Source organism: Cnephaeus nilssonii, assembly GCF_951640355.1.
Source record: "Cnephaeus nilssonii genome assembly, chromosome: 13".
NCBI lineage: Eukaryota > Metazoa > Chordata > Mammalia > Chiroptera > Vespertilionidae > Cnephaeus > Cnephaeus nilssonii.
The window spans coordinates 81,494,347-81,628,012 of record NC_137084.1 but is presented as its reverse complement, the minus strand read 5'-3'; the positions used below and the strand labels follow the sequence as shown (position 1 = coordinate 81,628,012).

General features: G+C 58.3%; 3 protein-coding genes across 3 annotated transcripts in view; 2 read left to right on the top strand and 1 right to left on the bottom strand.

Moving 5' to 3' along the window:
• Positions 1-3,166, top strand: part of SCN4B (sodium voltage-gated channel beta subunit 4) — a gene marked incomplete at both ends in the record, with an annotated part of 18,865 nt that extends 15,699 nt beyond the window's left edge. The window contains one exon of the mRNA XM_079787775.1: positions 3,073-3,166. Within this exon, the coding sequence (XP_079643901.1) occupies positions 3,073-3,166 (94 nt within the window). The remainder of the gene's footprint in view (positions 1-3,072) is intronic.
• Positions 3,167-37,879: 34,713 nt separating this feature from the next.
• TMPRSS4 (transmembrane serine protease 4) lies at positions 37,880-74,265 on the bottom strand. The gene is made up of 13 exons (XM_079787768.1): positions 73,958-74,265; positions 59,156-59,288; positions 56,729-56,842; positions 52,339-52,491; positions 51,134-51,263; positions 47,927-48,028; positions 46,382-46,422; positions 44,869-45,028; positions 43,565-43,731; positions 42,498-42,596; positions 42,184-42,326; positions 40,374-40,523; positions 37,880-39,996 (listed from the first exon to the last, which is right to left on the bottom strand). The coding sequence occupies exons 1-13, from the start codon at positions 73,958-73,960 to the stop codon at positions 39,985-39,987; spliced, it is 1,407 nt and encodes a 468-aa protein (XP_079643894.1). The 5' UTR covers positions 73,961-74,265; the 3' UTR covers positions 37,880-39,984.
• Positions 74,266-103,031: 28,766 nt separating this feature from the next.
• Positions 103,032-126,262, top strand: SMIM35 (small integral membrane protein 35; the record flags this gene model as incomplete). The annotated part of the gene is made up of 4 exons (XM_079789204.1): positions 103,032-103,056; positions 124,461-124,577; positions 125,489-125,522; positions 126,163-126,262. 4 exons carry the CDS (start codon positions 103,032-103,034, stop codon positions 126,260-126,262), a joined length of 276 nt encoding a protein of 91 aa, XP_079645330.1.
• Positions 126,263-133,666: the final 7,404 nt, after the last annotated feature.

The following is a 133,666-nucleotide window of genomic DNA, read 5'->3' as shown; positions in this document are numbered from 1 at the left end:
TCACTGCTCCCTCACAGCACCCTCCCCTCCCCCATCACTGCTCCCTCACAGCCCCTCCCCTCCCCCATCACTGCTCCCTCACAGCGCCTCCCCTCCCCCATCACTGCTCCCTCACAGCGCACTCCCCTCCCCCATCACTGCTCCCTCACAGCGCCCTCCCCTCGCCCATCACTGCTCCCTCACGGCGCCCTCCCCTCGCCCATCACTGCTCCCTCACAGCACCCTCCCTTCCCCCATCACTGCTCCCTCACAGCGCCCTCCCCTCCCATCACTGCTCCCTCACAGCGCCCCCCTCCCCATCACTGCTCCCTCACAGCACCCTCCCCTCCCCCATCACTGCTCCCTCACAGCCCCTCCCCTCCCCCATCACTGCTCCCTCACAGCGCCCTCCCCTCCCCCATCACTGCTCCCTCACAGCGCCCCCCTCCCCATCACTGCTCCCTCACAGCACCCTCCCCTCCCCCATCACTGCTCCCTCACAGCCCCTCCCCTCCCCCATCACTGCTCCCTCACAGCGCCCTCCCCTCCCCCATCACTGCTCCCTCACAGCGCACTCCCCTCCCCCATCACTGCTCCCTCACAGCGCCCTCCCCTCGCCCATCACTGCTCCCTCACGGCGCCCTCCCCTCGCCCATCACTGCTCCCTCACGGCGCCCTCCCCTCCCCCATCACTGCTCCCTCACGGCGCCCTCCCCTCCCCCATCACTGCTCCCTCACAGCGCCCCCCTCCCCCATCACTGCTCCCTCACAGCGCACTCCCCTCCGCCATCACTGCTCCCTCACAGCGCCCTCCCCTCCCCCATCACTGCTCCCTCACAGCGCCCTCCCCTCCCCCATCACTGCTCCATCACAGCGCACTCCCCTCCCCCATCACTGCTCCCTCACAGCGCCCTCCCCTCCCCCATCACTGCTCCCTCACAGCACCCTCCCCTCCCCCATCACTGCTCCCTCACAGCGCCCCCCTCCCCCATCACTGCTCCCTCACAGCACCCTCCCCTCCCCCATCACTGCTCCCTCACAGCACCCTCCCCTCCCCCATCACTGCTCCCTCACAGCGCCCTCCCCTCCCATCACTGCTCCCTCACAGCGCCCCCCTCCCCCATCACTGCTCCCTCACAGCACCCTCCCCTCCCCCATCACTGCTCCCTCACAGCCCCTCCCCTCCCCCATCACTGCTCCCTCACAGCGCCCCCTCCCCCATCACTGCTCCCTCACAGCACCCTCCCCTCCCCCATCACTGCTCCCTCACAGCCCCTCCCCTCCCCCATCACTGCTCCCTCACAGCGCCCTCCCCTCCCCCATCACTGCTCCCTCACAGCGCACTCCCCTCCCCCATCACTGCTCCCTCACAGCGCCCCCCTCCCCCATAACTGCTCCCTCACAGCGCCCCCCTCCCCCATCACTGCTCCCTCACAGCACCCTCCCCTCCCCCATCACTGCTCCCTCACAGTGCCCTCCCCTCCCCCATCACTGCTCCCTCACAGCGCACTCCCCTCCCCCATCACTGCTCCCTCACAGCGCCCCCCTCCCCCATCACTGCTCCCTCACAGCGTCCCCCTCCCCCATCACTGCTCCCTCACAGCGCCCCCCTCCCCCATCACTGCTCCCTCACAGCGCCCCCTCCCCCATCACTGCTCCCTCATAGCGCCCCCCTCCCCCATCACTGCTCCCTCACAGCGCCCTCCCCTCCCCCATCACTGCTCCCTCACAGCGCCCTCCCCTCCCCCATCACTGCTCCCTTACGGCGCCCTCCCCTCCCCCATCACTGCTCCCCTCACAGCGCCCCCCTCCCCCATCACTGCTCCCTCACAGCGCCCCCCTCCCCCCCATCACTGCTCCCTCACAGCGCCCCCTCCCCCATCACTGCTCCCTCACAGTGCCCTCCCCTCCCCCATCACTGCTCCCTCACAGCGCCCCTCCTCCCCCATCACTGCTCCCTCACAGCGCCCCCCTCCCCCATCACTGCTCCCTCATAGCGCCCCCCTCCCCCATCACTGCTCCCTCACGGCGCCCCCTCCCCCCATCACTGCTCCCTCACAGCGCCCTCCCCTCCCCCATCACTGCTCCCTCACAGCGCCCTCCCCTCCCCCATCACTGCTCCCTCACGGCGCCCTACCCTCCCCCATCACTGCTCCCTCACGGCGCCCCCTCCCCCCATCACTGCTCCCTCACAGTGCCCTCCCCTCCCCCATCACTGCTCCCTCACAGCGCACTCCCCTCCCCCATCACTGCTCCCTCACAGCACCCCCCTCCCCCATCACTGCTCCCTCACGGCGCCCCCTCCCCCCATCACTGCTCCCTCACAGCGCCCTCCCCTCCCCCATCACTGCTCCCTCACAGTGCCCTCCCCTCCCCCATCACTGCTCCCTCACAGTGCCCTCCCCTCCCCCATCACTGCTCCCTCACAGCGCACTCCCCTCCCCCATCACTGCTCCCTCACAGCCCCTCTCCCCCATCACTGCTCCCTCACAGCCCCCCTCCCCCATCACTGCTCCCTCACGGCGCCCCCCTCCCCCATCACTGCTCCCTCACGGCGCCCCCCTCCCCCATCACTGCTCCCTCACGGCGCCCCCCTCCCCCATCACTGCTCCCTCACGGCGCCCCCCTCCCCCATCACTGCCCCCTCACAGCGCCCTCCCCTCCCCCATCACTGCCCCCTCACAGTGCCCTCCCCTCCCCCATCACTGCCCCCTCACAGCGCCCTCCCCTCCCATCACTGCTCCCTCACGGCGCCCCCCTCCCCCATCACTGCTCCCTCACAGTGCCCCCCTCCCCCATCACTGCTCCCTCACAGCGCCCCCCTCCCCCATCACTGCCCCCTCACAGCGCCCTCCCCTCCCATCACTGCTCCCTCACAGCGCCCCCCTCCCCCATCACTGCCCCCTCACAGCGCCCTCCCCTCCCATCACTGCTCCCTCACGGCGCCCTCCCCTCCCCCATCACTGCTCCCTCACAGCCCCTCCCCTCCCCCAGCACTGCTCCCTCACAGCGCCCCCTCCCCCATCACTGCTCCCTCACAGCGCCCCCCCTCCCCCATCACTGCTCCCTCACAGCCCCCCTCCCCCCTCGCAGGAAGGAGTGCCTGGTCAGCTCCTCGGGGAACGACAACACTGAGAACGGGCTGCAGGGCTCCAAGGCCGAAGAGAAGGCGCCCAGCAAGGTGTGAGCCCTGCGGCGGCCGGAGCCTGTCTGAGCGCCCCTGGGCAGGGCCTGACGCTGCTGCTTGCCTCAAGCTCTAGTCCTCCGGGGAGCCCCGTCCTGTCCCCCCCCACGCCCCAGCCCCGGCTCCCCAGGAGAAGGGGGTTGGGGTTCGGTGGGAGGGTCAGGCGGCTGGGGCCATCCTCACACCTGTGCAGGTGGCTCTCCTCTGCCGCTGTCTTCTCCTGGAGAGCCGGCCTGTGTGGGGAGCTCTAACCCCTCTGGGGCGGGGTGGCCTCAGGGACCCTGGCAGGATCTGGGGGTGGAGGCTGGAGGGGTGCAGGGAGAGGCTTTGATGGGTTCCTGACCCCCCTAACCCCAGCCCCACGCCTGCACCTAGGGCTGGCTGTCCTGCAGGGGTGGGGGTGCCCTGGCCCACCGGCCTGCCCTCTCCGCTGCCGAGGGCTCCTGCAGGGCCGGCCTGCCCCCCTCCCGCTGGCTGTCCTGGAAGGAGTGCCCGCCAGGCCCTGGCCACTCCGCCAGGGCTCCCCTGACGCACAGGGGCCCCCTGGCCTAGGCGCGCCCCCCTCCCGCTGGCTGGCACCTGGTGCCCTCACACCTGCCCTGACCCAGGGCTGCGTATTGGCCCCCCTCCCGCCAGGGCTGGGCTCCGCCTCAGGTCCCCTCCTCTGATGCGGTGCCCTGGGGCTCCTGGCTGCTTGCTGCTCAGCTGGGCGCCCCCTCGCCATTCCCGGTGGGGAGGAGCGTGCGCCCACTTTCCTTTGCTTTTCCAAGAACCGGCTGCACCCCCGTGTGGGGCTAGACTGTGCCTTACCAGGTCCAGCTCCCCCCCTCACACCACCAATCTCACGTGGCACTGCTGACGGCTCCCCGTGACCGCCCCCCAGGCAGGTGCCGGGGCTGGGGCGTGTCACTGTGGGCCGTGGACACTGGCTGAGTCACGCAGACGGTGCCCAATGCGCCCAGGGGTCCATGGTGAGGATGTGGAGGTGTGGGAGTGGCCCCATGTGCGCTCCCTGCGGGTGGGGGGGGGGGAGTCAGAGGTGGCAGGAGGTGGCATTCGGAGGTCATGTCTGCACCCACTCCCTGGCGCTGTCAGGATCCCCGAGACCGCTCTCTGGGCCCCGGGAGCGAGGGAGGCGGGAGCCCCTTCCCCAGAGCGTGGGGCTGCCTCAGGGCTCCCCCTTCCCGAAAGCAGCAGCAGCTTCCCCAGGGCGGAAACAGGCCAGGACAGGGGGCGGGGGAGGAAACTGGGGGGCTGTGCTGGGCTATGCCCACCCCATGAGCTCAGGGTCGCCCTCCCCCCCAAGCTGCCCCCGTCCCTCTGTCCTTCTGCTCCCAGAACTCCTCCGGCGCTGCTCAGTTTCCTGGCATTGGCAGCAACAGAGCCAGTAGCAGGCATTTGGGAAACTTAAAGCTGCTTCCTGCAAAGCCACGCCCTCCCAGCGCCCCCTAGGCTGGCAGGCAGGCGCTTCCTGCTGGGAGAGGCCAGGGGAGGCTCAGGCCCTGGCGTAGGAGGCATCTTCTCTGAGCTCAGCGTGGCCATCTATCTATCTGTGGGTGTCCTAATACCTACTACCTCACAGGAAGGACGTGAGGGGGGCGAGTTGTGCTTAAAAAGTCTTTTGGGCTTGGAAAGTGACCTAGGAGGCCAGTGGGATAGTCAGTGGGATGTTCAACTTTGTCCTGTCCCCCTCTCTGTATCCCTCCTCCCATAACACACATCCTCCCTCCTCCCATAACACACACATCCTCCCTCCTCCCACTCCCTCCTCCCATAGCACACACCTCCTCCCTCCTCCCACTCCCTCCTCCCATAACACACCTCCTCCCTCCTCCCATAACACATACATCCTCCCTCCTCCCATAGCACACACATCCTCCCTCCTCCCACTCCCTCCTCCCATAACACACCTCCTCCCTCCTCCCATAACACATACATCCTCCCTCCTCCCATAGCAACACATCCTCCCTCCTCCCACTCCCTCCTCCCATAACACACCTCCTCCCTCCTCCCATAGCACACACATCCTCCCTCCTCCCACTCCCTCCTCCCATAACACACCTCCTCCCTCCTCCCATAACACATACATCCTCCCTCCTCCCATAGCACACACATCCTCCCTCCTCCCACTCCCTCCTCCCATAACACACACATCTCCTTCCTCCCACTCCCTCCTCCCATAACACACACCTCCTCCCTCCTCCCACTCCCTCCTCCCATAACACACACATCCTTTCTCCTCCCATAACACACACACCCTCCCTCCTCCCATAACACACACACCCTCCCTCCTCCCATTCTCTCCTCCCATAACACACAATCCTCCCTCCTCCCACTCCCTCCTCCCATAACACACACATCCTCCCTCCTCCCACTCCCTCCTCCCATTACACACACATCTCCTTCCTCCCACTCCCTCCTCCCATAACACACACATCCTTTCTCCTCCCACAACACACACCTCCTCCCTCCTCCCATAACACATACATCCTCCCTCCTCCCATAACACATACATCCTCCCTCCTCCCACTCCCTCCTCCCATAGCACACACATCCTCCCTCCTCCCATAAAACACACATCCTCCCTCCTCCCATAACACACATCCTCCCTCCTCCCATAAAACACACATCCTCCCTCCTCCCATAACACACACATCCTCCCTCCTCCCACTCCCTCCTCCCATAACACACATCCTCCCTCCTCCCATAACACACATCCTCCCTCCTCCCATAACACACATCCTCCCTCCTCCCATAACACACATCCTCCCTCCTCCCATTCCCTCCTCCCATAACACACCTCCTCCCTCCTCCCATAACACATACATCCTCCCTCCTCCCACTCCCTCCTCCCATAACACACATCCTCCCTCCTCCCATTCCCTCCTCCCATAACACACATCCTCCCTCCTCCCATTCCCTCCTCCCATAACACACACATCCTCCCTCCTCCCATAACACACACATCCTCCTTCCTCCCACTCCCTCCTCCCATTACACACACATCCTCCCTCCTCCCATTACACACACATCCTCCCTCCTCCCATAAAACACACATCCTCCCTCCTCCCATAACACACACGTCCTCCCTCCTCCCATAAAACACACATCCTCCCTCCTCCCATAACACACACACCCTCCCTCCTCCCATAACACACACACCCTCCCTCCTCCCATTCTCTCCTCCCATAACACACACATCCTCCCTCCTCCCACTCCCTCCTCCCATAACACACACATCTCCTTCCTCCCACTCCCTCCTCCCATAACACACACATCCTTTCTCCTCCCACAACACACACCTCCTCCCTCCTCCCATAACACATACATCCTCCCTCCTCCCATAACACATACATCCTCCCTCCTCCCACTCCCTCCTCCCATAGCACACACATCCTCCCTCCTCCCATAAAACACACATCCTCCCTCCTCCCATAACACACATCCTCCCTCCTCCCATAAAACACACATCCTCCCTCCTCCCATAACACACACATCCTCCCTCCTCCCACTCCCTCCTCCCATAACACACATCCTCCCTCCTCCCATAACACACATCCTCCCTCCTCCCATAACACACATCCTCCCTCCTCCCATAACACACATCCTCCCTCCTCCCATTCCCTCCTCCCATAACACACCTCCTCCCTCCTCCCATAACACATACATCCTCCCTCCTCCCACTCCCTCCTCCCATAACACACATCCTCCCTCCTCCCATTCCCTCCTCCCATAACACACATCCTCCCTCCTCCCATTCCCTCCTCCCATAACACACACATCCTCCCTCCTCCCATAACACACACATCCTCCTTCCTCCCACTCCCTCCTCCCATTACACACACATCCTCCCTCCTCCCATAACACACACATCCTCCCTCCTCCCATAACACACACATCCTCCTTCCTCCCACTCCCTCCTCCCATTACACACACATCCTCCCTCCTCCCATAAAACACACATCCTCCCTCCTCCCATAACACACATCCTCCCTCCTCCCATAACACACACGTCCTCCCTCCTCCCATAAAACACACATCCTCCCTCCTCCCATAACACACACATCCTCCCTCCTCCCATAACACACACATCCTCCCTCCTCCCACACCCTCCTCCCATAACACACAATCCTCCCTCCCCTTCCCCCCGCCGCCTCCCTCTCTCCCGCTGACTCCCTCCCTCCCTCCCCCTCCCTCCCTGGCTTCCAGGTCTCCCCCTGGGACTCTGAGTGTTGTTGTTAGGAACTGGGCTCTGATGCTTGAAGGCTCCTGTCCGTGGCTTTGGTGGGTGGTTTCAGTGGAGGAGATGGGGACTGTAGGGGTCTCTCAGTTGCCCCCAGGCCTGGGATTACCTGCTGGCACCTGTAAGTGGGGCTGAGAAAGTTGAATTTAGTCCCCACACCAAAGAACTGTCCTGCCCAACCTGGGATTGCACCCCTGAGAAAAACTGACATGGGCCTGCGGTCAACACAAAGCCGTCTCCCCACGCAGACCCACGTGAGCCTGCCTCCCAGTGATGGCCGGGGGGAGGGGTGTCAGGCTTGCGGGCTGGACCCAGCCATTTACAAAGTGGGTCCTCGGAGCCCAGGGCGCAGGCAGTGGGCTGACGGTGAGGTGAGTGCCAGCAGAGACAGGGTCTTTCCCAGCTCCCCATCCTGCCCTGCCCTTGGCCTCAGCACCCAGGCCTGGGGCTCCTCAGGGGGAAACTGAGCAGAGGCGGCCAGGAGGACCCGGGCTGCTCACGGGGCCTGGGATGCGGTGGAGCCCTGACGTTCCCAGCGGCTGGCCCACAGGAGCTGGGTGTAAGCCATGTTCCCAAGGTGGCAGGTGCAGGTGGAAATCCATGACTGTGGGCGGTGGCTGTGCAGAGAGAGGGATGCCGGAGGGCGGCCTGCAATGCTGAAGCACCGGTCTGGCTCAGCGTTACCGGGGGCGGGGGGGAACCCAGAGGCACCCAGAGGCGGAGAAAGGGGAGGACACCAGGGGGCGGGGGGAGAGAAGACCAGCCACACCCCTGTGCTCCGTGACTCGATGTCTCCACCGCGCGGGCACCCCAGCTGCCATCAGAGTGCCGGGGTGGACGCCTGCACCTCTCGGAGAAATGAAATCCTGTTGCTCTCCCCACTGTCCCCCGTCCCAAGACGGAGGGCCCCCCCGCCCCCGCCCCCGCCCGGGCCTGCAGTGCTTCCGACTCCACGCACAGTGTCCTCTGCTGGGACAACAGCAGCACCCACAGCCACCTTCCTGGACAGCACAGGTGCCGTGGCCGCAGGGCTGGGGCCTGGGTCGGCGTCTGCGGGAGGCTGGTGTGTGCACCTTCAGCGCGGGCTTGGGTCCAGCCGGGGGCCAGGCTGTCTCGCCTTCACCACCTGCCTGCATTGCCGGCTTCCCTGCGCTTTGCCTCGGAAGAAATAAATGTCATGTTGAAGAGACGGTGTGGTCTTCCTTGTTGACCAGCTGGGGACTGGGTCCAGTCTTGCCACCTGCTACTGGCGCCCGGACGGGCCTCCTCTCCGTCAAATTGTAGCTAATGTTACCTGCCGGCCCCGCCAGCGTGGCTCAGTGGTTGAGCATCAACCCATGAACCAGGAGGTCATGGTTTGATTCCTGGTCAGGGCACGTGCCCAGGTTATGGGCTCGATCCCCAGTGTGGGGCGTGCAGGAGGCAGCTGATCCATGATTCTCTCTCATCATTGATGTTTCTCTCTGAAGTCAATAAAATATATTAAAAACAACAACTGTGTGAGCATGTAGAACACGTTCCTGGCCTGGGGAGTACATGCGTGGCCTGAGGGTGCATCACAGGACCCACAGCGCAGGGGCGCTGCCACCTTCCTGGGGAGGCCCGCGAGGTGGGAGTGACACTGACCACCAGGCCTGCCTGGGCTGCGGTGGGGCCATGATTCTGGTGCCACTAACTACCATCCTTCTTCCTCCCTCCTCCCATAACACACTGTGGGAACCCCTTTCACATCCCGCGTGATTCAGGGTTCCGGTTCAGGGTTCTGGTTCTGGAGAAGGCTGCACACAAATGAAAGAGACTAGAAAAGTATTAATTTGGGAATATTGGGGGTCAGGCGGAAACCCAAGACTAGTGGAAGGACTACCGCCTTGATTTGGCCTTGCCATCCCTTTTATTCAGGGTGGTGATACACCCATTGCCCTTAGGCATGTAATTCCAGCAACAGGCAGATTATCTTATCAGTAAGGATTTACATGATTATTTGGTGGGGAAGTTGCCTCAGTTACCATTGTCTTAATTAGATAGGGAGTGGTTGGCTCTGACCTTTCAGAGCTTAAAGGTTGACCAGCCTTCCAGGTTCCCTGTCCACATCTCTCTATTAGTGGGACAATGATCGATTTCCGGCATCTCCCCCGTTTCTTTCCTTTAAAAAATCTTGCATCTGCAGACTAGAAATAAACATATAAGAACAAAAAATGTTTGAGTCCCAATTTCAATGTCCAACAGTTCTGAGTCCCAGTTTCAATGTCAAACAGTTCCTTATGTGTACATGTTAGCAATGATATCTGGATGGTGAACAAATGGTGGTAATGCAGGTCCGACCCTCTCTGGTTTGGTCCTGGGCAACCTGCAGGGATGCACAGCTGCTGACTGCTAGCATGGCAAGGCGTCGTCAGCGTCTTCCATCTCTGGACTGTTTCTCCTCTTGTCTTCATGGCTGGAGCAGTCCTGTCAATTCCTCTCTGTTGTAGGAATCCACTTGGTCTTGGAGTTGTTTTCTGAAAATATACAAACATATTCTCAACCAAAAGTTAATAAAGGAATCTTTTCTATAAATTTGACTTGGGATCCTTTTTATTTTTTGTCCAAATGATTTTCCTTTTGCTTATTTTGACACCGTGTGTATTTTTCATGGGTGTCTTGCTGTTAGCATTACAAATGAAAATTAATTTTCAAAGTAAAAATTTTTCTAGATGTAATTTACTTACAGGATATTTTTCCTTACATAATATTACTCCACTATCCCCCCCTTTTTGATTTAATTATTAGGAGGCTTTTGGAGAATTTTTATAATGCAGTCTTGATAACTTTAAATTTTAATTTTTTGCACAAAAATATGACTGCTTTAGGTTCATTGCATGTTAAGCAATTTTACCATGAGATGAACTACCAATAGAAATTTTAGTTAATACTTTAGGAACAGCTTTTTGTCCAGTACAATTAAATTTTCTTGAATATTCACTTATTTCAATTAGCCAATTTAAATTAATCTGAAAACTTGACTACTATTTTACTATCAAATTTAATACTCTAACAACAATCATAGTTTGCCCTGTAAATATTAGTGGAAAGGATTTTTTTGCATTCTTGAGTAGACTCTGAGCATTCCTGGTGCTAGGCTGGATTTAGATATAGGGCAGCTGCTGTTGGCCAAGTCTCTGTCTGTTACCTGGGTCCCTGTCTGAGCTGGGCCAAGTCTCTTTCTGTTGCCTGGGTCCCAATCTGAGCTGAGCGTGGGAAGCACGAAGCAGCCATGGGGGCAGGAGACCTCCCTCAGAAGGGGTGGGGGTTCAAGCCCCTGCAATGTTGGGGGGGGGTGAGGGTCTGTGCCCTACCTCTGTTGACCCCTATGTTCTCTCCTGATGGCCCCTTTGCAACTGTGCCTGTCTTAGGTTGTTCCTTCCCTGAGGAATCTTACCCATCTCTGGCTAACCAGCCATCCTCCAGGGCCAAGCAGGGTGATGTGAGGTTCAGTTCTGTCTCCTTGGTAGCTTATGCCCCTGTGGCCTCCATGCCCAACACCTGCCTTGGGATACCCTCGCCTGCTGGCGGGGCCTCGGCATTGATCACATACCTTGGGGAACCCCGGTTTCTTCTCCAGGGAGGGCCCAGATCACACCATTGGGTGAGAGACAGATCCATGGTACCAGCCACCACGAGGCTTCAACCTCAGCATGAACAGAAAGCTCAGGCAACAGCTGTGGGAGGATCCCTCTTGGCAAAAAGGGCAAGAGAGGCCAATATAGAATGCTCAAGTGCCTTCCCAGTGCCTTAATTCCCTCTGGAAGGGATTGAATCCTTTCATGTCCTTTTTAAAATTGCTGCCAAACATTCAAAGAATTAGTTTGTAAGTTTGTTTGGGATAATTGTACAATATGCTGTTGTAAAATATCAAAAATTATAATGACATTGTAGAATAATATCATGTAAGGATATTCTTTGCTCTAGGCCATGGCAATTCAATTTCCCCTAATAATTTCTCCACCTTCTGAGGCCTAATACATTGGTTATCAATTACAATTCTTACGATGTTTGAAGGAAACCTCTCTTTATTTCCTTCCAAAATAATTTTCAGGCTACAGAGAGTTTCATTTAAAAATCTTTGTCACATGAAGCAATTTCTCTTAAGGCTATGGTGACCACTAGTATGGATTAGATTTAATATTTTAATAACAATCCTCAGTTTATCCTGTAAATACCAGTGAAAGAGATTTCAAAATTTTCAAATATATCCTTTTTATTAAGCTAGAATTTTATTTTTTAAAGAAATGCTCAGAGCCTACTCAAGAATGCAAAAAATCCTTTCCACTAATATTTACAGGGTAAACTAAGATTGTTGTTAGAGTATTAAATTTGATAGTAAAATAGTAGTCAAGTTTTCAGATTAATTTAAATTGGCTAATTGAAATAAGTGAATATTCAAGAAAATTTAATTGTACTGGACAAAAAGCTGTTCCTAAAGTATTAACTAAAATTTCTATTGGTAGTTCATAGGCTTAATTTGCATTCACAGAGGGATCATGGGAGGCCTTCAGTAACTTTCTTAGAATACTTAATCAAATTGCTTACAAAGACATTGGCTTATTCAAAGGAAAGGGGTTTGCCCCTACGGCTTCCAAGATGACGACCCACAGGGGACCGGCAAGCCATGTGGCCATCATGGCTGCTGTCTAATCCGGTCTTTTAAAAGACAGTCAAATTTATATTGCAGACAAACAAAAATCTCACTAGCTATTTCTGGTCTTTATTAGAATTGTTTATAAAAATATTGGCTTTTCATTTAGCTGAAAACCTTGATTATAATTTAAAAAGCTAATTTATTTAAGTAATTAAAGTAGGTTTCTTCATTTAAAAAGCAAAGCAAATTTAGTAACTGTTTACGTCTGATTCACTGTTTAGCTTAATTAAGAATGCAGGCGGCTCCGGGCTTTTTGTCATTTTAAATTCTGCTGTTGGATTATAAGAAATATTTAGTTACTTCATTTTGCCCTTCTTAGAGGCCAAAACCTTCATAACATTTAAAATATATTTATTAATTTTTATTTGATAAGGCTTTCCATGCAATTTCAAGTATATTAGATCTGTTAAATTTAAAAAGATTTCCTTTAAGAAGAGAGAATAAATTTCTTGTATTACTCTAGGCCCTTGGAGCTTTCCAAAAATCATCACTGTTAAGGCCTTGAAATTTTAACATGGAAAAAACCATCAAATATATATATATATTTGATGATTTTTTCCATGTTAAAATTTAATATTTAAATCATATATATATATTTAAATCATATATATATATATATGATTTAAATATTATGATATTTTTAATAATTATCTTAAGATATCAATCAAATTTAAACTAGTTTTTGCATAGAAAAATTTTGGTTGGGATCACAGAATTAATCCTCTTTTTTAATTAGACCAATAAGCAACTTATTTTGAATTCCTAATTATTAGAGAAAACACATTTTATTTTCTCAAAAATAAGTTCTTATACTTTAGACATTTAATTACCACAACTATATAATTTCTCCCAATTTAATTTGCACTTTGAACTTTTAAAGCTGGCAAGTCAAATATATTTAGCATTTCCTAGATTAATAACACTTAACATTTTTTTTAAAAGGTACTTTTATTTTTATAAATTTTTATTGATTTTTTACAGAGAGGAAGAGAGAGGGATAGAGAGTTAGAAACATCGATGAGAGAGAAACATCGATCAGCTGCCTCTTGCACACCCCCTACTGGGGATGTGCCCTCAACCAACATACATGTCCTTGACCGGAATCGAACCTGGGACCTTTCAGTCCGCAGGCCGACACTCTATCCACTGAGCCAAACCGGTTTCGGCAACACTTTACATTTTTAAGAAAAATACAAGACATAATCAATTAATAGATTCAATTCTGTCCTCTAGGTTTTTTATGAGGCAAATTTAAACTTTACTTTTTATTTGCCAGTAGCTCTGGAAAACCAGGTTTAGTTTATTCGAATGTAAATTACCACATTTTTCAAAGATGGTTCCTGGCAGGAAACTAGATTACCTGTCTGCTGAGGGCAGGGCGTCTACCCCTTCCTCCATTAACAAAGGGCATAGCCAGTTACCTGGGCTATTTAGATCTTTATAGTTAATACATTATTTATCTATATTTCAACAATTTTTGAGATTCAAATCCAATTCAAATTATTTTAAGGCATTTACTTTGGATAAATTCTATAACAGAGAATTTACTGGTTTTCTTGAAGGCCTTAAAAGTTAACTTTGACCAAGGATCATTAGTATTTTAAAAACTACTTTTTATTATGGAAATTTGAATCCTGTTGCTGGAATTAGCTTGAATTTTGTTTTGGGTGTTTCATTTTCTATAGCTTTTGCAGAGAGATTCTAGCTGAAGACAATCTAAATGTCAGAAATCGGACCATGCACGCATTCTGTCTTACAGCTAGGTTCTCTCCCCATGAGCACAGAAATTCCAGACAGATTTCTAAATTTTTAAGACTTTTTCATGGCGATAAAGGAAACTTTAAATTAGCATACTGGGAGAGTGGGTGTCCATATTGGCTCGCCACGTGTCGCTCCCTTCCCCACTTCCTGCTTGCTCTGGGGGAAGTTTCAGCAACAGATCTGCCACACATTTTTTCATGCTTAAAAGATAAAGACAGATCTCAAACTTTTTTCTTTCTTTTTCGCTTTCCGAAGTAATAACTAGCACCCAATTTGGCCAAGATTTGAATTTCTCTGTGAGTTATTTTATAATTAATGAAACCTTAAGTAATCTCATTGCGGGAGAGCAGATAGCCTTGCCCTCTCCTGCCACCTTTGAATTTCTCTGCACCAGAGGTGGTTTCAGCAGTGGAGTTTCATTTCTTATTACAGATTTTAAACTCCAAATACAAACTAAGATTTTAATTTGAACAAGAAACCACATTCTTTAAGCATGCAAACCAAAATTCTATAATAAAGTTTACTTTATATTTATAACTTAACTAGAAGCCCGGTGCACGAAATTCGTGCACGGCGGGAGGTTGTCCCTCAGCCCAGCCTGTACCCTCTCCAATCTGGGACACCTGGAGGGATGTCCGACTGCCTGTTTAGGCCCGATCCTGGTGGGATTGGGCCTAAACGGGCCGTCGGACATCCCTCTCACAATCCAGGACTGCTGGCTCCCAACTGCTTGCCTGCCTGCCTTCCTGATTGCCCCTAACCGCTTCTGCCTGCCAGCCTGATCACCCCCTAACCACTCCGCTGCCAGCCTGGTTGATGCTTAACTGCTCCCCTGCCAGCCTGTTTGCCCCCAACTTCCCTCCTCTGACAGCCTGGTCACCCCTAACTGCCCTCTCCTGCAGGGTTGATCACCTCCAACTGCCCTCCTCTGCCGGCCTGGTCACCCCTAACTGCCCTCTCCTGCAAGGTTGATCACCTCCAACTGCCCTCCCTTGCAGGCCTGGTCCCTCTCAACTGCCCTCCCTTGCAGGCCGGGTGCCTCCCAACTGCCCTCCCCTGCTGGCCATCTTGTGGTGGCCATCTTGTGTCCACATGGGGGCAGGATCTTTGACCACATGGGGGCAGCTATACTGTGTGTTGCAGTGATGATCAATCTGCATATTACTCTTTTATTAGATAGGATAGAGGCCTGGTGCACGGGTGAGGGCCAGCTGGTTTGCCCTGAAGGGTGTCCCGGATCAGGGTGGGGTTCCCTTGAGGCGTGGGGCGGCCTGAGCGAGGGGCCTGTGGTGGTTTGCAGGCCGGCCACGCCCCCTGGCAATCCAAGCGGAGGCCCTGGTATCTGGGATTTATTTTCCTTCTACAATTAAAACTTTGTAGCCTGGAGCGGAGCCAAGCCTGCTGTTCCCTCTGGGGCGGCAGCCATTTCTGTGGCAGTTAATTCACCTTCTACAATTGAAACTTTGTAGCCTTAAGCGGGTGGGCCCGGCCAGGGTGTGCGGAAAGCTTTGCTTCCCCTGTTGCCGCCGGCAACCCTGGCCTGCTCTCTCAAGCTCCATTCTGCCGCCATTTGTTTGAATTTGTTTACCTTCTATAATTGAAACTTTGTAGCTTGAGTGGAGGCTTAGGCCTGCAACGGCTATGGAAAGCTTGGCTTGCTCTGTTACCTGGGAAACCTTGCTCTCTGTGGCTGTAGCCATCTTGGTTTAGGTTAATTTGCATACTCACCCTGATTGGCTGGCGGGCGTGGCTTGGCTGGCGGGCGTGGCTTATGTAGCGGAGTGATGGTTAATTTGCATATTACCATTTTATTAGAGAAGATTCTTCCCCATTAGGCTGGCTGAAAAAGACGTTCCCAACCTACTTACAGATCAAGACTGCAGATGATCCCTGGGCTTTGCGTGTGGTGAACCTCCCTCACCTTTTTTCGGTGAATTTTCTACACTTTTTCTCGGTGTAATTTTTTTCATTCTCCGCTCTTAGGCGAAAAATATAATCTCCTCCAGATGTCCCACAGTCTGGCACCAGATGTGGGAACCCCTTTCACGTCCCGCGTGGTGGTTCAGGGTTCAGGTTCTGGAGAAGGCTGCACACAAATGAAAGAGACTAGAAAAGTATTAATTTGGGAATATTGGGGGCCAGGCAGAAACCCACATCCTGTGGGAGGACTACCACCTTGCTTTGGCCTTGCCATCCCTTTTATTCAGGGTTGGGATACACCCATTGCCCTTAGGCATGTAATTCCAGCAACAGGCAGATTATCTTATCAGTAAGGATTTACATGATTATTTGGTGGGGAAGTTGCCTCAGTTACCATTGTCTTAATTAGATAGGGAGTGGTTGGCTCTGACCTTTCAGAGCTTAAAGGTTAACCAGCCTTCCAGGTTCCCTATCCACATCTCTCTATTAGTGGGACAATGATGGGTTTCCAACAACACACATCCTCCTTCCTCCCATAGCACACACATCCTCCCTCCCATAACACACATCCTCCCTCCCATAACACACATCCTCCTTCCTCCCATAGCACACACATCCTCCCTCCTCCTGTAGCACACACATCCTCCCTCCTCCCATAGCACACACATCCTCCCTCCTCCCATAGCACACACTTCCTCAATCCCATAACACACATCCTCCCTCCTCCCATAGCACACACATCCTCCCTCCTCCCATAGCACACACATCCTCCCTCCTCCTGTAGCACACACATCCTCCCTCCTCCCATAGCACACACATCCTCCCTCTTCCTGTAGCACACACATCCTCCCTCCTCCTGTAGCACACACATCCTCCCTCCTCCTGTAGCACACACATCCTCCCTCCTCCTGTAGCACACACATCCTCCCTCGTCCTGTAGCACACACATCCTCCCTCCTCCTGTAGCACACACATCCTTCCTTCTCCCATAGCACACACATCCTCCCTCCTCCCTATAACACACACATCCTCCCTCCTCCTGTAGCACACACATCCTCCCTCCTCCCGTAGCACACACATCTTCCCTCCTCCCATAGCACACACATCCTCTCTCCTCCCATAGCACACACATCTTCCCTCCTCCCATAGCACACACATCCTCTCTCCTCCCATAACACCCACATCCTCCCTCCCATAACACACATCCTCCCTCCCATAACACACATCCTCCCTCCCATAACACACATCCTCCCTCCTCCCATAGCACGCACATCCTCCCTCCTCCCATAGCACGCACATCCTCCCTCCTCCCTATAACACACACATCCTCCCTCCTCCCTATAACACACACATCCTCCCTCCTCCTGTAGCACACACATCCTCCCTCCTCCTGTAGCACACACATCCTCCCTCCTCCTGTAGCACACACATCCTCCCTCCTCCTGTAGCACACACATCCTCCTTACTCCCATAGCACACACATCCTCCCTACTCCTGTAGCACACACATCCTCCCTCGTCCTGTAGCACACACATCCTCCCTCCTCCTGTAGCACACACATCCTTCCTTCTCCCATAGCACACACATCCTCCCTCCTCCCTATAACACACACATCCTCCCTCCTCCTGTAGCACACACATCCTCCCTCCTCCCGTAGCACACACATCTTCCCTCCTCCCATAGCACACACATCCTCTCTCCTCCCATAGCACACACATCTTCCCTCCTCCCATAGCACACACATCCTCTCTCCTCCCATAACACCCACATCCTCCCTCCCATAACACACATCCTCCCTCCCATAACACACATCCTCCCTCCCATAACACACATCCTCCCTCCTCCCATAGCACGCACATCCTCCCTCCTCCCTATAACACACACATCCTCCCTCCTCCCATTACACACACATCCTCCCTCCTCCCGTAGCACACACATCCTCCCTCCTCTCATACCACACACATCCTTTCTCCTCCCATAGTACACACCTCCTCCCTCCTCCCATAGTACACACCTCCTCCCTCCTCCCATAGTACACACCTCCTCCATCCTCCCGTAGCACACACCTCCTTCCTCCTCCCATAACACACAATCCTCCCTCCTCCCGTAACACAGACATCCTCCCTCCTCCCATAACACCCACATCCTCCCTCCTCCGATAACACACATCCTCCCTCCCATAACACACATCCTCCCTCCTCCCATAGCACCACATCCTCCCTCCTCCCTATAACACACACATCCTCCCTCCTCCCTATAACACACACATTCTCCCTCCTCCTGCAGCACACACATCTTCCCTCCTCCCATAGCACGCACATCCTCCCTTCTCCCTATAATACACACATCCTCCCTCCTCCCTATAACACACACATCCTCCCTCCTCCTGTAGCACACACATCCTCCCTCCTCTCACACCACACACATCCTTTCTCCTCCCATAGTACACACCTCCTCCCTCCTCCCATAGTACACACCTCCTCCATCCTCCCGTAGCACACACCTCCTTCCTCCTCCCATAACACACAATCCTCCCTCCTCCCGTAACACAGACATCCTCCCTCCTCCCATAACACCCACATCCTCCCTCCTCCCATAACACACATCCTCCCTCCCATAACACACATCCTCCCTCCTCCCATAGCACCACATCCTCCCTCCTCCCTATAACACACACATCCTCCCTCCTCCCTATAACACACACATCCTCCCTCCTCCTGCAGCACACACATCCTCCCTCCTCCCATAGCACGCACATCCTCCCTTCTCCCTATAACACACACATCCTCCCTCCTCCCTATAACACACACATCCTCCCTCCTCCTGTAGCACACACATCCTCCCTCCTCTCATACCACACACATCCTTTCTCCTCCCATAGTACACACCTCCTCCATCCTCCCGTAGCACACACCTCCTTCCTCCTCCCATAACACACAATCCTCCCTCCTCCCGTAACACAGACATCCTCCCTCCTCCCATAACACCCACATCCTCCCTCCTCCCATAACACACATCCTCCCTCCCATAACACACATCCTCCCTCCTCCCATAGCACGCACATCCTCCCTCCTCCCTATAACACACAATCCTCCCTCCTCCCTATAACACACACATCCTCCCTCCTCCTGTAGCACACACATCTTCCCTCCTCCCATAGCACGCACATCCTCCCTCCTCCCTCCTCCTGTAACACAGACATCCTCCCTCCTCCCGTAACACAGACATCCTCCCTCCTCCCGTAACACACATATCCTGGACCCAGGTGGCATCCGCTTCCATGAGCAAAGGTAGTAGCAGGGGGCAGCACTGAGCAGGAGCAGCTGACCGAGGAGGGCAGCTTTGCTGGCAGCTCCACTTTGGGTTCCAGAAAGAGCTGCTGGGCAGGAGGAGGCTCAGGCTCCGACCTCAGAATGACTTTGCCCGCGCCCCTGCACAGTGTCCCTCTGAGCTTATTTCCGGTAGATTCCCTGCATCCTGGCCACCCCAGGAGTCCCCGCTGTGGGCAGGGCCTGGCGAGGAGGAGTCGGGATGCCCGGGGGTGTGTGAGGCTGCTGCTGCTCTTGGACTTGGTCTCACCAGGATTCTCAGCATAGACGCCCTCTTGGCGGTGCTTCACCTCCGAGGGCATTTCCCAGACCAGCGCGGCTGGGCAAGGAGGAGGGATGGAGGGGGCGTTCCACCCCTTTGCTTGCCATAGACAGCCTGTGGCCCCTGGGTGGGTGGGTGGGTGCCGGGCAATGCAGAAAAGGGAAGCGGGTAGTGAACACAGAGCAGTGGGCTCTGGGAGAGGCCGCTGGTATGAAGCAGCAGGGCGGGGTGGAGGCAGGAGTGGGCAGTGGGCAGGGTGGGCAGGGCCAGATGGTGAGGGCTCGCAGGTCATGGCTAAGGCTCAGGGTTCATTCTGGAGGCAGTGGGAGTCATGGGCGATGATGCTAGCAGGGCAGAGGACAGAGTGGAGGTGGCATCTGGGAGACAGCAGCCGTGGGCCCAGTGTGGCTGCCCAGGTAGAGGTAAGGCAGGAAGGGCTGGGGGTGTGAGGGGCTGAGGTAAGCTGGAGAGTATTCAGCCAATGGTTGAGCATCCACCTGTGAACCAGGCGGTCGCGGTTTGATTCTGGTCAAGGGCACCTGCCTGGGGTGTGGGCTGGATCCCCAGTGTGGGGCCTGCGGGAGGCAGCTGGTCGATGATTCTCTCTCATCACTGATGTTTCTGTCGCTCTCTCTCTCTCCCTTCCTCTCTGAAATCAATTATATATATACACTAGAGTCCCGGTGCACAAAATTCGTGCACAGGGGTGTGTGTGTGTCCCTAAGCCCAACCTGCACCCTCTCCAATTTGGGACCCCTTGAGGGATGTCTGACTACCCATTTAGGCCTGATCCTACTAAATCCTACTAGATCGGGCCTAAACAGGCAGTCAGATATACCTCTCACAATCCAGGACTGCTGGCTCCCAACTGCTCGTCTGCCTGCCTTCCTGATTGCCCCTAACAGCTTCTGCCTGCCAGCCTGATCACCCCCCTAACCACTCCCCTGCCAGCCTGATTGATGCCTAACTGCTCCCCTGCCAGCCTGATTGCCCCTAACTGCCCTCCCTTGCATGCCTGGTCACCCCTAACTGCCCTCCCCTGCAGGCTTGATTGCCCCCAACTGCCCTCCCTTGCAGGCCTGGTCCCTCCCAACTGCCCACCCATGCTGGCCTGATTGCCCACAACTTCCCTCTCTTGCAGGCCTGATCCCTCCCAACTGCCCTCCCCTGCTGGCCATCTTGTGGCAGCCATCTTATGTCCACATGGGGGCAGCCATCTTTGACCACATGGGGGCAGCCATCTAGTGTGTTAGAGTGATGGTCATTTTGCATATTACTCTTTTATTAGATAGGATAGAGTGTCCAGCGTATTGAGGGGTGAGGAGAAGAAGGCAGTAGGAAGACCTCCAAGTGTCTCCTGTGGGTGACTGGTGCACCCTGGGAGAGAGTGAGGGTGGGGCTGGTTCATTTGTGAAAATGTTGAGTTTGCCCACAGGACCAGAACAGCAGACTTGGAAACAAGAGTTTAGGACTTAGGAGCAAACGGTCTGCTCAGACCCCTGGGAAGAGGAGCTCATCCAGGGATCCTTGGCTCTGCCACTGAGGGAGGGATGGAGGAGGGGCTCTGCCATTGGGGGAGGGCTGGAGGAGGGGCTCTGCCATTGGGGAGGGCTGGAGGAGGGGCTCTGCCATTGAGGAGGGCTGGAGGAGGGGCTCTGCCATTGGGGGAGGGCTGGAGGAGGGGCTCTGCCATTGGGGGACGGCTGGAGGAGGGGCTCTGCCATTGAGGGACGGCTAGAGGAGGGGCTCTGCCATTGGGGAGGGCTGGAGGAGGGGCTCTGCCATTGGGGAGGGATGGTGGAGGGGCTCTGCCATTGGGGGAGGGTAGAAGGAGGGGCTCTGCCATTGGGGGAGGGCTGGAAGAGGGGCTCTGCCCCTGGGGGAGGGCTGGAGGAGGAGCTCTGCCATTGGGGGAAGGGCTGGATGAGGGGCTCTGCCATTGGGGAGGGCTGGGGGAGGGGCTCTGCCATTGGGGGGAGGGATGGAGGAAGGGCTCTGCCATTGGGGGGAGGGCTGGAGGAGGGCCTCTGCCATTGGAGGGAGAGATGGAGGAGGGGCTCTGCCATTGGGGGAGGGCTGGAGGAGGGGCTCTTCCATTGGGGGGAGAGATGGAGGAGGGGCTCTGCCATTGGGGGAGGGCTGGAGGAGGGGCTCTGCCATTGGGGGGAGAGATGGAGGAGGGGATCTGCCATTGGGGGAGGGTTGGAGGAGGGGCTCTGCCATTGGGGGAGGGCTGGAGGAGGGGCTCTGCCATTGGGGGAGGGTTGGAAGAGGGGCTCTGCCATTGGGGGGAGGGCTAGAGGAGGGGCTCTGCCATTGGGGTGAGGGCTGGAGGAGGGGCTCTGCCATTGGGGGAGGGCTGGAGGAGGGGCTCTGCCATTGGGGGAGGGTTGGAGGAGGGGCTCTGCCATTGGGGGGAAGGATGGAGGAGGGGCTCTGCCATTGGGGGATGGCTGGAGGAGGGGCTCTGCCATTGGGGGAGGGCTGGAGGAGGGGCTCTGCCATTGGGGGAGGGCTGGTGGAGGGGCTCTACCATTGGGGGAGGGCTGGAGGAGCGGCTCTGCCCCTGGGGGAGGGCTGGAGGAGGAGCTCTGCCCCTGGGGGAGGGCAGGAGGAGGGGCTCTGCCATTGGGGGAGGGCTGGAGGAGGGGCTCTGCCATTAGGGGGAGGGCTGGAGGAGGGGCTCTGCCATTGGGGGGAGGGCTGGAGGAGGGGCTCTGCCATTATGGGGAGGGTTGGAGGAGGTGCTCTGCCATTGGGGGAGGGTTGGAGGAGGGGCTCTGCCATTGGGGGGAAGGATGGAGGAGGGGCTCTGCCATTGGGGGGAGGGCTGGAGGAGGGGCTCTGCCATTGGGGGAGGGCTGGAGGAGGGGCTCTGCCATTGGAAAGGGCTGGAGGAGGGGCTCTGCCATTGGGAGGGCTGGAGGAGGGGCTCTGCCATGGGGGGAGGGCTGGAGGAGGGGCTCTGCCAATGGGGGGGAGGGATGGAGGAGGGGCTCTGCCAATGGGGGGAGGGATGGAGGAGGGGCTCTGCCATTGGGGAGGGCTGGACGAGGGGCTCTGCCATTGGGGAGGGCTGGAGGAGGGGCTCTGTCATTGGGGGGAGGGCTGGAGGAGGGGCTCTGCCATTGGGGAGGGATGGAGGAGGGGCTCTGCCTTTGGGTGGAGGGCTGGAGGAGGGGCTCTGCCATTGGGAGGGCTGGAGGAGGGGCTCTGCCATTGGGGGAGGGCTGGAGGAGGGGCTCTGCCATTGGGGGGAGGGCTGGAGGAGGGCCTCTGCCATTGGAGGAGGGATGGAGGAGGGGCTCTGCCATTGGGGGGAGGGCTGGAGGAGGGGTTCTGCCATTGGGGGGAGGGCTGGAGGAGGGGCACTGCCATTGGGGGAGGGTTGGAGGAGCGGCTCTGCCATTGGGGAAGGGATGGAGGAGGGGCTCTGCCATTGGGGGGAGGGCTGGAGGAGGGGCTCTGCCATTGGGGAGGGCTGGAGGAGGGGCTCTGCCATTGGGGGGGCTGGAGGAGGGGCTCTGCCATTGGGTGGGGCTGGAGGAGGGGCTCAGCCATTGGGGGGAGGGATGGAGGAGGGGCTCTGCCATTGGGAGGGCTGGAGGAGGGGCTCTGCCATTGGGGGGGCTGGAGGAGGGGCTCTGCCATTGGGTGGGGCTGGAGGAGGGGCTCTGCCATTGGGGGGAGGGATGGAGGAGGGGCTCTGCCATTGGGAGGGCTGGAGGAGGGGCTCTGCCATTGGGGGGAGGGCTGGAGGAGGGGCTCTTCCAATGGGGGGAGGGCTGGAGGAGGGGCTCTGCCATTGGGGGAGGGCTGGAGGAGGGGCTCTGCCATTGGGGGAGGGCTGGAGGAGGGGCTCTGCCATTGGGGGGAGGGTTGGAGGAGCGGCTCTGCCATTGGGGAAGGGATGGAGGAGGGGCTCTGCCATTGGGGAGGGCTGGAGGAGGGGCTCTGCCATTGGGGGGAGGGCTGGAGGAGGGGCTCTGCCATTGGGGGAGGGCTGGAGGAGGGGCTCTGCCTTTGGGGGGAGGGCTGGAGGAGGGGCTCTGCCATTGGGGAGGGCTGGAGGAGAGGCTCTGCCATTGGGGGGAGGGGTGGAGGAGGGGCTCTGACATTGGGGGAGGGCTGGAGGAGGGGCTCTGCCATTGGGGGAAGGGGTGGAGGAGGGGCTCTGCCATTGGGGAGGGCTGGAGGAGGGGCTCTGCCATTGGGGAGGGCTGGAGGAGGGGCTCTGTCATTGGGGGGAGGGCTGGAGGAGGGGCTCTGCCATTGGGGAGGGATGGAGGAGGGGCTCTGCCATTGGGTGGAGGGCTGGAGGAGGGGCTCTGCCATTGGGGGGAGGGCTGGAGGAGGGGCTCTGCCATTGGGTGGAGGGCTGGAGGAGGGGCTCTGCCATTGGGGGAGGGCTGGAGGAGGGGCTCTGCCATTGGGGGGAGGGCTGGAGGAGGGGCTCTGCCATTGGAGGAGGGATGGAGGAGGGGCTCTGCCATTGGGGGGAGGGCTGGAGGAGGGGCTCTGCCATTGGGGGGAGGGATGGAGGAGGGGCTCTGCCATTGGGGGGAGGGCTGGAGGAGGGGCTCTGCCATTGGGGAGGGTTGGAGGAGGGGCTCTGCCATTGGGGCGGGGCTGGAGGAGGGGCTCTGCCATTGGGGGAGCTGGAGGAGGGGCTCTGCCATTGGGGAGGGTTGGAGGAGGGACTCTGCCATTGGGGCGGGGCTGGAGGAGGGGCTCTGCCATTGGGGAGGGTTGGAGGAGGGGCTCTGCCATTGGGGGGAAGGCTCGAGGAGGGGCTCTGCCATTGGGGAGGGCTGGAGGAGGGGCTCTGCCATTGGGTGGGGCTGGAGGAGGGGCTCTGCCATTGGGGGGAGGGATGGAGGAGGGGCTCTGCCATTGGGAGGGCTGGAGGAGGGGCTCTGCCATTGGGGGGAGGGCTGGAGGAGGGGCTCTGCCAATGGGGGGAGGGCTGGAGGAGGGGCTCTGCCATTGGGGGAGGGCTGGAGGAGGGGCTCTGCCATTGGGGGAGGGCTGGAGGAGGGGCTCTGCCATTGGGGGGAGGGCTGGAGGAGGGGCTCTGCCATTGGGGGAGGGTTGGAGGAGCGGCTCTGCCATAGGGGAAGGGATGGAGGAGGGGCTCTGCCATTGGAGGAGGGCTGGAGGAGGGGCTCTGCCATTGGGTGCAGGGCTGGAGGAGGGGCTCTGCCATTGGGGAGGGCTGGAGGAGGGGCTCTGCCCTTGGGGGGCTGGAGGAGGGGCTCTGCCATTGGGGGGAGGGTTGGAGGAGGGGCTCTGCCATTGGGGAGGTTTGGAGGAGGGGCTCTGCCATTGGGGAGGGCTGGAGGAGGGGCTCTGCCATTGGGGGGAGGGATGGAGGAGGGGCTCTGCCATTGGGGGAGGGCTGGAGGAGGGGCTCTGCCATTGGGGGGAGGGCTGGAGGAGGGGCTCTGCCATTGGGGAGGGCTGGAGGAGGAGCTCTGCCATTGGGAGGGCTGGAGGAGGGGCTCTGCCATTGGGAGGGCTGGAGGAGGGGCTTTGCCATTGGGGAGGGATGGAGGAGGGGCTCTGCCATTGGGGGAGGGCTGGAAGAGGGGCTCTGCCATTGGGGAGGGATGGCGGAGGGGCTCTGCCATTGGGGAGGGCTGGAGGAGGGGCTCTGCCATTGGGGAGTGTTGGAGGAGGGGCTCTGCCATTGGGGCGGGGCTGGAGGAGGGGCTCTGCCATTGAGGGAGGGCTGGAGGAGGGGCTCTGCCTTTGGGGGGAGGGCTGGAGGAGGGGCTCTGCCATTGGGGAGGGCTGGAGGAGGGGCTCTGCCATTGGGGGGAGGGATGGAGGAGGGGCTCTGCCATTGGGGGAGGGCTGGAGGAGGGGCTCTGCCATTGGGGGGAGGGGTGGAGGAGGGGCTCTGCCATTGGGGAGGGCTGGAGGAGGGGCTCTGCCATTGGGGAGGGCTGGAGGAGGGGCTCTGCCAATGGGGGGAGGGCTGGAGGAGGGGCTCTGCCATTGGGGAGGGATGGAGGAGGGGCTCTGCCATTGGGGGAGGGCTGGAGGAGGGGCTCTGCCATTGGGGAGGGATGGAGGAGGGGCTCTGCCATTGGGGGGAGGGCTGGAAGAGGGGCTCTGCCATTGGGGGAGGGCTGGAGGAGGGGCTCTGCCATTGGGGGAGGGCTGGAGGAGGGGCTCTGCCATTGGGGAGGGATGGAGGAGGGGCTCTGCCATTGGGTGGAGGGCTGGAGGAGGGGCTCTGCCATTGGGGAGGGCTGGAGATGGGGCTCTGCCAATGGGGGAGGGCTGGAGGAGGGGCTCTGCCATTGGGGGGAGAGATGGAGGAGGGGCTCTGCCATTGGGGGGAGGGCCGGAGGAGGGGCTCTGCCATTGGGGGAGCTGGAGGAGGGGCTCTGCCATTGGGGGAGGGCTGGAGGAGGGGCTCTGCCATTGGGGGAGGGATGGAAGAGGGGCTCTGCCATTGGGGGAGGGCTGGAGGAGGGGCTCTGCCATTGGGGGAGCTGGAGGAGGGGCTCTGCCATTGGGGATGGTTGGAGGAGGGGCTCTGCCATTGGGGCGGGGCTGGAGGAGGGGCTCTGTCATTGGGGGGAGGGCTGGAGGAGGGGCTCTGCCATTGGGGAGGGATGGAGGAGGGGCTCTGCCATTGGGTGTAGGGCTGGAGGAGGGGCTCTGCCATTGGGGGGAGGGCTGGAGGAGGGGCTCTGCCATTGGGAGGGCTGGAGGAGGGGCTCTGCCATTGTGGGGAGGGCTGGAGGAGGGGCTCTGCCAATGGTGGGAGGGCTGGAGGAGGGGCTCTGCCATTGGGGGAGGGCTGGAGGAGGGGCTCTGCCATTGGGGGAGGGCTGGAGGAGGGGCTCTGCCATTGGGGGAGGGCTGGAGGAGGGGCTCTGCCATTGGGGCGGGGCTGGAGGAGGGGATCTGCCAATTGGGGGAGGGCTGGAGGAGGGGCTCTGCCATTGGGGGGAGGGCTGGAGGAGGGGCTCTGCCATTGGGGGAGGGTTGGAGGAGCGGCTCTGCCATTGGGGAAGGGATGGAGGAGGGGCTCTGCCATTGGGGGGAGGGCTGGAGGAGGGGCTCTGCCATTGGGGAGGGCTGGAGGAGGGGCTCTGCCATTGGGGGGGCTGGAGGAGGGGCTCTGCCATTGGGGCGGGGCTGGAGGAGGGGCTCTGCCATTGGGGAGGGTTGGAGGAGGGGCTCTGCCATTGGGGGGAGGGCTGGAGGAGGGGCTCTGCCATTGGGGAGGGCTGGAGGAGGGGCTCTGTCATTGGGGGGAGGGCTGGAGGAGGGGCTCTGCCATTGGGGAGGGATGGAGGAGGGGCTCTGCCATTGGGTGTAGGGCTGGAGGAGGGGCTCTGCCATTGGGGGGAGGGCTGGAGGAGGGGCTCTGCCATTGGGAGGGCTGGAGGAGGGGCTCTGCCATTGTGGGGAGGGCTGGAGGAGGGGCTCTGCCAATGGTGGGAGGGCTGGAGGAGGGGCTCTGCCATTGGGGGAGGGCTGGAGGAGGGGCTCTGCCATTGGGGGAGGGCTGGAGGAGGGGCTCTGCCATTGGGGGAGGGCTGGAGGAGGGGCTCTGCCATTGGGGCGGGGCTGGAGGAGGGGATCTGCCAATGGGGGGAGGGCTGGAGGAGGGGCTCTGCCATTGGGGGGAGGGCTGGAGGAGGGGCTCTGCCATTGGGGGAGGGTTGGAGGAGCGGCTCTGCCATTGGGGAAGGGATGGAGGAGGGGCTCTGCCATTGGGGGGAGGGCTGGAGGAGGGGCTCTGCCATTGGGGAGGGCTGGAGGAGGGGCTCTGCCATTGCGGGGGCTGGAGGAGGGGCTCTGCCATTGGGTGGGGCTGGAGGAGGGGCTCTGCCATTGGGGGGAGGGATGGAGGAGGGGCTCTGCCATTGGGAGGGCTGGAGGAGGGGCTCTGCCATTGGGGGGAGGGCTGGAGGAGGGGCTCTTCCAATGGGGGGAGGGCTGGAGGAGGGGCTCTGCCATTGGGGGAGGGCTGGAGGAGGGGCTCTGCCATTGGGGGAGGGCTGGAGGAGGGGCTCTGCCATTGGGGGGAGGGCTGGAGGAGGGGCTCTGCCATTGGGGGAGGGTTGGAGGAGCGGCTCTGCCATTGGGGAAGGGATGGAGGAGGGGCTCTGCCATTGGGGAGGGCTGGAGGAGGGGCTCTGCCATTGAGGGGAGGGCTGGAGGAGGGGCTCTGCCATTGGGGGAGGGCTGGAGGAGGGGCTCTGCCATTGGGGGGAGGGCTGGAGGAGGGGCTCTGCCATTGGGAGGGCTGGAGGAGGGGTTCTGCCATTGGGAGGGCTGGAGGAGGGGCTTTGCCATTGGGGAGGGATGGAGGAGGGGCTCTGCCATTGGGGGAGGGCTGGAAGAGGGGCTCTGCCATTGGGGAGGGATGGCGGAGGGGCTCTGCCATTGGGGAGGGCTGGAGGAGGGGCTCTGCCATTGGGGAGTGTTAGAGGAGGGGCTCTGCCATTGGGGCGGGGCTGGAGGAGGGGCTCTGCCATTGAGGGAGGGCTGGAGGAGGGGCTCTGCCATTGGGGAGGGCTGGAGGAGGGGCTCTGCCATTGGGGGGAGGGCTGGAGGAGGGGCTCTGCCATTGGGGGAGGGCTGGAGGAGGTGCTCTGCCATTGGGGGGAGGGGTGGAGGAGGGGCTCTGCCATTGGGGAGGGCTGGAGGAGGGGCTCTGCCATTGGGGAGGGATGGAGGAGGGGCTCTGCCATTGGGGGGAGGGCTGGAGGAGGTGCTCTGCCATTGGGGGGAGGGGTGGAGGAGGGGCTCTGCCATTGGGGAGGGCTGGAGGAGGGGCTCTGCCATTGGGGAGGGCTGAAGGAGGGGCTCTGCCAATGGGGGGAGGGCTGGAGGAGGGGCTCTGCCATTGGGGAGGGATGGAGGAGGGGCTCTGCCATTGGGGGGAGGGCTGGAAGAGGGGCTCTGCCATTGGGGGAGGGCTGGAGGAGGGGCTCTGCCATTGGGGGAGGGCTGGAGGCGGGGCTCTGCCATTGGGGAGGGATGGAGGAGGGGCTCTGCCATTGGGGGGAGGGCTGGAAGAGGGGCTCTGCCATTAGGGGAGGGCTGGAGGAGGGGCTCTGCCATTGGGGGAGGGCTGGAGGAGGGGCTCTGCCATTGGGGGGAGGGCTGGAGGAGGGGCTCTGCCATTGGGGAGGGATGGAGGAGGGGCTCTGCCATTGGGGGGAGGGCTGGAAGAGGGGCTCTGCCATTGGGGGAGGGCTGGAGGAGGGGCTCTGCCATTGGGGGAGGGCTGGAGGAGGGGCTCTGCCATTGGGGAGGGATGGAGGAGGGGCTCTGCCATTGGGTGGAGGGCTGGAGGAGGGGCTCTGCCATTGGGGAGGGCTGGAGATGGGGCTCTGCCATTGGGGGAGGGCTGGAGGAGGGGCTCTGCCATTGGGGGGAGGGCTGGAGGAGGGGCTCTGCCATTGGGGGAGGGATGGAAGAGGGTCTCTGCCATTGGGGGGAGGGCTGGAGGAGGGGCTCTTCCATTGGGGGGAGAGATGGAGGAGGGGCTCTGCCATTGGGGGGAGGGCTGGAGGAGGGGCTCTGCCATTGGGGGAGCTGGAGGAGGGGCTCTGCCATTGGGGGAGGGATGGAGGAGGGGCTCTGCCATTGGGGAGGGCTGGAGGAGGGGCTCTGCCATTGGGGGAGCTGGAGGAGGGGCTCTGCCATTGGGGGAGGGCTGGAGGAGGGGTCTGCCATTGGGGGAGCTGGAGGAGGGGCTCTGCCATTGGGGATGGTTGGAGGAGGGGCTCTGCCATTGGGGCGGGGCTGGAGGAGGGGCTCTGCCATTGGGGAGGGTTGGAGGAGGGGCTCTGCCATTGGGGGGAGGGCTGGAGGAGGGGCTCTGCCATTGGGGAGGGCTGGAGGAGGGGCTCTGTCATTGGGGGGAGGGCTGGAGGAGGGGCTCTGCCATTGGGGAGGGATGGAGGAGGGGCTCTGCCATTGGGGGAGGGCTGGAGGAGGGGCTCTGCCATTGGGGGAGGGCTGGAGGAGGGGCTCTGCCATTGGGAGGGCTGGAGGAGGGGCTCTGCCATTGTGGGGAGGGCTGGAGGAGGGGCTCTGCCAATGGTGGGAGGGCTGGAGGAGGGGCTCTGCCATTGGGGGAGGGCTGGAGGAGGGGCTCTGCCATTGGGGGAGGGCTGGAGGAGGGGCTCTGCCATTGGGGGAGGGCTGGAGGAGGGGCTCTGCCATTGGGGCGGGGCTGGAGGAGGGGATCTGCCAATGGGGGGAGGGCTGGAGGAGGGGCTCTGCCATTGGGGGGAGGGCTGGAGGAGGGGCTCTGCCATTGGGGGAGGGTTGGAGGAGCGGCTCTGCCATTGGGGAAGGGATGGAGGAGGGGCTCTGCCATTGGGGGGAGGGCTGGAGGAGGGGCTCTGCCATTGGGGAGGGCTGGAGGAGGGGCTCTGCCATTGCGGGGGCTGGAGGAGGGGCTCTGCCATTGGGTGGGGCTGGAGGAGGGGCTCTGCCATTGGGGGGAGGGATGGAGGAGGGGCTCTGCCATTGGGAGGGCTGGAGGAGGGGCTCTGCCATTGGGGGGAGGGCTGGAGGAGGGGCTCTTCCAATGGGGGGAGGGCTGGAGGAGGGGCTCTGCCATTGGGGGAGGGCTGGAGGAGGGGCTCTGCCATTGGGGGAGGGCTGGAGGAGGGGCTCTGCCATTGGGGGGAGGGCTGGAGGAGGGGCTCTGCCATTGGGGGAGGGTTGGAGGAGCGGCTCTGCCATTGGGGAAGGGATGGAGGAGGGGCTCTGCCATTGGGGAGGGCTGGAGGAGGGGCTCTGCCATTGAGGGGAGGGCTGGAGGAGGGGCTCTGCCATTGGGGGAGGGCTGGAGGAGGGGCTCTGCCATTGGGGGGAGGGCTGGAGGAGGGGCTCTGCCATTGGGAGGGCTGGAGGAGGGGTTCTGCCATTGGGAGGGCTGGAGGAGGGGCTCTGCCAATGGGGGGAGGGCTGGAGGAGGGGCTCTGCCATTGGGGAGGGATGGAGGAGGGGCTCTGCCATTGGGGGGAGGGCTGGAAGAGGGGCTCTGCCATTGGGGGAGGGCTGGAGGAGGGGCTCTGCCATTGGGGGAGGGCTGGAGGCGGGGCTCTGCCATTGGGGAGGGATGGAGGAGGGGCTCTGCCATTGGGGGGAGGGCTGGAAGAGGGGCTCTGCCATTAGGGGAGGGCTGGAGGAGGGGCTCTGCCATTGGGGGAGGGCTGGAGGAGGGGCTCTGCCATTGGGGGGAGGGCTGGAGGAGGGGCTCTGCCATTGGGGAGGGATGGAGGAGGGGCTCTGCCATTGGGGGGAGGGCTGGAAGAGGGGCTCTGCCATTGGGGGAGGGCTGGAGGAGGGGCTCTGCCATTGGGGGAGGGCTGGAGGAGGGGCTCTGCCATTGGGGAGGGATGGAGGAGGGGCTCTGCCATTGGGTGGAGGGCTGGAGGAGGGGCTCTGCCATTGGGGAGGGCTGGAGATGGGGCTCTGCCATTGGGGGAGGGCTGGAGGAGGGGCTCTGCCATTGGGGGGAGGGCTGGAGGAGGGGCTCTGCCATTGGGGGAGGGATGGAAGAGGGTCTCTGCCATTGGGGGGAGGGCTGGAGGAGGGGCTCTTCCATTGGGGGGAGAGATGGAGGAGGGGCTCTGCCATTGGGGGGAGGGCTGGAGGAGGGGCTCTGCCATTGGGGGAGCTGGAGGAGGGGCTCTGCCATTGGGGGAGGGATGGAGGAGGGGCTCTGCCATTGGGGAGGGCTGGAGGAGGGGCTCTGCCATTGGGGGAGCTGGAGGAGGGGCTCTGCCATTGGGGGAGGGCTGGAGGAGGGGTCTGCCATTGGGGGAGCTGGAGGAGGGGCTCTGCCATTGGGGATGGTTGGAGGAGGGGCTCTGCCATTGGGGCGGGGCTGGAGGAGGGGCTCTGCCATTGGGGAGGGTTGGAGGAGGGGCTCTGCCATTGGGGGGAGGGCTGGAGGAGGGGCTCTGCCATTGGGGAGGGCTGGAGGAGGGGCTCTGTCATTGGGGGGAGGGCTGGAGGAGGGGCTCTGCCATTGGGGAGGGATGGAGGAGGGGCTCTGCCATTGGGTGTAGGACTGGAGGAGGGGCTCTGCCATTGGGGGGAGGGCTGGAGGAGGGGCTCTGCCATTGGGAGGGCTGGAGGAGGGGCTCTGCCATTGTGGGGAGGGCTGGAGGAGGGGCTCTGCCAATGGTGGGAGGGCTGGAGGAGGGGCTCTGCCATTGGGGGAGGGCTGGAGGAGGGGCTCTGCCATTGGGGGAGGGCTGGAGGAGGGGCTCTGCCATTGGGGGAGGGCTGGAGGAGGGGCTCTGCCATTGGGGCGGGGCTGGAGGAGGGGATCTGCCATTGGGGGGAGGGCTGGAGGAGGGGCTCTGCCATTGGAGGAGGGCTGGAGGAGGGGCTCTGCCATTGGGGGGAGGGGTGGAGGAGGGGCTCTGCCATTGGGGAGGGCTGGAGGAGGGGCTCTGCCAATGGGGGGAGGGCTGGAGAAGGGGCTCTGCCATTGGGGAGGGCTGGAGGAGGGGCTCTGCCAATGGGGGGAGGGCTGGAGGAGGGGCTCTGCCATTGGGGAGAGATGGAGGAGGGGCTCTGCCATTGGGGGGAGGGCTGGAAGAGGGGCTCTGCCATTGGGGGAGGGCTGGAGGAGGGGCTCTGCCATTGGGGGAGGGCTGGAGGAGGGGCTCTGCCATTGGGGAGGGATGGAGGAGGGGCTCTGCCATTGGGGAGGGATGGAGGAGGGGCTCTGCCATTGGGTGGAGGGCTGGAGGAGGGGCTCTGCCATTGGGGAGGGCTGGAGATGGGGCTCTGCCATTGGGGGAGGGCTGGAGGAGGGGCTCTGCCATTGGGGGGAGGGCTGGAGGAGGGGCTCTGCCATTGGGGGAGGGATGGAAGAGGGGCTCTGCTATTGGGGGGAGGGCTGGAGGAGGGGCTCTGCCATTGGGGGGAGAGATGGAGGAGGGGCTCTGCCATTGGGGGGAGGGCTGGAGGAGGGGCTCTGCCATTGGGGGAGCTGGAGGAGGGGCTCTGCCATTGGGGGAGGGCTGGAGGAGGGGCTCTGCCATTGGGGAGGGCTGGAGGAGGGGCTCTGCCATTGGGGGGAGGGCTGGAGGAGGGGCTCTGTCATTGGGGGGAGGGCTGGAGGAGGGGCTCTGCCATTGGGGAGGGCTGGAGGAGGGGCTCTGCCATTGGGTGGAGGGCTGGAGGAGGGGCTCTGCCATTGGGAGGGCAGGAGGAGGGGCTCTGCCATTGGGGGAGGGCTGGAGGAGGGGCTCTGCCATTGGGGTAGGGCTGGAGGAGGGGCTCTGTCATTGGAGGGATGGAAGAGGGGCTCTGCCATTGGGGGGAGGGCTGGAGGAGGGGCTCTGCCATTGGGGGGAGGGATGGAGGAGGGGCTCTGCCATTGGGGGGAGGGCTGGAGGAGGGGCTCTGCCATTGGCGGAGCTGGAGGAGGGGCTCTGCCATTGGGGGAGGGCTGGAGGAGGGGCTCTGCCATTGGGGGAGCTGGAGGAGGGGCTCTGCCATTGGGGATGGTTGGAGGAGGGGCTCTGCCATTGGGGCGGGGCTGGAGGAGGGGCTCTGCCATTGGGGAGGGTTGGAGGAGGGGCTCTGCCATTGGGGGAGGGCTGGAGGAGGGGCTCTGCCATTGGGGGAGCTGGAGGAGGGGCTCTGCCATTGGGGATGGTTGGAGGAGGGGCTCTGCCATTGGGGCGGGGCTGGAGGAGGGGCTCTGCCATTGGGGAGGGTTGGAGGAGGGGCTCTGCCATTGGGGGGAAGGCTCGAGGAGGGGCTCTGCCATTGGGGGAGGGCTGGAGGAGGTGCAGACATGAGGGCTGATGAAGAACTTCCCGAGGGGAAGGCAAAGTGGGGTGAAGGCAGCAAGAAGTGTCAAGAACAGAACGGCCATCCATCCTTACGGCCAGGATGAGTCCTTGCAGGTTGGTGCTGCAGAGGGCTCGCTGGTGGAATGGGGTGGCCGGGTGGGGAGGCAGCGGAAGTTTGGGTCTAGAGTGTGGAGGAGTGGTAGCGGGGGCACCAGTGCATGAGGTTACAAGTTCTTTTTTTTTTTTTAATATATTTTTATTGATTTCAGAGAGGAAGGGACATGGAAACATCAATGATGAGAAGGAATCATCCGTCGGCTGCCTCCTGCATGCCCACTACTGGGGATGGAGCCTGCAACCTGGGCATGTGTCCCTGACCAGAATCAAACCCGGGGCCTTCAGTCCGTAGGCCGATGCTCTATCCACTGAGCAACACCAGCCAGGGCTGAGGCTGCAATGTCAAGTGCCTTGGCTGTGAAGGACAGAAAGGGCGTTGGCCCAGTAGGAACAAGGGCGGGTGGTTTTCTGCTTAAGACGGAAGACAGAGCAGGGTGCATGCTGGCGGCAGCGACGGGGCGGGCGGGAAGGCTGTGTGCTGAGAGTAAAGAATCTTCTGGGTGGAGCCTGAGGATGAGGTCGGAGGCCGGGGGCGGGGTGGGGGGTGACTGGCTTTAGACAGGTGGGGTCCCACCTCTGCTGCTGCCCCGGGAAAGGGGGTCCAGCAGATTCGAATGCGGGTAAATTCGCAGGGGGCTAGGGCCAGAGATGGAGAGGGTTTCCTCATGTCTCTGGTTCCTCCTCTGTTGTCAGACGACTGGTAGAGCAGACAAGATTGAAGACACAGACAGCCCAAGACCCTCCCAATTAGGGCCCCAGTGCCCCCCCCGCCCCCCTCCGCCCCCGTTCAGGTGGATGGTAGACCTCTCCTGCGTCTGGGAGGAGGGCGTGCCCCAGCTCAGGTGCACAGAGCACCGCCCTGGGCTGGCAGCTCAGGTGACGCCGCCTGCACGGTCTGAGGCCGGTGCTGGGAGAGCCACCCTGGGCTCGGCGTCCAGGGCTCTGGCTTCAGGCGCTCACCACCGACCCAGGCCCGCAAAGGGGATGCGCACACCACCGCTGCTGCCCTGGCGAGGACGACACGAGTGCTTTAAAGCTCCCCCGGGCTGGCATAATGCATCCACGAGCGTCCCAGGGCCCCAGGCAAAGGCCACGGAGGCACGGCCGTGGAGGGAGGCCCGGGCGTGGCATCACTGAGCTCACTCCCTCCTGCTACTGCTCCGGGAGGCTGTCTGAGGGGCGGACTGGGGAAGGTGGGGGTGGGGGGTGGGGAGGGGTGGGGGTGTTGAAATGACTTCCTTGCAGACAAAGTTAAGTCAGCTGATCAAAATGCCCTGCTGGTGTGGCTCAGTGGTTGAGCATTGACCTATGAACCAGGAGGTCAGGGTTCGATTCCCAGTCAGGGCACATGCTGCCTCAGTAGGGGGCGTCCAATCAATGATTCCCTCTCATCACTGATGTTTCTCTCTCTCTCCCTCTCCCTTCCTCTCTGAAATCAATAAAAATATATTTAAAAAACACACAACAAAATAAAACAAAAAAATGAGCCTCGTGACCTCACCTCATTCCAATCCCAAAGCTGCTCTGCTCGTCCTCCCTGGTCACCCGTCACTCAGGCCCCAAATAGCAGCGTCTGCCATGGCTCCTCATGTCCTCTCACACCCGCATCCTTTTCATCGGCCAGTCTCCTCAGCTGCACGTTCACAATGCAGCCTGAACTCAACCACCCCTCACCCTGGTCAGGGCCCCCTCAGGTCTCCCCCGGACCACCCAGCGGCACCCCGACCCTGCACAGGGCCCCGGCAGCTCTCCCCTGGTTACGGCGCTAGCTTCCTCGCCGGGCTTCCTGCTGCTGCCCTCGCCCGGCCTGAGTCTGGTCTCCAGTGGGGACCATTTACTCCTATTCCACCACCAACAAACACACGGGGAACGACATGGTGTTTTTACACACACAGGACAGAGGGGATGGAGGCGGTGACTCCTGAGGGGGTGAAACCGAGGAGGGCCCAGCACACGGCCTGGGAAGCTTCCCGCTGGAGGCTGAGCCAGCGCGCTCGCAGCTGACGGAGGCGCTGAGGACCTGGGAAGGCGAGGCAGGGAGGATGCGCAGCGCCAGGGACTGCGGACGGCCCCTGGATCCCGGGTGCTGACAGCTGGGTGTGCCAGGCAGGTCCCCAAGGCCAGGGGAACCCCAGCAAGGGTTAGGGGACAGCTGTCACCTCGGGCCAACCTCGCCGCTACTGAGGCAATCCCTTTGGAATATTCTTGCTGTCTCCCAGGAAGTACAGTGTTTCCATTCCAGGGGCGCAGTATTCCTGTCCTGGCCCCCGTGAGCTCCAGGACTGTCCTGCCAGCGCTCCCGGCTGGCCTTCCTCAGCCTCGGGCGGCTCCCTCACCTGCCGGCACCCACCGGAGGCCAGAGGCACGGGTCCCTGGCAGCTCTGAGCTCCCTCTGCCAGGCCTGTGCCGCCTGCCCGGGAGCTAGGTCTGAACACCATTGAGACTATCCCCAGCCGTTTAGTTGTTCCGGATGGGGGAGTACACTCACTTCCTGTTAGAAATAAATCACACAAACTTGTGTTCACATAAAATCCTGCACACAGATGCTTGCAGAGGCCTGGTTTTGTCACACGGAAACGAGACACTCCGAAACGCCCTTCCGCCGGTGCGGGGGTGAGCACCCCTCCGGGAGGAGCTCCACGAGCCAGGGTGACAGCTCTCGGGTGCATCGTGAGACGTGAAAGAATCCGCTCAGGAAGGCACCTGCTATGCAGCTCCCTTTGAATGGCGTCCTGGGAAAAGCAAAACTAGGGACAGAACACAGACCAGTGGCCGCCAGGGGCTACAGGTGGGCGTGAGGCCACACAGGTAGGGGGACTTTCGGGGGTAATTGAGCTACGGAGCATGCTTGTACACAGTTGTCAAATCTGGAAGAACTCTGCACTAAAAATGGTGAATTTTACTGTATATAAGCGGCATCTTAAAAATTATAAAAAATTAGATTGTCCTTCTGCTCATGACTTCCCAGCTTACCTTCCTCTTGCCTCACAGTTGCCCAGAGGCCTTGTCCTGGCCCTGCTGCCTCTTTGGCGTCCTCTACCGAACGCTCTTCTGCTCACTCATCCACTTCAGTCCCATTGCTGTCTCTGCTGCTCCTCCAAATCTCAGCCTCCTCCTGTCTCAGGACTTTTGCATATGCTGTTCCTTTGCTAGAATGCTCTTCCTCAGATATTTAGAGCTCATTCTCCTATTCCAATCAGGTCTTTGCGCAGATGCCATCTCCCCATAAAACATTTCCCTGCCATCCTGTCTGTAACAACACCTCCATAGGCTCAGACACTGTCTCCTTACCCTGCTTTATTTTTTCCAAAGCATTTATCTCTAGCTGACATATTTATTTCCTGGTTTATTGTACATCTCTAACTAGAATGTAAACTCCAAGGTGTCAACAGATGGTAGATGGTCCCTGCACCCATTCAATGCTAACAGGAATCCCCAATTTGGGGTGTGGTGAAAAAGGAAACATTATTCAGTGCAAAACAACCCAATGGTGATACAGCACAGTTGCAAGGCAACTCTCCGGCCAGGCCCCTTTCCAGCTAGACAGCTCTGCTCTGCTCTGCTGAGACAGTATCAATGTTTTAGCTCAACCAGGGAGATGCAGTCTTAAAGGAACGGGCACTCTCAGTGAGAGAGGAGCTGATTTATATGGCCAGAAGTCCCTGCCCCTGGTCCCTGATTGGTCTGTCTTCATGCAAATGAGGATTCAAAGTCCTTGCAGTTTGATTGGTGCAAAAGACACTGTACTGATTGGTCAGAATAGAACCACTCTGATTGGCCAGAGCTGAGCAGCTGTGATTGGATGGGGAAAGCCTCAGTCCTATTGGTTGAAATAGGATTCCAGAAACTCCTTTTTAAAGATGGCAGGACCAGAGTGCAGGCAGGCAGGCAGGCAGTTCAGTGTCAGCTTCCAACTGCAGGGGCTTGTCCTTCCCACAGGGTTCTCCTCTCCTGGCTGCAAGGGGCTCAGCAGCAGGTGTGGAGGCCTCTGTCTTGTGATGACTAAGGCAAACAGCCACCAAATTCCCAGACTTGCTAATTACCTCCCTACAACATTGCTGTGTCTGATTAAACTCTCAGAAGGCAGGCATCATAATGCCCATTTCACCCATGATCAAACCAAAGCATTGCAGAATTCAAAGAACTGCCCTAGCCAGTGTGGCTCAGTGGACAGAGCATCAGCCTGCAAACCAAAGGGTCCCAGGTTCGATTCCACTCAAGGGCATGTACCCTGGTTGCAGGCTCCTCCCGGGCCTGGGCCCTGGTCGGGGGTCATGGCAAGCGGCAACCAATCGATGTGTCTCTCCTGTCTTTCCCTCTGTCTTCCACTCTCTCTAAAAATCAATGGAAAAAATATCCTCGGTGAGGATTAAAAAAAAGAGAAAGAACGTACCACAACCATGTGTCAGAGCAGCCGAGCACAGCTGTCTGTCCGTGTAGCCTTCTGAATTCTGCTGCCAGGGCAGGTTCCTTCTCAAGCCCTGCCCGTTGCACTCCCTGTGAGGCCAAGCCCCTCTGCCAGGGCTGGGCCTTCTCGGACGCGGGTGGTGGACGGAGAAGCCGTGAGAAGTTGAGGGTGTATATAAGAAAGCCTTTATTGTAGAAGCCAGTGGCCATCTAGCTGTCAGACAAAACAGTCTTCACAGCAAAGTCCCACACAGGAAGCTGCGCACCGGCTACTAGACGAACACATCTTTCCCACTGAGCAGCAGCAGCCTCTGCACCCACAGCCACTGTCTGAGCAGCCGCACGCTGCCTCCCTCACCGCACACAGCGGCGGCACGGAGCTCGGCGCCTCGGCAGCTCCTCTAGCCTCTAGACTCTTCTCTGGCCTCGCCAGCCTCTTCGGCCTTCGCATAGGTCTGTCCCGGGGGCAGCCCGAGATTTTCATTGGCTGCTGCTCCCAGATCGCCACCTTAGTTTCAGCCCACGGTTCTAATGGATTCACATGTGTATCTTCGAGGGTTCTATTACTTCCTAAGGACTTGGCATGTTTCATCTAGGATCTGAGTTACCTAGCGCAGAGGGTCCTCCACACACTCCCTTCTCCGAGTGTAGGAACTTATGTTCCCAGACCCAGCGTGGGGCCCACCTCATACTGGCAGGTGATAAATGACTTAAAAAAAAAAAGAATGGTAAAAACCACCCCCTGGGCTCTCCAGATTGGTTAGGAGTCAGAGATGCAATCTCTCTCTCCAGCCACCCGGGAGCCATGATTTAATGTCACCCATCGCCCTCCCAGGTCTTAGGTTATCTCTGGCCCAAAGCTGACACCACAGGCAGGAGGGGGGAGGGCAGTGGTTGACGGCTTGTATGGAAGGATCCTTGCTCGCCTGGCTCCCCTAGTCTACAGCTCACTACTGCCCCCACTCAGCGGCGCTGGTCTCCTTCCCAGTCCTCTGCTCTGAGGATCGATTGTCTCCGCAAGACCTGTCCCCACCCAGGCCGAAGAATAAAGACTGGTTCACTCCAGAGCACTGCTGGTGGGATGCAGCCATGGAAAACATATGGCACTGCCATTTGACCCAGAGATCCCACTCCTAGGAATACACCCTAAGAAACCCGAAGCACCCATCAGAAAGAATGTATGCACCCGTGTTCACAGCAGCACAATCCACAGTAGCTGAGATCCGGAAACAGCCCAAGTGCCCATCAGCAGACGAGTGAATAAAAAAGCTGTGGGACATTCACACCATGGAACACTGTGCAGCAGTAAGAAAGAAGGGTCTCTTACCCTTTGAGGCAGCATGGAGGGACCTGGAGAGTCTCATGCTAAGCGAAATAAGTCAGTCAGAGTAAGACAAGTATCACATGATCTCACTCATATATGGAATCGAATGAACCAAATAAGCTGATGAACGGAGTGGACCCAGAGCCATGGGAGCATGGAGCAGAGTGCGGAGTCTCTGAGGGAAGGCGGGGCAGGGCGGGTGGTGGGCGGTGATCAACCAAAGACCTTGTGTGCATCTATGCATGGCCCATGGACACATAAAGTGTGGGGGGTGAGGGCCTGGGGCGGGGGTGGGCTGGAGGGGGTTGCGGGGGGGAAGGGGACATATGTAATACTTTCAACAATAAAGATAAAGAAAATAAAATTAAATAAAAAAATGAAGATTGTGGCTCAGGAGTCCTAGCTCAGTTCTGATGAAGCAGCCCAGCCAGACCGTGTCAGACGTCACGTACCTGTTTAATACAGCAGCCACACAGGCAGCGGTGGCAGCAGCAGCAGGTACCGTAGCTGCGCCCCGCGGACAGTGCATTTTCCACCACAGCTGCCTTCTGCCTGGGAGGCGTGGGGGTGCGTGGAGGGGGCCAGGCTCGCTCAGACCCTCTCCTCCCTCCAGTCCAGCTCTCAATGACGGGGCTCTCCCCAGAGAGTCTACGTCTACTCAGCAGAGTGGGGATGCTCTTCGGGGCTTGGCAATGCCTTTGGCCCTGGGCCCCGGGGCGGAGTCTCTCCGGGGGTGCGGGGAGCACCAGGGGTGGCTGAGCAGGGCTGCTGAGCGGGGCTGTCGAGCTCCTCTTGGGCTCTTGTGGGCACAGGGTCTCTCACAGGGACGGGGCCCTTAGCCGCACGGGACATGCGGAGGCTGTGGGCAGAGAGGCGTGCGAGTGGCGCTTGCCCGGATCCTGGCTTCCGGGGTCCCCGAGGGGGCAGCACAGGGGGGAGCAGGGCCCAGGCCTGCAGGGGGCAGCGGCATCAGGGCTGCGACTAGAATAAGAGACCAGTGGAGAGCGAGTCAGAGGATTTGCAAGTGGACACAGCAGTGCTGTGTGCAACATTAACCTTCCTTCCGGAAGCTCGGGCCGCCCGCTGCCCCGTGGGGAGGCCTCAGGCGCCCCCCCCCCCCTCCTGGGAAGCTGTTCTCGGTGAGGCAGCCGGCGCAGCCCGCACTCTAACGCGTGTGCTTGAATGGCATCTCTGAGCTAAGGACCCTCAGCCCTCAATGGGGGAAGCCCGGGCTGTACTCGCTGGTGGGATAACACGGGGGGGGGGGGGGGGGGGTGTGTGTGGAAGCTGCCTCCCGCCATCTGATGGGGCCTGAGAGCAGAGGAGGAGGGAGGGCGCGCTGGGCAGGCCCGACTCACCGTGCGGACCCGGTGGATCCAGCTGAGATAGGCTGCGACCTTGGTGTACACTCCCGGGGAGCTGGGGCCCCCACAGCCGTGGCCCCAGCTCACGATGCCCACGACGTGCCACAGGTCCGAGTGATGCATCAGGGGCCCCCCGCTGTCTCCCTGGGAGAGGGCAGAGCGGGGCTGCTGGGTAGGCGGGCGGGCGGGTGGAGGGTGGGCGTCCCAGTCCCCCCTCCCTGTGCCCCCTGCGCCCGCCCGCCCGGTGCTGGCACGGTCCCTGCGGCCTGGGGTGTCCTTCTCTTTGGGGGCAAAAGCGTTCAGCTGGAGTCACGTGAGTGGGGGTGTGCCGGGGCCCTCCGGCGGAGACCCACCCTCACAGTGGCAGGTGCGGCCTGAGGCCGGGGCAGGACGGGCTTGTCTTCCTTTGGCACCGCATTCCTCCAGCACCGAGCCCGCAGCTCGGCTCGCGCACGTTAGCACGTCCTAGGCCCGTGGTCCGCAAACCGTGGCTCGCGAGCCACATGAGGCTCTTTGGCCCCTTGAGTGTGGCTCTTCCACAAAATACCACGTGCGGGCGCGCACGTACAGTGCGATTGAAACTTCGTGGCCCATGCGCAGAAGTCGGTTTTCAGCCTGGGCGAGTCTGTTTTGAAGAAGTGGTTCTAACGCCGAGCCACACTCAAGGGGCCAAAGAGCCGCATGTGGCTCGCGAGCCGTAGTTTGCCGACCACTGTTCTAGGCCATTGGATTCAACCCATGAAAAGAGCAAAGATCCCTGCCTTCGGGTAGCTTAGAATCAAATGGAGAGGAGACGGGAGGGGAGGGGAGAGGAGGGAGAGGCAGAGGGAGAGGGGAGGGAGAGGGAGAGGGGAGGGAGAGGCAGAGGGAGAGGGAGAGGGGAGGGGAGGGGAGGGGAGGGAGAGGCAGAAGGAGAGGGAGAGGCAGAAGGAGAGGGAGAGGCAGAGGGAGAGGGAGAGGGAGAGGGGAGGAGAGGGGAGGAGAGGGGAGGAGAGGGGAGGAAGAGGGAGCTGAGTGGTGAGGATGGGGTGGGTCTGGTGGGGGTTTATTTATTTATTTATTAATGTATTTATTTATTATTATTTTTAAATCCTCACCTGAGGACATTTTTCCATTGATTTTTAGGGAGAGTGGAAGAGAGAGGGAAAGACAGAGAGAAACATGGATGTGAGAGAGACACTGATTGGTTGCCTCCTGCACAAGCCCTGACCAGGGGCCGGGCCGGGGAGGGGCCTGCAACCGAGGTACATGCCCTTGACTGGACTCGAACCTGGGACCCTTTGGTCCACAGGTCGATGCTCTATCCACTGAGCCACACCAGCCAGGGCAGGGCTAGGGGTTTTAATGAGAGGGTCTCCGAAGAGCCTCTGGGGTGTGAAGTGAGAGCATGGCCAGGGGTTGGTCCCTGGGGGGAGGGGGAGGGCGGGTACACGGCACCGGGGCCCACCCAGCACGAGGGGCTCTCGAGTGCAGTGCCGAGCTGAGGACAGGACCGAGGAACCGCACGGAATTCCTGCCCTCAGGGGCTCGTACTCTGTAGAAGATGGGACATAGGGTGGGTGCGCGGGTGTGAAATACCGATCCACTTAACCTCCTTCTGCTCATCTCCATCCATCTGCCCATCCATCCCCGTGTCAGTCTCCGACTGTCACCTCTCTCCCTGCTTCTCTCCCTTCCTTCCGTCCGCACACGTTGAGGCCTTCCATGTGCGAGACTTCCGTGGGCACTCCGCCCCGGGGCTTCTGTGTCTCTCTAGGACCCACGTTCCTACCCATGGGATTCCCTCTGCTCCGCCGAGGCTCACCTGGCAGGTGTCCACGCCGCCCTGCAGGACGCCCGCGCACAGCATCTCCGCGGTGACCTCCCCCTGGTACGCGTCCTCCGCGTTGCACCGCGCCCTGTCGATGACCTGGACCGACGCCTGCAGCAGCTCGTCAGACATCTTCCCTGGAGGCGGAGACACACCACTTCCTCGTCCTTGCCTTGGCCCCCAGCTCAGGTAATGCCCCGGGTCACCGGCACCTGGGCCTCCAGGATGGGCTTTTCTGACGGGTGGCCCTCCTTCCGCCCCCTCCGAACACCGCCCCCCCGGCCCTGCGGCCCGAGCCCAGGACTCACCTGCACCCTGTTCTGTAAAGCCCCACCCGATGACCCACAGCGGGGTGGCCGGAGGGAGCTCCTGGTCCGAGAAGGGCAGGCAGATGGGCCGGAGGAGGCCTGCGGGGAGCAGAGAGGACGGGGGAGCCCGGAGCAGGAGGCCCTGGGGTTAAGCCTCCATAACACACAGTCCACACGATGTTAATAGAAGTGGAAGGAGAAAAAGGGTTCTAAAGTCAAATAAGTTTAGAAAATGTGAGTTAAACTCAATAAAACAAATTATTTAAAAAAATGTCTCCTATCTTTAGTATACTAAAGTGCTCCAAAAAGAGCTAAAGTATAAAAATGTTTCCCAAACTTATTTGAGAAGGAACCCTTCTTTTTCCCAAGGAACCCGTGTCCTGTGGAACCAACAGTTGGAAATGCTGATTTAAGTACTGCCTTATAGCCCGGCCGGTGTGGCTCAGTGGTTGAGTGTTGACCTATGTACCAGGAGGTCAGAGTTCGATTCCCGTCAGGGCACAGGCCCGGGTTGCAGGCTCGATCCCCAGTGTGGGGCGTGCAGGAGGCAGCCGATCCATGATTCTCTCATCACTGATGTTCCTCTCTCCCGCTCCCCTCCTCTCTGAGATCGGTAAGTATGTAGTAAAGCCAATGAAATAGCGTCCTACGTAAGCATGAGTGGCACCACGGAACTGCGCCAGCTCCTGTGGCGGCCTTGCCAGCGGTGAGCAGATGGACACAAGGACCCCTTGGCAGGGATGGTGGGAGGCTCTTGGATCGGCTGGGGGTGGAGGATGGACGATGACCGCACCTCCACGACTGGAGGAACCTGTGACCCTCACTTAAGGTGCCGCACCTGGAGCGCTGGTGGGGGACAGTGGGGGAGCGCTGGTGGGGGACAGTGGGTGTCCGCTGGCCTCACCTGAGCCTCCTGACATCCAGGATGTGAGGCTGACGGATTTGCCGGGAGCAGATGGGCAGCAGGGGCCTTAGAGAAGTGATGAGCTCAAGGCCACGTAGTGAGCGAGGGGCAGAGTGGGGATGTGAGCGGAGCTGAGGGCTCTGCCCCAGGTGCCACCACTCACCTGAGAGTGTGAGTGGGTCCTGCAGCTTCACCAGAGCGATGTCCTTCTCCTTGGGGGCCGTGGCGTTGTGCTCGGTGACGAAGATCTTGGCCACAGGCAGGGCTGGGAAGCTGCGGAGTGTGTCTGAGCCGACCCTCACCTTCCAGCCGGGCACGTCGAGATGCTTCCTGGGCAGAGCCAAGCAGGAGGAGGCTTTGCCAACGGCGGTCCCCAGGGCCCTGGGTCGGGGGGTGCTCGAGGCCCTGCCTCGGGAGGTAAGGATGGTGCAGGCAGGGGTGCTGGAGAAGGGCCGGGCCCACTCTCAGGAATCCCCGACCACAGGCCACATTCTAAAGGGGATCGATCCCTTCCCCAGTGACACCTGCCAGCGAACGTCTAACGGAGGGCTGCTCTCCAGGCCGAGCGTGGGGCCTTCCCCAGTGCGTCCCCTACACTGCCCTCACGGTACCGCCTTGTGGGCAGTTACTGTACTTAAGTACGTGACTCTTCCTTCTGACACCAGACACAGCTTAGGGCTGGTTCCCAGGAGAGGTTTATAGCTTCTGTCAGATTCTCAAAACAGGTTAAGAAATTGGCCTGGCCCTAGCTGGTTTGCTCAGTAGATAGAGCGTCGGACTGCACGTGTCCAGGTTGCAGGCTCGATCCCCAGTGTGGGGCGTGCAGAAGGCAGCCGATCAATGATTCTCTCATCATTGACGTTTCTCTGCTCTCTTTCTCTTCCTTCCTCTCAGAATCAGTAATATACAGTAAATAAAGAATCACTGGCCTAGACTGTGAGTTCCTCTAAGCCTTAGGAACTAAGGGGGCTAATGCCCATGGACACACAGTATCTGGTTTGGCACCTTGTAGGAACTCCTCAGATGCAGAATGAATGAATGAATGAATGAGTGAATGAAGTAAAGGCCTGGGGGTGGGCCTCCCCCAGAGGGCGGGCAGGCCCGGGCTGGCCTGGGAGGAAATTTATGCTTGTTGGCTTGTTGTTAAGTTTCTGAACACAGCGAGGGAGTGGAGGGGCAGGGAAGAGGAGAGAAGAGGGCGAGGGTTCCCGCTCCGGGCAGGTGGGAGGAGGCTTCGTGGGGTGCATGACAGGGCGGGCTGAGGACATGGGTTTCTGATGCTTCTCAGCCGGTCAAGCTCAGTGACCCCCACCCTCTGCTCAGGCCGTGTTTAACAAAGGACCTTGTGTCCCGCATCTCACGGGGTGGCCACACCTAGGACATAGTCTTTCAGGGCAGAGGAAGGGGGCGGGGCCCTCAGGCCGTCCGGGGCTCTGCCTCCCACCGGCTGCGGGCGGCTGGGCTTACCTGAAGCAGTGGGCCGCGGTGAGGACCCAGTGCGGGTCCAGGATGCTCCCGCCGCAGACGTGCTGCTGGTGGTACTGGATGCTGACCTGCCACGGCCAGGACTCCACGGAGGCCTTCTGCCCGCCCACCACGCGCGGGGCCTTCAGGCTGTGCCCGCAGGCTGGCTCGGGAGGGAGAGCAGGGCCAGGCTCAGAGAGCGCTGCCTCTCCTCCGCGGATATGGGAGCGGCTGGGCGGCCCAGCGTGGTGGGGAGGGCCGGGCCCACTCTCAGGCTCCTGGGGTGCTATGGGTGCCCCAGAGCAGGGCTCCCCAAGCCCCTCGCCTCTTTGTCAGCGCTGGATGCGCTTGGCGTTACTGTGAACACGGGTGTCCCCTGTGCGGGCGGTTTATGACCTTAAAACTGAACGGGGTGTGGAACTAGGGGTCCCGCCCAAGTGGGACCCCCACGCCCTTCCCACTGAGTCCCAGGAAACAGATGGCCCAGCCGGCAGATCCGGGAGCCGGAAGTGGGAACAAAGTTTCAAAAATGGGCTCTTCCCACCCTAAGCTCACCTTCTCCAAGTCCCTCCTGCTCTGAGCGAGTCTCCCATGTTAACGCCTCGCCCCTCTCACATCCCACCTCCTGGCCTTCCTAGGAGACCCTGGCCCCCCACTCCGTCCCCCCCCCCCCGCCTCCGCCTCCCTGCCCTGTTCTCAGCCTCTTCAGTCCCGCATCACTGCACGGGCCTCTCCCCACGCGGCTCTCCCCACGGGGCCTCTCCCCACGCGGCCTCTCCCCACGCAGCTCCCCCGGACAGGCCGCCGCCCTCCTGGGCTCACTGGCCAGGGACTCCCCAAACCCCATCGCCCTCCAAACAGCGCTGTCTGCCCGCCCCTGCGCCAGGCAAAGCCCCACCCCTCTGTTTGCGGGCAGGGTTCCAGCTCCTCCGGCAGAATCGCTGCCCTACCCTATGGAAGTCAAGTGTCCAGGAGCCCATCCGGCTGCTCGGAAGTCCCTGAGCCGTCAGTCCTCCTGGTCTGTTCAAGGCAGGCCCTGCCTGCGCCACTAGCTCCTCCCCATTTTCCAAATCATCGGCTCGCTCAGCCCATGTGCACGAGAGCCTGCGGTGCCTCAGGGAGCTGAGAAGGGAGTGATGGACACAGACAGACGCGTCCCTGCCCTCTGGGCGACGCCTCCTGGCCACTCGTTCCCCGGAGCTTCCTCTGGGAGGTCAGGTCCGTGGCTGCCTGGCCTGGCCAGCCTGTCATTGCCGTCAGGTTTCGTCAGCGAGACCTCGGGCTCCTCAAGGGAGGGTGAGTGACTGAAGCCTTTGTGCCTTCAGTGCATTGGGCTGGGATGGGCTGTGTGGACCGGAGGGGAGTCTCCATGCCCACCACTTGCGGGAACATTGCCGACCCTCCCCAAGCCCAGAGAGGAGGCTGGGACAGGCCAGAGGAAGACTCGGAGTCTGAGATGTTTAGGACGAGCATGAGGCCCTCCTTCGTGCCCACCCCCTCCGCGAGGGGTACTCACCCAAGCAGCTCAGGGAGACCAGGGAGCCCGAGAGGCAGGGCCTGCGGGAGACACGGCCTGCTGTCTGCCTGCTGTTGGCCTGTTGTCTGCCAGCTGTCTGCCTGCCGTCTGCCTGCTGTCTGCCTGCTGTCTGCCTGCTGTCGGCCTGCTGTCTGCCTGCTGTCTGCGTCTGCCTGCTGTCTGCCTGCTGTCTACCTGCTGTCTGCCTGCTGTCTGCGTCTGCCTGCTGTCTGCCTGCTGTCTGTCGTCTGCCTGCCGTCTGCGTCTGCCCGCTGTCTGCCTGCTGTCTGCCTGCTGTCTACCCGCTGTCTGCCCGCTGTCTGTGTACTGTCTGCCCGTTGTCGGCCTGCTGTCTGCCTGCTGTCTGCCCGCTGTTGGCCTGCTGTCGGCCTGCTGTCGGCCTGCTGTCTGCCCGCTGTCTGCGTCTGCCCGCTGTCGGCCTGCTGTCTGCCCGCTGTCTGCCCGCTGTCTGCCCGCTGTCTGCCTGCTGTCTGCGTCTGCTCTGCTGGGAGGCGGACCCTGGGCCTCCTGAATGCTGACTCAAGTCCCCTCCCAGCCTGGGAAGCTGGACTCTGCAGGGGGCTGCATGGAAGCTGCACTGCCCTCGGTTCAGTTCGAGTTAATCTGATTGGACTTGACAGCCCCAGTGACAGCGTCCAGGACCTGCTGGGCCCCAGGCAGAGCCCACGCGGCTCTCGGCCGCTGCGAGGAGAAGCAGAGCCGGAACAGCACCTGCTGCGCGGCAGTCTCGCCTGAGAAGAAGGACGGGATGGCGAGGGAATCCGGACAATGACCACCTGGCTCCCAGGCTGTCCTTTGCAAGACGTGCTCCTCGATAAGTAAAAGCACGGGCAGCGAGGCCGGACGCTGAGCAGCCAGCAGCCTCTCGGAGCCGCCTGCTGCCCTGGAGGCTCTGTCAGACATGACTCTGACTCAAGGTTAGGTGTGGGGACCGGCCGCTGCGGGGTCTGCCGGGGGCCGGGGGTGCGGACGGCCTAGGCTGGCCTGTGCGTGAGGGGAAGGCCAGTGGCCTGGGCAATAGGAGGAACCATCGGCAATGGGAAGAGGGATGGTTTTACTCGTCGGCTGATGGGAAGGCCACCAAGGTGTGGACACCTACTCTGTCCAGCTGTCCATGGATTTAAAAAAGTCAAGCTTGACCGGCGAGGCTCGGTGGTTGAGTGTCGAACCAGGAGGTCACGTTCGATTCCTGGTCAGGGCACATGCCTGGGTTGTGGGCTTGATCCCCACGTGGTGTGGGGGGCATGCAGGAGGCAGCCGATCAATGATTCTCTCTCATCATTGATGTTTCTCTCTCTATCCCTCTCCCTTCCTCTCTGAAATCAATAGAAACATATTAAAAACACACACACAAAATAACAAGAGAGTCAACATGGACAATCTCAGAACTGTGGCTCTCCCGCCCTCGCTATCTGCCATCTTCCTGTCTTGGGCGCACACCCGCTCGCCGCGTCTGCCCCAGGCGGGGCGCAGCCCTGATGCACCTCGGTGTGAGGGTCAGGGGTCGGGCAGCCCCTCACTCACCGGCTGGGGCTCTGCACCTGGAGCTCCTGGCTGGCCGCTGTGATGACAGCCACGTCCAGCTCTTGGTCTGGACGGATCTTCACGGCTTGGAAGGTGGGTTTGCTGCTCACGTCGGCAGGAGAGAGAGATGTGAGTTAGAACCCGAGCGTGGGACCAGCCCCCACTCAGGAGAGAGGGTGGTGGAGACTGCGCCGCGGGCGCCGCAGGGGGCAGGTGGCCTTCGTCCGCGCGGGTGGTCCTGAGGGAGTCCCCGGCATCCCCGGACCCCGCTCCAGGTGCAGTGCTGTGGTGGCCTCGCCTTCCCGGGCAGGGAGACAGTCCCGGACCAGCGCTTTGGAGAAATGTTAGGGACACCTTCCTAACTCCCAGCTCTGTCCCTCTCCCCAGTGTCCCAGCAGCTTCTCCTGTTCACAGCGAGGGGACAGGAGGCCAAGGGGCCCCGCTGGACCCAGGGTAGCTGCCCACCTGGCAGGGACGAGCGTGGATACTGGGGTCCCTAAGGCACCTCGTCTGCAGTTGGTGGTGGAGGTGCGTTTACAGCCCCGAGCATAGGACAGACCTTCACACGAGTCCAGGCAGCATCGCTCTCCTGGACCCTCGCCTTTCTCTCTGCGAACCCGCGTTTATTCTTTCAAACCCTGGGCTTAAGTCGTCCTCCTCCAGACGGCTTCCCTGATGACTCCCATCTTTCCCTTCGTTTCTTTCTTTTCCTTTTTAAAATATATCTTTAATGATTTCAGAGAGGAAGGGAGATAGAAACATCAATGGTGAGAGAGAATCATTGATCGGCTGCCTCCTGCACGCCCCCTACTGGGGATCGAGCCTGCAACCTGGGCATGTGCCCTGACTGGGAATTGAACCCGGGACCCTTCAGTCGGTAGGCTGACGCTCTATCCACTGAGCCACACCAGACAGGGCTTTCTCGTTGTTTCTTCACTCCTCGCATCCTTCCCCATACAGTCAGGCCCGCAGGGACCAGACCAACCCCGGCTCTGGCTGACCGGCACATCCTCCCAGTCCCAGCCGGGAACCTGCGCTGGCTCTGATGCCGCCTCCGGGAGGACTGGCGTCGGCACGCTCGGCTTTGTGGTGAAACCCTCAAGACTGAGGTGCCTGTCCCAGCCCCGACACCGGCTGGGGGTGCCACGTGGGCAGGCCCCACCCTCCCAGGCCTCCCTGAGCCTCCTTTCTCCTCTGCAAGGTGAGGGGGGCAGATGGTCTCTAGAGCCCCTCTCGCTTCTCACCGTGCGGGCTTTGTGGTCCGGGGACAGGCAGGGCCTCCTGTCCAGGCGGAAGAAGAAACGCAGAGGAATCTGAGACCCGGGAGCAGGGACAAGGGTGGCAGCGGACAGTCCCAGGAAAGGACAGTTTACGGATCGCATCCTGGCGACCATTCGGACCGGCTTTGGCTTCACAGAGCTCAAGAGCGGGCGGTTTGGAGCTGGCCGGGAGCTTCCGGGGCCTACTCCCTGAGGGCATTTCAGGGCGCCCTGTTCCTCGCCAAGCGCAGCCTGCAGGGGCCGGGCTGCGGGGCAGCAGGGAGAGGAGCAGGGCAGGGCCAGCCCTCCCAGCCTCCTCAAAATGACAGCAAGGGCGGTGCTGAGCTGCCGCTCCAGAGGCGCTGGGAGTCGCCCCCTGGGGCCGAGACCAGCAGAAGCCTGGCACCCAGAGCGGGGCAGGCCGGTCTGATGGGTTCGGGAAGGCTGCCTGGAGCAGCCATTGAAAAGGAACCTTAAGGCTGCTCGAGGGACGGATGGAGAGTTCTGCGGTTGATTGGTGTGGGCCTGGCATCGATCATTCCTGCCTGTCTCTGGGGGCAGTTTCTGAGAATCACGAAGTTGGGGGCCTGTCAGGGAGAGGCCATCCCACTCCGCAGCTGAGTGCTGGACCTCCTGTCCCTTCCGGCTGGGCCCTCGGAGGGGCCCACTCTCCCCCCGTTACAGATGGCACGTCGGGGCAGAGAAAACAGCCAGCCTGCTAGAGCATCGGCCTGCGGACTGAAGGGCCCTGGATTCGATTCCAGTCAGGGAACATGCCCAGGTTGCAGGCTTGATCCCCAGCAGGAGGGTGTGCAGGAGGCAGCCATCAATGATTCTCTCTCATCATTGATATTTCTATCTCTCCCTCTCCCTTTCTCTCTGAAATCAATAAAAATATATAAATAAATAATATATATAAATAAAAATAAAGAAATAAAACACATGATATTAAACACACACACACACACACACACACAAAAACACACAAACCTATAAACCAGGAAGTCATGGTTCAATTCCTGATCAGGGCACATGCCCAGGTTGCAGGCTTAATCCCCAGTAGGGGGCATGCAAGAGGTAGCCAGTCAATGATTCTTTCTCATCATCGATGTTTCTCTCTCCCTCTCCTTCTCCCTTCCCCTCTGAAATCAATTAAAAATATATTTAAAATAGATATAATACTTTTTTGGCTTTAGCCAAGATCAGATGAATATAAATATATAATGCACCCTTATTATAATTACACTAGAGGCCCGGTGCATGAATTCATGCATGGGTGGGGTCCCTCAGCCCGGCTGTCTCGGGCCTGTCTCGCCCAGTCCAGGGGGGAGGGACTGCAGGAGGTTGGCTGTGGGAGTGCACTGACCACCAGGGTGCAGCTCCTGTGTTGGGTGTCTGCCCCCTGGTGGTTAGTGTGCATCATAGCGACTGGGCGACCAGTCGTTGGGTCGACGGGTAGTAAAGGTCGCTTAGGCTTCTATATATAGAGATCCTTCTTCACCACCGACCATCTGGGACTGCTTTTGAATTTGCTGAGAGAGCAGGGATTGCTGAAGGAACCCCAGGGAAATGGAGTTTGTTCAAACCAAATTTGACCCAGAAGACTGCTTTTGGGGAGGGATGGCGGTGCAGGATAAGGAGGGAGGCTGGAGTGAAGGACAGGAGAGGCTGCCAAGGAGCTGGGGCGTGTGGGCGAGACTCTCTCCCTAGCACCTCACATTCACCCCATGAGGCTGGTACTGCTCTTCCCAGCGGCGCCCGAGCGAACTGAGGCTTTGGAGCCTGAACGGAGGCTTGTCCGTGACATGCTGGGAGGCAGCCGTTCTGTCTGCCCCACACCTGGGCTTTCAGGAAAGGAGGAGAGAGGAAGCCGAGGGAAAGAGGGAGGACTACAGTGAAGGAAGGAGGCCCAGGGGGAGGTGACCGCCTTGGAGGCTGGGCTGGGTACCTGTGAAAGCCCATCAGCCCACAGGCCGTCTGGGCCAGGGCTCCCGTGAAGCCGTCAAAGCAGGCAGAGACCCAGGTCCCCGTGGCTGGGTCCAGCAGCTGGAGGGTGGACCTGTCGCTGGAGAGGCGGGCTGCAGGGGGGAAGCTGGGTCAGCCGCGAGGGCCCACTGCCCGTTTCCCTCCGGAGACGTCGAGACTGGCCCCTTCCCTCCATCCCCCACCCCACCCTGCCCCGGAGCACACAGACCACCAGCCCTTCAGCCTCCTGTGTTGACTGTAGCTGGGGAGACCAGATGTCCTGGGCCCGTCTCCACTTTGCCTGCTGCCTGGCATTGTTATTAATAGCTCCTCCTCCCGCTCTCGAGGTACCAGCTTTGATGATGTATTGCATGGCCCTCCCCCGGCTCACACAGCCTGCACCGCCGGGGAACTCCTCAACGAGGGACCTCGAGGTCCGAGGGGAGCGTGAGCGAGGACTGAAGCAGTGGAGTGGCGGGTGCCCGTAGGCGTTTTACTTCTGATTTATAAAAACCCAAACACACAGGACGTCACTCAACCCGCTCCTCAAAAGCCCCATCACCACCCGCCAGCGGGGCTCAGGGGTTGAGAGTTGAGCTATGAACCAGGAGGTCACGGTTCAATTTCCGGTCGGGACACCCAGTTGGGGCACATGCCTGGGTTGTGAGCTCAAGCCCCAGCAGGGGGCGTGCAGGAAGCAGCCGGTCCATGATTCTTTCTCATCATTGATGTTTCTCTCTCTCTCGCCCTCTCCCTTCCTCTCTGAAATCAATAAAAACATTACAAAACAAAAAAGCCTCAGTCACCCATCTCCAGAGCCCAGTGTGAGAAAGAGCATGGGTTTCAGGTTCAAAGCGTCTCATAGCCCTCTGAAGGGCCTGGCTCTGTCTTATCACGCAGCACGCTGTGATAACACGTGTCTAGCGGACAGGAGGGTGAGTGGCCTCACAGCCGTTCTAGCCTCTGGAAGCAACAGAGGAGGGCACTCCCCCAGGTCACCTGACCCAGGCCCTTCCTCCGTGCCACGTGGCACAGCGGAAGTGGGCAGCTCGGGTACAGTTCTGGTCCTGCTGTCCAGACCCATAGGACAGGGATGCAAGCTGACAGGTGGCAGATGCTCCGACGCGGGCCAGTGGGGCCCGCACCGACGTCCGCTGAGCCCTGCCCTGGCCCTCAGCCCTGCCTCACCTGGCACGGGGGGCCCCTCGGGAAAGTTCTCCACGCAGAGCCGCTCGTCGTCCCCCGAGGCGCAGTCCTGCTGGCCGTCGCACACCTGCCGCCTGGGGATGAAGTGGAGGGGCCGCCCACAGAGGAAGTAGTACTTGTCCAGGACGACCTTGACTGGAAGGCGAGGGCAGGGGGGGCAGAGAGGGCTGAGCTTCCCTGGACACGCACTGGGCGTGGAGCCAGGCAGACCCGTCCCAGGCCCAGTGCTGCCACGAGCGGCTGGGGTACCTGGTCCTGAGCCTCAGCTTCTTCTCTGTAAAATGGATAGCCTGGGCCAGGCCTACAGATGGCTGAGGAGTTCAGCGAGATGCTGTGTGTGTGTGTGTGTGTGTGGGGGGGGGGGTTGTGGGGGGGGAGAAATGTAGACAGAGTCCCCTCGCCTCACACCCAAGGCCGGCACAGGCCTGTGAGAAAGGAGGAGACTCATGCCCTAGCTGGTGTGCCTCAGTGGATTGAGTGTCAGCCTGTGGACTGAAGGGACTCGGGTTCGATTCTGGTCAAGGGCACATGCCCTGGTTGGGACGTGTGCAGGAGGCAACCAATCGATGTGCTTCTCTCACATCACTATTTCTCTCTGTCTTTTCCTCTCTCTTCCACTCTCTCTAAAATCAATGGAAAATGTCCTCGGGTGAGAATTAAACAGAAAAAGGAGCCATGCTGGGGCTGGAGTCTGGAGGCCCGAGAGCTGGCTTGGCCCTGCTGTGCGACTCCAGCCGATCGCGTACGCTCTGGGGCTCAGTGTCCCCATCTGCACAGAGGGTGGTGCACCCTCCCGGGTCATGAGAACGTCTGGTGGCTGTGAGAGTGCGGCCACTGCGAGTGCGGCTCTAGCAGGAGGCGCTCTGATCTGGGAAGACCCAGGAGAGGTTGATGTGGTTGTTGTTTTTTTAATTTAATTTAATTTTATTGTCTAAGGTATTACAAATTAAAAAAGCAATCCCATTTACCATTGCAACAAAAAAAAAATTAAGAATAAACTTAACCAAGAGACAAAGGACCTGTACTCAGAACATTTTAGGACGCTAAAAAAAGAGATCGAGGAAGATATGAACAAATGGAAGAACATATCATGTTCATGGATTGATAGAATCAGAATCATTAAAATGTCCATACTACCCAAAGCAACCTATAAATTCAATGCACTCCTCATTAAAATACCAATGGCATACTTCAAAGACCTAGAACAACTTTTCCAAAAATTCATCTGGAATAAAAAAAGACCCCGAATAGCTGCAGCAATCTTGAGAAAGAAGAACAATGTTGGAGGGATCACAATACCAGATATCAAGCTATACTACAAAGCCGCTATTCTCAAAACTGCCTGGTACTGGCACAAGAACAGAACAGAGAACCCAGAAATCGACCCAAGCCATTATGCTCAATTAATATTTAACAAAGGAGGCAAGAGCATTCAATGGAGTCAAGACAGTCTCTTCAATAAATGGTGTTGGGAAAATTGGACAGGTACATGCAAAAGAATGAAACTAGACCACCAACTTACACCACACACAAAAATAAACTCAAAATGGACAAAGGACTTAAATGTAAGATGGGAAACCATAAAAATCTTAGAAGAAGCCATAGGCAACAAAATAGCAGACATTTGTTGTAGCAATATCTTTACAGACACATCTCCTAGGGCAATGGAGACCAAGGAGAAAATAAACAAATGGGACTACATCAAAATAAAAAGCTTCTGCACAGCAAAAGAAACCATCAACAAAACAACAAGAAAGCCCACTGCATGGGAGAACATATTTGCCAATGTTATCTCTGATAAGGGTTTAATCTCCAACATTTACAGGGAACTAATACAACTTAACAAAAGGAAGATAAACAATCAAATAAAAAAATGGGCAAAGGATCTAAATAGACCCTTTTTGAAAGAGGACATACAGGAGGCCAAGAGACATATGAAAACATGCTCAAAGTCACTAATCATCCGAGAGATGAAATCAAAATGACAATGCGGTACCATCTTACACTTGTCAGAATGGCTATCATCAACAAATCAACAAACGACAAGTGCTGGGAGGATGCGGAGAAAAAGGAACCCTTCTTCACTGCTGGTGGGAATGCAGACTGGTGCAGCCACTGTGGAGAACAGTATGGAGTTTCCTCAAAAAGTAAAATATGGAACTGCCATTGGACCCAGGGATCCCACTTCTAGGAATATATCCTGAGGTTGATGTTTTGCGTTGTTGCTTTTGCCTCCCGCCTGCTGCCTGGGTGACGGGATGAGCTGCCGCTTTACCTCCTCAGGGAACTCACCTCTCACCGCTTTTCTAACCTCCCTGCAGGCCGAGCGCCTCCTGGGCCGGGCGCTTTCTGTAGCCCAGTGAGAACCCCCTGGCCCTGAGCAGCGATGATAAGCCTGACGCACCCCCACTTCTCACTGCACAAGCTTCCTGGGGTCCTCCGCAGCCCTGGCCCCAACCTCAGGAGGCAGGTGCCATGATTAACCCGCAGGGAATCAGAGAATGAGGTTAGAGAGTGAGGGTTTATTTCCTGACGCCCCACAGCACTTGAGGGGTAGAGTCGGGATTTCAGGGAGGGTCTGTCCGGCACCCCAGCTCTTTGCTGCCCCTCCACGCCTCCCCGAGGGGCCGGGATGTTGCCCGCTGGCTCTGCTGCTCCTGCTCCGGGGGAAGTGAGGGAGAAGGTCCGATATGTCCTAGACATTCAGAGCTTGGTGTGTGGACACTCTAGCCTCCTGGGCCACGCCAGGACACTGTGTCCCCAGGTGAGACCCCAGAAGCCAAAAGACCAAGGGAGCCTGACCCAGGCTGGACGCTCAGGTCACCTGCTCTGGGCGCTGACCCAGGGCCCAGGGCCTGGAGCGCAGAGGGAGCGCCCAAGTCTCACTGTGCCCTGGGCCTGCCCGGACCGCCTGGGCTTAGGGGGGCCCGCCCGCGGCTCCTGAAACCACCACCTTTAGGGGGCGCACCGGCCGAGGTGAGGGCGGTCTGGGCCTGGGTCCTGGCTCAGCGTCCCCACGGCCGTGCCTCTGCCCGAGCCCCGGTGCTCACGACAGAATGAGGATCTGACAGACGCCCTCTGAGTGTCCTCCGTGAGGGGGGGCCCAGTGCCGGTCCCTGAGGCCCCTCCCGGCCAGCGCAGGTGTGTGACCTTGGGTGCTCCTCTGCGTGCTGCACTGGGCCCCCCGCGTGGGCACAGCCTGGTGTTTATCTGGGCACTTTACACGCTATCTCCTCAGCTCTCTGATGCCCCTCCGAGGAGGCGGGACATTCGAAGACGGGAAGACCAAGGCTAAGAGGCACTGGGGCCCTCACTCCAGGCCTCACAGGAGCCAGTGGCTGCAGGGCCCCGCCCAGGCCCCGGGCAGTGCTTTACTCCCGGGGCAGCTGGGCAGGGACCTGCTGTGGCTGTGGGAGAGGAAGGCGAGGACTTCACCCTGGAATATGGGGGTGGGAGGGGAGGGGCTGCGGAACCCCCGCTCATTCACGTTTCTCCTCGGGCTAGGGCGGCCTGCCTGCCGCCACACAGGTCTCAGGCACTGGCCACAAGAAGACGAGGAAGATGTGCTAAAGGCGGGAGGGTGCGCTCTGCCTCGGCCCCGACGCCGCCTCTCGCACCCGCCACGGGCAGATGCTCTGCTCTTCCAGCCAGCGGGCTGCTGGCCACTCAGCTCCGTCGGCAGATGTGGGCGGGCAGGCGGGCGGCCCGTGCAAATGGCCTGCCCGAGTGGGTGTGTAACGAGTGTGCGTGTGCCCTCCCTGCAGAGGAGATCATCGGTGGAGAAGCCCCCGGTACAGATGGGCTGAGTTCATAGCCTCCCTCTCTGTCTCTTCTTAAAAAAATATTCATTTCAGAGAGGCCGAGAGACAGAAACATCCATGATGAGAGAGAATCATCCATCGGCTGCCTCCTGCATGCCCCACACTGCGGATCAAGCCCACACATGGGCCTGTGCCCTGCGCAGGAATCGAACCGTGACCTCGTGGTTCATAGGTCGATGCTCAACCCCTGAGCCACGCGGGCCGGGCTGTCCTTCCTCTCTTACAGGAGCAGGGGCGGTGCCTGTGGCTACAACACAGTAGCAGGGCCCACCCTGACTCAGGTGGACAGGTGGAAGGCGAGGGTGTCACTCAGAGGTGGGGACAGGGGAGGGGTGAGAGGGGGCTGCCACTTACTGTGGGGGTGAAGGTGGGGGTGGGGCCATAATGAGGGGTGAAGGTGGGGGTGGGGGCTGTATGAGGAGTGAGGTGAAGGTGGGGCCATAATGAGGGGTGAAGGTGGGGGTGGGGGCTGTATGAGGAGTGAGGTGAAGGTGGGGCCCTAATGAGGGGTGAAGGTGGGGCTGTAATGAGGGGTGAGGGGTTCCACTTACTGAGCACAGCCAGGATGACAATGATCGCCAGGCTCAGCAGTGCTGCGAGGATGGGGATCCCCACTTTCTTGAAGGTCTCCAGGGGTGTGCGGGGTTTGCGCAGGCGGGTCCTGTCTGTGAAGCGGAGGGAAGGGCCTGCGTCAGCACTGGGAGGCCCCTCGTGCCGAGGCCCCCGTCTCCCTGCCCGGCTGCGGGGGGGGGGGGGGCTGTGGTTAGCATTGGGGGGCTACTCCCTCAGAATAGCTCAGCCTCCTCAGCACCAGCTCGTGCAGTGCCCAGGCTAATCCACTCGCAGGCCTCAGGGGAGCCCCAGCCCGTGGCGCTCCCCCCGCCTTACCCTTAGGGGGCGCTCTAGGGTGCTCCCCCTCCAGCCTGCCCTGCCTCTGCGCTGGGAGAGGCACGTCGTGCATCTTACTACCATTCATCCTCTCTCCTGGCTTGTCTCTTTGGTTAATCCTCACCAGAGGATGTTTCCCATTGATTTTAGAGAGAGTGGGAGGGAGAGGGAGAGACAGAAACATCGCTGTGAGGAAACACTGAGGCACCTGCCCTCGATCAGACTCTAACCCAGGACCCTTGGTTCCGCAGGGTGATGCTCTATCCACTGAGCCACACCAGGTAGGGCTCCTGACTTTTGATTTAACCAGAAGCACCAGGAGGGCTGGGCCTCTGTCAGTGGCTCAGGGGTTGAGCCTCGACCTATGAACCAGGAGGTCACGGTTCGATTCCAGTCAGGGCACATGCCTGGGTTGTGGACTGGATCTCCAATAGGGGGCATGCAGGAGGCAGCCGATCGATGCTTCTCTCTCATCATTGATGTTTCTATCTCTCTCCCTTTCCCTTCCTCTCTGAAATCAATAAAAATATTTTTTGAAAAAACAACAAAACAAAAATGCGCTCCAGCGAATGCCTTTGTCTCAGGAACGGCTTGTCTTTAAAGAGATGACAATTTTGGGGAGGGGCAGACAGCAGTACCACTGTCAGTCCCGCCCGGGGCACCGTCCACGCGCTTAAGTGGGCCTCTGTGGGCGGAGATCGGAGAGGCTCCCGCCATCGCAGCTGCACTCGCCAGCCGTGAGCCCAGCTTCTGGCTGAGCAGCGCCCCTCCTGCCGTGAGCGTCTGCCCCCTGGTGGTCAGTGCGCATCATAGTGACTGGTCGACTGGTTGTTCTGGTCATTCCGGTCGCTTAGGCTTTTATGTATATATAGATTGATTTCAGACGGGAATGAAACCTGGGACCCTTCAGGCCGACACTCTATCCCCTGAGCCAAACCAGCCGGGGCTCTTCCTTCTGTTTCCGACAGTTCATTCCTGTGGGGCTCCTGTCATAGTCTTCCTGCCCTGATGCCCGGGCACTGGCGCCCCCTCCCATGCCCCCTCCCCGAAAGCACTGGTGCAGACTGGGCTAGTTTGGTCGACGGTCTCAGGCTCACTGGGTGGGGAGCCCTTGGCCAGCCGAGGGGCTTGAGGGACACCGTGGCCTCTCCGTACATGGAATCCCAAGGCCTACAACCTGCGGAAGGCGACGTTCTTTGTGCCCACGATTAACTTGCAACCCAAAATAAAAATGCTGCTAGAGTGAGTGAGGTTGGTCATTTCCTTATTGGCCATGGAGTTGCTCTGCTCAATCGCTTTGCTGATCCAGTGGGCGATCGGGAGGGGTATTGGTGGTTTAAGAAAATGGAAGGGGAGCCCGGCCGGCGTGGCTCAGGGGTTGAGCATCGACCTATGAACCAGGAGGTCACAGTTCGATTCCCAGTCAGGGCACATGCCGGGGTTGTGGACTGGATCTCCAATAGGGGGCGTGCAGGAGGCAGCCCATCAGTGATTCTCTCTCATCATTGATGTTTCCACCTCTCCCTCTCCCTTCCTCTCTGAGATCATTAAACATATGTTAAGAAAAGGAAGAACGTGGACCGGGAGGAAAACGCCCCTTGCATTGGGGAACACTCTGTCTGTTACCCAGTTTTCTCCTGTGAGTCAGTAAACGGCCATTGGCTGTTCCCCTGTGGGAGCGCGTGCAGCCGGCGTGTCCCCTGGCAGAGGGTGGGCTCCCAGGACGGGGCCCCGGCTGCCCGGCTGCCGCTGTAGCCGGTCCCGCCCAGAGCCCGCACATGGCCGGCGCGGGCGTTTTGGAGGCGTGAGAGAACGAGCCACCGAAGGAAGGAGAGGAGGAAGCCTGCTCTCGGGGCTTCAGGTTTGCTGCTCCTTCCCCCGAGGCCAGGCCCTCCCCTTCTAGATGAGCCCTGGCTCCCCGTTGTTTTGCACGTGTTTGCTGCACGATGGATGGAGGGGTGGGGGGTTCTCCAGCATTTAGCCCTGGATGGAGGTCGAGAGGGCCACGCGAGAGAGGTTTCACACCTAGCCGGGACCGGATTGAAACTCAGACACCGAGGGAGACAAAGGAAAGCCAGACGCCAGCTTACCGAGGGGCGGGTCGCTGTTCGGGGGCCGGTCGCTGTTCGGGGGCCGATCGCGGTTCAGGGGCCGATCGCTGTCTGGGGGCCGGTCGCTGTTCGGGGGCCGATCGCGGTTCAGGGGCCGATCGCTGTCGGGGTCCTGCAATGGAAGGGAAACACGCAGTGAGCTGAGGGAGAAGCCGCTCATGGGGCTGACAGGCCCTTGGTTCTCGCCTGTGTTCGCGTCTCGGTGGAAGCGGAGCGGGAGGGTCTGTGACATCCAAGCACTTGGTTCAGAATGTGGAATGTAGTTTCATCCATGCGACCTGGTGCGGCCGTTTCCTCACCGGGTGGGCAGTGGCCAGTGGCCAGTGTAGGGAGGGTGGTTGCCGCCTGGTGTGTGCTGCTGAGTTTCTGGAGATGATTCTGCTCTTCTGTCCGCCGAGCCCGTCATCTGTCCGTTTTCATAGGTGTGATTCCGCAAACGCTTGAACAGTCCTCCACACAGGGGCACGCCCGTGGCCAGTACGGGCCCCAAGATACTCAATATGCAAATTCAAACCACAAGGAACTATCTCTATACCGACACTAGAATGGATAAAATTAAAAGGCCTGACAGCCCTGGCCGGTGTGGCTCAGTGGATAGAGCGTCGGCCTGTGGACCAAAGGGTCCCGGGATCGATTCTGGTCAAGGGCAGGTACCTTGGTTGCAGGTTCCTCTCTGGCCCGGGCCCTGGTCAGGGTTCGTGCAGGAGACAACCAATCAATGTGTCTCTCTCACATCGATGTTTCTGTCTGTCTTTCCCTCTCCCTTCTACTCTCCCTAAAAATCAATGGGAAAATATCCTCCAAAAAGCCTGACAATACCAAGTTGATGAGGATGTGGAGCAGCCGGAGTTCCCAGACGTTGTTGGTGGGAGTATGAATACTTTGGAGAATAGTTTGGCTGAACCTACCAAAGCTAAACCTATGACGGCTCTATGGTGCCGTGACCCCGCAACTAGAGGGAGAGAAGCATGTGCATGTTCTCAGCGAAAAGCCTGCACACGGTTGTGGTAGCTCCATTCACAATAGCTAACCCTGGGAAAAACCCACGCATCAATCCCTGGGGGAGGGGGCCAACAATTACGGTCTGTTCACCTAATGGGACAACGCCAAGTGGGCCAGCACTCCTGCTAAGTGCAATGACGCCGGCATGAATCTCAGACACAAGAAAGGAGAGACCCCGGGGAGCAGGAAGGGGACTGCAAGGAGCCTGAGGAGCCGGGTGTAATGTCTGAAAACTCCCAGGTCTTAACCGAAGTGCCGGCTGCCTGGGGAGGATATATGCAAACATTCATGGAGTGGTATAGGCCCGATTTGAATACTTTACTGCATGGATGTTACTCCCAATAAAACAAGCCGACAAACAAGAACACGGAACGCCCAGAGCACCTCAGGGTGCAGCCCTAGGTCCCCATCGACACACGTGCACAGATGCACGCAAGGCTCTGTGCTGCCCTCAGTCACATGCCTTCCTGTGTGGGCTCGGCACATAGGGCCACACGGCACACACGGAAGGAGCCACGCACATGCTACGCCTTCTGCCAGGCGAAGGGCGGGGAGAGGGCGCTGCCAGTGTGCAGGCTGCCTGAAACCTGCTCCTGCGCCTTCCAGAGCCTCCCTCGTCTCTGCCCCCTTTCCAGGTCGGGCCCAGGGCCGGGACCACACAGGCTGGGGACAGCGAGGCCTCCAGCCAGGGCCTGCCCGGTGCTGAGTTGAGGTCTGACTGCGCCAGTGGTGGGGGGAGAGACCGCGGACCCTAGACAATGCTGGCAGGGAATGTTCCCGTCCCATCTGTGTGTCTCCTCGCCCCTGGGTGAGTGCCCCCGATCAGAGGTGGGAGTCCCTGGGTGCTGCCTGCTCCCATGGCCGAACACGGCAGATAGTCATTGGGAGAAGGAGCTTTCTTTCTCTTTAAATATATTTTTACTGATTCAGAGAGGAAGCGAGAGGGAGAGAGACAGAAACATCCATGATGAGAGAGAATCATGGATCGGCTGCCTCCTGCACGCCCCCACTGGGGATCGAGTCCGCAACCCGGGCATGTGCCCTGACCAGGAATCAAACCCTGACCTCCTGGTTCATAGGTCAATGCTTAACCCCTGAGCCACGCTGGCCGGCGAAGGAGCTTCTTTAAACACTGTGGTCTGCTGGTGGGAAGGCCTGGCTCGCCCTCTGCTGACACCAGGCCCCGGGCGGCTGGGTCATAGCAGACAGCCAGGCCCCGAGTCTGCAGGTGCGTTGTCACTCGGGCGCTGCCTCCTTGGACTGTGAGCCTTCGGGAAGGCGCTTCACCGCCCTGAGTGTCCGCATTGCCCTCTGTAACGCGGGGAAAACCCCGACTTCCGAGCGCCGCAGCGAGGATGAGCTGAGACGCCTGGTGGGCAGTGCTGGCTGGACACGGAGGCCCCGCCCTGTGCCCTGCCACCCTGTGCCCTGCCACCCTGTGCCCCATTAGTGCAGGACTTTATCACTCACCCTCCACTGGCGCCTGCTTCTCTCTCTCTCTCTTTTGTTAATCCTCACCCGAGGATATTTTCCCATTGATTTTTAGAGAGAGGGGAAGAGAGAGGGAGAGACAGAGAAACATTGATGTGAGAGACACGTCGATTGGTTGCCTCCTGCACGCACCCTGACCAGGGCCCGGGAACCTGCAACCGAGGTGCGTGTCCTTGACCAGAATCGAACCCGGGACCCCTCAGTCCGAGTGTGATGCTCTATCCACTGAGCCACACCAGCCAGGGCTGGGGTTCCTGTTTCTTACTGCCTTTGTGCCCTCAGGGTTTTGCATTGGGCTTGTTCTTAGCAAAGACCCAAGAAGTGCCTGCTGGATGGAGCTGAACTCAGGCCTCTGCACTGTAGTTCATTTCCTGACACCTTCCTCCACCATCACCAGGGCCTGGACGGGGTCAATTTCCCCAATAAAGATGTGAGTGAACCGGGCCACTCTGCCTTGCTGTGGCTACAGAGCCAGGTGACAATGATGATGACGGTGATCGACACACAAATGGCACAGTCCAAAGTCCTTTGTCTGAGTCAAATTTAAGGGTGAATAGGATTGATCCTAACTGTCTGATAACCAGTATGTAGCACTAAATAATTATTAAACCAAACCAACACTTACTGAGCGTCTCTGTTATATCAGGAACTGGTCTAGGAGCTATGGGTCAAAGACAAATGAGAAGTAACTGCAGCGGGATGGGAGAAGGGCCCAGACAAGACAGGTGGGTCCTGCCCTCCGCTCAGGCGAGGCAGGGGCGGGGTGGAGGGGAGAATCAGGGAGGAGGACCACAGAGACAGCAGAAAAGGCCAGAGAGTGACAGGCACTGTGCTGAGAGTAAAGCCGGCAAGGAGACAGTGGCTGGATGGGTAGTTAGAGTGGGAGGCCGAGGGGAGGGGCCCGGGGGTTAGGGCGGGCCTCTGGCTGAGGCTTGAATGCCATGAAGCAGCCAGGCAGGCAGGTAGGCAGCAGGCCACACAGATACAGCAGGAAAGCTAAAGAGGCCCCCATGGCTGGGGGCAGAGGAGGGAGGCGGAGGCGGGGTGGGAAGATTCAGCGAGGGTAGATGAAGGCAATAGGCCTCGCGTGTGGATTGGAGGCTCTTGGGGTTCAGTGAGCAGGTGAGAGGGTACTGGCTGAGAGGTGAGAGGCAGGACAGGAGGGGAGGGCAGGGGGTGTCATGGACACCCGTTTAGTAGCCCTTTCCCAGGCAATGCATTCCTCTCCGCTGAGTCTGCACCCGCCAGCCGCCTTATGGAAGTGGGTGGGGCAAGTCCCTTTTGTTTATGGTTAGTTTAACAAATATTGACCAAGTGGCTTTGATGGGCCTGGAATGTGCTGGAAGCTGAGACACAGGGAACAGAGACGCCCACATTCCACATTTCTGGACCTTGGGCCGGAGGGGCCTCAGCTCGTGACTCAGGGTTCAGGTGCTCCGCATGAACAGAGACCGTGCGGACAAGGGTCTCACCCTTTTGAAAGCAAGACAGAAAGAGGAACTAATCCTATCGAATAAAGAGGGAATATGCAAATTGACCGTTACACCATCACAAAGATGGCGGCGCCCAGTCCCCTCAGCCCTGCTGGAGTCCCCCAGTCCTTTCAGCCCAGCTGGGGTGGGGCAGCAGGCGCACGGTGTGGCCGGACCTGCCCTCAGCCCCCCAGCTGCCCAGGGCTGGCCCGAGGCACAGGCAACCAGGGCCAGCCGAGGCTTGCACTGCCAGCAGTGGCAGCAGCAGAGGTGTGATGGGGACGTCACCTTCCTCTGATCACCGGGTCGCCTCCCGCCCCTGAGGGCTCCCGGACTGTGAGAGGGGCAGGCTGGGCTGAGGGACCCCCCTTCAGTGCATGAATTTTCATGAACCGGGCCTCTAGTAAACTAAATAAAAACCATAGGTGAGAAAGAGAGGGACCATGTTCTCAGGGTAATGACTGCGTCCCGGCGCCCCCCCACAGCCCCAGCACATAGCTGGCATTTAATAAATATGTATGGAATGACAGGATAAGGAGAACATCTCAGTTTTAGGACTCAGTCCCGGGCCAGCCTTGAGAACACTGACTGCGTCATATTCAACCAAAGGAATACTAAGCGGCAGTCAAAACAGATCGAGCCTGGTGCCACCAAATAACAGAGATGGTGTTGGCAGAGCAGTGTCAGAGGAGAGAGTAAGTCCCCAAATATCACACAGGACAAGGCCCTTTTCCATTAAGAAGCAAGGAGACAGGGACCAAGGGTTGGGGATGCTGCTGACTTCGGCAAGGTCCCGGCCTGTCAAAGATGTGCAATTAAGACCTGCCGAGTTGCCCAGCCGGCATGGCTCAGTGGTTGAGTGTCGACCTATGAACCAGGAGGTCATGGTTCCACTCCGGTGGGGGCACATGCCCGGGTGGCGAGCTCGATCCCCAGTGGGGGGTGTGCAACAGGCAGCCGATCAATGTTCTCTCTCAGCAGTGATGTTTCTATATCTCTCTCCCTTCCTCTCTAAAATCAGTGAAAACATGTATTTTTTAAAAAGACCTTCGGATCATTAAACCAAAGAGCCCGGCCCACCTGCCTCAGCAGGAGGAGCTCACGATCAGCTGTGGGTATTGCTAAGTCCTCGCTTTTGCCTTGGGTGGCGGGTTGTGGAGGCTCGTTACCTTCTTAAACACCAGCTGGTGAGTGACACGAGGCCCTGCACCGACCAGCAGCGAAGAGCGAGGATTCTGAGCCCCTCGGCGCCGTGCGTCTGAGGGTCAGCGACAACGCAAAGCACCTGCCTGGCCTCGCGGAGGGGCCCGAGGAGCCACCTCCGGCTTGGCCTCCGCTTCGCCTCGGCAGCTGCTGCTGGCCTCTCTGGCAAACATCTCGGGCACAGAGGTCAGAGGTGAGGGGCTGCTACATTTCCGGGAAGAGGGGTTGCTGAAGGTCATGGGTGTTGGGGATGATGGGCAGGGAAAGGTGGGTGCTCGTTAGGCCTCTGCATGCAGTTGGGGGTCCACAGTGTCCGTGGCTTTCCTGAGCAGGACGGAGATGGGGACCTCGGCCCAGAGTCCGTCCTGAGCTGGGGCAGGAGAGGACGGGCTGAGCGATGTGGGCGCAGGGACCTGGCCGGCGGCTGCACTGCGGTGAGGCCCTGCCCTCATCACAGGATGCAGAGCCGAGAGGGCCCCTGGGGACCCTCCGCAGAGGAGACAGGCGGACGGGACGTGTCTGGCCCTGGAGTTGATGGACTGAGAGCCCGCCAGAGGCCAACGGCGTCACCTGCTCTGCTGGGGGCATCTCTGTTTATCCCCAGCTTGGCCCAGCCCCTGGCCACACTTATGGCCTCGCCCAGCCCGGCCCATGGGCACCTGGCCTTTTGCTCTGTGCTGGGCTGCCGGCCGGGCAGGCCTGTGCCCTGCTGACTCAGTGCCGCAGGGCCTGACGCACAGATCCCGCCCAACCTAGGGCTCCACGAGGGCTTGTCTGGGAAGAAAGCTCAGATCCCAGAGCCCAGGAGGGCCGGGCGGGAGGAGCTGGGGGGGCGGGGGAGGCTGGGAGGGGACCTGGGCAGGGGTCAGGGTGCCTGGAAACACCTGCCGCTGCCGGTTAGTCAGAGGGTCACCTTGCCTGCTCCTCGGTTGGTTGTGGTGGCGGCAGGAGATTCATCCAGACCCAGATGCGGGACAGAACACGCACTGCAGCTGGGGCGTTCCATGGTGTGCAGTGTCTTCCGTCCACGCCAGCGCAGTCCGTCCTCAGAACAGCCCTGCGGGACGAGCTCCGACTCACGGAGAGGGAACCACGGCTCCCGTGGCCTCAGCGCCAGGAGTGACGGCTCCAGCTCCTGGGCCAGGCTCTTGGACCCGGTGGGCTGCTGTTGGCATCTCCCACCCTTTCAGGACCCACGTGGGTGTCACTGGCTGGTGCTGGCCTTTAGCTTCTTTACTGCCCTGCAATGCAGTCTGGTTGCACGCAGTTAGCGTGCCACCGACAAGCGGAGATTCCACCGGCGTCTCCAGCCCTTCCTCAGCTGAGGGCACCCCCACCTTTGCCTGGGTTCTGGCTCTGGGGCATCATCCTTGAACAGGGCGAGAGGCCTGCCCTCCCGTGGCGCCTGGGGAAGTGAGTGCGTGGCACGAAGCAGGGTCTTTATTGAGACCGGCCTTCTCTCCTCTCTTCTGTTGGATGTGCACCTTGCTCACCCGCTTCTCCTTCCTTTTGTTACCAGTTACCCTCCGCCTCCGGGGTTTCAGATCCCAGAGAAACTCCGGTGGGCTTTGCTGTCCCAACCTTCCAGCTCAGAGAGGCTGGATCCAGACACCCGGGCTGGGGGTGGGCTGGGGGTGGGCTGGGGGTGGGCTGGGGGTGGGGGGGGTTACTTTAAAAGGGGGGTGAGGATTACGTGTGCTGCAGAGAAGCCACAAAGACCCAGCCTAGGGAGTGTGCTTTTTTTTTTTTTATCTTGCCTTGTCTTCTACTTGCTGTGTGGCCTTGGGCACAGCCCTCAACCTCTCTGAACCTCAAGATCCCGTAGGGTCAGGGTCGTTGGGAACTCTCTCTCGGAGTTGGTGAAGCAGATAAAGGGTTCGGAACCACACAGTGGAGGGGTGTCCTCCACGAGGGGGACGATGGGCCCATGAGGCATGGGGAGAGGAAGAAGAGGCTCACAGAGGCCACAGGAGCCGAGGGCCAGGCCAGCTCCTCTGCCTGCTGTGCTGGCCCAGCGGCCTGCCGGGCCGTGCTTCTCACCCCCCCCGCTGTAACGCCAGCTCTGCATCCTTGCTCTGGAATGCAGTTGGCAGCGGGGAGCTGGGATGATCGGGGTGTAGGAGAAGGCAGAACGCAGGACACCTAGAAGGGGCTGCCTGGCCCTGGTTCTGAGGTAGATTCAGGCTCCCATGGGGCTAATGCCTTGGCTTCCCACGGTCTCCCAGGGAGACCCCAGAGCCAGGGATGCTGCCGTTGCTAGGTGATGGAATAAACAGGTCCTCTGGGCCCTGGCAGGTGGCATTGAGGTTGCTGAGGCGGGGACACAGCAGGGGGTCCCAGGGGACGGGGAGGGAGGGAGTGGGGGGGGGATAGGGGAAGTTCTGGGCCAGCAGAGGCTGCTCACAGGCAGCTCAGAGCAGAGCTTGGCCCCTGGCCGCCTCGGGCTCAGGTGTTCGGGGGGCTGTCCTGAGGGGCCTCACACTGCACTCTGACCCTGACCCTGCATCCTACCCTAGCCCCACGGCTAGAGGCCCTGTCCTCGGCCCCTGCCTCTTGGGTAAAGCAATTGGATCCCTTTGCCAGGCGGTAGCAAGACCCTCTCTCCTGGGCGCCTCAGCCATGACAGGTAAGGCGAGGGGCACAGGCGGGCGGGCAGGGCTTCCGGAGGTGAGCCAGGCTGGGATGCCCAGCAGCGTCCGATCGCCCGCGTCCCGTCTCAGACAGACCCGCCCTCCGCCTTGCCCCGCACAGGTGGGCACCGAGCCCTCGCTCGCGGGACTCAGGACCGTCTTGCTCGCTCTGCCTGGTGCTCGGGCGCCGACAGCGGCTCCTTGTCCTGAAGGCCTAACCTCGGTCTTGGCCGCTGTGTTAGACACCGTTTGCCTTGTTCTGAACACAGCGGCGCCGACCTGTTGGCAATCTGGGCCGAGTCCCTTGGCCCCCATCCCAGCACATCATGGCTCCGGGGCAGGCCCGGGGCAGACGGGGGTCAGGTACCCGCTATTACCCCACTGCCAGCTGCTGCCCAGCTGCCCTCGTCTCAGACTCGGCCTCTGTGTGCCAGCCTTGCTCTTACCTCCAGGAAAGGCCAGGGGAGAGGCGGAAGGTGTAGCCACCCCTCCTTCACAAAGGAGAAACTGAGGCACGCAGCCATTGTGCACTCTGCCACTAAGTCTCATGTCCAGACAGCGCAGGGGCGGCGTGAGGGGGTCGCCGAGGGGGCCGGAGGAGGGCCCTGGGCTCCGGTGACACTGCCGTCACTCCGGCTCCCGGCCCTCCCAGGTCCTGCCCTCCGGCCGGAGGCAGCCTCCTGTTCTCTCTGAGCTCCCAACAATTCTGCTCCACGCGGTGGTCTTTCCTTCCGTCCCCAGGTGGCAGGTCAGGGGGCCCGAGGGGAAGGAGGGCGCCCCACTTTTGCGCAGCCAAGGACAACCCCTGGGCATGGCTGAGGGGGCTCAGAGAGGCGCCCGGAGCCAGGCCCGAGACGCGGGGATGCAGCCTGGGGGAAGGGAGGGCTGAGGAAGGGCGAGGGCCCGAAAGTTCGCGGCTCTCGTGTGGCCGTTGACCTGAGCTGCTGTCCACGAGGTGGAGGTGTCGATGTTCACGAAGGAATCCCACACGTGGGGACCACCTCTGAGAGCCCCCTCCCTCTCCTGGTCCTGACTGTCCTCTGGTCTGAGCTAAGGAGGCGGAGAGCGGTGGGAGGAAGAGGGACTTGGGTGCTATAAAGACCGACTCCATGTACCTGCAGAGCCACCTCGGGCGAATCCGTACCCCTCCTGGCCCGCGCCTGCCTCTGGGAGTGGGGGTGACCGCGCCAGGGAGCAGAGCCCACAGCGTCGGGGCCGCGGGGTGACTGTGCAGGGCACGGGGTGACTGTGCAGGGCGCGGGGTGACTGTGCAGGGCCGCTGTGCGTTCTTCTTGTTCTGGCTGCTCCCGGGGCACCCACGGGGGAGGGGGAGCTTGGCGGCTGTATCTTGGGTGAAGGTCTGTGTAGAGCACGGAGCGAGCGCTGGTGTTCCGAGCGGCTCTGTCTTGTTCTGAGTCCGTGTTTTCTTCCAAATTCTCCCATTGACCACGTCAGGGCTGGTCCTTCTCGAACGCTGCCCACTGTACTGACGGTTGGGAACTCGGTCCAAGTTCCTCCTTATCCTCTGCTCACTGGACAGCAGGTGTCGGGTCCGAGCCCCTCTGCCTGGGGCTGGATCTCCTAGGATGCCGGGTCTCAGATGGAGAAGCCATGAGGCTGTGGGTGTGTAAGGATGAGTCCTTATTGCTGAAGCCAGTGGCCACATAGCCATCAGACAGAACAGTCCCACAGCCCAGTCCATGCGGGCAGGCAGCGGACACCGGCTGGTGTGCATACCTCTTCCCCATAAAGCAGCATCTGTCCCGGTACCCACAGCTTCAGCTGAGCAGCCGCACGCTGCCTCCTAGACTCACCACCTCACGTCGTAGCGGCACCTGAGCTCCAGCTCAGCAGTTTCTCCCATCTCTCCTGCCCAGCTGCTCACACTCCCTCCCAGCTGCTCTCTCCAGCAGGCTTCTCCTCACTCCCTCCCAGCTGCTCTCTCCAGCAGGCTTCTTCTCACTCCTCCCAGCTGCTCTCTCCAGCAGGCTTCTTCTCACTCCTCCCAGCTGCTCTCTCCAGCAGACTTCTCCTCACTCCCTCCTAGCTGCTCTCTCCAGCAGACTTCTGCTCACTCCTCCCAGCTGCTCTCTCCAGCAGGCTTCTCCTCACTCCTCCCAGCTGCTCTCTCCAGCAGGCTTCTCCTCACTCCTCCCAGCTGCTCTCTCCAGCAGGCTTCTCCTCACTCCTCCCAGCTGCTCTCTCCAGCAGGCTTCTCCTCACTCCTCCCAGCTGCTCTCTCCAGCAGGCTTCTTCTCACTCCCTCCCAGCTGCTCTCTCCAGCAGGCTTCTCCTCACTCCCTCCCAGCTGCTCTCTCCAGCAGGCTTCTTCTCACTCCTCCCAGCTGCTCTCTCCAGCAGGCTTCTTCTCACTCCTCCCAGCTGCTCTCTCCAGCAGGCTTCTCCTCACTCCTCCCAGCTGCTCTCTCCAGCAGGCTTCTCACTCCAGCCGACTCCAGCCGACTAGTGGTCAGTAACTACTTTTACACCATTTAGACAAAGAAGGCTTCGTGCCCACAGTGACATCGATCATTTGGGTTACTGAAGGGCACAGTGTGCCGTGTGTCCTTGCACCCGCTCATGGTATCTTGGCCTGGTTAGGATTCCCAGGCTCAGAGTCATGGACATCTGTTTAGGCACATGCCCAGCGCGGCCTTTGGCCATTCTGGTGTATTGACAACAAGGCCTCTGTGCTCCACCGGCCTTGGCTGTCGGGGACCTGGTGTGGTTCCGCAGTCTGCATGGCCCGTCTCCCCTTGGAGCCCAGCGTGGACCCCGCAGCAGCATTTCGGGCAGGTGGGCCTGGGGCCTCCCTGCTCTCCCACTGGGCAGTCGCATGGCCTGCCTGCAGCTCGGAACCACTTTCCTGGCTCCTGCGGGGCTGTCCTTCGCCGGGGAGGCGGGGTTTTACTGAAAGTGGGTGGAGCCCAGGCCACACCAGTGCGCTCACAGACAGCCCAGCACACTGCCGGGCGGGCGCGCAGTCAGAACACAAGACACGCTGGTGACCACAACAAAGATAAACAATGGTGGTGCGAGTCCTGGCCCGGTGGCTCAGTGGTTGGCACGTCGTCCCATATACCAAAAGGTTGCAGTTTGATTCCCCGTCAGGATACATACCCTGGTTGGGTGCATACAGGAGGCAACCGATGGATGTTTCTCTCTCTGTCTCTCCCTCTCTCTCTAAAAAAATCAATTAAAAAAAACCCTCGGGTGAGGATTAAAATAATAATAATAATAATAATAATAATAATAAAATACTTTGTTCTTTCAGCCAGGCACTGTTCTGGGGGCTGAATATACAGCAGTGAACAAAAGTGGCAAAGTCTATTATTCTATTAATAATTAATGACACTATTAATACAGAGCCTAGCAAGTGCTTGACATGGTAGGTACTAAAACTCATTGAGTGCGGATGGGAGGAGCCTGGGCCTCGCCTGGGTGTGATGGAGCTGAGTGGGTGGAGGCTGTGGTTATGGTCCACGGGCCAAAGGCCTGACCTCCGGAGGGAAGCCATGGACCGGAGGTCCTGGGAGAGTGACCCCGGTGGCCAGGGCACCTGAAGTGATGTCATGTGACCTCTTCGTGAACAAAGGGCGGAGGATGCAGTCCAGAGAGCGAAGACCTGCGTTCGCTCAGGTGTGGCCCTTTACAATGGGGAGGGCCGGCTCCAGGAGGAGGCCCTGAGGATGCTGGGAGCAGTGAGGGAGGGACAGAGGTCTGCTCCCCCTTGGCACAGGGAGGATTATTATTATTACTTTAAAAATATTTTTATTGATTTCAGAGAGGAAGGGAGAGGGAGAGCAACATCAATGATGAGAGAGAATCACTGATTGGCTGCCACCTGCACTCCCCCTACAACCTGCAACCCGGGCCTGTGCCCCGACCAGCAATCGAACTGTGACCTCCTGGTTCATAGGTCAACACTCATCCAACCACTGAGCCATGCTGGCCGGATGGGAAGATTATTTTAAGCAACAGGAGGTGTGTGGGTAGAAGCTGGATGGCGAAGGAGAGTTCCAGACAAAGGCAAGGCCAGATAAGGGCTCCATGCGCCGGGGGCGGGATGGGGTGGGGTGGGTCCCCCAGAGGCTGCTGCAGAGGGAGAGAGCGGTGGGATGGAGGGATCTAGGTGCTTGTGAACACTGCAGCTCTGGTGTTTTCTCTGTTCTCCACATGTTGGTTCTACTTAAACGTCTGTGGGCAAAGGGGTCTGAGGCAGAAGTAGATTTGGCCTCCCGGGCCTTTCCGTGGGGCCTGCGACTTGGAGGCCCTGCTGGCAGCCCGAGCTGAGGCGCAGCCTCCCACAGGGGACTGGCCTCAGGCCTGATTTACTTACAATTTCCCTCTTCAAACCCCTGCTTTACCTGAAGGAGCTGGTGGTGTTCTGTTCCCTAGCATCCTGGATGGGAGACTTCACCTGTCTTCTCGATGGTCCAGGTAATCGTGGCTCTTTGTCCGTGAGTGTCTCCCCGTTGGTGACCTTTGCAGATGAGCGAGGGGTGCCATCTCTTGGCGGCCAGGGCACTGCCTTCCCTCCGCTAGGCTGTGCCACCGGCGCAGGCTCCGCCCCGTGCCCACTTCATCATAAACCCGTCAGCTTCCAGGTGGGGGAGTGCGGCCCCTGGTTTTTAGTGTCTCTTTCAAGTTCTAGTTCAAGTTCAGGACTCATCGTGACACATCTTGGAAGAGGAGGGCGAATGGAAGGCAGGGCCCGTGGTGTTGGGGTCCCAGAGCTCGGAGTCCCGGCCCCGCCTCCTTTGCCGAGTGGCCTTCACCTGTGCACCGAGGACCCCGAGGTCTGAGTCGTGCGTGTCTCTGGATGATTCTGGTTGTGAATGTCCTTCCCAAGCCCTGGGCCTGTAGCAGCTGGCAAGGCAGGGACGGAGGGCCTGCTCCCTGCAGCGCAGCCAGAGGGTGGGAGTGGCCGCGGCACGCAGCACTCTGCTCTGGGGGCTCACGGGTGCGCCCCTGGGAGCTGCCGAGTCCCTGCAGGGCTCAGCTGCAGCGGGGGTATCGAGGGACATGATTCCCTTCGGGGACCGGGACTGTGCTCCGCCCGCTGCCAGCCTCCCCCACCCCGGTTCCCGCTGGGCACACCCAGGTGAGAGGCTCAAGGGAGAACACTGTTAGGCAACAGCAGCCACACAGGACTCTCGGGACCCACTCAGTCCTGGGCGGGGCTGTGGGTGTGGGAGGGCGTCGGGGAGGGAGGGCTGGGCCTGGGCATGAGCTGTCCCGCCTTTCCCGGCGCTGGGAGCTACGCGGGCCTGGCCTCATTAGAGGAGAACGACAGGTACTTAGGCGCAGGTGGTTTTATGCTTGCTCGGGGCCAGAGGCTCCTGCCTCAGTCCGATCCTGGCCACGCTGCTGCCTGGCCTTCGGGGCCCAGGCCTCCACCATAGCGAGCCTGCCCGCCCTCCCGCCCTTGTCTGGCAAAGCCCAGCCCCTTCCCTGAATGGCGGTCAGGCTGGCCAGGCCACGGACCTGCCATTCACTTCCTGGAGCGAACCCCTCATTTGCACAGGCCTCAGGGTTTACAGAGCTGCTCACATGCGTCCTTAGCCGCCCACCGTCTCCATGACGCCCACCGTCTCCATGACGCCCACCGTCTCCATGACGCCCACCGTCTCCATGAACCCGCGTGTGCCTGGGTGGCGCGGACAGTACCTCCCTTTCACAGAGAGAGGGCACGAGTCCCCAAAGAGTCCAGTCTCAACGGTACAGGGAGCTGCCATGCACATTTTGACTCACAGCTAGTGCTCTTGTTATTGGCCTAGAAACTACCCCTCCCGCCGCCCCCCCAGGCTCCCCCAGTTCCCTGGGGCAGCTCAGGTCGGCGCTGGCGCTGCTCCCTCTACACCCCCCCCCCCCCCCCAGAGCCCGAGGGACCCCGGCTGCTCTGCGCACAGGCTGGGGGCTGGCTGGGCAGGGCTGGATTGAGTGGCCGGGCCAGGCCCTCCCCTCCCTGACCCTCCGCCACCCCAGCGCTGGGCGCAGCGTGGCCAGACTTTCCAGAGGAGCCCCAGGGCGAGGGCTGGGCCGAGTGGGAGTGCTCTGAGGGCCCGTCTGTCACCTCTCCCGCTGGACAGGAGCTTCCCCTGCCCTGCCTGGCCCTGCCCTGCCCGCTCACCGCTCACTGCCATGCCGGTTGTTGGGCACCTGCAGCATCTTGGCCGCGATTGGAGAAGGCAGGTTTTCTGAGCCCCTCAGACCCGCATTTACTCCCCCTGTGTCTGCCGTCTGGGGTCTGTTCTCTCTGCTTCAAGCAGTGGAGAAGCTCCCGTATGGGGGACGGAGAGAGGACAGGCCGGAGGAGAGGAAGAGCAGCTGCCACAGAAGCTCGGGGCTCGGAGGCAGCCCCACTGCTTTCTTTAAAAGGAAAGGAGCCATCTCTCCGGGGAGGTGGCGAAGGCCAGTGAGGCGTCAGAACAGCCCCTGGCTCTCAGAGCGCTCCAGCCTCCGCCAGGCGGCCAGGAGACCCCAGCAAGGAGCAGGCGGGGCTCAGGAGGGGGTGGTCAGAAAGGCCGCCTTGGCCGCCCAGTCTCAGCTTCCTCGGTGCAGGTGCAAGGGCTGCTGGGAGGGAGGAGACAGGGAGGTGGGTGCTGAGAGGTGAGGAGCAATGCAGTGTGGCCTCATTTCTTAAAAATATGTATTTAAATTGATTCCAGAGAGGGAGGGCAAGAAAGAGAGAAACACCGACGATGAGAGAGAATCATGGATCCGCTGCCTCCTGCACACCCCACACTGGGGTTTGAGCCCTGACCGGGAACTGAACAGTGACCTCCTGGTTCATAGGTCAACTCTCAACCACTGAGCCACGCCAGCCGGGCCCAGGTGTGACCACTTTAACCTGGAGAGTGTTAGGAAATTCTCAGCTGATGACCTCTTAGGCTGCCTGAAGGGCTCTTTACAGGGAGCGTAGCCCGCCCCCCCCCCCCCCCCCCCCCCCCGCATCTTCAGAGCAGGGCCTCCACACTCACCATGCTGGCTCTGAGATCTTGCTTTCTGTTTGGCCTGGAGCTGAGGTCAGCAACCGGAGTGAGGAGCAGGGCCGGCTGAGGGCCGGCTGAGGGCCGGCTGGCTGGGACCCCGGCTGGTCAGCAGTCAGAGCCCCCTGCCCCACCCCCCGGAAGCTTTGGCAGGAGGAGGCCTAGGTGCCCGGCATCCCTTCGCTCAGCGAGCTGCCCCCTCCCGGCGCTGCTGTCCCTGCCAGGAGTGAGGTGGGGACTGGGGCGATGAGACAGCCCTTCAGGTGGAGTTGCTGAACTGGAATGATGGTACGTCTGTAACCTGACACCCATCTGAGGGGCAGGAACTGCACCTGCAGCCGCTCACGGCCTTGGCCTCAGAGCAGGTGACACACCTCCGTGTCGCAAAGCCTTCCCGCCCAAATGGCTTCCACAGACCCACAGCGTGGCTGCCGGAGACGGCTGTGAGTTCTCAGTCCTGTGGTGCTGCTGTTCGGGGCTGGGGTAAGTGGGAGGAGTTTGGGGACAGGACGACACCGGTTATTGCTCCGTGGGACGGATTGCTGCCCTCTCTTCGGATAGAAACACGGCCTGGTGCGAAGCTTTCTGCACAGGGCTCTCCTGTCACGTGCCCGCAGTATCCCCCGTGTGCCCGCAGTATCCCCGTGTGCCCGCAGTATCGCCCGTGTGCCCGCAGTATCCCCCGTGTGCCCTCAGTATCCCCCGTGTGCCCGCAGTATCCCCGTGTGCCCGCAGTATCCCCGTGTGCCCGCAGTATCCCCCGTGTGCCCGCAGTATCTCTGTGTGCCCGCACTATCCCCGTGTGCCCTCAGTATCTCCGTGTGCCGGCAGTATCCCCCATGTGCCCGCAGTATCCCCGTGTGCCCGCAGTATCCCCCGTGTGCCCGCAGTATCCCCCGTGTGCCCGCAGTATCCCCCGTGTGCCCGCAGTATCCCCGTGTGCCCGCAGTATCCCCCGTGTGCCCGCAGTATCCTCTGTGTGCCCGCAGTGTCCCCCGTGTGCCCGCAGTATCCCCCGTGTGCCCGCAGTATCCCCCGTGTGCCCGCAGTACCCCCGTGTGCCCGCAGTATCCCCCGTGTGCCCGCAGTATCCTCTGTGTGCCCGCAGTATCCCCCGTGTGCCCGCAGTATCCCCGTGTGCCCTCAGTGTCCCCCGTGTGCCCGCAGTATCCCCGTGTGCCCGCAGTATCCCCCGTGAGCCCGCAGTATCCCCCGTGTGCCCGCAGTATCCCCGTGTGCCCGCAGTATCCCCGTGTGCCCGCAGTATCCCCCGTGTGCCCGCAGTATCTCTGTGTGCCCGCACTATCCCCGTGTGCCCTCAGTATCTCCGTGTGCTGGCAGTATCCCCCATGTGCCCGCAGTATCCCCGTGTGCCCGCAGTATCCCCCGTGTGCCCGCAGTATCCCCCGTGTGCCCGCAGTATCCCCCGTGTGCCCGCAGTATCCCCCGTGTGCCCTCAGTATCCCCCGTGTGCCCGCAGTATCCCCCGTGTGCCCGCAGTATCCCCGTGTGCCCGCAGTATCCCCCGTGTGCCCGCAGTGTCCTCTGTGTGCCCGCAGTGTCCCCCGTGTGCCCGCAGTATCCCCCGTGTGCCCGCAGTGTCCTCTGTGTGCCCGCAGTATCCCCGTGTGCCCGCAGTATCGCCCGTGTGCCCGCAGTATCCTCTGTGTGCCCGCAGTATCCCCCGTGTGCCCGCAGTATCCCCGTGTGCCCGCAGTATCCCCCGTGTGCCCGCAGTATCCCCCGTGTGCCCGCAGTATCCCCCGTGTGCCCGCAGTATCCCCCGTGTGCCCCCAGTATCCTCTGTGTGCCCGCAGTATCCCCCGTGTGCCCGCAGTATCCTCTGTGTGCCCGCAGTGTCCCCCGTGTGCCCGCAGTATCCCCGTGTGCCCGCAGTATCCCCGTGTGCCCGCAGTATCCCCCGTGTGCCCGCAGTATCCTCTGTGTGCCCGCAGTGTCCCCCGTGTGCCCGCAGTATCCCCGTGTGCCCTCAGTATCCCCCGTGTGCCCGCAGTATCCCCCGTGTGCCCTCAGTATCCCCCGTGTGCCCGCAGTATCCCCGTGTGCCCGCAGTATCTCTGTGTGCCCGCAGTATCCCCCGTGTGCCCGCAGTATCCCCCGTGTGCCCGCAGTATCCCCGTGTGCCCGCAGTATCCCCCGTGTGCCCTCAGTATCCCCCGTGTGCCCGCAGTATCCCCCGTGTGCCCGCAGTATCCCCGTGTGCCCGCAGTATCCCCTGTGTGCCCGCAGTATCCCCCGTGTGCCCGCAGTATCCCCGTGTGCCCTCAGTATTCCCCGTGTGCCCGCAGTATCTCTGTGTGCCCGCAGTATCCCCGTGTGCCCTCAGTATCCCCCGTGTGCCCGCAGTATCTCTGTGTGCCCGCAGTATCCCCGTGTGCCCTCAGTATTCCCCGTGTGCCCGAAGTATCCCCATGTGCCCGCAGTATCCCCGTGTGCCCTCAGTATCCCCCGTGTGCCCGCAGTATCTCTGTGTGCCCGCAGTATCCCCGTGTGCCCGCAGTATCTCTGTGTGCCCGCAGTATCCCCCGTGTGCCCGCAGTATCCCCCGTGTGCCCGCAGTATCCCCGTGTGCCCGCAGTATCCCCCGTGTGCCCTCAGTATCCCCCGTGTGCCCGCAGTATCCCCCGTGTGCCCGCAGTATCCCCGTGTGCCCGCAGTATCCCCTGTGTGCCCGCAGTATCCCCCGTGTGCCCGCAGTATCTCTGTGTGCCCGCAGTATCCCCGTGTGCCCTCAGTATCCCCCGTGTGCCCGCAGTATCTCTGTGTGCCCGCAGTATCCCCGTGTGCCCTCAGTATTCCCCGTGTGCCCGAAGTATCCCCATGTGCCCGCAGTATCCCCGTGTGCCCTCAGTATCCCCCGTGTGCCCGCAGTATCTCTGTGTGCCCGCAGTATCCCCGTGTGCCCTCAGTATCCCCCGTGTGCCCGCAGTATCCCCCGTGTGCCCTCAGTATCCCCCGTGTGCCCGCAGTATCTCTGTGTGCCCGCAGTATCCCCCGTGTGCCCGCAGTATCCCCGTGTGCCCGCATTATCCTTCTTGTGCCCTCAGTATCCCCCGTGTGCCCGCACTATCCCCGTGTGCCCTCAGTATCTCCGTGTGCTGGCAGTATCCCCCATGTGCCCGCAGTATCCTCCGTGTGCCCGCAGTATCCCCCGTGTGCCCGCAGTATCCCCGTGTGCCTGCAGTATCCCCCGTGTGCCTGCAGTATCCCCGTGTGCCCGCAGTATCCCCCGTGTGCCCGCAGTATCCCCGTGTGCCCGCATTATCCTTCTTGTGCCCTCAGTATCCCCCGTGTGCCCGCACTATCCCCGTGTGCCCTCAGTATCTCCGTGTGCTGGCAGTATCCCCCATGTGCCCGCAGTATCCCCGTGTGCCCGCAGTATCCCCGTGTGCCCGCAGTATCCCCCGTGTGCCCGCAGTATCCCCGTGTGCCTGCAGTATCCCCCGTGTGCCCGCAGTATCCCCCATGTGCCCACAGTATCCCCGTGTGCCCGCAGTATCCCCGTGTGCCCGCAGTATCCCCCGTGTGCCCGCAGTATCCCCCGTGTGCCCGCAGTATCCCCGTGTGCCCGCAGTATCCCCCGTGTGCCCGCAGTATCCCCCGTGTGCCCGCAGTATCCCCCGTGTGCCCTCAGTATCTCCGTGTGCTGGCAGTATCCCCCATGTGCCCGCAGTATCCCCCGTGTGCCCGCAGTATCCCCGTGTGCCCGCAGTATCCCCGTGTGCCCGCAGTATCCCCCGTGTGCCCGCAGTATCCCCCGTGTGCCAGCAGTATCCCCCGTGTGCCCGCAGTATCCCCCGTGTGCCCGCAGTATCCCCCGTGTGCCCGCAGTATCCCCGTGTGCCCGCAGTATCCCTTGTGTGCCCGCAGTATCCCCGTGTGCCCGCAGTATCCCCCGTGTGCCCTCAGTATCCCCCGTGTGCCCTCAGTGTCCCCCGTGTGCCCGCAGTATCCCCCGTGTGCCCGCAGTATCCCCGTGTGCCCGCAGTATCCCCGTGTACCCGCAGTATCCCCGTGTGCCCGCAGTATCCCTTGTGTGCCCGCAGTATCCCCCGTGTGCCCGCAGTATCCCCCGTGTGCCCGCAGTATCCCCGTGTGCCCGCAGTATCCCTTGTGTGCCCGCAGTATCCCCGTGTGCCCGCAGTATCCCCCGTGTGCCCTCAGTATCCCCCGTGTGCCCTCAGTGTCCCCCGTGTGCCCGCAGTATCCCCCGTGTGCCCGCAGTATCCCCGTGTGCCCGCAGTATCCCTTGTGTGCCCGCAGTATCCCCCGTGTGCCCGCAGTATCCCCCGTGTGCCCGCAGTATCCCCCGTGTGCCCGCAGTATCCCCGTGTGCCCGCAGTATCCCCTGTGTGCCCGCAGTATCCCCGTGTGCCCGCAGTATCCCCGTGTGCCCGCAGTATCCCTTGTGTGCCCTCAGTATCCTCCGTGTGCCCGCAGTATCCCCCATGTGCCCGCAGTGTCCCCCGTGTGCCCGCAGTATCCTGCAGTGTCCCCCGTGTGCCGACAGTATCCCACTGTGTTCCCACAGTGTTCACACCCAGAGCATCTTCCCTGCCTTAGGTATTTACCATTTCCCATCACCGTGAATGCCATGGCTCGGACCCGGGTCTCCCCTCCTCACAGGGCCTCTTCTGATTGGCACCCCACTGTATGGTGAGGCCTGAGGGCCTGGGCGGGTGTGTGAATTAAGGCCTTGGGACCCCAGAGCCAGGGAGCGTGGCGACTCGGGCAGCTGTGCCCTGTCCTCTTGTGGCGAGGACACTGCATGCTAGAGGCGAAGCCAGGGTCCCAGACCACAGCGAACCAGTGCCAGGCTCAGAGCCAGAGCTCCTCCACTTCTCAGCCTCGGCCCGCCCTGGAGGCCCGCCCAGGTCACCTGGGGGTGGGCCTGCCACTGAAACGCTGCTGTGCGCCATCTCTCGTTCGCACAGCACCCCTCTGAGGAGGATTTGGTCCCCTTGACGCTGAGGAAATCATGCTCGTGGCTCAGCGGGCGACGGCCCGCATCACACCAACGGGCAGACCTGATGCACCTGGTCCTCCGACGCTCCCAGCCACGTGAGGGCCGGACAGAACACGGCGTCTGAAAGGCCCCGGTGTGGGGAGAGGTGGCTCGGTGTGGGTGGCATGGCCTTGTCTCTGAGCAGCCGAGGTCTGAGGCTGGTCTGAGGCGCCCTCGGGATGGGGGTCTGGGGCAGGGCCAGGTGCCTGCCATCCCAGAACAGGGATCCGAGGGGCCAGGCTGCACTGACCAGGCAAGCGCCTCTCTGAGGGTGACCCCAGCACGAGCAGCGAGGGGCCAGGGCCCCCTGGAGCAGGCTTTCCCGCCGAGCTCCCTCCGCGTGCCCGGCTGAGCGTCTGGCCACGAGGTGCAGCTATCGCTTGGCACTCGGGCGAGGAAGCAGGAAAAGAGGCCGCTGCCTGGGCGGGAACACGCTGGGCGCGGCCGACGGAAGGTGATGGCTCAGCTCTGGCCCGGCTCCCGGGGGTCTGGGAGCCCGAGAAGAGGCCTGGGCAGGAGGCCTGGGCAGGATGTGGGCAGGGCCACTGTGACGTTGGAGGAGGAGCCTGCGAGGTCTACAGGTAGATGCCAGGGTCTGGAGAGCCCGGGAGGCCCACCCTCAGGGGCCAGGTGTGGAAGCTGGTGGACCCCCCAGCCAGCCTCCCCCCAGCCCCTTCCTGCCCTGCCCCGAACCCTGCCCTGAGCACTCTTTCCCAGCCCTCTCTTTAGATTCCCTCCTCTTTTATCTCTTCCTCGTTCTCCAGTCAATTTTCCTCTTCCTCTTCCTTCTGCTCGTGCTCCCAGCCTGGGGCTCCAGCTCAGAGGGGGCTTGGCCACAGAGCCCTCCCTCGCTGGCCCTCCAAGGCATGAAGGCCCCCGCCATATGCTCACATATGTTTTTGCAAACTTTCCAGCATATTTTGGGGGTACGTTTTCTTCTTTAAATGGGCCTTCAAAATGTAAAGCTTCAGGCCTCACAAAGCCTGGCCATCCCTCCTGGTAGGAGCCAGGGCTGTGGTAGCCCGGAGTCCCGTGTCCTGATCTCCCGCCGATTGTCTGTGTGACTGGGGGCGTTTTGTTTCATTCTCTGGAGCCTCACGTTCCTCACGGGTAAAATGGGGATCACAGGAGCACTGATCTCATGCAGCTACTATGCGGATTAAATTCCATAATCTCACCCAAGCCGGTGTGGCTAAGTGGATAGAGCATCGGCCTGCGGACCTAAGGGCCACGGGTTTGATTCCGGTCAAGGGCACGTACCTCGGTTGCAGGCTTCTCTCCAACCTGGGGCCCTGGTCGGGCTCGTGCAGGAGGCAACCAATCGATGTTTGTCTCTGTCTCTCCCCCTCCCTTCCACTCTCCCTAAAAATCAATGGAAAAATATCCTCGGGTGAGGATTGACAACAACAAATTCCATAATCTCTGTGAAGTGTCTGGCACCTAAAAGAGACTCCCTGAATGGAGCTGTCGCCCGATTCATTTCACAAAGTGTGTACTTACGGAGCGCCTGCCGGAGCCAGCTCTGGACCAGGCGCTGGGGTTAGGAAGTAAAAGACACAGGCAGAAAACAACTCTGAGACCATGTGGATTCCAGCAACAGAGAGGAATCGACAGGACTACTCCAGCCATGAAGACAGAAGAGAAGCAGTCCAGAGACGGAAGACGCTGATGTTAGCAGCTGTGCATCACTGCAGGTTGCCCAGGACCAAACCAGAGGGAGTCGGACCTGCATTACCACCATTTGTCCACCATCCAGAACTGTAATGTCAGTGCTGACATGTACACATAAGGAACTGTTGGACATTGAAATTGGGTCTCAAAAGAACTGTTGGCCCAGAAAGAAACTCACTACAGACTGATTCATTTGCCTGTCACCATAACCATTATTGCTTGTCTCATTTTCGGTTCTTATAAGTGTATTTCTAATAGCACATGATCTCACTCATCTAGGGGAAATAATGAACAACATAGACTGATGAACAAGAACAAACCCAGAAACAAGGAGGCATCGATCGGACTGTCGGGCCTCAGAGGGAGGGTATGGAAGGGTGGGGGTAAAGGGGAGAGATCAACCAAAGGACTTGTGTGCAAACATATGAGCCTAACTAGCGGTTAAGGACAACAGGGGGGTGGGGGCATGTGTGGGGAGGGGTGTGGGATGGGAATGGGGGGATGAGGACAAATATGTGATACCTTAATCAATAAAGAAATAAAAGAAAGAAAAGACACAGGCCTTGTGCCGGCACTGCACAGCTTGCTGCAGCGGTTAGGACACAGCCACGCCCCCGACTGAACTAGAGAGACGTCTAGGAGAGGCGGCGAGTGAGGAGAGGCGACCAGTGAGGAGAGGCGACGAGAACATTCTTTGGGGTCAGAGGTGCTTTTCCATCTTCCAATGCCCTCTCTCCCCCTTCCTTCTTTTCTTCCTTCTCCTTTCCTTCATCCCCCTGTGGACATTTTTACCCAAATATGTAATTTATAGGGCAGTATATTAATTGCCAGTTGTTTCTGATGATACATTTAATCTTAATATCAGTAGCCATCCATCCCCATGTGCCCGCCCATCAATCCACCCATCTGTCCATCCACCCATCCATCCAACAAGTAGTTTCTATATGTAATCAGGCCCTGTGGTCAGACACTGTGATTGGAGGAAATGAGTCGTGCCTTGGAGAGCTGGTCTGCCCCCAGCCTGCACTCCCCATCAGGGCAGAGGCTCTGGGGGCCATATTGGCATCACCTGGGAGTTGTTAGATGCAGACTCTCAGGTGCCCCTCCCATACCTACTGAGTCAGAATCTATAATAATAAAAGTGTAATATGCTAATTAGATCGGATAGCCCAGTTTGTCAGCAAACTCATTAGTCAACAGAGCCAAATATCCACAGTACAACGATTGAAATTTCTTTTGAGAGCCAAATTTTTTAAACTTAAACTTCTTCTAACGCCACTTCTTCAAAATAGACTCACCCAGGCCATGGTATTTTGTGCAAGAGCCACACTCAAGGGGCCAAAGAGCCGCATGTGGCTTGCGAGCCTCAGTTTGCTGACAACAGGGATAGCCAAATGACCTTCCAGACATAATTCCAGAAGTCCTTCCGGACAAAGCTGTGGTGGTGGGGCTGAGGCAGAGGCAGTTAGGGGCAATCAGGCAGGCAGGCAGAGGCAGTTAGGGGCGATCAGGCAGGCAGGTGAGCAGTTGGGGCAATCAGGCAGGCAGAGTGGTTAGGGGCAATCAGGAAGGCTGGAAGGCAAGCGTCCTGGATTGTGAGAGGGTGCAAGCAGGGCTGAAGGACCACCTGCCTCCCCACCCCCATGCACGAATTTTGTGCACCGGGCCTCTAGTCTGAATTTTAAGACCCCTGGATGATCTGCATGCACCTTTGAGTGTGAGAATTACTGTTCTAGAGAAATGAATTCAGTACAGCAGCAGGATGCAAAATAAATGTCCAGAAATAGATTGCCTGCCCGTGGCCAGAGGAAAGCCCAGGTCCTGGGTGCCGGAGGGAAGCCGGTGCCAGCAGCCGGGGGAAGGAAGGCCTACTCTTGCACGAATTTCGTGCATGGGGCCTGTAGTTCTGATATATAATGTAGAAAGGTGGTTTAGTTTCATAGTTTTGCATGCATTTGTCCAATTTTACCAACACCATTTATTGAGCAGACTATCTGCACCCCATTGTATATTCTTCCTTTCTTTGTCAGATATTAATTGACCATAAGACGTGGGTTTACTTGGAGGCTCTCTGTGTTCCTCCACTGACCTGTGTCTGTTTTTATGCCAGTTCCAGGCTGTTTGGGTCATGACAGCCTCGGAGGATAGTTTGATATCAGGTAATGTGGTATCTCTACCTTTGTTCTTCTTTCTCAAGATTGCTGTGGCTATTTGGGGTCTTGTTGGTTCCACACAAATTTGGGGCTATTAGTTCTAATTCTGTGAAATATGCCATTGGCATTTTGATAGGAATTGTGTTGAATCTATAGATTGCTTTGGGCAGTATGGACATTTTAATTCTTCCTATCCATGAGCACAGTATATGCTTCCACTTATTTGTATCTTCTTCACTTTATTTCTTTTAAAAAATATATATATTTTATTGATTTTTTTACAGAGAGGAAGCGAGAGGGATAGAGAGTTAGAAACATCGATGAGAGAGAAACATCGATCAGCTGCCTCTTGCACACCCCCTACGGGGGATGTGCCCGCAACCAAGGTACATGTCCTTGACCGGAATCGAACCTGGGACCCTTGAGTCCATAGGCCGACGCTCTATCCACTGAACCAAACCGGTTTCGGCTTCACTTTATTTCTTCAGCATCATAATTTTCTGCGCTCAGGTCTTTTACCTCCTGGATTACATTTATCTCTAGGTGTGTGGGTTTTTGGTGGTGTTTTTTTTTTGTATGCAATCGTGAATGGGATTGTTTTCTTAGTTTCCCTTTCTGATAGTTCTGATTATAGATAAACCAAAAAACATTAAAAACTTAAAAGTAAGACTCAAAACCATGAAATTCCTAGAAGAAAACATAAGCAGTAACATCTTGGACATTTCTTGTAGCAATATTTTATCTGATATATCTCCTCGAGCAAGGGAAACAAAATAAAAAATAGGACTACATCAAATGAAATAGTTTTTGCACAGCAAAGGAAACCACCAACAAAACTATTCACCCATGATACATCTGGTAAGGGGTTAATATCCAAAATTTATAAAGAACTCATAGACCTCAATTCCAAAAAACCCCAAACAATTCAATTTAAAAATGGGCAAAGGACCTGAATAGATGCTTTCCCAAAGAGGACATACAAATGGTCAGTAGACATATGAAAAGATGCTCAATGTCACTAATCCTAGCTAATAAAAGAGTAATATGCAAATTGACCATCACTCCAACACACAAGATGGCTGCCCCCATGTGGTCAAAGATGGCTGCCGCCATGTGGACACAAGATGGCCACCACAAGATGGCCAGCAGGGGAGGGCAGTTTGGAGGGACCAGGCCTGCAAGGGAGGGCAGTTAGGGGGGATCAGGCCTGCAGGGGAAGGAAGTTAGGGGTGACCAGGCCTGCAGGGGAGGGAAGTTGGGGGGAACCAGGCCTGCAGGAGAGGGCAGTTGGGGGTGACCAGGCTGGCAGGCAGAAGTGGTTAGGGGCAATCAGGCAGGCAGGCAGGCAGGCAGGCAAGTGGTTGGGAGCCAGCAGTCCTGAATTGTGAAAGGGATCCTAGATTGGAGAGGGTGCAGGCTGGGCTGAGGGACACCCCCTCACCACGTGCATGAATTTCGTGCACTGGGCCTCTAGTCTATATTATAAAAGCCCAGTGACCATATCGGCAGAATGATCAGAATGACCGGAAGGATGTGCACTGTGCCAGCCAACCAGCCTGATCTGGGCTCCAATTGGCCCCCAACACCCTGATAGGGAGCGGGACTGGCCTCCAACCACCCGTGGCCCCTCCCCCCATCGGCATGGCCGGCTGGACCCCACCTGTGCATGAATTCATACACTGGGCCTCTAGTCTAAATATGCTAATCAGACCCGATATCCTTCTGGACATCCTTCCAGATGACCTTCCAGATGAAGCCAGTGCTGTGAGGGAAGCCCGGATCCTAGGTACTAGAGGGAAGCTGGTGCCGGAAGCTGGGGGAAGGAAGGCCTACTCTTGCACGAATTTTGTGCATCAGGCCTCAGTCATAAGATAAATGTGAATTAAAACCACAATGAGGCATCACCTCACACCTGTCAGAATGGCTATCATCAATAAATTAACAAACAAGAGTCGATGAGGATGTGGAGAAAGGGAACCCTCGTGCACTGTTGGTGGAAATGCAGACTGGTGCAGCCACTGTGGGAAACAGTATAGCGGTTTCTCAAAAAATAAAAAATGGAACTGCTGTATGACCCAGCAATTCCACTTCTGGGCATTTGTCCAAAGAAACCCAAAACAGTAATTCAAAAGAATATTCCACCCCTATGTTCACTGCAGCATTATGTACAGTAGCCAAAATATGGAAGTAGCCCAAATGTCTATCAATAGATGAGTGGATTAAAGAGCTGTGGTGCACATATACAACAGAATATTACTCAGCCATAAAAAGAGTGAAATCTTAGCATTTGCAACAGCACATGCATGGACCTAGAGGGTATTGTACTAAGTGAAAAAAATAATTCAGAGAAAGACAAATACCATGTGATTTCACTTATATGTGGAATCTAAAGAACAATATGAATGACAAACAAAATGGAAACAGACTCATAAATACAGAGAACAAACTGATGTTGCCAGAGTGGGGGTCTCTGTGAAAAAGGTGAAGGGATCGAGAAGTACAGATTGGTGGTTACAGATTAATCATGGGGATGTAAAGTACAGCATAAGAAATGTAGTTAGTAATCTCTATATATAAAAGCCCAGCCACCGGAATGGTGGAACAACCAGAATGACCAGAATGACCGGTAGCTATGACATGCACTGCGGCTGCCAACCAGCCTAATCTGGCCCAATCGCGCCCCCCGCCCACCAGCCCACCCCTGATGGGCCCCTAACACCCCAATTGGGGGCAGGGCTGGCCAGCCAACCATCCACGGCCTCTCCCCCCTGCCAGCCTGGCCCAATGGGCCCCCATCAGGGCAGTCCGGCCGGACCCCACCCATGCACGAATTCATGCACTGGGCCTCTAGTATTGTAATAAGTAGGTATGGTGCCAGGTAGGTACTGAAAATATCGGGGGAAACACTTTGAAGAGTATATGATTGTCTAAATTACTGTGCTGTACACCTGAAACTAATACAAAATAGCATTGAATGTAAACTGCAATTGATAAAAATTAAAACATAAAATTCTCTCTTTGCCTCTCTTAATATTTAGAATTTTAATTATGATGGGTCTTGGTGGGGTCCTCTATGGGTTCATCTTGGTTGGGACTCTCCTGGGCTTGTATGTCTATTTTCTTTGCCCAGTAAGAGAAGTTTTCAGTCATTAATTCAAATACATTTTTAACTCCTTGTTCTCGCTCTTCTCCTTCTGGTACCCCTATGATGCAAGTGTTGTGATGCTTTGGTGATCTCTCAGAGGTTCCTTAAACTGTCCTCATTTTCCTGGGTTATTTTTCTTTCTGTGTGCTGATTGGGTGTTTTCTACAACCTTGTCTTTCAAATTGTTGATTTGATCCCCTGCTTCATCCAATTGGCTGTTAATTCCTTCTAATGTATTCTCCATTTCCATTTCCATTATTGTATTCTCATTTCTGATTGGTTCTTTATGTTTTGTTTTGTGTGTGTGTGTTTTGTTGTTGTTGTTAATACTCACCCAAGGATATTTTTTCCATTGATTTTTAGAGAGAGTGGGAGGGGTGGGGAGAGAGAGTTAACGAGAGAGAGAGAGAGAGAGAGAGAGAGAGAGAGAGAGAGAGAAAGAAAGAAAGAAACATCAATGTGAGAGAGACCCATCGATTGGTTGCCTCCTGCACATGCCCCGACTGGGTCCAGGGATTGAACCTGCAACCAAGATACATGCCCTTGACTGGGAATCCTACCTGAGACACTTCAGTGTGCAGGCCAATGCTCTAACCACTGAGAACACTGGCCAGGACTGTTTTTTTTTTTTTAATCTTAATTTATATGTTTTCTGTTTCTTTGTTGAAGTTCTCACTGAGATAATCTATTCTTCCTCTCAGTTTGTTGAGCATCCTTATAACCAGTGTTCTGAACTCTGCATCAGGTAGATTGCTTGTCTCCCATTTTGTTTTGTTCTTTTTCTAGAGTTTTATCCTGTTCTTCCATTTGGGACATGCTTCTTTGTCTCCTGCCTCCCTGTTTGTTTCTATGTATTAGGTATATCTGCTTTGACTCCTAGTCTTGGCAGAGTGACTCTAAGTAGTGGGTGTCCTGTGGGGCCCAGTGGGGTGTTCTTCCTGTTCACCTGAGCTGGGCATTCCAGGGGTCTCTTGTGTGGGTGTTCTGTTGCAGTTGAGCCTGGATTGCTGTTGGCATGTCAGTGGAGGGACTGACCCTCGGGCTGCCTGGCGGTGAGGGCTGGCCATGTCTAGAGGGGACAAGCTTTTATGCAGGGACTGACTCCATGGAGTGGGAGCTGCTTTGGCAGGACTCTGGTGCACCCTGCATCCACCCTTTGGTTGTGCCATTTGTGGTGCTAATTGGGTGATGTTCTGGTGTAGGCTCAAGGCAACCACCAGTATGTGTTGGTTCTGGAGTCTCTTGGGAGGGGCACTGGTGCAGGTCAAGGTCAGCCACTGCCTGTGCCCAGCCCAGAGCCACCTGGAAGGATCTGCAAAGTGATATGCAGATGGTTGCCACTTGTGTTGGACTTGGAGGCACCTGGGACAGGCTAAGCCGTGAATGGGGGCCACTGCCAATAGTGCCAGGCTTTGGGCCACTTAGCAAGGGGTACGCGGCATGCCGAGTTTGGATGCTGCTTGTTTGGGGTTTGGGAACTTTGAGAGATTTTAGGAAAGTCCACAGTGTGATCTGAGACAGGCCATTTGTGTGGAAGAACTGCTGGGAGAGGTTTGGGCCAGGCGCTTAAGTTGGTTGGGGTGGGGATCTCAGGGACTCATCAGGGTGGGGTGAATGGTGTCAGCCAGGTTGATGGAGACTCAGATATGGCGCCTGCCTGTGCATGCCAGCTGGGTGTGGGGAAGACTAGCAAGGGAACGACTTCTGCCAACACTCTGTCTGAGAGAAAGTTGCCCCTTGCAGAAACCGGTTTGGCTCAGTGGATAGAGCGTCGGCCTGCGGACTCAAGGGTCCCGGGTTCGATTCCGGTCAAGGCATGTACCTTGGTTTCGGGCACATCCCCAGTAGGGGGTGTGCAAGAGGCAGCTGATCGATGTTTCTCTCTCATCGATGTTTCTAACTCTCTATCCCTCTCTCTTCCTCTCTGTAAAAAAAAAAAAAAAAAAAAAAAAAAAAAAAAATCAATAAAATATATTTAAAAAAAGAAAAAAAAGAAAAGAAAGTTGCCCCTTTAGCCCTCACCTTGAAGCCAGTTTTTCCCCGTACGTCCCTGGCACTTTCAACTTGCTGCCCAGCACTGGAGCTCAGAGTGAGTCTGTGAGCAAGTAGTCCATGCGTGGTCCCTTTAAGTGGAACTGCCTGGGACTCCAGAAGTCTCCGTCTCACTCAGCCACAATCCCCGCTGGCTTTCACAGCCAGAAGTTACTGGCACTCCAGGCTGGGGAGCTCGGTGTGGGGCTGGGACCCTTTTCTCCTCAGGAGGGACCTCCACAGCTGAGACATCTCCCCTGCATCTTATCTGCCTCCCATGGGTGTGGGACCAGCCTGTTCTGCTCTCTGCTCCTCCTACCAGTCTCGACGTGGCTGCTTCTTTGTATCCTTAGTTGTGGGACTTCTGATCAGCTAGATTTCAGGTGATTCTCAATGTTGGCGGTTCTGCAATTTAGTTGTGATTTTGATGAGGTCATGGGAGGAGGTGAGCACAGCATCTACCTACTTTGCTGTCTTGACTGGAACTCTCTTCAGTGTTTTCTTATTTTTTTAAAAATTCAGGTTCTAGCCCCATCTATTGCCAGTTGCGTGGGTGCAGGCAGGATCCTTACCCTTTTTGGTCTCAGTTGCATGTGGGTTTAAGTGGTGGCACCGTCTGCCCCATGCAGTCCGGAGGATGGGGGAGGGAGTGCTTGTGCGAGGACTTGGCCCACTGTGCAGAGCACCATGGGTGGGACCAGTTCTTACAGATCTGGGCCTGTGAGAACTTAGAAGGTCCTGCTATAGCCCACCTGCCCACTCTGGTGAGGGCTGGGCTGTCCTGCGGCTACAGCCGCTCTGGGCTCTCAGAACCGCCCTGAGCTCTGCTTGCTGTGCGCTGCCCGGGCAGGGGCTCGGCTGCCACGCTTGCGGGCTCCTGCTGTGCGCCTCTCCAGGGACGGGATTGCACACTGATCCCTGAAGAGGAGAAAGCAAAGTACCAGGTACAGGCCGGGGCCGGAACCAGAGGAGAGGGCGAGCCAGGCAGGGGTTTAACAAGACACACCCGGTCCCTCTGGCCCTGCTGCCTCAGGCGCCGTCTGGGAACCCGGAAGGGAGACATGACCGGGCTTTGACTCTGCGGAGGGACCTTGGTGACTGCTTTTGCTGAGATCGGGGCAGCCCCAGGGCATCCAGGAAACCAGGTGTCGGGAGCGTGAGCAGGTCTCAGGGCAGAGGGCCAGCCTGCAGCCACAGCAGCACCAGGAAGTCAGCGAGGGTGTCGGTGCTCATGGGCCGCTGAGGGAGAGAGGGCCCGGGTCGGTGAAGAAACCACAGGCATCTGTGCGCAGAGCTTTACAGGAACAAAGCACTTCTTCTCATTGACCTTCAGAACAACCCTGTGGAGTCAACCAGGAAACCGAGGCTCAGAGAAGCTGAGGGACTTGCCCAGGGTCACACAGTTCCTAGGGTGTCCCCCGGAACTGACCAGCCCCGGCCCATGCACCTGCTCCTTCAGGCTGCCTTCTAGCGACAGCTGGGCAGCCATCCTTCTCGGCCGGGAGATGCCTGTATTGGGCTGACTATGTCCCCCAATGATTCACGTCCACCTGAATCTTCAGCACGGGGCCTCCTTTGGAAATAGGGTCCTGGTAGATGTAATTCATTAAGAGTAGGTCTCGCTGGGGCCCATGGGCTCTCCATCCAACATGACTGGTGAGAAGAGACACAGAGGCACACATGCGCAGAGAGAAGATGTGAAGACGGGAGGGAGGACCAGGTGGAGTCGGAGGCAGAGGCTGTAGCGATGCTGCCACCAGCCAAGGAGCAGCTGAGCTCCCGGAATCTGGAGAGGCGAGGACCCCCTCCCCTGGGGGAGCAGGGCCCTGCCCACGCCTGCATTTCAGGCCGCTGGCCTCCACGGCTGCGTGACAACAGAGTTCTGGGGTCTGTGCCGCCAGGTCACTGTACTCTGATCCTGTGGCCCCAGGAGTGATGGGTGCAGTGGCCGAGCTGAGTCTCACTCTTCTCTGCGATTCTTCCAGAGCCCCCCGTCCTGCCTCCCCGCACCCGCCCTGCCCCTCCTGGACAGCTCCGCGCAGAGCGGCTAAGTCCTGGCCGCTGCGCCCACGCAGACAGGCTTTCGGCTCTGGACTGAGATTCCATTTACTGCAGCACATTCGCTGTGTAGTCCCGACTCGGCTTTTACTCAGCTACACTGAGCATGCTCCATCTGTGCTGCGACGGTCGTGCCTGGGAGGGAGGGGGGGGGGGAGGAGGTGACGTGGCGCCGAAGAACAGCTTTTGCCTTGCAGGCCTCTGAGAGGACCTCTTAGTCCATCTGCCGGGGGCTGGGTGTCTCCGTTTGGGGCCGAGGGGTCACGCTGGATCTTGGCCTTGAGCTTCAAGTGCAGGCAGGCCCAGTGCTGCTGGGGAGCTGGGTGGAGGCAGGGCTGTGGGCTTGCTTCTCAGGCACAGAGGGGCTGGGCTTGGGCTTCTGGGTGAGGAAGCTCCGGAGGGAGGGCCCGTTCGCTCCGGCCGCCGCAAAGGGAAGTTTGGTGAGGGAAGGCCCCCTCGCGCTCCCGCCACAGGGAAGGCGCTGCCCGCACAGAGCCATTGAGCCAAGTGCTTGTGGATGTTTGAGTCATAAGCTTTGCCTGTTGATTGTTTTTGTCACTGTCCCTGGGCAGCCTCTTTACTCTGGGACTTCCTGCTACCTGTCCGTGGCTGAAGGTGGGCTGGGAGGTACAGGAGGGCAGGTGAGGGGCCGTGGAGATGAGGTGGTGAATTAGAAAGAATGGGTTCAGTTTGAATCTCAGCTTAGTGATCATTTAGCTAAAACAGTACTTTTTTGTGTGTATAATATTTAAAAAATATTTTTATTGATTTCAGAGAGGAAGGGAGAGAGAGGTAGGAACATCAATGATGAAAGAGAATCATTGAATGGCTGCCTCCTGCACACCCCCTACTGGGACCGAGCCTGCAACCCAGGCATGTGCTCTTGGCCGGAATCTAACCCGGACCCTCCAGTCCGCAGGCTAATGCTCTATCCACTGAGCCAAACCTGCTAGGGCTAATATTTCCTTTTTAAAATTTTATTTTTTATTGAATTTATTGGGGTGACATTGGTTCACAAAATCATATAGATTTCAAGTGTACAACTCAACAAAACTTCATCTGCACAGGGCATCGGGCGCCCCTCACCCCATAAAACTGTCTTAAGTGCTTACAGACCCCGTGCTGGGCTCCCACAAGATCTCATCTGCCTACGCCTGCAGCTCCAGAGCAGTGCCTGGCCCACAGAAGGTGTTGAAATGTGGCTGTAACTTTAGCTGAACACACAGTTCCTGCCCCAGAAAGAGAACTCTGACCAGAGTCGGGGGAGCGGGGGCCGGTGAAGGAGGGCCCAGGCCTGGAGGAGGGTGGTCCGCAGGGGAAGTGCAGGGCATACCAGAGAGAGGCAGCGGATGGGTGCACACAAGAGATCTAAGTTTGTCCCATAAGCTTGCAAACCAAGTCTTTTTAAAAAAATGTATTTTTATTGATTTCAGAGAGGGAGGGAGAGGTAGGGAGAGAGAGAAACATCAATGATGAGCCTGAGCCAGCTTGGCTCAGTGGAAAAAGCATCGGCCTGTGGACTGAAGGGTTCCGGGTTCGATTCTGGTCACGGGCATGCACCTCAGTTGCAAGCTCCATCCCCAGCCCTGGTTGGGGCATGTGCGAAGGCAACCAATTAATGTGTTTCTCTCACATTGACATTTCTCTCCTTCTGTCTCTCTCTCTCTACCTTCCACTCCCTCTAAAAATCAGTGGAAAAATATCCTCAGGTGAGGGTTAACAAACAAAACAAACAAAAACCATCAATGATGAGAGAGAATCATGGATCAGGGGCCTCCTGCACGCCCCACACTGGGGATTGCGAGCTTGCAACCTAGGCATGTGCCCTGACTGGGAATGGAACCGTGACCCTGGCTCATAGGTTGACATTCAACCACTGAGCCACACAGGCTGGCGCAAACTAAGTCTTCATGTTCCCATTTTACAGATGAGGAAACTGAGATAAATGGCAGACCCCACCCAGCCAGTGCTTGGCAGGCTGACCCACGGCGCGTGGCTGGTACAGGACACTGGGCTGCTGGCTCAGACATTGCTGACACAGAACCCAGAACACTGGCTGAGGAGCTGGGGATGACTCAGGTTTCCATGTGGATGATGGAGTTGATGGGCCATTAACAAATGAGTTCACTGGGGTGACCCTGTTGGAAGAGGGAATGCTTTTAGATGGTCGGTCCCGGCCTTGCCAGGTCCCGCAGACCATCACTTATTGATGATGCTGGTGCCTCCGGCTCTCCTAGAGCATTGGCCACAGAGGCTGCTTGGCTCCTGGAGGCCCGGCCGCCGTGGAGCTGCGGGATGCAGCCACAGTGCCGCCGCGTGGCCGAGGCCCACTCCCTCACCCCGTCCCCGCTTTCCTCCAAACAGACCTCACCTCCTGCCTGAAAGGCCATCAGAGAGCGGCACTTCGTGAGGGCCAGAGAGCAGACACGGTCCTGGAGGGCTCTCACAGGATAACGCTTGGCCCCATCCTCTCCCTGTCCCCAGCCCAGAACCAACGTTCTTGAACTTGAAAGCCTCTGGGCCAGACTGCCCTTTGACCCCATCCCCAGCTGTGTGAGAGTCTCATGCATCAGACATGGATGGAGTGTTCAGGGCGCCAACACACAGATGGACACTGTGCCTTCCTGGCCTCTGATGCTCTTTAATAAGGTAGAGCATGACCTAGCCCAGACATGCACTGACATGGCCCAGACAAGGCCCAGACATGGCCCTGACATGACCCTGACATGCATTGATATTGCCAAGACATGGCCCTGACATGCACTGACATGGCCCTGACATGGCCCAGACATGGCCCAGGCATGGCCTAGACATGCACTGACATGGCCCAGACATGCACTGACATGGCCGTGACCTGGCCCAGACATGCACTGACATGGCCCTGACCTGGCCCAGACATGCACTGACATGGCCCTGACCTGGCCCTGACATGCATTAACATTGCCAAGACGTGGCCCTGACATGCACTGACATGGCCCAGACATGGCCCAGACGCACTGACATGGTCCAGACATGCACTGACATGGCCCAGACATGGCCCAGACATGCACTGCCATGGCCTAGACGTGGCCCAGACATGCACTGACATGGCCCTGACCTGGCCCAGACATGCACTGACATGGCCCTGACATGGCCCTGACATGCATTGACATTGCCAAGACATGGCCCTGACATGCACTGACATTGCCAAGACATGGCCCTGACATGTACTGACATGGCCCAGACATGGCCCAGACATGCACTGCCATGGCCCAGACGTGGCCCAGACATGCACTGACATGGCCCTGACATGGCCCAGACGTGGCCCAGACATGCATTGACATGGCCCTGACATGGCCCAGACATGGCCTAGACATGCACTGACATGGCCCTGACCTGGCCCAGACATGCACTGACATGGCCCTTACATAGCCCAGACATGCACTGACATGGTCCTGACATGGCCTGACATGCATTGACATTGCCAAGACATGGCCCTGACATGCATTGACATGGCCCAGACATGGCCCAGACATGCACTGACATGGCCCAGACATGCACTGACATGGCCCTGACATGGCCCAGACGTGGCCCAGACATGCACTGACATGGCCCAAACATGCACTGACATGGCCCAGACGTGGCCCAGACATGGCCCGGACATGCACTGACATGCTAGCAATGCTGGGAAAAGAGCCCGCAGGGCTGGAAGTTGGGGCTGCCTCCCCAGAGGAGGCGGCATTTGCACTGAGCTTGTGAGGATGAACAGGACGGGGTCAGGTGGAAAGTGGGGGCTGAGAGGGGAAGAGCCTCCGCAGGGCAGACAGGCCATCTGTGTCGGGAACCAGCTGTGGATTCCACCAATATTTACTGGGGCCTCCGCATGCCGGCCCGGCTGGGCTGGGGGACGGTCCCGCGGGGCTCCAGGGATGAGGAGCCCCGGGCGGCGCCGGCTCGGGAAGAGCCTCGCACAAAGCCAGGACCCTGGTGCAGGCCGCCTGCAGACTAGACGCTCCCAGACTGGGTCCTCGCGCCCATCGAGCCTTGTGCAAGGCCGGAAGCACTACAGCTTCTGCTTGTGTATTTTAAGCTCAGAGTGTGCTCTTCACTGTCTTTCCCCCAAGCTAAAACTCCCACATCGATGGGCTGTCGTAACTGACGGAAGCTGGCCAGAAACATTCAGAACTATCCAGAGATTTTGAAATATAGATATAAATCTCCTAATGTGAGCAATTTTCTCTAAAGGTTATTGTCCTTCAGGTATTGGCCGATGATCATTGTACCTGTAAACATAATCCTATCTAATAATAGAGTAACATGTAAATTACCATCACTCCGCTATGCCCACGATTGGGCGGCGGGAGGCTGGGGGGCGGGACTCGGGGTGGCCTATCTGGCCATTGAGAGGCACGGATCCGCTGCCACTGAGGGGGGCTACCCTGCTGTTGAGAGGCACAGGAGGGGGACTCCCGCCCCCTGTGCCTCTCAACGGCCAGATCCGCGGCCGCTGAGGGAGCCTGCCGCGGACACCCAGCTGCGCCTCTCAATGGCAAGATAGCCAGGTGTCCGAGCAGCCCCCCTCAGCGGCTGTTGAGAGGCGCAGGGGGCGGGAGTCCCGTCCCCTGCCCCTCTCAACAGCAGGGTAGCCCCCGTCAGCGGCTACGGACCATCAAAAGTGGGGGAGCTGGGTGCCTGTCTGCTCTGGCACCCGGCTCCACCGCAAAAAGTGAAAGCGTGTAGGGGACCCTACACGTGCATGATTCAATCATGCATTGGGCCTCTAGTTCATACATAAATAAATAGACCTATGCTACAGATGGGGCTAACTTTTTTGTTACCAGTGGATCAGAGAGGTGTGGAGGTCACCGCTCTAAGCAACAAGCAGCCAGTAGCAATTGTGTAAACAGGGTGACTGTTGTTTTTTGTTGTGTGAATTTTGGGAGACTCCCCCACCCAACAGCAGGGCAGAGTGGTGGGGGGCTGGGGTGGAGAGAGTAGCAGGGACTACGGCAGAAATCCCAGTGGGAGGAGGGGTCCCGACCCAGGGTGAGTACCAGGAGGAATTTCACACGTGAATTGGACTTGGTGACTAATTAGATTGGGAAAATGAGGCTGAGGAGGGTCCAGGGAGAGGGTCGGGGGCAGGGGGGGGGGGTCCAGGGGGAGGGTCCAGGGGGAGTCCTGGTTCTCCGAGTGACTGGCAAGAGTGGTCCCATTACCAAGGTGGAGGCAGAGGTGAGGGCGAGTTTGCTGCACCCGAGCAGGTGGAGGCCGCCCTGCCCGCTCACGCCTCTGCGGGCTCAGGCCGGCGCCCGGAGGGCTGTGCTGGGTGCCGGGTGGCAGGTGTTGACAGCCATGGCAGGAGTCACTCGGGCAGCAATGGTGTCTTCTGTCCAGGCTTCCAGAGTCCAGTCGGGCCCCTGGGCATCGGGTTCCAGGGATCAGACCCAGACACTTCTATTTCACTTCCGGGAACCACCTGAACTCTAGGACTCCTTCCTCTCTTCCTCCTCGCAGTCATCTTGGGGTGACCCACGGGATTCAGGCCCAGTTATTGGGAGAGCCGAGCAAGCTGGGGGTGTCGTCCTGTCCCCTCTCCTGCAAAGCTGAGCAAACTGCAGTCCAGGAAAGGAGCGGGGTGGGGGTTGGGTGCCCAGCAGGTGCCAAGGCGGGCACAGGCATCGAACTCTTCGGAAGGCTCCACGGGTGGGGGCGGGGGTCACGGAGCAGAAGTGCTTCCTTCGGTCGCATGTGCCATTTCTGAGGGAGGCTGCCGCACTCTCACCACCCAGCTGCGTGGGCCCGGGCACTGTGTGAGCCCCCCCCCGCCCCCGGGGCTGGGCGCGGGAAGGCGGCTGTGTGACCAGGGCCGGCTCCTGCGCCTCAGCTCGGACACTGGCAGGATCGCGGGGTCGGGGTGTGTGTGTGTGTGAAATCAATGGAAGGTCAGTGGCTCTCTTATCTCCCATCTTAGCATTTTGGAAGGGAAAGATGAGAGGTGTGCATGGGCAAAAAGACTGAGTAATTAAGAGAGTAAGGTAGATTTATTTATTTTAAAATATGTTTATGGGTTTCAGAGAGGAAGGGAGAGGGAGAGAGAGATAGAACATCAATGATGAGAGAGAATCATTGATCGGCTGACTCCTGCATGTGCCCTGACTGGGAATTGAACTGTGACCTACTGGTTCATAGGTCAATGCTCAACCACTGAGCCACGCCAGCTGGGTGAAAGTAAAGTAGATTTAGAAATAAAGACAGAAAAATGAAGATGAGAGAGACAAAAAAGGAAGAGCCAGAAGACAGGCAGGAGAGAGAAAGCAGGAGGAAGAGGGGGATGGAGTCAGCCAGAATGCTGGGGGGATGGGCAGGGAAGCAGGTGGAGGTCCATGAAGAGGCAGGAACTCAAGATGTGGAGGACACAGAGAGAGGGGTCAGGCATGTGGAGGTGGGGTGGAGAGGACCAGTCCCCTCCCCCATCTTCCTTCCTTCCCCACCCATTTGCCTGGTTCCTAGTCACAGACTGAAGGAGCTGCAGCCTCCTCGGGAAACTCCTGCCTCCATTCTCAGCACCTGCTGGGCCATGGGGGGGAGCAGGAGGCAGGGTCACTGTGGAGGGGGGAATAGGAGGCAGGGTCACTGTGGAGGGGGGAGCAGGAGGCAGGGTCACTGTGGAGGGGGGAATAGGAGGCAGGGTCACTGTGGGGGGGGAATAGGAGGCAGGGTCACTGTGGAGGGGGGGATAGGAGGCAGGGTCACTGTGGAGGGGGGAGCAGGAGGCAGGGTCACTGTGGGGGGAATAGGAGGCAGGGTCACTGTGGAGGGGGAATAGGAGGCAGGGTCACTGTGGAGGGGGAATAGGAGGCAGGGTCACTGTGGAGGGGGAATAGGAGGCAGGGTCACTGTGGAGGGGGGAATAGGAGGCAGGGTCACTGTGGAGGGGGAATAGGAGGCAGGGTCACTGTGGGGGGGAGCAGGAGGCAGGGTCACTGTGGAGGGGGAGCAGGAGACAGGGTCACTGTGGAGGGGGGAGCAGGAGACAGGGTCACTGTGAGGGGGGAGCAGGAGACAGGGTCACTGTGGAGGGGGGAATAGGAGGGAGGGTCACTGTGGAGGGGGTATAGGAGGCAGGGTCACTGTGGAGGGGATATTGGAGGCAGGGTCACTGTGGAGGGGGGAGCAGGAGACAGGGTCACTGTGGAGGGGGTATAGGAGGCAGGGTCACTGTGGAGGGGGAAGCAGGAGACAGGGTCACTGTGGAGGGGGGAATAGGAGGCAGGGTCACTGTGGAGGGGGAATAGGAGGCAGGGTCACTGTGGAGGGGGGAGCAGGAGACAGGGTCACTGTGGAGGGGGTATAGGAGGCAGGGTCACTGTGGAGGGGGGAGCAGGAGACAGGGTCACTGTGGAGGGGGGAATAGGAGGCAGGGTCACTGTGGAGGGGGAATAGGAGGCAGGGTCACTGTGGAGGGGGGAATAGGAGGCAGGGTCACTGTGGAGGGGGAATAGGAGGCAGGGTCACTGTGGAGGGGGTATTGGAGGCAGGGTCACTGTGGAGGGGGGAGCAGGAGACAGGGTCACTGTGGAGGGGGGAGCAGGAGGCAGGGTCACTGTGGAGGGGGAATAGGAGGCAGGGTCACTGTGGAGGGGGGAATAGGAGGCAGGGTCACTGTGGAGGGGGAATAGGAGGCAGGGTCACTGTGGAGGGGGGAGCAGGAGACAGGGTCACTGTGGAGGGGGGAATAGGAGGCAGGGTCACTGTCGCCTCTGCTGGCAGGGCCCTTGGTGACAGGATCTGGAGAGAAGCTGTGGACCTGGCCCTGGGGCTGGGCGTGGGGCTTGGGTGTGGTCTGACCAGCTGTTCTTGGTGATGGACCAGATGGTAGGTCTGTGTGGCTGGTGGTCAAGGACCTCACAGGTCAGAGGGGCGCTGAGTGGTCCCCACCCTGGACAGAGGCAGCATGGGGGGAGCGCGTGGGACTGTGGCAGGGGCTTGGTGACAGGCATTGCTAAGTGCACACCCACAGCCAGGCCGGCAGGGGGAAGCCCTGAGCCGTGGGCTGGTTTCGGGAAGTCAGCTCACAGTGGGAGGGGAGGCACCTCTGGGAGGCCCAGGCCCAGCGCTCTGGGTGTGGCTTAGTCAGTGGCACTCACACACCCCGAGTCACGAGTCACGGAAAGGGGGATCCCGGCCTGGCGGGGGTGGGGGGGGAGCGCTCCACAGGAGCCGCGCTGGGCGGGGAGGCGCAGTGAGGAGGCTGAGTGTGGGGCCTTGTCGAGCCGGAAACTCCCCACCTCCTCCTGCACTCCCTGATCTGACTGCTCACCAGCTGCCTAGCCGCTGATAAGCCTCCCTGGGAGATGCCAGGAAGACAGCCCGGGGTGGGGACTGGCCACACCAGTCCCGGGACTAATCCCCTAGAAAACCAGCCCATGGGCATGAGGGCAACAGAAAGGCCACTTAGGAAGCAGGCTTCTCAGGCTCTGCGGAGGCTGCGGAATGGGCGTGCCGGCCGGGCTGCCCGCGCCCTCCAGGGGTGGGCATCGTGTCCCCGCCTCACGGACGGAGGGCAGGCCCAGGTGTGGGCTGGCAGCCGCTCCCCGGGCACATTCTGGTCTCCTAACCCGTGAGGCTCAGTGATGAGCAGAGGCCAGGCCCACCTGCAGCCGTCGGCCACCCTGAGGGTGGGCAGGAGTCCGTCCCTGAGAGGTGGCGCGAGGCCTCCCAGCTCTGGACAGGCAGGGCTCGGACCAGGTGCCGGAGCCAGTGAGGCCACAGAAGGGAGGCCTCTGCCGGCTGGGCCTCCCCACTGGAGCCCCAAACCTGCACCCAGGACCACTGTGGCGGGACAGGGCTGGGGCAGGGGGAGCTGCTTTCTCGGTCCCCTCCTCTCGGGTCCATGGGGGGAAGCTGGGCAGCGTGAGTATCTGCCCAGAACCAAAGGGTGAGGGCACCCCATCAGGAGGCGGTGACGCGAGGGTCTGCGCTATCCTCAGGGACGCTGAAGGGCGCTGTGGCACTGGGATGGAGCCGGCACCCAGGGCACCTGGAGCTGGCAGGGAGCCGGAGGGGAAGAGGGTGGAAGGAGAGGGACCGTCTAGACCCAGCTCCGCAGAGGAGGAGGGCAGGGCCTGGTGGCAGTGCGCTCCCCACCGGGACCAGGAGGCTGGTTGCTGAACCTGGGAGGGAAGGAGGCTGGGGCCATCTCTCTGGGAGCGAGGCAGCCACCCGTGCTGCTCTCTTGGGCTGCCCGCGCCCCGCGCCCTCCATTCCCCTGGCTGGAGAGCCAGTGGGTGCGGCATTGGCTGCAGCAACACGCCACTGTAGTGAGGCCCTGACTCACGCCTTCCCAAGCCAACAGGCCTTACTCAGTCCCAGCTCTTCCATCAGCACGGAGTTACCTGCATGAGGTGGTGGGAGGGGACCCCTCAGAGCATGGAGGGGAGCACTCACTGGGTGGGGGAAGACCTCAGCCTCCCTCCTCCTCCTCGCTCTCCAGGGTGGTTGGGGATGAGAATTGTCTGAGCTCTGGGTGGGGACTCCAGGCAACCACCCCCACCTGGGGGAGGGGCAGAGAGTGGGTGTGGTTAGAGAGTCCCTGAGCCTGGGACTTGTCCCAGGGCCCTGCTGCCTGTGGTGCCCCAGTCCCTCCCAGTCCCTCACAGGTGGGTCTTCAGGCTGGTCTGCCGGACAGGGAAGCTTCCACCTTCCATCAGGCCCAGAACCCAGGACAGCCTCCTCCTCCCAACAGGCCCAGAGCCCAGGGCAGCCTCCTCCTCCCAACAGGCCCAGAGCCCAGGGTGAGGAGATAGAACACGAATCAAATTCTGCACAGCAAGTGCCTCACTCCATGTTTCCTACCACAGAGGGTGGGGAGGTCATTGGCATTTGCCAGGCTCTGCTGCCCTGGGGGCACCTGTGGGCCCATAGGGGTTTACCTGGCAGGGCGGAGACCCTCCCTGTGCCCAGATCTAGGAGGTGTCATGTGGGCCCAGGTTGAGGCAGAGTGTCAGGGAATCGCTTGCTTTTCCAGGGGATGCAGCAAAGCCATGCAGGGAGAGCCTCGTCCAGAGGCTTGTGTGTGTGTGTGTGGGGGGGGGGGGGGGGGGGGCGGTCCATGGACATAGAGAGAGGAACTGGATTGCCTGGTATTGAAGCAGGAACTCAGGGGCGGCTTTCTCCTATACAGGGGTCATTGTTCCTATGCTTAGATCTCCCCAATACAGAGCTGACTGGCAGCCATATCTGAGTTTCCATCTGCCTGGCTCACACTGTTCCCTCCACCCTGGTGATTCCTTGAGACCCCGCCCCATCCAATGTGCAGCCACACCCCAGCTGTATGCAGCAGCTTTTCCATATGAATGGCCTGTCCTGGCTCAGGCTTCAGACTTTTCTAAAATCTCTCAAACAAGCAGCAGCTGGGTCAGCGTGCCCCAAACCTATCAATAATTGGCCCAAGACAGCTTGGCATCACCTGGGCACTTCGAAGCCCAACACAAGTAGGAGCCATCTGCAGATCGCCTTGCAACCCCTGTCAGGTGTCCCCAGGCGGTGGCTGACTTTGCACCTCCCGGGAGGTCCAAGAGCTAGTGCAACCAGTGGACAGTTTCAGACCATGCCAGATTACAACTCTATACACCCACGAGTGACACACTCAAGGGGCAGACTCAGTGATCAGCAAAGCCCCACTGAAGCAAGTCCTGCTCCATAGGGGTGTCTCCTGCACAGCAGCTCTTCCACTTAGTCACAGCTGGTCCTCACAGACAATTGGCCTGGAGATCAATTCCTCCCAGTGACACCAACAGCAACTAAGGCTCAACTACAATAAGACTGCACACAGCCCACACAGGGTGCACCTAGAGTGCCCAGCTCAGGTGACTGGGGAGGCTGAGCCACTGGGCCTACAGGACACCTACTACACAAGGCCACTCTGCCAATTCCAGGAGACATAGCAGCTCTACCTAATACATAGAAACAAACACAGGGAGGCAGCCAAAATATGGAGACAAAGAAACATGTCACAAATGAAAGAACAGAAGAAATCTCCAGAAAGAGAACTAAATGAAATGGAAGCAAACAAACTACTAGATACAGAGTTCAAAACAATGGCTATAAGGATGCTCAAAGATTTTAATGAGAGCGTCAGGGGCTTAGTGAGACTTTCAAGGATCTTAGTGAGAATGTCAAAGACATGAAAAAGGACTAGTGAGAAATTAAGCATATACTAATGGAAATAAAGAATAATTTACAGGGATTCAACAGTAGAGTAGAGGATTCTGAGACCTCAGTTCAATGATTTGGAATATGAGGAAGTAAAAAACACTCAATCAGAAGAGCAAAAAGTATCCAAAAATATGAAGATAGTTTAAGGAGCCTCTGGGACAACTTCAAGCATACCAACATTCACATTATGGTGGGGCCAGAAGGAGAAGAGAAAGAGCAAGAATACTGAAAACCCATTTGAAGAAATAATGACAGAAATCTTCCCCTACCTGGTGAAAGAAATAGACTTACAAGTGTAGGAATTGCAGAGTCCCAAACAAGAGGAACCCAAAGAGACCCACACCAAGACACATCATAATTAAAATGCCAAGGACTAAAGACAAAGAGAGAATCTTACAAGCAGCAAGAGAAAAGCAGTTAGGAAGAAGAGGAAGAAGAAGAGAAATATGAACAATAAAATGGCAATAAATACATATCTAAATTAAATCTAAAAAAATAAATGAACAAGGAATCTAATGAACAAAATAAACGGATGGATAAAATAGAATCAGAGGGATGGGAACATGGAACAGACTGAGGCGTCTCAGAGGGAAGGGGGATGGGAGAGGGGTGAGGGGATCATCTGAAAAACTTACATGCACATGCACTACCTGGGACACAGTGCGGTGAAGGCCTGGATGGCGTTGAGCTGACAAGAAGCATCTCTTCCCAGCTCTGGACCCCTGGGCGGGGCGGGCTGCTGTGGGGCTGGGACCCCTTGCTCCTCAAGGGCAGCCTCTGCAGCCACAATATCCCTCGTGATTAAAAAATGCCACACATGGAGTCGGTCCAGCCCGTTCCGCACTCCACCCTGCTACCAGCCTCAGTGTGCCTTCTTCTGTACTCCGAGTTGTAGGGCCCCCAGCCAGCCAGCTTTCAGGCGGTTCTGGATGATGGCTGTGCCGTATGTCAGGTGTAATTTTTTTGCGGTTGTGGGAGGAGGTGAGTACCCGCGTTTACCTACGCTGCCATCTCGGTTCTCCACCCTTCCGTTTTACTGGCAGATTTGTTCTTTGTCCCCTCAAATCCTTCTGAACCCCGTTCTACCTTCTCCTTAAGAAGGTGAGTGTCAGCAGCTCCTCCTGCGACGCCACCCCCCTCTCACAGGTCTCCCTGGACGCCCCCTCCTGCTGCCCTGCCGATGGCGCTCCTTCCCTCCACTGCTCAGCTTCCTGAGCCTGGTCCGCCTGGCCCCCCGCTTCTCTGGGAAACGCGGCCTTTCTGTGGTGCTCCTTTCTCCACCCCCTCTTCATCGAAATCCACTCGACCACCCCAGTGTTCCGGCCCTGCCCTGTGGCCAGGGGAGCCGCCTTGGCTGAGGACCCGTGACCTGGGTGTGTGACCTGCCAGCGGTGTGCCAGGATTTGCCTGTCTTCCAGCGACCTCTGCCTGCTCTCTTCCTCGTCCGGGTCTTTCCTGTCTCCTCGGCCTTGTGCCCTGCGTCCTCAGGGCCCTCTCGGTGGTCCTCTCTTTTTGTTGCTCATGTTCTTCCCTGGGCATTGCATCCACTTCCCCTTCCTTCTGTGGGACGTCCCAGCTCCACTGTCAGGGGAGCTGGGTCCGAGGTGGGGGTCTTCATGATCACGTGACACGTGTCCTCATAGCTGCTTCCAGGCCAGGGGATTACAGAAACTCCAGTTCTTGGGGGAAGGTGCAGGTGGCCATATCAGCCACGAGGGGGCGCACAGGCTCCAGGTACCGTGTCTCAGGTTCTGCTTCCTGGAGGAGCAGAAGGTGTCCAGGATGGGTGGCAGGGGTGTGACTGCAGGTGAGTCTCCAGGACTGAACTCTGACCTTTCAAAACCACCCTGTCATTGTCCCCAGCACTAGGAACATTCATGGATTCAGTTGTTCAAGAAGCATTTGCCCAGCGCCTGGGAGGGACCAGCTCTGAGCCGGAAGGCTCTGGGATACAGAATCAGATAAGCCCGCCTCAGGCCTGCAGGGGCCACAGCCTGAACAGGGAGGCGGACCAGGAGGTCAGGGTTTGATTCCGGGTCAGGGCATGTACCTGGCTTTCGAGCTCGATCCCTGGTAGGGGGCATGCAGGAGGCAGCTGAGCAATGGTTCTCTCTCATCATTGATGTTTCTATCTCTCTCTCCCTCTCCCACTCTCTATCTGAAATCAACAAAAAAATATTTTAAAAAAGGAAAAACAATGGAGGCAGACCCTCAAAACTGAAGTTTCCACGCGGAGTAGTTGCCCTGGGTGTGCTGGGGCCAGGAGGAAGGGCTGACCCAGCTGGGCCCGGAGGCTTCCTCCTGGCGGTGTTTACTGGCGACGGTGTGTGCCACCCGTGTGTACTGAGGGCACACAGGGGTGAGGGCATGGCAGCCTGGCGACCGGCCTGCATTGCAGTGGGGAGCTCAAGCCTCTCCCCGCCTGGGCTGCTGGGCCCTCACACCGGTGAGACCTCATCTGTGCGGGGCATCGCGGAGACTCAGCTCTGACGGGCAAGACCAACAGGCGGCCCAAAGCCAGTGTCTGATTCGGAGGCCTCAGTCGGGGCAAGGCGGGGGGAGAGGTGGCCCGGCATGCCAGCAGCTTTCATCCCCAAAGCAGTGCCGGGCGCCTGCTGTAGCAGATGCGGCGTTAACCCAGCAGGACAGAGCTGAGTCACGGCTCACTCACTGCGCCGGCTACAGCCTGGCTTGGCCGGGACGCGGCGACGGAGGGGCAGCCACAGGCCTTTGTGTGAGACGCTGACCGTCTCAGGCCGCTGCGGAGCGCAGTAGACGTCAGAACAGTCTGCACAACAGGGGAAGGATGCTTTCCCTTCTGTGCCGCCAGCCGCGGGGGCAATGCTTTGACCTCCCCTGACCCTCTCTTGGCCCCCACACAGGCAGAGATAGGCCAGCTGCTACCCCTCACCCCCCACTAAGGTGCACGGAAGAGCCCTCTCTCCTGCTTCCCCAAACGGCAGGGATCAGAAACGGTTGCGTGGTCTGAGGCAAAGCCCGGCTCTGCTTCCAGAGAAGTTCTTGGAGGAAGTAGGTGGGTGGGAATGAGCCGGGGGTCAGCCCGTGAGTTCTCCAGGAGGCACGAGGTGGAGTCCGGAGGAAGCCTGGGGAAAAGCAGGCTGTGAGGCAGGAGGACCCCTGGTGCTCCAAATGGGAGCCTGCCCTGTGGCATGCCAGCTGCCTCCTCCCTCCTCTGCACCCCAAGGCCTGGCAGACCCCCGAGGAGAGATCCCAAGAAGAGTCAAGCCTCCCCCCTCCTCCCCTCTTTCCCTCCCTCCCTCCCCTCCTTCCCCAGCAGTGACAGGAGCTGGGGGACAGCTGAGGGTTGGGGGCAGGTGGCTGGGTGGGCATGGCTCCTGGCTCACCTGAGCAGACCTGCTGTGCCTGGGCTGTGCCCAGTGCAGGGTCCCTGGCTGGCACATGGCACCCCCTCCTTGCAGGCTTCAGAGCTCCCCAGCCTCTGGGGCCATCTGTGCCTGGGACAAGGCCCAGGAGGAGGAAGATGCTCTATGATCCCCTTTCCCTCATACGGCACCTGAGCCTCACAGCGAGGCCATTAGGGATGTCCCTCATTAGCTCTTCACTGATGGAAGATGAGCCTGAAGTTCAGAGTGGCCCACCCGAGGCTGCTCTGCTGGCGTGTGGCAGGGCCGGTGCTCAGGGCAGGCCCCTCTGCAGGCTGCCCGCCTCCTCCCAGGACTCTATAGACTTTACAAAGCCTCCTTCCAGGGAGCCTGGGCCCACCCTTTGCCGGGACACCGAGTGCGGGTGGTTTGCATGCCACAGCCCGCTCAGCCTCCAGTCAGGGCAGCCCCCTCAGCCTCCAGTCAGGGCAGCCCCCTCAGCCTCCATTCAGGGCAGCCCCCTCAGCCTCCATTCAGGGCAGCCTCCTCAGCCTCTAGTCAGGGCTCGTGTAGCGAGAATGTACACTCAGTCACCAAACGTCCAGCTCCCGCCTCCCCTGTGTGAACAGTTTGGAGTGTGCAGTCTCATGCTTATCCTATATAATAAAAGGATAATATCCAAATTGTCCCTTCAGGAGTTTGAGCAACCAGAAGTTCGACCACTCGCTATGACATGTGCTAACCAGCAGGGGGCAGCATGGAATGAAGGAAGGCCCCGGCCGGCAGCCAGCAGCCAGCAGCCAGCAGCCAGCAGCCAGGGGAAGGAAGGCCTAGGGACCCTACCCGTGCACCAATTTCATGTACTGAGCCTCTAGTGCATTTATAAATTACTAGAGGCCCGATGCACGAAATTCGTGCACTGGGGAGGGGGGTCCCTCAGCCCAACCTGCATCCTCTCCAATCTGGGATCCCTTTCACAATCTGGGACTGCTGGCTCCCAACTGCTTGCCTGCCTGCCTGATTGCCCCTAACCGCTTCTGCCTGCCAGCCTGATCACCCCCTAACCACTCCCCTGCCAGCCTGATCGACATCTAACTGTTCCCCTGCCAGCCTGATCATCCCCAACTGCCCTCTCCTGATAGCCCAGTTACCCCAAACTGCCCTCCCCTGCATATTCCCTCTTTATTAGATAGGGTTTTTTTCTTTAACATATTGGACAGTGTACCTGCTGTGGTCTTGACAAAACAGTAAAAATGTAAACCCAAACTAACAGTGTCATAAAAGAAACTCCTTAAACAGGAATTTCATGAGACCTTGGAAAGGTGATATCATGTGGTTGTTTCTTCCTTTCTTCCTTCTCTTTCTTTTTCATGAAGTTTCATCTTTTGTCCTTTCTTTCTTATCTCCTTTTATTCCTTTTCTGTCCTCTCTTTCTCTTAATTTTTCCGTTGGTAGAATCCTCAGTACTTGAATCTGTCTTGCTTCCAGAAGACGAAGAAGAGGGAAACACACGGTCATCTGAAGAAAAAGATGATTTATGATGGGATCCGTGGTGTTTCTGGTTTTGCTCTTTTCCCGGTTTGTTTGTTATTTCTGCCGGCCCCGGCATCTTCAGGACTTGTGTGTGGGCACTTCTTATTCATGCCTACAAAACCTCCCTGCCTTGGTGAAAACTGTAGGGGAAAAGGCCTTCCTGGGTGGGCTCAAGCCCTGCCCGAGGTGCTGGAACCAGGGTGGGGAGCACCCGCCACCGCCATTGCAGAGCCAACCTCCGGACCTCGGGGTACTCTCCAGTAATGTAACTGCAATGTCCCCGTTTGCCTTCAGAAATTAGTTGTAAGTTACTTCCGATGTGAAACCCTACCTCAGACATTTCCTTTGTGGTTTCTAAAGATTTTAAACAAAACCCATTTACCTCTCTAACCTGGTCAGAAGTTTCTACCCAATGGGAGAGGTTTGCTGGGCAGCATTGCCCAGATATCCCCCCACATCTCCAATCACTCAGCTGGGGGTAAGGGAAGTTCTGAGGCTATAGGTGTGTGTGGGGGATCACTCCATGGGGGCGCAGGCCCTTTGGAGGCTGACACCCCAGGCTGCCGCTGGGAGGGGATCGCTCTGGGGGGTGCAGCTGCCTCCCAGGCCTACACCCCCAGCTGCGGCTGGGAGCTGATCGATGGGGGGCGGGGGTGTATGTGTGGTGTAGATGCCTCCCAGCCCACAGCCCTGGCCGCGGCTGGGAGTGGAACGTGCTGAGAGGGGCGCGGCTGCCTCCCAGGCCCACAGCCCTGGCCGAGGCTGGGAGTCTAACGCACCGAGAGGGGCACGGGCGCCTCCCAGCTGACAGGCCGACAGCCCGGGCCATGGCTGGGAGCGGATCGCGCCGGGGGGCCCGGGCTGAGGCTGGTAGCGGATTGTGCTGGGGGGCGCGGCTGCCTCCCAGGCTGACAGCCCGGGCCGCATGCTGCCGGCTCTCATCGGCAGCCCTCCCTGGGACTGGGGGTCTCTGGCGGGCCAGAGAGGACTGAGTGCCGCCATCTTGTGTCTATGGGCGCTGCCATTCTTGTCATGGAGTGATGGCTAATTTGCATATTACTCTTTTATTAGATAGGATAGTTGTACTTATTCTGTGGTGTATATGACCATTATAAAGCACACAGAACAAAATAGAGATTAAAATCAAGAAGGGCCTTAGATGGTTTGGCTCAGTGGATAGAACATCTTCCTTTGGACTGAAAGGTCCCTGGTTCAATTGCCGGTCAGGGCACGTACCTGGGTTGTGGGCTCGATTACAGTAGGGAGCAGGCAGGAGGCAGCTGATCGGTGGTGATTCTCATCATTGATGTTTCTATCTCTCTCTCCCTCTCCCTTCCTCTCTGAAATCAATAAAAATATGTTTAAAAAATAAAAATAAATAATGGCAGGTAGGATCTGCTATTTTAAAAAAATAAGAAGGTGAACAAGCATGTGAGAATCACGGCTTCCCTCCGAGTTACTCTCGGTGACCCCTGGGCTGGCGGTTGGGACCAGCTTTCCTGGCGGCCCCTGGGCAGAGCCGTTCCCCTTCCTGGGCTTGCTGGCCTCCTGCCCGCAGGGCCTGGGGTCCGGGCTGCCGTCCCTGCGGCTGCTACAGCTCAGGCTTGTGACCTCCCATGGTAAGTTCAGCGAAATAGTACTTAAGTTAAAAAAATTTTCATTACAAAAGTAGTGTGCTATGATTATTGACAACACTTTTAGGGTTTTCCTTGGTCTTTTCTGCAGCCCCTCAGTCTGGGCTGCAGGCACGCGCTTGTGGGAAGGAAATGAGAGAGAGGTGACCAGGCCCTCCTGGCCCCAGCCTTCCTGGCAGTTACCCAGCCCTCCCCTCCTGGCCCTCCTGGAGGTGACTGGCCCTCCCTGTGGTGACCCGGCCCTCCTGGAGGTGACCTGGCCCTCCTGGAGGTGACCCGGCCCTCCCTGTGGTGACCCGGCCCTCCCTGTGGTGACCCGGCCCTCCTGGCAGTGACCTGGCCCTCCTGGAGGTGACCCGGCCCTCCTGGAGGTGACCCGGCCCTCCTGGAGGTGACCTGGCCCTCCTGGAGGTGACCTGGCCCTCCTGGAGGTGACCTGGCCCTCCCGGTGGTGACCCGGCCCTCCCTGTGGTAACCTAGCCCTCCTGGAGGTGACCCGGCCCTCCCAGTGGTGACCCGGCCCTCCTGGCGGTGACCCGGCCCTCCCAGTGGTGACCCGGCCCTCCTGGCGGTGACCCGGCCTTCCTGGTGGTGACCCGGCCCTCCTGGAGGTGACCCGGCCCTCCTGGTGGTGACCCGGCCCTCCTGGTGGTGACCCAGTCCTCCTGGTGGTGACCCGGCCCTCCTGGAGGTGTCCGGCCCTCCTGGAGGTGACCGGCCCTCCTGGCGGAATGGCCACATCTTCTGCTCCAAACTGGGGGCGGCTGGAATATTTTCTTTGCTTCTCTTGTTCATGGGCCAGCCGCTCCCGGCAGGGGCAGCGTCTCCCCGTGCTTTCCCGGGAGGACAATTTAAGTGGGGCCCTCTGCAATGGCGGGGCTGGCGGCAGGTGTCCAGGTGCGCCTCCCCTGGGTGGTATCTTGGCTCGCTGGGGCCGAGACTGCCCGGGACCAGGCGGCAGGAGAGCCGGGCTCCGTGTGTGGGTGTCAAGAAGGCCCGGGATGCAACCATGGAGCCGAGCTGGGCCAGGGCTGGGCCTTTTTAAAAAATAATTCTTTATTGTTGAAAGTATTACATACGTCCCCTCTTTCCCCATTGAGCCCCTGCAGCCCGCCCCCGCCCCCTGCCCCAGGCCCTCACCCCCCCACTGTCTGTGTCCATGGGCCATGCATAGATGCACACAAGGTCTTTGGTTGATCACCGCCCACCACCCGCCTTGCCCCGCCTTCCCTCAGAGACTCCGCACTCTGCTCCATGCTCCCATGTCTCTGGACCCACCTATGAGTGAGATCATGTGATACTTGTCTTTCGCTGACTGGCTTACTTCACTTAGCATGAGACTCTCCAGGTCCCTCCATGCTGTCTCAAGGGTAAGACATAGGATTATGCTGCATAGGATTCCATGGTGTAGATGTCCCACAGCTTTTTACCCACTTGTGCTGATGGGCACTTGGGCTGTTTCCGGATCTCAGCTACTGTGAATTGTGCTGCTGTGAACACAGGGCTGCTTACATTCTTTCTGATGGGTGCTTCGGGTCTCAGCCTTTGCATGTTCTCTCTGTTCATCTCTGTGTCTCTCTGTTGTTAAGACCCACCGGGTCATTTCTCCGGAGTCACCACAGTGGACGTGGGAGGCAGCTCAGCGGTTTGTTTATTCTAAGGCTCCCTTCGTAGAAACGAGCCTCACTTCTAATTTTCTCGTTGACTTTGTGCTGCTCAGAGAAGTACTGAAGCGAAGTGTTCTTGGGACTGGCATCTACCAAGAAATCTAATGTGTTTATTTACCTCAAACTCTGACTCATAGCAATCCACCCCACTACGCACCTTGGTGTCTGACCTTCAGGAGACTCACCACCACTCCTACCTCTTCCTCCGCAGTGTGAGCTACCGGAGCTATTTGCTGGGAAACTCCCTGTGCTGACTCTCAGATGACAGCCTTTGGCAGCGCCCCTCTTCCCTCAGGCCCGCGCGGGGGGCCTGGCCACCAGAGGCTCCTGGGAGTTTATTGTAGACCTCAGACTCCCGGGCCGGACCTGGCAGAGCTGGATGGACAGTGTGGGGTGGGCCCCGGGAGCTCCGTCCTGGAAGCTGCTAGGGGACGGTGAGGGATTAGGGAACTGCCCACCACTGCCCAGCGCGTCTAAACTCAGCGTGGGTCCACTCCAGCCGCGGTCTGGATCAGGGTGTGGGCTGCGGCCCAGGCTGAGCAGGCGGAGAGCGAGCTGATGCTGCGATGGCATTTCTGCAGAACAGGGACCAGGACGCAGGCTCTCCTGCGGCTCCCGCATGCCCTTCACGAAGCGATCGTCTGCTGGGGTGATGCTGCTCTTCCTGTGTGCGTCCCTCTACTCTGCACGTGGCCAGATCACAGGGCGTCCTCAAAGAGAAAGGCCCGCACACTCCTCAGCCTTGTTTACGTCCGGGCGGTCCTCATCTGTCAGGAGGCGACTTCCACCCGCGCTCAGGTCTGCGTCCCGGGTCCACGGCAGGCGTTTGGTCGGCGTGGGCCGCGGGAGGTCTGTGTGGCCTCTCAGCTGGGTGCCCGGCTGCGTCTGTCCTTGGGCTCAGAGGTGCTGATAGATCCAGGCAAAGCTGCCCTCTACTATTCTAGAAGATTTCCCTGTCAGTGAAGGCAAGTAATGTATGATTATTTAAAAAAAAATTATTGATTTCAGAGAGGAAGGGAGAGGGAGAGAGAGATAGAAACATCAATAATGGGAGATAATCATTGACTGATTGGCTGCCTCTTGCACCCCCCCTCCTGGGGATCGAGCCCACAACCCGGGCATGTGCCCTTGACTGGAATTGAACCTGGGGCCCTTCAGTCCACAGCCCAACACTCTATCCTCTGAGCCAAAACACCAGGGTGAGGAAATGACTCCTGAATGTTACTACTATGTGTCAGCAGCCATGCTGCGCCCCCTTCTGCACACGCAGCTCCTGGACCTTCACAGTCCCCATGGGAAGTGAACATTTATGCCTCTGTTTGACACAGGTGAAGAATGAAACCTGATCTTGCCTGAAGTCACAAGGTCACCGTCCAGAGGGCGGGACTCCAAGCCTCATCCCTGGTCTCACACCACGGAGGGACGCGGGTCTGCAGGCGGCCGAGACGTAGGGAGGGCTGCGGGCTGAGATCCGTGTCTGCCCGTCACGGTACTGAGTCGAAAGACTAATTGGAAGCAAGGTTAACATTTGGGGAGGCAGTAAGCAAACCAATATTTCTAATTTTTTAAAATTAAGAACTTACTTCTTTAGAGCAGTTTTAGTTTCACAGCAAAATTGAAGAAAAGAGATTTCCCATATCCCCCTGGTCCCACACATGTTAGTCCCCCTCATTGTCAACACCCCCCACCAAATGGTTCATTTGCTACAGATGATGAGCCTGCACTGAGGCATCATTATCCCCCGGAGTCCATAGTTCACCTTAGGGAGTTGCATGTTCTATGGGTTTAGAGACAAATGTATGAGGATGTGTCCCCATATCACATCACACGCGTGTTTTCTCTGCCCTGAAACTCCTGTGCTCCACTTCATTCCTTCCCAACCCCTAGGGTCTAGTTTTGTGGAAGGAGATACCTGTCCTTTTATTGTTATTACATGTGTCATTTAAAAAATATATATTTTATTGATTTTTTACAGAGAGGAAGGGAGAGGGATAGAGAGTTAGAAACATCGATGAGAGAGAAACATCGATCAACTGCCTCCTGCACACCCCCTACTGGGGATGTGCCCGAAACCAAGTACATGCCCTTGACCGGAATCGAACCCGGGACCCTTCAGTCCACAGGCCGACGCTCTATCCACTGAGCCAAACTGGTTAGGGCACATGTATCATATTTTTTATTACACAACTATTTCTGTTGCAAAAAATTAGAATGGTATGACGTTACTGATAGCTGTTTTTGCCTTACAAACATGGCAATTTTATATGACTCAATCTAACACTAAGACAAAACTGGAAAGTCTCTCTTTATCCCTACCCCTATCTCACTCCCACACAATTTGGGACACACAGTTAATTTTAGAACATTTTCATCACCTCAAATAACAACAACCACAGCCCATATACTTTAGCTACAACACCCACCCCCCATCCCTTCCACCTCCCACCCCTAAGCAACCTCACTTCTTTTTTATTATTATTAAATTTACTGGGGTGACATTGGTCAACATGAATGTATAGGTTTCATGTGTGGATTTCTAAGTTATAAGATCTGTATATAGCACCATGTGCCCACCACCCAAAGTCAAGTCTTCTCCTGTCACCTCATATTAGGACCCCCTTCTCTCCCCACCCCCCAACAACCACCACACTGCTGTTTGTGTTCATACGTTTCAGTTTTATATCCCACACGAGTGAAATCATTTGGTTCTTAGCTTTTTCTGACTGACTTATTACACTCAGCATCATGTTCTCAAGGTCCATCCATGCTGTTGTAAATGGCTCTATTTCATCCTTTCTTGTGGCTGAGTAGTATTCCACTGTGTGTATGGCCACGTCTTCTTCATAAATGTTGGCTATTAACCTGTTGTCAGATGTGCCAGTGGTGAATATCTTCTCCCATTCGTGGGCTGTCTTTTTACTTTGTTGATGGTTGTCTTTGCTGTTTCCATGTCTTGGCCACCATGAATAATGCTGCAATGAACATAGGGGTGCATAGAGAAGTCCTCACTTCTTGACTCCCCTCATGTGGAACTTAGCCTGAGCACAAGCAGCTGGGAACAGAGTGAGAAACGCTAAAGTTCTGTTCCTCCGGGGAAAAAAGACCTCCGGCGGGCTGCTGTGGGGCGAGGGAGCCCCGTCTTCTTGGGGGCAGTAGTGTGGATTGCGTCTCCCCCTTGCTGAGCTGAGAGCGGAGAGAGAAGCAGTGGTCTTTGTTAATAAACCACACATTCTTACTTTTTTAAACAAGTTTTCAGAGATTTTTCTTTTTTAAATTTAAAAAGTGTTTCCATTACAGTTTACATTCAATATTATTTCGTGTTAGTTTCAGGTGTACAGCATAGTGGTTAGACAATCATATACTTAAGTGGTCCCGCTGGTATGTCCAGTACCCGCCTGGTGCCACATAATTACTACAATATTATTGGCTACATACCCTGTGCTGTACTTACCTCCCGAAGACTGTTTCGTAGCTACCAATCTGTACTTCTTGATCCCTTTACCTTTTTCATCCCCCACCCCCCCCGCCGACCCTCTCCCCTATGGCAACAATTGGTCTGTTCTCTGTATCTATGAGCCTGTTCGTTTGTTCATTTATCTTGTCCTTTAGCTTCCATGTAGAAGTGAAATCACATGGTACTTATCTTTCTCTGACTATTTTCACTTAGCATAATGCTCTCCAGGTCCATCCATGCTGTCACAAAGAGTAAGAGCTACTTCTTTTTATGACCGAGTAGTCTTCCATTGTGTAAATGTCCCATAGCGCTTTAATTCACTCGTCTATTGGTGGGCACTTGGGTTGCTTCCATATCTTGGCTATTGTAAATACACTGCAATGAACATAGGGTGCATATATTCTTTTGAATTGTGTTTTTTGGTTTCTTCAGACATATACCCGGAAGTGGAATAGCGGGGTCATATGGCAGTTCCATTTAAAAATTTTGAGGAAACTCCATACTGTTTTCCATAATGGCTGCAGCAGTCTGCATTCCCACCAGCAGTGCACTAGGGTTCCCTTTTCTCCGCATCCTCGCCAACGCTTGCTTGTTGATTTGTTGATGGTAGCCATTCTGACAGGTGTGAGGCCATATCTCACTGTTTTGATTTGCATCTCTCTGATGAGTGACATTGAACATCTTTTCATATGTCTATTGGCCATCTGCCTGTCCTCTTTGGAGAAATGTCTATTCAGGTTCTTTGCCTGTTTTTAAATTGGGTTGTTTGTGGTTTTGGTGTTGGGTTCTATGAGTTCCTTATAAGTGTTGGATAGCAACCCTTTAACAGATGTGACATTGGCCAGTATCTCCTCCCATTCACAAAAGTGAGTTGTCTTTTCATTTTGTTGATGGTTGTTTTTTTCTGTGCAAAACCTTTTTAGTTTGATGTAGTCCCTTTTGTTTATTTTTTCTTTGTTTTCCTTGCCCGATGAGATCTATCAGAAAAAATATTACTACAAGAAATGTCCAAGATTTTATTGCCTCTGGTTTCTTCTAAGAGTTTTATGTTTTGAGTCTGACATTTAAGTCTTTAATCCATTTTTAGTTTCTTCTTGTATATGGTGCAAGAGGTGGGCTCGTTTCCTTTTCTGCATGTATCTCTCCAATTTTCCCAGCACCATTTGTTGAATAAACTGTCATTACCCCATTGTATGTTCTTCCATCCTTTGTCAAATATTCATTGAGCATATAGGCATGGGTTGATTTCTGTGCTCGCTATTCTGCTCCATTGATCTATATGCCTGTTTTTATGCCAGTTCCATGCTGTTTTGATTACTATGGTCTTGTAGTATATTTTGATATCAGGTAGCATGATTCCTCCAACTTTGTTCTTCTTTCTCAAGATTACTGTGGCTATTCACAGTCTTTTTTGGTTCCATATACATTTTTGGAATATTATTAGTTCTGTGAAATACCCCAGTGGTATCTTGATAGGGATTGCAATGAATCTATAAATGGCTTTGGATCCTATGGACATTTTAATGATGTTAATTCTTTCTATTCAAGAACATAGTATATGCTTCCACTTATTTGTATCTTCTTCATTTTCCTTCCTCAGTGTCTTATAATTTTCTGAATACAGGTCTTTTACATCCTTGGTTAAATTTATTCCTAGGTATTTTATTATTTTTGATGCAATTGTAAATAGGATTGTTTTCTTAGTTTCCCTTATGATAGCTCATTATTGGTGTATAAAAATGTAACCTATTTCTGGACATTATTTTGTTTCCTGCTATTTTACTAAATTTATCTATCAGTTCTAGTAGTTTTTTGGTGAAATCTTTAGGATTATCTATGTACAGTATCATGTCATCTGCAAATAATGACAGTTTTACTTCTTTCCTTCCAATTTGGATGCCTTTTATTTCTTCTTCTTGTCTGATTGCTGTGGCTAGGACTTCCAGTACCATGTTGAATAAGAGTGGTGAAAGTGGGCATCCTTGTCTTGTTCTTCATCTTAAGGGAAATGCGTTTAGTTTTTCCCAGGTGAGTATGAAGTTAGCTCTGGGTTTGTCATGTATGGCCTTTATCATGTTGAGACATGTTCCCTCTAGTTTCACTTTGCTGAGAGTTTTTTTTTTTTTTGCCATAAATGGGTGCTGGATTTTGTCAAATGCCTTTTCTGTACCTATTGATATGACCATATGATTTTTATTCTTCATTTTGTTGATGTGGTGTATCACATGAATTGGTTTGTGGATATATTTTTAAATATTGTTTTAGTTTTAAGTTGACATACAATATTATATTAGTTTCAGGTGTGCAACGCAGTGATTACACATATAACTTACTGTTATCATCCCAGTAAACATAGTACCCATCTTACAGCACACATACTTATCACAATATTATTGCCTAAATTCCCTAGGCTGTACTTTACATCCCTGTGACTATTCTGTAACTGCCACTTTGTACTTCTTAATCTCTTCACCTTCTTCACCCATCCCTCCAACTTCCCTCTTATCTGACAACCTTCAACATGTTCTCTGTATCTCTGAGTATGTTTCTGTTCTGCTTGTTCATTTATTTTGTTTTTTTTAGATTCTTCATGCAAGTGAAATCATATGGCATTTGTCTTCTTCTGTCTGACTTATTTCACTCAGCAGCACAATACCCTCTAGGTCCATTCATGTTGTTAACTTAATTCCTTTTTTAATAGGTAAGCCATATTCCATTGCATATATGTACCACTCCTTCTTTATCCAATTCATCTATTGACAGACACTTTCATATCTTGGCTATTGAAAATAATGCTGCAATGAACATACAGATGTATTTTTTTTCAATTTTATGGGGGGTTTGTTTGTTTGTTTCTTTGGATAAATACCCAGAAATTAATATACAAACAAGTGGGCCCTTCTTTGTCTCTTGTTATAGCTTTTGTTTTAAAGTCTATTTTGTCTGGTATAAGTATTGCTACCTCAACTTTTTTGTTTGTTTCATTTTCATGCAATACCTTTTACCATCCTTTTAGTCTGTGTGTCTTTCAATCTGAAGTGAGTTTGTTGTAGACAGCATCTGTAAAGGTTTTGTTTTATTATTCAACCTTCATATGTCTTTTGATTGGGGTATTTAATCTATTTACTTAAAGTAATTGGGTTAGATATGTATACTAGTATATTGCCATTTTATCGTTCATATTTTTTATCTTTTTTTTGTCTTCTTAAAGAATACCCTTAAACATTGCTTGTAATACTGGTTTGGTGGTGATGAACTCTTTTAGCTTTTTCTTGTCTGGGAAGCTCTTTATATGCTCTTTGATTCTAAATGATAGCTTTGCTGGACAGAGTAATCTTGGTTGTAGGTTCTTGCTGTTCATCACTTTGAATATTTCTTGCCACTCCCTTCTGGCCTGCAGAGTTTCTGTTGAGAAATCAGCTGACAGTCTTATGGGTGCCATTGGAGCTGCTGCTCTAGTACAGGAGCTCAGAGCAAGTGAGCTGGTCCTTTAAGAGAAACTTCTTGGGACTCTGGCAGCCTCCTTCTCACTCAGCCAAAACCCCAGCAGGTTTTTACAGCCAGAAGTTATGGGGAAAGGTTTTGGAGCCAGGCTGCAACTCTGACATGTAGAGCTCTGTGGATTTGAGAATTATTTAACTTCTTTGAGCTCTATTTACAATGGCAATAATACTGCAGCCTAAAAAGTAAAAAAAACTAACTTAAGCAAAAATAAAAATAAAAAACAAAATAAATAAAATGAAAGGTGATGTACCTGACAACCTATTTGAAAAATATGACAGAATTTCCACCTCTAGCACTATCTTTGGGACCAATGTTGTTCTGTTGACCCTTTCTTAAACTTGGATTTTGTGGAGGGAAACAGCTATTATTAAGCTTATCAATTTACCATAAATTCACAGTTACTAAGATGTATATAAAACCTGCACTCTAATGGAATGTATCAGAGTTGGTTGAAATTTATTTCCCTTTAGAACGTCCCAGTGAAGGATTCCCCGTTCCCCGTTAACTTTTCCGACAGCAGAGCTCTCCTCACGCGATTTCTGAGGAGCAGTCTGGCTGGGGCCTCCCGCAGGAGAGAAAGAGGGGTGAGCTTCTCAATTTCTGCTACTTACCCATCAGCTTTGTTCAGTTCTAAATATTTGTTGTTGCGCTTTATAAGCAACACAAAAACCACGTGCCCCAAGCTCTTGCCAGAGACGCTGTCCTTGTCCTGCACACCTTCCAGTCCGCACACACCCTGTGGTTGAAAAGGGGGTTCTTAAGGATGGTTGACTGAAAGGAAACCTAGCCCTTTCCTGCCTCAGGACAGCTGGCTCCCGGGAAGAGGGAAAGAGGAAGTTACGGTATCAGCCTTGGGCACCGGAGCTCCTGGTAGGGAAGGAAATACACCGAGTGGCCAGATTATTATGATCTCTGAACGCATAATAATCTGGCCACTCAGTGTATATATGTGTGTGTGTGTGTGTGTGTGTGTGTGTGTGTGTATGAGAGGCCCAGTGCATGAATTTGTGCATGGGTGGGGTCTGGCCAGCCTGGCCAGGGGGAGGGGACATGGGCCGTTGGCCGGCCTGCCTGCTGGTCGAACTCCTGGTCAAGGGAACAATTTGCATATTAGCTTTTTATTATATAGGATATACACTGAGTGGCCAGATTATTACATGTTCAGAGATCATCATAATCTGGCCACTCAGTGTATATTGTCTGCACCAGCCGGGCTGAAGAAATAACTTGGTGGATTCTTCACATTTGGAAGCTTTTGGCCATATCTCTTCAGATACTTTTCTGTTCTCCTTTGCGGACTCTAGTTACACACGCACTAGGCTGCTGGAATCCCACACGGCGTGGATGCCCTCATTTGCCCGGCTCAGGCTTTCTCTGCATTGATGTTGGGTTGCTTCTATTGCCGGTCTCCTTGGGCACCACGCTTTTCCTCTGCAATGTCCAACCTGCAGTTACTCCCATTCAAAGCACGTTTAATCTTAAACATTGGGGTGATCCCTTCCAGGAATATGACTTGGTCTTGTTTATACCCTGAATCTCTCTCCCTGCCTCTGAGCATGTGGAATGGTCACCACAGCTCCTGTACGCGCCCTCCCCCCCCCCCCCCCCGCCCGCCACACACACACCAGTTCCAGCATCATTGTCAGCTCGGCTGGTTCAGTAGGTCCCTTGTCCTCCCCACTCCGGGTCCCAGGCACTGCACGCGTGGGCACCTCTGACTGGAGGCTGGACCTGTGCACTTTACCTGGTTGAGAGCCGGGTGTTTTTGTTTTCCTATCGATGTTCTGGGAAGCCGTCGGCTTACCTGGAAGCAGTTCATCCTTCTGCTCCTGCTTTTATGGTGTGTTGGGTGGGCCCGGAGCAGCAGCCTGGGCTGCTTGCGCCCACTATTGCGGCAGACCTTCCTGGGTGCTCGTCCAGGTTTCCCAGTTTGACTTTCGGGCACAGGCACTGTTCTCAGCCCTCTTGGAACCCTAGACGCTGTTGCCATGAATCCTTTCCAATGACCTCCTTCTGGCTTCAGGCAGTTCATTCACTCACATGCACTGACCCATCCCTGAACTTGGGGGACGCTCTGCACATCTCTGGGGTTCTCCCCTTATGCTGTCTCACCTCGTCTTGTGAATTTCCACTGCCTTAGTCTCTCCTGGACTGTCTCCTCGATCGGCATCGAAAGAAAATACTTTTATTGATTTTTAGAGAGAGAGAGGAAGGGAGAGGGAGAGAGAAAGAGAAACGTTGATGTGAGAGTGGCACATCGATCAGCGGCCTCCTGCACGCCCCCTACCGGGGATGGAGCCGGCAACCTGGGCATGTGCCCTGACTGGGAATCGAACCGGCCATCTTGGAAGTATCGTTCAACCGACTGAGCCACACCGGCCGGGCAATCCACTTTTTTTTTAATATGTTGTGTTTTCAGTATTATTCAGCTTTCAGTATTTTGCAATTTCTCTTATAATGTACAAAAATGAATTCCAGGTAAATTAGTGTCCTAACTGTGATTACTGAACCTAATGTCATTTATGTAAAGTTTGAAAACATGTAAAACAATGATATCTACATGTGCACACACACGTGTTTCACATGTGCACACACACGTGTTTCACGTTATGGGGAAAACATGAAGCAATCATTTAAAAACATGCACAGGGAGGCAACAGCAGCTTTGGGACAACAGCCCTCAGAGGGCGAGGCGGGGCCGCTCTGGAACCCACGCTGAGGAGGCCGCGTGGCCACGCTCTCACGTGTCCGGGGGTGAGGCGGAGCACACGATGCTCACCAGGCTGTTCTATGCACTGCTTGTGCATCAAATACTTCATAACAGCTCTGGCCGCTATGGCTCAGTGGGTAGAGCGTTGGCCTGCGGACCAAAGGGTCCCGGGATCGATTCCGGTCAAGGGCAGGTACCTCGGTTGCAGGCTCCTCCCCGGCCTGGGCCCTGGTCAGGGTTTGTGCAGGAGGCAACCAATCGATGTGTTTCTCTCACATCAATGTTTCTCTCTGTCTCTCCCTCTCTCTTCCTCTCTCCCTAAAGTCAATGGGAAAATATCCTCGGGTGAGGATTAACAGATTTTTTTTTATCATAAAAGTGTCAAGGTGTGAAAAGGGAGACTCTGTGAATAATGTCAGTAAAGGAGCAGCCTGGGAAAGAAAGGAGGGAGAGGGGCTGAGTGGGGCTGCAGGCCCCCCACGCGGGAGGCGCCGCTGGGCCGGCTGAGCCCGCTGAGGCTTCCCCGCGGGTCTCTGGAGGCCGTGATTCCCCACCTGGTGCTTTCCTTCTGGTACTTCCTGTTCCCAAGAGACTTTTCTTTGACGAAACCCTTCAAAACCCCAGCTTCCACAGGCACACCCGCTGAGTCACCCGTCCCCACGCGGGGCCACGCCCCAGGCCTTGCCTCACACACTCCGTGACCCACACCGTCTCTCGGACAGGGCCACGCGGCTCCTTGCACTGCGCTCCTCCGGTGGCCGCTCCTGTTTGGGCTCAGCAGCCGCCTCCTGACGTCTCCTGCTTCCTCAGCATCTCCTCCCCCTCTGCTCTTAGCACCGCAGCCAGGCGCCCCTTTAAAACACCGGGCGGGCGCCCCTATAAAACACCGGGTGGGCGCCCCTATAAAACACCGGGCGGGCGCCCCTATAAAACACCGGGTGGGCGCCCCTATAAAACACCGGGTGGGCGCCCCTATAAAACACCGGGTGGGCGCCCCTATAAAACACCGGGCGGGCGCCCCTTCGCTGTGTCCACTCCTCTCCCGACTGCCCGTGCTGCTCAGAGAACGACTCCCCTTATGCCATCAGCACCTGTGAGCTGGCTCCTGTCCCTCCCTGGCGGCCGGCCCTCCTCCCGCCCCCCCTACCCCCCAGCACTCAGGCCTCCTTGATTCGCTTGGAACCTGCTTGGCATGCTCCTGCCTCAGTTGTACCTGCTGCTCTCCTGCCTGGAACCTTCCACAGTCTCCGTCTCCATGGTGAGCTCTTTCTCTCACCGCCTTTAGGGCTTTCTCCTCCACTGCCACATTCTTTTAAAATATGTTTGCATTGGTTTCAGAGAGGAAGGGAGAGGGAGAGAGAGAAACATCAATGATGAGAGAGAATCACTGATCGGCTGCCTCCTGCTCGCCTCACACTGGGGATCCAACAGGAAACACAGGCCTGTGCCCTACTGGGAATTGAACTCTGACCTCCTGGTTCATAGGTCAATGGTCAACCACTGAGCCACGCGGCCGGGCTCCACTGCCACATTCTTCACTGGCCTCCCGGCCTCCCTCAGCTTGGCCACGCTCCATCTCCTTCCCCCGCGCCGTGTCACCTCCCAGCTCATTGTCTGATTTGTTTTGCTTTTGTCTGTCTCCCTGCACTGGAATATACTCTCCACGAGGCAGGGATTTTAATATTTTATTTTATTGCCAAAACACAAGTGTCCAGAGCAATGCCCGGCACAGAGAAGATGCCGTTAGTGGCTTTGGGGTTCCTGTTCCCCACTTTTCTTGGGGATGTAAGGGTGGGGGAGGGATGCCCGATCCCGGATGCCATCTGCTCACACTGGCACCCCTGGTGCAGCCCTGCAGTGGCCATCCCCTGGGATGGGCTCTGAGCCCCAGCCATGCAGCGGACCGGCCTGTGCCCAGCCCCCAGCTGAGGGTCCCTCCCAGCCTCTCTGTGGCGTCCCTGCTTCCTTGGGGACAGAAATCATTTGGTTGCCCCCCACCATGACAGGGCACAGCGACTCCTGCAGCCTTCCGAGGCGCTGCCTGCCAGGGGCTCCCATCCCTCTTCTCACGGGGCTTCTCTTTCTGCCCCCCCCCCCCCCCCCCCCCCAGGCTCTCGGCTCTGGGCTTGGGCTCTCGGCTCCCACAGCTCCATCCAGGGAGTGTGCTGCCTCCCTGGGCTCAGGTTTGCATCGAGAATCAGGCGCCCCTTGGCGTCTTTCCGATGGTTCCAGGGCTCGCTCTTCGCCAGGCTGTCCCCTGCGCCCTCCAGGCTGCAGGCCACTCCGTGTGCCCAGGAGGCGAGGCTTGCTGCTCCGTCTAAGCTGTGGACCCTCCCCTTTGCTCTCAGGGGCGGGCCCTTGGAATCCAGAACAGTGAGGGGCCCGCTGTGCTCTGCACTTGGCTGTCACATTCTCTGTGCTGAGCTTTACTGGGAAGAAGGGCCAGGGGATGGAGCGGGAGAGGCTTGGCTGGGGCGTGGGCTGCAGAACAGTAAAGCCACAAGGCGCCGTTTGATCCCATAGCGACAGCAGCAGTGAGGCCATCGGCCTGTCCACACGCAGCGGGCGCCGGTCCTCTCCCCGTGCCCTGCCTGGCGCCTCCCTCAGCATCCCAACCGCTCCCGGCAGGCCACGGCGCCGCTTGTTTCTCAGGAGAGCATGGAAGTCCAGGGAGGGGAGGCTTTGCTTGGCCCGCACCTCACAGAGTGGACCTGAGCTTGTGCCAAGGGGTGGGGGCAGGAGCCACACCTCCTGGGCTCTCCCAGCACCCCGGAGCCCCCCATCGGGATCACCAGCCTGGGGCACGACAACCCCCCACACTCTGGCCTGTGGTCTGCAGGGGCGGGGCTGACCTCTTCCCTCCCGCCAAGTGCGAAGGTTTGTCTCCCTGGGAGCCCATCGCATCTCCCGAGGACTGACACTCTCTCTCTCTCTCTCTCTCTCTCTCTCTCTCTCTCTCTCTCTCTCTCTCTCTCTTCTTCTCTGTGTCTCTTGGTTTGGTTTTACAAATAACATAAATTAGCTAGAAGCCATACCACAAAAAGGGAAGAAGCGATGAGTATAAGCAGCACACAGAGCCCATGGGTTCGTGCCTTTCCCCTGGCACAGGGGCTTGGCGGGAGGGAACCAGGACCTGCAGTCTCAGCTTGTGGGCCCCCAGGCTGCCTTCCTGACCAGCAGGCCTCGGGCTGGCGAGCCCCCGGACGCTCCCCCACAGCACTGCCTTTTCCTGTGGGTGGATGCCCGTGGCCTTGGGAAGGCCTCTCAGCTCCTAGCTGCTTCTATGCAGGGAGGACGTTTTGGATATGTAAGCCAACACTCAGAGTCAGGTGTCTGCCCAGCGGTGTGGCTCATGGATAGAGTGTCAGCCCTCAGACTGAAGGGTCCCGGGTTCGATTCCAGTCAAGGGCACGCACCTGGGTTGCAGGTTCCCTGGCCCTGGTCAGGGTACATGCAGGAGGCAACCAATCCATGTGTCTCTCACATCAATGTTTCTCTGTCTCTCTTCCTCTCTTCCACTCTCTCTTGGGAAAAGAAAATATCCTCATGTAAGGATTAACAAAAATCCAACCTAATAAAAGAGTAATAAAAGAGTAATATGCAAAAAGTAATAAAAGAATAATATGCAAAAATCCTACCTAATAAAAAAGTAATATGCAAATTGACCCTAACTCAGCTACACCCACAAGCCACGTCCACAAGCCACACCCACCAGCCAATCAGGAGCAGATATGCAAATAAATTCAACCAAGATGACTACAGCCACAGAGAGCAAGGTTTCCCAGGCAACGGAGGAAGCCAAGCTTTCCGCCTGCCCTTGCAGGCCTAAGCCTCCACTCAAGCTACAAAGTTTCAATTATAGAAGGTAAACAAATCCAAACAGAAATGGCGGCAGCCACGGAGCTGGAGACAGCAGGCCAGGGTTGCCCCCGGCAATGGAGGAAGCCAAGCTTTCCACCTGCCCTGGCTGGCCTAGACCTCCACTCCAGGCTACAAAGTTTCAATTATAGAAGGTGAATTAACCCCAACAGAAATGGCTGCCAGCCATGGAGCGAGCAGGAGGCTTGGCTCTGCTCCAGGCTACAAAGTTTCAATTGTAGAAGGTAAATAAATTCCAGATACCAGGGCCTCCACTTGGCCTGCAAACCACCACAGGCCCCTTGCTCAGGCCGCCCCATGCCCCAACCCCCATCCTGATCTGGGACACCCTTCAGGGCAAACCAGCTTGCCCCCACCCCTGCACCAGGCCTCTATCCTATCTAATAAAAGAGTAATATGCAGATTGACCATCACTCCAACACACAAGATGGCTGCCCCCATGTGGTCAAAGATCCTGCCCCCATGTGGACACAAGATGGCCACTACAAGATGACCAGCAGGGGAGGGCAGTTGGGAGGCACCAGGCCTGCAAGGGAGGGCAGTTGGAGGCGATCAACCCTGCAGGGGAGGGCAGTTAGGGGTGACCAGGCCAGCAGAGGAGGGAAGTTGGGGGCAAACAGGCTGGCAGGGGAGCAGTTAGGCATCAATCAGACTGGCAGCAGAATGGTTAGGGGGTGATCAGGCTGGCAGGCAGAAGCGGTTTCAGGAAGGCAGGCAGGCAAGCAGTTGGGAGCCAGCAGTCCTGGATTGTGAGAGGGCAGTCGGACATCCCTCAAGGGGTCCCAGATTGGAGAGGGTACAGGCTGGGCTGAGGGACACCCCCACTCCGTGCACGAATTTCGTGCGCCGGGACTCTAGTAAATAAATAAAATAAAAAATCAGGTATCTGACATTCACATCCTAGTATGACTTAGCAAAACTGTTAGCTCAGATCAAAGTTCCCAGGGGACAGTGATTTCAATGGCAGTGGGGAGGAAGAGCTGGCTGTGGGACCGGGTGCGGCCAGGTGTGGAGGCTGGGAGAGGGCTCTGGGCTGGGTGAGGGCTAGGGGCTGGGAGAGGGTTCTGGGCTGGGTGAGGGCTGGGGGCTGGGTGAGGGCTGGGTGAGGGCTCAGAGCTGGCTGAGGGCTGGGTGAGGGCTGGGGGCTGGGTGAGGGCTGGGGGCTGGGTGAGGGCTGGGTGAGGGCTGGGGGCTGGGTGAGGGCTGAGGGCTGGGTGAGGGCTGGGGGCTGGGTGAGGGCTGGGTGAGGGCTGGGGGCTGGGTGAGGGCTGAGGGCTGGGTGAGGGCTGGGGGCTGGGGGAGGGCTGGGGGCTGGAGGAGGGCTGGGGGCTGGGGGAGGGCTGGGGGCTGGGGGCGGGCTGGGGGCTGGGTGAGGGCTGGGGGCTGGGGGAGGGCTGGGGGAGGGCTGTGGGCTGGGTGAGGGCTCAGGGCTGGGTGAGAGCTGGGTGAGGGCGCGGGCGCTGGGTGAGGTGCTGTGTCCCTGCAGGTGAGGATGCCATCAGCACCCTGGGCCTGATCCTGGGCGTGGGGCTCTCGCTGCTGCTCATGTCCATCCTGGGCTACAGCCTGGCCAAGTGGTACCAGCGCGGGTACTGCTGGGAGGGTGAGTGCAGCCCCCCGGGCAGCAGCTGGGGAGCTGGGTGGGGCGCCATGCAAAGTGTTTCCTGTGGTGGCCACGGTGGTTGGAGACCTGAGTGGGCGGCTGAGCACTAGAGGTGGGGGGAGGGGGACTGGGGCTTTATCAAGGGCGTGGGGGCTCCTCTCACCCCAGCGAGCAGCCTGGTCCCTCTCCTCGCAGAGCCCACAGGAGTGCGTCCCCAAGGCCCGTGTGGGTCCCGAGGCCACACCAACAGGCTGGACAGGCCAGGCTCTCTCCCCACGGAGGGTCCCGAGGCCGCTCCTGAGCTGGCTGGTGCTTCAGCCCCGGGAGTCTCCTGGGATGTGGCGTGACACTCCCACCCCTGGCACATACCTGCCCTTCCCATGGATCCGGGAGAGCTGGGCGGGCACGCGGGCTGCGGGAGGGAGAGAACGCTTCCCAGGTCCGCAGCCACTCCAACAGCTCCCACGAATGTTTACTGAACACCTACTATGTGCCAATGCACCTTTTCCCAAGATGCTTTTCTTTAAAATTCCATGCAGGGATGACATTCTTGGTCTCTGTGATTTATAGATGAGGATGTGAGGGTACAGTCAGGACTGGAAAGTGGGGGAGTCTGGACTGAAGCCAAGTCTGCTCTTTGGGGCTCCAAGCTAGGACTGCTTCCTTCCCTTCCCAGGGTCATCAGCACCCTTAACAGAGGGACCCCCAGTGGCAGATCTGCCCCCCAAAAGTTGGAGATTCAGTCTGCAAAGATGGGGCAGGGGGCGGGAGGCAGAGGCTGCAGGAACCTGCCCTCCCTGAGGCCCAGAGCAGCCCCACGCTCCCCCAGGCAGGGTGAGGGGCACGGTGGCCCGAGGCGACAGGCAGCGGCCCCTGCGCACTGACCCTCTCTCTTTGGATTGTCTTCCTAGGGCCTAGCTTTGTCTTCAACTTGTACCAGGTCCGGTGAGTAGAACAGAGCAGGTGTGGGCGGGGAGGGGAGGTGAATGTGCTCGAGAAAGAACCACATGGGCCCCCAAACTTGCCGCTCCCTCTCCCCGCCTCCTCCCTGTCCCCCAGGCCGACAAGAGAAAAGGAAGGAGCCAGGGTCCATTTAGAACATTCCATGAATAAGAACTTGAACATGGACAAGCCCATGCAAGAGCCTGACCACAGGGATCCTCTTAGCATTCCGCCCGCCCCCCCCCCCCTCGCCCCGGGCGGGCCTGCCACGCCGGCCTCTGCCTCCTCCTTTCTGCAGGAGGCGCTGTTGTGCCGGTGCCAGTGCCTGAGGGCCCGAGGCTCACGGCCTCCGTCTTCAGGCCTTTCACCTCCAGGTCTGACCACAACACACCCTCAGGCAGCATTTGGTGTTGAAAGAGGGGAGCACAGGAAGACAATCGGGGGTTCAGGGAGCAGGAGTCAGGGCTCCTCTTGGGCTGAGCCACCGGTCCCTCTGCCCAGGGCGGCCTCCTCTGTTCTGAGGGAGGGGCGGCTCCCGTCGGGAAGGCACGCCAGCGGGTCAGCGGGTCTGCCAGGAGGTCCTCCCAGGCTCCATCCAGCTGGGCTCTCAGCCCCCAGGACTGGGCTGGCCCCTCTTTCTCAGGCACCTGAAGGAGTTGGAGATGGCGCCCCCCTTCACCATCAGCGGCCACCTCAGCGGCCCAAACGACGACCACCTGCAGTTCTCCAGCAGGCTCATCTGACGGGCAGCCTCGGCCCCGAGCCCCCAGCGGTGAGTGGGCGCTGGGGGAGCTCTGAGCGAGTTTGAGGTCCCAACAAGGTTCTCAGAAGTCCAGGCACCCACACCTAGCACCCCGGACCGCTGGGAACCCAGAGACCACGTCACTCACCACCTTCTGGGGAGCGGGCACTGCGGGGGGGGGGGGGGCGGGGAGGTGATCTCAGAAACCAGGGCTCGGGCCAGGCTCTCCCACCTCCCGCCCACTCAGCCACCCAGCCCATGTCCTTCCTTTCTGTCCTGGGGAGGTGCTATTTCTTTTTTACTTTATATTATTTTTTAAACATATTCTTTATTGATTTCAGAGAGGAAGGGAGAGGGGGTGAGAGAGATAGAAACATCAGTGAAAGAAAAACATGGATCGGCTGCCTCCTGCACACCCCCTACTGGGATTGAACCCACAACCGTGGGCATGCGGCCTGACCGGGGATCCAGCCAGCAGCATTCTGGGTCACAGGCCAGCACTCAACCAGCTGAGCCACCTGCTGGGCATGAGGAGTGTCTATTTCTCATCGGATGGAAGCTTCCAGAATAGAGCTCTATGTCTCCACCCTTTGCTGAGGCATTGGGTTCCATGGCACCCTGTCCAGGAAGCAGCATTCTAGCGCTTCCTTTCTGGACTTTCCAAGCACAGGAGCCAGGGCCAATTCGTGGCCAGCTGGCCCCTTGGTCGCATCTGCCCTGTGGCCTGAGGGGTCTGGGAGAGCCAGGCCCTGGGACAGAGTCCGACAGGGTAGCAGTGGTTACTTACAGAAATTACTGACCAGCCGCAGCGCCTCCCAGACCATTTTGGGGGGAGTGCTGAGAACAGTCCAGAACATGCTGTCTTCAGGCTCCTGTCGGTTGGGTGGCGCATGGCAGAGCTGCCTCCTGGGTTCTGTGTGTCCCAGGCAAGGCCGGCCCAGCGAAGGGACCTTAGAGCGGACATGCTGGGCGTGGGGGAGAGGACCCGGTCCATACCGAGAGGAAGGACTGTTCCCAGGGAGGCCCTGCGCCGTGGGAGGGGGTCTGGGCATCCTGGAGGCCACACCCTCTCCGCTCAGCCAGTGTGCAGGGCCCGCAGACTCAAGAGGGGAGCTCCACCCGGGTGCCCCAATCACTGCCCTCTGCAGGATGCCACCAGCGGCTGGAAACCGTCCTGCCTTCCATAAGCAGTAACGTGGGAGTGGAGGCGATCCCAGACACTGCCCACCGCCTGGGCCTGATCCCAGACACTGCCCACCGCCTGGGTCTGATCCCAGACACTGCCCACCGCCTGGGTCTGATCCCAGACACTGCCCACCGCCTGGGCCTGATCCCAGACACTGCCCACCGCCTGGGCCTGATCCCAGACACTGCCCACCGCCTGGGTCTGATCCCAGACACTGCCCACCGCCTGGGTCTGATCCCAGACACTGCCCACCGCCTGGGTCTGATCCCAGACACTGCCCACCGCCTGGGCCTGATCCCAGACACTGCCCACCGCCTGGGCCTGTGATCCCAGACACTGCCCACGGCCTGGGCCTGTGATCCCAGACACTACCCACGGCCTGGGCCTGATCCCAGACACTGCCCACCGCCTGGGTCTGATCCCAGACACTGCCCACCACCTGGGCCTGATCCCAGACACTACCCACGGCCTGGGCCTGATCCCAGACACTGCCCACGGCCTGGGCCTGTGATCCCAGACACTGCCCACCGCCTGGGCCTGATCCCAGACACTGCCCACGGCCTGGGCCTGTGATCCCAGACACTGCCCACGGCCTGGGCCTGATCCCAGACACTGCCCACTGCCTTGGCCTGTGATCCCAGACACTGCCCACGGCCTAGGCCTGATCCAGACACTGCCCACCGCCTGGGCCTGATCCCAGACACTGCCCACCGCCTTGGCCTGTGATCCCAGACACTACCCACCGCCTGGGCCTGATCCCAGACACTGCCCACCGCCTGGGCCTGTGATCCCAGACATTGCCCACCGCCTGGGCCTGATCCCAGACACTGCCCACCACCTGGGCCTGATCCCAGACACTACCCACCGCCTGGGCCTGATCCCAGACACTACCCACCGCCTGGGCCTGATCCAGACACTGCCCACCGCCTGGGCCTGATCCCAGACACTGCCCACCGCCTGGGCCTGATCCCAGACACTACCCACCGCCTGGGCCTGATCCAGACACTGCCCACCGCCTGGGCCTGATCCCAGACACTGCCCACCGCCTGGGCCTGATCCAGACACTGCCCACCGCCTGGGCCTGATCCCAGACACTACCCACCACCTGGGCCTGATCCCAGACACTGCCCACCGCCTGGGCCTGATCCCAGACACTGCCCACCGCCTGGGTCTGATCCCAGACACTGCCCACCGCCTGGGCCTGATCCCAGACACTGCCCACTGCCTGGGCCTGTGATCCCAGACACTGCCCACCGCCTGGGCCTGTGATCCCAGACATTGCCCACCGCCTGGGCCTGTGATCCCAGACACTGCCCACCACCTGGGTCTGATCCCAGACACTGCCTACCGCCTGGGTCTGATCCCAGACACTGCCCACCGCCTGGGTATGATCCCAGACACTGCCCACCGCCTGGGTATGATCCCAGACACTGCCCACCGCCTGGGCCTGATCCCAGACACTGCCCACCACCTGGGTCTGATCCCAGACACTGCCTACCGCCTGGGTCTGATCCCAGACACTGCCCACCGCCTGGGTATGATCCCAGACACTGCCCACCGCCTGGGCCTCATCCCAGACACTGCCCACCGCCTGGGCCTGTGATCCCAGACACTGCCCACCGCCTGGGTCTGCTGTCCCTGCTACTGACCAGCCGCAGTGCCTCCCAGACCATTTTGGGGGGAGTGCTGAGAACAGTCCAGAACATGCTTCTGTCTTCAGGCTCCTGTCGGGTTGGGCGGGGCGGGGGCAGAGCTGCCTCTTGGGTTCTGCGTGTCCCGGGCAAGGCCGGCCCAGCAGACACGGCGGGCTTGGGGGAGAGGACCCCAGCTGGACACAGAAGCAGACAATGGCAGGGAGCTGGAGGACCAGCAAGGCCGGGGCAGCAGAGCACTGGCCTGCGCATCAGCCCTTCTCCCTGGGGACCCGAGACTGAGCCTGCACGTAGTAGGCTCTTTCTCACGCCGAGTTGCTCAGTCAGGGAAGCTGAGCTCCTGGGCAGGTGGGAGCAGCGCAGGCCACCCCTGATGAAGCCGCGGTCAGAACCTGCAGCCACGGCCTCACTGCCCATGCCCCAGCGAAGAGGTCAGCGTGGCGCAGGGCCCAGGACAGGGCGGGTTGAGGAGGGAGGTCACGGCGTCTGTCCTCCTGCCCCCTCTGTCCTGAGGGCCAACTTCTTTCTTGCACTGGTTCCCAGAAGATGCATGGGGAGGGGCCTTACTTCCCACCGGGGCCATTCTCCCAGCGCAGCCAGGATCCCCTAGCCCAGTCCCTGCATTTGGAAGCCTGCGCCTGGGCCCCAGCTCCCCCATCCCCGAGTAGGTGGGGGTGGGGCAGAGCCCGTGGGCTTCGATCCCCCTTCCTCAAAGGCCCAGGGAGAGGGGAGGAGGGGAGATGGGCCGGCTTTGCACCCTTTCTTGGGTTTCACCTCTGCGGCCTGGTCCCACTCCTTCACCCGCGGGGGTGGGCGGCGTGTCCAGCCTCAGTGAGACCTCACCCCCTGCTCCACGGGATGGGGCCCTGAGTCTGCGCCCAGGCAGCTGCTCTGGGCCCTGGGAGTGCTCAGGACGCAGCGACCTTGGGGACACGGGGACGGAGGGGCACAGAGCCGGCGTCCTGCCGGGTGGGTGACTTAAGGTAAGGAGACGGGGACAGCTGCCAGGGCTGGGGGAGCCGAGGGTATTTCCCGTCCTCAGGAGCGGAACCGAGACTAGCTGCTTCCTCTTTCAGGGCCTCCGACGGCCCATCCCCCCTGCCGCCCTCCCGACTCCCAGTGCTGCTTCCTTCCCCGAGGCCCGGCCGCCCGGGGCCCCAGGCCTCTGTGGAGGGCTGTCCCACCCCTGCAGGGCTTTCAGGAGCAGGTGCCCGGGACCAGGCCACAGGTGTGGTTGGGCTGGGCACTGTCTAGGCGCTCGGACCCAGGGCCATGCCGGAGCTGCTTCAGAACCTCCTCTTCGAGCCGGGCCCCGGCCCCCAGAGCCGGGAGGCAGTCGTGAGCCAGCAGTGCCGGGGCGGCCGTTTCCAGCCCCCATGTCACCTGTTCCTTTTGAAAAACATTTTTAATTGAATTCAGTGAAGAAGGGAGAGGGAGAGATAGAAACATCAGTGATGAGAGAGAATCATGGATCGGCTGCCTCCTGCACGCCCCCCACTGGGGACCGAGCCCACAACCCAGGCATGAGCCCTGAGCGGGAATTGAACCCGGACCCTCCAGTCCACAGGTCGATGCTCTATCCACTGAGCCGAACCAGCTAGGGCTGTATGAATTCTTTATAAACTTTGTATATTAACCCCTTATCTGATGTGTCCATTAGCAAATATCTTCCTCTTTAGTGCCTTTTCCACGGGGCTCTCCTGCCTGGAGGGCCTGCCCCCGACCCCACCCATGGGGCTCGAGCCCCACCTTCCTGCGGCTGCCCAGGGACTCCAGACGTGACGCCGCTCACTCTGATCCTGGCTAAGGTCCACAAGTACCAACCCCCGCCCCCCCGCCCCTGCATTGCTCCCCAACCAGGCCGCTGAGTAGAGAAGAGACACCGGGGCGGCTGCACAAGGCTGCTTGGTCCCCGAGAACGGTGCCCAGGTGTCTGAGGACAGAGGCCGCGTGCGCAGGCGCAGCCCGAGGAGCGCTGCGCGTCCTCCCCTCCTGCTGCATCTCGCGCCGCTGGCCCCTGGCCGCGTGGGATTGTTCTCAGCTCCGCCCTCCACCCGGGACCCCGAGGGTCAGAGAGGCGGCACAGAGGCCGCTGGTGGTGCCGGGCCTGGGAGGGTCTGAGGCGTCATGGCAGCCTGGCCTCAGGGCCCCGAGGGCTGGGGACTGAATCCTGTGGGACAGGGTTTGGCCTTGACCTGCGCTGCCTGCTGTGTGGCCATGGACTGGTCACCTCGCCGCCCGCCGGGGCCATTGCAGCATCTGGCAGTGGGAGGAGTGGGCTCTCCGGGGCATCTCTCTCTTCCCCGAGGAGGAAACGAAGCTTCATCTGGCTGCTTTTCACCTCTGTCTTGCGCATGGGTCCTGGCGAACAGTGGGTGCTCGGCGAACAAAAATGCAGGCACAATGCCGGCTAAGCTCTGCAACCTGAGAGGTGGCTGAGCGCTCCGCTCCTCTGGCCCGATGGCCAGCATCCTGGTGTGGCTCCGTCTTTCTCGGGCCCTGGGTGTACCTGACCAGCACCCAAGACCGCGCATCGCCACCCAAACCCTCTTTGCCCGCAGGCAGGAGCCCTGGGGCTTGCTGAGCACCGGTCTTGGGCAGGGCAGTCTCACCGCCGCCCGCCGAGGGCCTGCGAGGGCCCGGGCGCATTTGCGAGGACCAAGCAGGCGAGAATGACTTTCCTCCCGATCCCTGCGCTCACTTCTACCTCCTCGGCCCACGCCCGTGGCTCCGGTGCGTGTGGGAGCAGCTCCCCGCACTGTCTCCATCTCCGTGGCCCTGGGTGGTGAGAAGGGGTTCCCGGAAGTCTGGCTCCCAGGCCCCGTGTCTCGCTCACCCCTTGTCGATTCTCCCAATCATCAAATTCCGCCCATTTCTCATGCCAGAGCTCCTCCTCTGGGCGCGCATGACTCGCACACGCTCTGGCTCCCTCACGGGCGGCCGCATTCCCTCCTTCGTGCGATTCCACAGGACGCCTGCCCGCCCGGACTGTGCGAGGCGCCCGGGGTCCCGCTGCAGCCGTCAAACAGGCCCTCCTTCCCTGGCTCCGGGGCCATGCAGGAGCGGCTCAGGAATCAGGTGGAAGGAGCCCTCGTCTCTTTGCGGACTCTAGGGCTTTGCTTCGTCGCTGGTCCAATCCTGGGGCTCTGCACACCCAAGCTATCGGTTTTCTCTTCTCATCCTCGACCCTGTTCGTTCCGTGGCCCCTGAGGCTCAGCTCTGGCGACACAGCCCCCAGGTGACGTTTTCTATGGAAGGACAACCTCAGGGCTGTCAGACAGGAGGCTGGGCGGGGAGGCGGGCCCTGCTGCTGGTCTCTCTCGGTCAGAAGGGCCTTGCCCCCTGCCAGGGGCCGAGGAGGGCCTGGCGCCTGTAATGCCCTCTCTGTCCGGGGGGCCTGTGAACCAAACGTGGGAGCTGATGGGAGTATGGTTACGATGGTGTGTATTTTTTAAAATATATTTGTATTGATTTCAGAGAGGAGGGGAGAGGGAGAGAGAGAAACTTCAATGATGAGAGAGAACCATCGATCGGCTGCCGCCTGCACGTCCCCCACTGGGATCGAGCCCACAACCTGGGCATGTGTCCTGACCGGGAATCGAACTGTGACCTCCTTGTTCGCAGTTTGATGCTCACTCACTGAGCCACGCCGCTGGGCTTGTTACTATGTTTTTAAAACTGCTTAGTGATAAAAACAACCAAAAACCCTACAAAAACAGTGATAGTAAGAAGAGCTGGTGCAAAACAGGAAGCCAGTGGCCTGGCGACTTCTCACACTCGGGGACAGAAGTGAAACGTCCCGCCTGCCCCAGGAGCAGCGGCCAGCAAAACGGGGAGGGGGGGCGGGGCGGCTGCGGCCCCGCCGGGGTACGAGTCCTGGCTTCTCACCTGCCCAGGGGGCAGGGCCCAGGTGCCGGTTGGTGTGTCTGCTGTTATTGGGGGAGGGGGGACACTGAGCAGCGGAGCCGGCGACTTCAGCTCCCAGCGCCAGGGGCGGGGCAGGCGCAGACACACGTGCCCTGCGTGTGCCGTGCGGCCCAGAAGGAGAGGAGAGGGGTTCTTGCTTCTCCCGCGGCCGGCCCAGCGGGGCTCAGTGAGTGCGTGCTGAAGGCGGCGCGACCGCGTGCTGAGGGTCTTCGCGCCCCGCCTCACCTCCGGACTCCCTGTTTGGTCGGCAGCCTGAGCTCCTGGGCCCTGAGAGCCCTGGTGAGAGAGGGAAGGGCCCGGATGGGAGCAGAGCCCCGGTCCTCTAACAATTACCCACCCACTAACCACAGGCGAGAGGGTTCTTACCGGCCCTGGGCCCGGAGGGCGAGGCCAGGCTGTAAAGATGAGGCCGCGATGGGCCCACGACTCAGAAAGGAAACACATCTGGGAACAGACAGGGACAGGACGCGCTTTGACTTGGTGGCTGCGCTCGGACCCTGACCCCCTCCGGGAGTTTCTCAGGACGCTGACCACTCTCCGGCCAGGCGGGCTGAGCTGTGAGTCACAGGCTGGGAGATTAGCCCCTGGTTATGGGATCTGAGCTCCCGGACCCGGACTGCAGACCCTCCCCGCTCCCTGT

Bases quoted from the DNA above. Each gene is read 5' to 3' on its own strand.
- TMPRSS4 (XM_079787768.1), bottom strand. The intron at 46,423-47,926 runs GTGAGTGAGGGG...TGTCTCCCGCAG, and splicing joins CAGGTGCAGAGCCCCAGCCG to GCCCTGCCTCTCGGGCTCCC. The intron at 43,732-44,868 runs GTAAGCCCAGCC...GGCTCTGCCCAG, and splicing joins ACCGCGGCCCACTGCTTCAG to GAAGCATCTCGACGTGCCCG.